Source organism: Pleurodeles waltl, chromosome 4_1, assembly GCF_031143425.1.
Source record: "Pleurodeles waltl isolate 20211129_DDA chromosome 4_1, aPleWal1.hap1.20221129, whole genome shotgun sequence".
Lineage (NCBI taxonomy): Eukaryota > Metazoa > Chordata > Amphibia > Caudata > Salamandridae > Pleurodeles > Pleurodeles waltl.
Window position 1 is genome coordinate 741,600,714 of NC_090442.1, and position 144,179 is coordinate 741,744,892.

The 144,179-nt window shown below is 43.6% G+C and overlaps 1 protein-coding gene across 1 annotated transcript; it reads right to left on the bottom strand.

Annotated features, from left to right (window-relative positions):
* Window positions 1-8,240: 8,240 nt before the first annotated feature.
* On the bottom strand, window positions 8,241-115,483 carry LOC138287186 (uncharacterized). Its single transcript, XM_069227548.1, has 6 exons — window positions 115,425-115,483; window positions 93,165-93,533; window positions 39,989-40,294; window positions 12,307-12,543; window positions 8,868-9,254; window positions 8,241-8,269 (listed from the first exon to the last, which is right to left on the bottom strand). The coding sequence occupies exons 1-6, from the start codon at window positions 115,477-115,479 to the stop codon at window positions 8,241-8,243; spliced, it is 1,383 nt and encodes a 460-aa protein (XP_069083649.1). The 5' UTR covers window positions 115,480-115,483.
* Between the last annotated feature and the right edge of the window lie 28,696 nt (window positions 115,484-144,179).

Consider the following 144,179-nt stretch of genomic DNA (forward strand, 5'->3'; position numbering starts at 1 on the left):
GGGAGGGGGGGCACCTCAGCCAGATGACGGGATGACGCCACTGCTCCTGGAGGGGGCTCCATGCCCACTGATTGCTCCTGGTGAGTGCAAAGCCACAGTCTCTCAAGTGGGTGGTTTGCCCACTGCTTGGTCCTGGGGAGTGCAAAGCCACAGTCTCTCAAGTCTCTCAAGTGGTCGGTTTGACCACTGCTTGGTCCTGGGGAGTACAAAGCCACAGTCTCTCAAGTGGGTGGTTTGCCCACTGCTTGGTCCTGGTGAGTGCAAAGCCACTGTCTCTCAAGCCTCTCAAGTGGGTGGTTTGCCCACTGCTTGGTCCTGGGGAGTGCAAAGCCACAGTCTCTCAAGTCTCTCAAGTGGGTGGTTTGCCCACTGCTTGGTCCTGGGGAGTACAAATCCACAGTCTCTCAAGTCTCTCAAGTGGGTGGTTTGCCCACTGCTTAGTCCTGGGGAGTGCAAAGCCACAGTGTCTCTAGCAGATGCTTTTCTCCACTGGTTCTGGAGGGGGCATGGTTCCCAGAGTACCTCATCCTGACAAGGACAGGGTGAGCGGATGCTGTTCTCCACTGGTTCTGGAGGGGGCATGGTGCCCAGAGTGCTTCATCCTGCCAAGGAATGTGGTAGTGGATGCTGTTTCCACTGGTTCTGGAGGGGGCATGGTGCCCAGAGTGCTTCCTCCTGCCAAGGACTGGGTGAGTGGATGCTGTTCTCCAATGGTTCTGGAGGGGGCATGGTGCCCAGAGTGCTTCATCCTGCCAAGGACTGGTGTAGTGGATGCTGTTCTCCACTGGTTCTGGAGGGGTCATGGTGCCCAGTGATGTTGCACCTGTGATGTGGCAGTTCCCATTCCCTCACCTGGGTGTCTGAGCCACGAGATGTTCAGGGAACAGGTAGCATGATACTCCATGGAGTCAGAGACACACTCCACCCTGCGGCGACTTAGCCTGCCAACTGCTGGTACTGCCAGTGCTGGTTGTGGTGCCTCATGTAGTGTGTGCATGGTCCAGGACGTCTCCTACAGCCTCGGAAGGGTGCCCACTGGGGATGCTGCTGATGTCCGCTGTGGTTGCACTAGCTGGGCACGTCGGGGGCAGGTGGCGGTGTCTGCGGCGGGGATGCTGGCGGTAGTGCAGGTGTCAGCACCTTTGGAAGGAGACACCAGGCCGTGTCCTGCAGAAGGGTGGCCACTGGGGATAATGCTGGGGACTGTAGTAGAGGCAGCAGACGTGCAGGTGGCAGTGCAGGTGGTGGTCATTGCGACGATGGTCACCACCGTACAGGTTGCTGTTCTGTCTTGCAGAAGGGGTAACACCAGTCCCTCCCCCGGAGGCTCTGTGTCCTGAGCTGACTTCTCTTTGCCCTTGTGTCCCTTCCTCACCCTGGAAGTTGCTGATGGGACCTTGGCACTGTCCTCTTTGGTTCTCAAAGAGGCCTTGCTGGGTGGTTGGTGCGGATTTTCCCTTCGGCATGTGGGCCCCGTCTTCACCTTGCCAGGTGGTGGAATAGGGTGGCCCGTGGCCTCAGTAGGTGGCACACTGGCAGCCCTGATGCTCGAGGATTTTGTGGCTGAGGTGCTGGGCTGGGATCTGGACATCCTGGCCCTAGCGGAAGGACGGGGGAAGAAGTGTAGGGAAACGGTCAATGTTAGTTAGGAAAGTTTTTTAGACACACTGGGACGGGAAGATGGAGGGGGTTTGAGAGTGGAGGAAGAGGCAGTGGTTGTAGGAGGTGTACGTCTGCTGAGTTTGGGTGAAGGTGCATGTGCTGGAGGCTGTTGTGAGGTGGATGGCTGTTGAGTGGATGTGTGCCTGCGTTTGTGTAATTTGGGAGGAGGGCTCACAGACCCACTAGGAGAGGACACAGGGGACGTGTGCACGGTAGTGGGGGTGGTGATTGCACATGAGCGGTGTGTGGTGATGGGCGTGCTGGTGATGGAGGTAGTGGCTGAGGATGTAGTGCATGCAGGTGTGAGTGGAGACGAGACGTGGAGAGAGGTGGAGGACGTGGAGGGGGGACACAGTGGAGGCATTGGATATTGTTGTGTCTGCATGGGTATGGTGCTTGTGTGATTGCCTGTGAGATGTGTGGTGCTTATGTTTGACTGAGCCACTTTTGTGTGTTGATGTGCGTGCATGCTGGTCTGATGGTGTGCTTGGGATAGGCTGAGGTAGAGGGGATTGGGTCTGGGTAGTGGAAGTTGGAGGGGGATGGCTGGGCACAGGGACAATGGCTGCCATCAGTGCTGAGGCCAGAGCCTGAAATGCTCTCTGTTGGGTTGCCACGCCAGAATGAATACCCTTCAGATATGCATTTGTTTGTTGCAAATGCCTCTCAACACCCTGGATGGCATTCAAAATGGTTGACTGCCCAACAGTGAGGGATCTCAGGAGGTCAATAGCCTCCTCACTGAGGGCAGCAGGGCTGACTGGGGCAGGGCCTGAGGTGCCTGGGGCGAAGGAGATGCCCACCCTCCTGGGTAAGTGGGCACGGGGAAAATGCTGAGGGGCTGCTGGGAGGGCGGTGCTGGTACGGGGGTGGCGGCTGTACCTGTTGTTGCGATGGGCACAAAGGTGCCCGCCACCGCAAGGGAGCTCCCATCAGAGGAGGAGTCGCTGTCGCTCCGTCGTGGTGCTCCCCTCGCCCTCCATCCCACTGGTGCCTTCAGACTCTGTACATTCACCTTCCTGGGCCTTGTGGGTTGCAGCTCCCTCCTGCTCCAGTGCCACTGCTCCTCCGCCAGATGATGCTAATGCACACAAGGACAGGGTGGCAAAACAAAAAGGGGGGGAAGACAGAGGAGACACATGGTCAATGCCAGCAACAACACCACCATTGGCGGACACAACACACAGGGAGCAGCCCTATGCACTATGCCATGCACTAACAGTTCTTAGGAAAATCACCTGGCCAGGGGGGACTGTGGCTAAGCCCATTTGCTGCACACCTGGAACCCACAGGAGCCTGACTAGTTGTAGATGGCCACTACCACTATTGATGTTGGAGTGCCACAGAGCCTGCCTAACAAGGGACCTACCCTAGCAAGTTCACCCTGGCCTAGGGGAACCCACAGCCCACTTCCCCCACCCAGACACCTTGTAAAGTGCACAGTCAACTGAATGACATTGTACTCACCCCCTTGTGGCTGCTGTGATGCCCCCAAGGTCCCATCCACCTCCGGATATGCCACAGCCAGGATCCGGTACGTCAGGGGGGTCATGGTGCGACGGGCACCCCTTCCACGTTGGGAGGCCATCCCCAGCTGGGCCTCCGATGTCTTCTTCCTCTAGCGGCGCAGGTCCTCCTATCTTTTGCGGCAGTGAGTGCTCCGTCTATGGTAGACCCCCAGGGTCCGCACTTCCTTGGTGATGGCACGCCAAATACCTTTCTTCTGGTGGGCGCTGACCTAGAGGAAAGGTAAAGTAAGAATGGATTTTACTCCCCAGTCCGGTTATTCTTACTCATTGGCCACAACTTCCCAACCATGCCCTGAATCACATACACTGACCATCCTCACATGCTGGCCACAGCCCCCCCACCCATGTATCTTCCATCCATGCCACTCCATACATTCATGTCCCATCCATCATGCTCACAATTGTACTCACCTGTTTGTCTGGAGCATCGTAGAGTAGCGTGTACTGGGGGAGGACCCCAGCCACCAGGTTGTCCAACTCCTCCGCGGTGAAGGCAGGGGCCCTTTCCCCAGACACTGTAGCCATTGTTGCTGCCAGACTCAGGTTACAGCAGCACTTGTAGTGTAGGTCCTCTCCTGTTGAAGGTCAGGTATCAAGTGAGTGAACAGATAGCAAATGGCGGTTACGTCCACAGCGGTGTGTACCGTCACAGCCGGCGTACATCGTCATTGGCTCCTGGAACCTATAGGGCCCAATGATAACCAATGCTGAATTGCGCTGCGGTCTTCGTCCGCCTACCGCGACGCTGCACAATGCCAGCGCAGTTACCTCATTTCCCCTTGTCCCTCCTTACAGGTCAGACAGCTGCCATTTCAGGGGGGCACATGGCAGGGCAACTAACTGCATCACAGCACTTTTGGCCAGGAATACGGACAGCCAGCGCCACACACTGATTACATCACAATAGTGCAAAACACCCTTGTGCAAGCTATGTGGTATATGACCCTCTGCTCACCCTTCTCCTCCATAGGGCACATCCGCTGGGGCAGATGACGAGATGGCGTCATCCTCTGGTATACAGACCCCTGGTGGACCTGTCGACAATGGAAGACAGACACATCATTATCACCTACAGACTTGATTGTGCCACAATCCATGAACTGTGTGCCCAGTTGGATCCAGACCTGCTTTCATCTATCTGCCATCCCACAGGAATCCCCCCTCTAGTGCAGGTCCTGTCAGTGCTCCATTTCCTAGCCAGTGGTTCCTTTCAAACAACAGTGGCCATGGCATCAGGAATGTCACAGCTAATGTTCTCTAACGTGTTGTCCAGAGTGATATCTGCCCTGCTGAGATACATGCGCAGCTACATCGTTTCCCCCCAGGTGGAGGATTTGCCCACAGTGAAAGGTGACTTCTATGCCCTGGGACATATCCCCAACATCATTGGTGCCATTGATGGTACACTTGTGACATTTGTCCCACCCCGCAGAAATGAACAGGTGTACAGAACCATGAATGTGCAGATGGTGTGTTTGGCAGACCAGTACATCTCCCATGTGAATGTCAAGTATCCTGGCTCAGTGCATGATGCTTACTTTTTGAGGAATAACAGCATCCCTTATGTGATGGGCCAACTCCAGAGGCACCGTGTGTGGCTAATGGGTGAGCCCAAAGTCCCGACACAGTTTGATTAGGTGTCTGGGTATGGGAGAGTCCCTGAGGGTTAGTGTGTGTCTAACACTTGTCCCTCGATATTTGCAGGTGACTCTGGTTACCCTAACCTGTCATGGCTACTGACCCCAGTGATTAATCCCAGGACAAGGGAAGAGGAATGCTACAATGAGGCACATGGGCGAACTAGGAGGATTATAGAGTGGACGTTCGGCCTCCTGAAGGCCAGGTTCCGGTGCCTCCATTTAACAGGTGGCTCCATATACTACTCACTGAAGAAGGTGTGCCAGATCATCGTGGCATGCTGTAGGTTGCACAACCTGGCTTTGCAACGCCAGGTGCCTTTTCTACAGGAGGATGGGCCTGATGTTGGTCTTGTGGCAGCTGTGGAGCCTGTGGACAGTGAAGAAGAGGAGGCAGAAGAAGAAGATATAGACAATCGAAACAACATCACCATGCAATACTTCCAGTGAGACACAGGTAAGAGACCGGGACTGCTCCTCCCATATCTGACTACTGTAGGACATTGCATGATTCTGCCTTTTTACCTTTGTGTATGGACCCTGACAGTTCACTTTGCCTTTCCGTTTCACAGATCTGGGTACCACATTCTGCCTTCTGCTATGCTTACTGCTGCTCAGCAACTGTCAGACATTGGTATGTGCAAATGAACATTGACATTGATATTTGTCAGAGAGGTTGTAATAACACACTTCTGAAACTACAGACTGACTCCAGATCGTTTTGTGATTCAAGGGTGTTTATTTCAGTGCTATTCAGTGGAGGGGGTATTGCAATGGACTGGGGTGATGGTGGAGGAATGTCCATGGTAGAGTCCAGTCTCTTTGCATCACAGGTGCATTGTCCAAGGGGGCATAGGAAGTGGAGCGATGTCAGTTCAAGGTGGTCAGGGTGACATAGTGGGACAGAAGGGTGACAATCAGGAGAGTCTTCTTTCCTGGCGGGGGGTCTTGGCAATGTTCTCTGTCTTGTGCCTGGATCGCAGGGACCATTTGCGGGGTGGTTCTCCTTCTGCAGGGGTGGGGTGCTAGTGGCCTGTTGGTCCTGTGGTGGGGCCTCCTGTCCACTAGTGCCGGCGGATGTGGAGGGCTGTTCATCGTTCAGCCTAGTGTCAGGGGCCCGTTGGTGTGCCACTGTCTCCCTCATGGTGTTGGCCATGTCTGCCAGCACCCCTGCAATGGTGACCAGGGTGGTGTTAATAGACTTCAAGTCCTCCCTGATCCCCAGGTACTGTTCCTCCTGCAGCCGCTGGGTCTCCTAAAACATGGCCAGGACAGTGCCCAGGGTCTTCTGAGAATGGTGATATGCTCCAATGATGTTGTAGAGTGCCTCGTGGAGAGTGGGTTCCCTGGGCCTGTCCTCCCCCTGTCGCACAGCAGTCCTCCCAGCTTCCCTGTTGTCTTGTGCCTCTGTCCCCTTAACCATGTGCCCACTGCCACTGACCCCAGGTCCCTGATTTTCTTGGGTTAGTGGGTTTGCCTGGGGTCCCTGTAATGGTGGACACGCTGCTGATTGACGTGGCCTGTGGACAGTGGCATGGGCCCGCTGGGTGGGTGCTGTGGTGGTGTTTCCTGAGGGGGGAGGTTCAGTGGTGGTCTGTGACTGTGGCAGGGGAACCGACTGTGCAGAGGTTCCTGATAGGTCGGGCTGGCCATCTTGATCCACTGCGTTGACCCTGTCGACAATTCTTCGCCATAGCTCCATCTTCCTTGCAATGGATGTCTGCTGCACCTGTTATAGCTGTGGCTCTACCCGGATGATTACCTCCACCATGACCCTGAGCTCCTCCTCAGAAATCCTGGGGTGTCTTTGAGGTGCCATAATGTGGTGTGGGTGATGTGTGAGGTGATGTTTGTTGTGCTGTGTGAAGTGTTGTGTTGGTGTGTGTTCTTTGAGGTGCATATATGTTGTATGAGTGATGGTATTGTGGGACTGTGGATGCTGGTGTTGTGTTTGCTATTCTCTCTCTGCTTCTTCCAAAATTTGCATTGTAAGGGTAATGTGGGTGTGTGATTTATAGTGGTGTGAGTGTGTGGGTGTGGTGTGTGTATGTGTATCAGGTGTGTGTATTTTGAATTGCCCAATGTGGTTGTGTTTTGCTGGTTCTTTCAACTCTTCAAAATCAGCACTATCATTAGTTAAATTGCTAATAAAGCTTCTAATGTCTTTACTATTATCAGGTATATATGAACAACAATGTTGCGGATTTAGCATTTTACAGACTCCGCCTTCCTTTGCTGAAAGGATGTCTAGCGCAAGATGGTTCTGAAGAGTCATTGATCTTACCACAGCCATTTCTATGTCCATTAGGATCATGGATCCTGGAAATGCTGTCAACAGGCTATCCACAGTAGCAGATACCTTTTGAATCTTTAGGGAATTTAGGATAACTCCTACTGAAGGAATTATTGCTCCAAATATATCTCCAACTATACTAGCAGGAGATTATCTCTTTTGTCTAACATGTTGCAATTCAGTTAATTTTTGTAACCTATTCAAATCTTCAAGTTGATAAATCTTTGAGAAAACTCTTCCCAAGTAACATGTGGCATACCGTCCTCTTGGAAGACATCAATATGCATTTGATCCACAGATGTAATAAATCCCCAGAATTGCTGGGTCTTGTCCATTTAACATAAAAGTCGATTTACTCTGAAACAAAAACGCATGTCTACATTCACTCGTTCCAACAAACAATGTATCCATCCTAGACTGTGGTCTATACATACAAAGCTTCTCTATGTGTTGTGCATCTAAAGCTAACCTTCCTTGTGTCCCTGTTTCACTAAAAGCATAATCATTTATAAATGTTCTTTTTTCTAAGCCCGTAACTAACTTTTCTTCTAATGCTTTTCTTCTGTCGTCAGTTTGACCGAAGAAGCTCTTCTCTATTGGCAAGCATTTCAGGTTGTTTCTGTGTGCGTAAGCTATGCCAAATGTTAATGTAGGTTCAAAGAAACCTCTCTACCTAAATACTGAATCATAGGAGAAAATGAAAATACCACATTGTGGTTTGAAAAAAAATATTAAATATTTTCTTGATTATAGAATCTTGTTAGTAGAAGACTGCAACTTATGGCATAGGTTAATGGCAGATTATGATAGGTAACTCCTTTGTCTACTTATGAAGGAATCTGCATGCAAACATAACAATCCCTTGCATTCATCGTTTCAACATAGTCATGCAATGATAGAAAACATTAGAGGAAAGATCTCCTTGTGTACAGTCTATGTGCAAATATTAAATCTTTTCTAAGCTTACCTAACGCTGTAAGTGTAGTAGTAACTTCTAAAGCAGAGGTATGGCTGGCTGCACTTTTGCCAAGAAAAGTCATACCTACAATCAAGACCAAACATGATATCAAACACTCAATTGCCAAACCAATACCTAGGAACTAAAAACACCTATTGTTTCTACCCTGCTGGTTCTGGTTGCTCTTGATCTGTAAAGAATCAGAAAGTAGAAGGAGGAACATTTATCTATGCAGCAAAACAAAAACAAAATCTTCATTCTTCTTAGTAGTTATTTACAACTTTCAGTCTTTGTTCCAGAGTTTTGTCAAAATAGGTAACTTTGTCAAAATCAGTTTTAGCAGCTTGTCAAATCAGCTTATCTTAAAGTCTTTTCAGGTTACTTTCAATGTCTCTATATCTCTCAGTTGCACATAATCATTTTCAAAGTTTAATTCATTGATTTTTTTCACGTACCAAAGTATTGACCTGGATCTCTGAGATCAAAGCAAAAAGACAAGAATTCTCTTGGCCAATCACCAGTTGTCGCACATGACCATTCAGGACCTGCATACCTTCAATTTGCAATTCACTTTCTCTTCAACCTTTGATCTTCACTCACTTCTCTGTCACTCGTCTTCTTTTCTTGTGGTGTCTACTTCTTCTTCTATTATTAATAACATACTTGAGTCTTTTCCTTTCTTTTGTGATTTCAGCCACTTGTCTTCTTTCCGTATTCCTTAAGTCACTGCTTTTTTCAGTGTTGCACTGTTAACTTATCCTTGTGTTGCAGGATTAGGCTTGATGTACCTGCAACTGAATCAGGAGGAATCAGATCACCTTGACTCTGATCTAGCTCAACTCCTTCAACCGGGTCTATGAGCTGTCCTGTCTGGGTTGTGATATCGTCTGCTTCTGGGAGAGGCCTCTTCTGGCTAGACTCTTCTGCTGTCTCAACCGAGACATGTCCACTTTCAACCTCCTGTATCTCCTCCAATTCGTCTCTTACAGGGCTATCTGGGTCTTCTTCTGTTTGCTCAGAGTCTGTTTCTGACTCTCCAGTTTCTCTTCCCACTTTTGATGTACCTCTGGATGTTGTTGGCAGTCTCAACAACTCTTCTTCATCGTCCAAAGGACAGGGTACTTTCCGAGTGTTGCTGCCATGGATCCAGTTTGGAACTCCAGCACACTTCACAGCTGTAGTGGTAACCAATACTACTTGGTGAGGTCCTTTCCACCTGGGTTTCAGATGTCTTTCTCACATGCTTTCTGATCACAACCCAGTCTCCCGCTCTCAAGTTGTGACTCTGATCTTGTGATGGCTGCACAGTGTGGCCTCTACCTGATGAGAGAAAGAGTGTACCACATCAGCCAGACCCTTGAAGTAATCCAGCACCATATAATCTGTTATGTTCACAAGAGCATTGGCAGGAACTGCCGGTAATCTCATCCCTCTACTGATGAGGATTGCGTGTGGCGATAGTCCAGTCTTCCTGTCGAACATGTTTGACATACTCATCAGAACTAACAGCAGTGCGTCTGGCCATTTTTAAGTCGTGGACACACACATTTTTGCAATTCTTAATTTCAGGGTACCATTCATTTGCTTCATAAGTCCTGAAGCTTTAGGTCTGTAACTACAGTGCAACCTCTACTCAATGTTTAAAGCTGAACATAGCATCCTAATTACTTCATTGTTGAAGTGGCTTTCTCTATCTGATTCTAAAGAGACCGGAAACCCAAAACGAGGTATCAGTTCTCTAAGTAATAGCTTTGCTACAGTAAGGATATCATTTCTTTGTGTTGGGTAAGTCTCAAACAATCACCAGCACATATCTCAATCCTCTATGCACAGGCATTTCAATAAAATCCATCTGCATCCAGTTAAATGGACGTCCATCTCTTCCTATGTGGCTCATATTGATCACATACCTTTTACCCACGTTTGTCTGCTGGCAGATGACATAGCGGTGGCAATTGCTTCGGCAACCTGTCTAAATTTTGGATTAAACCATTCCTTTTTAAATGTATGAATCATGGCATCCCTTCCAACATATTCTTGTCCATAATAATATCTGGCCATTTGAGTCAACAAACAATTAGGGAGAACCACTTGTCCCTCCCCGGACATCCACACTTCATTCTTCCACTGTACACATTTCTGTTTAACCCACTCTCTTCTTTCATCTCTGCTGACATTTTCCTGTAAAACTTTAAATTCATCTTAAGTGTCTATGACATATAATGCATATTTGGGGCATAATTCTTGTTCAGGTAACAATTCCCACTTGTCTTTGAAAGATATACAGTTCAATGCGCAAAACCTTGCGACTTGATCTGCATATCCATTTCCCATTGAAATAAAATCTTGTGATCCCTGGTGTGCACTACATCTCACCACAGCAATCTTTTTGGCATTAGTAAAGCTTGTAACAAATTGTGAATCCTGTCACCATTTCTAACCGGTGAACAAGAAGAAGAGGAAACCTCTCTGTGACCATAGCTGACCAAAATCATGGACCATTCTAAATCTATACTGGCTGTCTGTATTTATGGTAACTTTGAGCTGTGCAGATGTGTAACATGCTCTAGTAAGAGCTACCAATACCACCACTTGTGCTGAAAATGCTGCTTGAAGCCTGGAAGCCTCGAGTATTCCAGAAATTGTGCACACAGCATATGCTGCCTTGAATGTTCCCACTTTATCTCTTAAACAGGAACCATTGATAAAAAATAACTTGGTCATTTTCTTCCAATCTGGTATCACAAATATCAGGTCTAGGTTTTGCGCACAAATTAGTAACTTCTAGCCAAGACAGTCATGTTCAACTTCTTTTAATTTATCAATTTGAACATTTTCATTTGGTAGTAAGGTTGGTGGGTTAAGCACTGTAAACCTTTTCAATGTGGAATTCGGAGACTCCAAAATAATGGTTTCATAATGGGTCAGTCGTGCATTTGTTAAGTACTGAGGGGGTCATGGGCAGTGCAGGGGCCCCTAGGGGCACCTCGAGTCCCCCTCACCGCCAGCCTTTCCATGGCGGTGTTAACCACCGTGGACAGGCTGGTGGATGGGGACTCATAATCCCCACTGCCCTGGCAGATTACGACCCCCTGGTGGTAGCCTGGAGGAACCGGCGGTATGACCATGGCTAATGCACCACGGTCATAATACACCTGGTGGACACCACCAGCCTGTTGGCGCTACTACCGCCACCGCCGGCGGGGCGGTCCGGGACCACCGGGGTCGTAATGACCCCCGAGTGTTTGTTCATGTAAGCAAAACCTCTATAGAGTGAGGGACCATAACAGTTAATGGATGTCCAAACACAATGCTGAGACTTAGTCCGCCGCTGGTACTGTGCACAAACAGCCAGGCAAAGCTGCTGCGACTGGATCCAAAGTAGCTTAAAAATATGCTAATGGGCGGTTTACACCACCATGTACCTGTGTCAAAACAGAAAGTGAACATGCATCACGCTCACAACAAAACAACATAAAGGGTTTTGTGTATTCAGGCAGTCCCAAAGCTGGGGCTTTGCCCAAACTTTCTCTCAGGTCAGCAAACGCTTTCATGCACACTTCATTTAACTCTAAAGGATCCGTAATTTCTTTGTGTGCCAACTTCTGCTGTGGCTTTGAAATTATTGAAAAATTGGGAATCCACTGTCAACAATAACTCACATTTCCCAAGAGCATTCTAACATCTCTTTGTGTAGCTGGGGGACTCATCTGTAATATAGCAGTAACTCTTTCTCTAGACATTTTCCTAGCTCCCTTCTTAATCAGGTGTCCCAAGCGTTTTGCTTCTTTCTGACAATACTGTAATTTTGCTAGTGATACCTTGTGTCCATTTCTTCCCAAATGAAGCAACCAACAGATCATCAATGTATTGGCCCAATGTCAATTGAAAAGGCATTTCCAATGACTCCAAATTCTTTTTCAGTATCTGATTTAAATTGATGGTGACTCTGAAAATCCTTGAGGAATTTGACACCAACAATAGACTCTCTCCAGTAATTTAAAACAGAAGAGAAACTGGCTATCCTCATGGAGAGGTACAGAAAAAATGCTTGTGATAGGTCCACTACGGTGAACCCTTCGGCTTCACATGGGATATGAAATAATATCACAGCTGGATTTGGCACTACTGGACAACATTTAATCACAATCTCATTGATTTTTCTCAAATCCTGGACTATTCGAAATTTTCCACATGGCTTTCAGAATCCCATTATAGGTGAATTACATGGGCTGCTTAACACTTCTTTTAAAACACCTTGCCTTACAAATTCTGCAATGACAGGTGAAATCCCTTCAATGGTATCCTGTGTCATGCGATACTGAGGAATCTGAGGAAAAATCGCATTTGGTTTAATTTGGACTTTAACTAGCTCAACTCCTTTAATGAGACCAATGTCTTTTCCTGACAAATCCCATACCTTCATCTTAACAGTTCCTTGTAAATCAGAAGGAAGATCATGCACTGTAAAAACAGGAAAGAAACTAATCAAAGGGTATTCTTCATTTGTCAGGTTACGGTCTGTCGTGTACATCTGGTCATCTTCATGGTCACTGTTTGTGGAAATTCCATCATTTGAACAGGTAATTAAACATTTAGTTTTGCAGAGTAAGGGCCAGATGTAGCAAAGGATTTGCGTGTCGCAAATGGCGAAAATCGCCGTTTGCGAGGCGCAAATGCCTCTTTGCTATGCAGAAATGCATATTGCGAGTCGGGACCGACTCGCAATATGCATTTCAGAATCGCAAATAGGAAGGGGTGTTCCCTTCCTATTTGCGATTCGGAGTGGCATGCAATACCATTTGCGACCGCATATGCGGTTGCAAAGGGTGTCGCAGTTACCATCCACTTCAAGTGGATGGTAACCCACTCGCAAATTGGAAGGGGTCCCCATGGGACCCCTTCCCCTTTGCGAATGGACCCAATACTATTTTTTCAGGGCAGGAAACTAAAGGTTTAAGGAAAACGGGCTACACTTAAAAAAAAAAAAATGCTTTATTGAGAAAGCAGTCACGAACATGGAGGTCTGCTGACGACAGCAGGCCTCCATGTTTGCGAGTGCCTAGACTCGCTATGGGGCCGCAATTTGCGACCCACCTCATTAATATTCATGAGGTGGGTCATTGCGACCCCATAGCGAGTCGCAGACAGTGTCTGAGACACCGTTCTGCATTGGAAATTGCGACTTGCAATTTGCGAGTCGCTCCGACTCGCAAATTGCAAGTCGCAATTTCCAAGTTTGCTACATCTGGCCCTAAGTCTCTTCCCAGTAAGGAAACTGGACTTGAATCACAAACTACAAACTTATGTAACCCTCTGAAATTTCCAATTTTAACTGAAACTGGTTCTGTAATGGGATTTGTCAAATACTGATTTGCAACTCCTACAATCTGTACTGTTTTCCCTGAAAGGGGTAACTTGGGAACTTCTGCACTTCTAACAGTAGAGCGTGTAGCTCCTGTGTCAACTAGGAATGAAACTTTGTGATCCATCACTTTTCCCTTCACGTATGGACCTTTCTGATCCACTTCAAGTGAAGCTGCCAACACACATTCTTCCTCATCCGAACTCTCGCTCACCCAATTATCGTTTATTCCATCCTCACTGTGTAATGGGAATGGGTGTACGGTGTTATTACTGCGGTTAAATCTTTGACCTGTGCCCTACTGAGGAAGCATCACCTGTTGCTGATCCATAGGGCTTGAGGTATCTGTATTTGTTACCTGGGTACCATTTGAACCTGAGGTTGCATTAGGTGCTGCTGGGGCATTTGTAAACGAGGCATCTGCAGCTGTTGCATAGGCTGAAAACCTTGTGTCTGGCTCACATTATTCTGCGAATTTGGATTTAGACTCCTCATTCTAGGTCCTCTCATGTTTGGAAAGGAATTGATTTTGTTCATCTGCTGTGCAACACCTTCCTGTCCTAACATCGGACACTCCCGCATCCAATGTCCGACAAGGTGACATCCTTTTTATTCCCTGCGTATCATTCTGATTAACTACAGTATTCAAATCAGAACCACTATTCATATTTCCAACTCTATTTCCACCACAACCTTTACCTCTGGCCTGATTCTGAAATGCTATGTTTCCTTGCTGCTGCTGTGGAAAATGTCCCTGAATTCCTGTTTTTACCGCTTTAATCTGCATCACATTGCCTTTTCCTTCAATTTTCTCCGCTTCAGTTCAATCTTGTCACTACAGTACTTTGCATACTGCATCACCTCATCAATTGGTTTTGCTTGCCAACAAATCATCTGGCTAATTTCAGGTCTCAATCCTGAAACAAACCTAAACACAAAATGAATCATGTCTTTCGGCTCAATTGTTTCCGTACCACTGTAATGCTTGAAAGCCTGCAATAATCTCTCATAGTATGCATGTATGGATTCCTTTCCTTCCTGGGCTGTTCTATCTATTCGCTGCCAATCAATATTTTTGGGAAAAATTCTTGTTTTCAAGAATTCAATCACTTTGTAATAGTACTTAATTACCTCAGAAGATGGTGCCCCTGTAGCTAGATCTTTCTGAGTTTTTTTGGTCGGCCAATCTATGCTTCTTTTGCATTCGACCCATAAGTCTGCTGGAACTACTATCTCCAATAGCGTGTTCAAATCCTCCCACAGACATTTTGCAAGCTTCACAAACCTATCTGTTTGCTGGTACCATTCTACTGGTTTCTCTCTCAATCTCGGGTAGTTATTTGTAAAAGACAGAGGCCCTCATTACGACCCTGGCAGATGGCGTTATTTTGGAGAAAGGTACTGCCAATAGGCTGGCGGTACCTTTCCCCAAAATATGACATTGCCGGTTTGGCTCAAGCCAAACCACCAATGTACCACTGTGTCTGCCAGGGCAGTAACAGCCGATGGGCTGGGAACTTCGGTCTCCAGCCAGGCAGCCGCCACAATCCCACCCTCGGGATTATGACCCCGCCTACCGCCATGGTTTTCTTGGCAATCTTACCAACACGAAAACCATGGCGGTAGGCACTATCAGTGCCAGGGAATTCCTTCCCTGGCACCAATAGGGGTCTCCCCCCACCAGAATCTTCCCCCACCCTCCCCCTCCCACTCCGACCCCCCGACATACACACTCCTATACGCACAGACATACACACGCATACACACATACACCCACACATGCATTCATTCATACACACACACAGCAACACACACTGACATACATACAGACACACACGCATTCATAACACACAACACACACACACTCATACCCATTCCGGCACACACGCATTCCACATGCCTCACACCCGCATGCACGAGCACAAAAACATTCGCACACACTCCCACACAACACACCCCTCCCCCGTTGGAGAACCCAACTTTTATGCTTGCAGGGGGTCCTCCGCCAGGAGATGGGGTGCAGTGCTGTTGCCAGCAGCAACGCCCGCCAGCGGAACACTGCCAAGCCGTATCATGTGTCATGATACGGTTGGCGGCGTTCTACTGGCGTGGCACTGCTGCTGGCAGCAACGCCACCTTACCACAGTCCGCCGCCATGACCGTAGCTGGAATTCCACCGGAAGGCTGGCGTTATTCCAGCTACTGTCATAATATGGTGGACGCTAGTTAGCCATGGCGACGGTCTTTTGGAGGCCGTGGCGGTAGCCGGCATTTACTGCCTAGGTCATAATGAGGGACAGAATGTAACTTCTGCTCCAAGGGACAAGGACAAAATTCCTTTCAGGAATTTCTCTAATAGGTAATATTTTTACTGGATCATCAGTCTGCGGTACATTAACAATAGGATTCACAGAATCCTTTTCCTCTTGTCTCTTTTCTTCACCCATCTGCCTTCCCACTTCTCTAATGCTCCCCATATTAGAATGATTTGTATTCATTCTCTAATGTAAATTTTCATCTCAAATATCCTCATGTTCTCAAAGTCCTTTGAGTCAAATTCTAGTCTGTAATTTCTCTTTAAGTGTTTAGTCTTTTCAATTTCTATGTCGTATTTGTCTGCCAGGTCTGCTAGTTTCTGGTGCACCAGTCCTGCTTTGTTGGTGATTAGCTTGCACAAAAAGCGCAACTCTTCTTCAAGGTATGAGTCAATTCTGTCTAACCCTACTGACCTTTGATCAAATATTCTACTTCTATTCTAAGCCTAGTCAAATTTAGGGGATTTTATCCACTGAAACCTCCTTGTGAGCTGCTCAGTCTCTTCAACCAGTCAGTCAACTGTTGGGCGGTCATACCATGTAATGAAATACTCATATTATTTACACGTGGAATTTGTTGCAACGTTAGGCTAGGGATATCTGGTGTTATCAGGCCTGGGACCTATGACTAATCTCCCCTGAATATTTGGAGGAGTTCTGGGATAACTCGATTCGATTAATGGACATGCCGTCTCAAATGTTGGCCTCATTGGGGTCATCATTCCTGACCATACATTGAGCCTTTCCATTTCTACAATCGGACTCAATATTTTCTGTTCACTGCTCTTGCTATTTCCCTGTGCAAATAAGGGTATGACTGGACCAATAGTAACAGGTACTGACACAGCGTCCGGACTTGGTCAAAGGTTCTGATCTCTAGGGTACATTCCTCCCATATTCTGACTTGTTAGTGCAGACATCTCTGTTTGCGACTCTGCTATGGTGTGTACCTCGGGATTGGCTGGGCTTGCATTGAGGACATCAAATTAGGTGTGGTTTCGAATTCAATCAATTTTGGGTTCTGGTTAACTTGTCTCAATTGGGATGCTTGTCCTGTTGGTACTTTTAATCTTGGCGTTGAGTTCACAGTAGGGACATCTTGATAAATTCTAGGTATGTCAACCTGCGGCATAGAATTCTGAAATGTGGAAGTGCTAGGGACTACATGACTAACCTGTACTTGCCTTGGTGTAGTTTCAAGTGGTACAGGAGCTGTAGGATCTACACTAGTACTCAGACCTGTTTCCTGTGCTGCATATGGTGGGGAATGACTTCTCAGTAATTGCAAAATAAACTCATCATCGTCTGATTCTTCATCGTAAGTCAAAGATTTTCTGGACTCTATCGATTTATACTCTCTGTCATCTGAAAGATATGAATCCCTCTTTCTGGTACTCTTTCTAGCCTTACTCTTGTTTTCCTGAGTAATTGCAGGAAACAGCCCAACTCCCTGTAAATTCTCTGCTCTCCAAATTTTCTGCTCTCTATCCCATCTTGCTTCAGCTAAAGTCTTCTCAGATTTTCTCATTCTGTTCTCAAATTTCTGTTGCTGTTGCTGTCTGGCCACTAACTCCCAAAAAGCTAATGCTTCAAATTGTGCAGGTCTCGGAGAAGGTTTTGTATCATACAGTACTCTCCTTAAGTTCTCTAATATTTTTAAATTAAATGTTCCATGGGTAGGAAACGTTCAACACTGTCTGCCACCACACCCTACGCTCACACTTCAGCGATGCAGGTATCCGCGACAGAGCCCTGGACTGGGTCACCTCCTTTCTCACCGGCAGAACCCAGAGAGTCTGCCTCGCCACATTCTGCTCGGAGGCAACCAAAGTCATCTGCGGCGTACCCCAGTGTTCGTCCCTCAGCCCGACCCTCTTCAACGTCTACATGGCCCCACCTGCTAACATCGCCCCATCCCACAAACTCAACATCATCTCATACGCAGACGACACCCAGCTGATCCTCTCCCTCACCAAGGACCCCGCCAAGACCAACCTCCACAAAGGAATGAAGGCCATTGCCGAATGGATGAAGAGCAGCTGCCTCAAACTCAATTCCGACAAGACAGAAGTCCTCATCTTCGGATCCACCCCCTCCGCATGGGATGACTCAGGGTGGCCTGCCACTCTCGGAGTTGCTCTGACTCCCACCGACCACGCACGCAACCTAGGATTCATCTTGGACTCCTCATTATCCATTTCCCAGCAAGTCAACGCCATCTCCTCCTCCTGCTTCAACACCCTCTGCATGCTCTGAAAGATCTACAAGTGATACCCACAGAAACAAGAAGAACAGTCACCCAAGCCCTTGTAAGCAGCAAACTGGACTACTGCAATGCCCTCTACACAGGAACCACGGCCAAACTCCAGAAGAGGCTGCAACGCATCCAGAACACCTCTGCACACCTCATCTTGGACATCCCAGCCACTGCCACATCACAGACCACCGCACAACACCAGACCAGAATACCTCAACAGACGGCTCTCCTTCTACACCCCGACCTGACATCTCCACTCCACCGACCTCGCAACCTTCCCACGCATCTGCAGAACTACAACCGGCAGTAGATAATTCTCGCACCTCACCGCCAAAATGTGGAACACTCTTCCCACCCACCTGTGCCAGACCAAAGACCTCCTTACCTTCAGGAAATTTCTCAAGACCTGGCTGTTGGAGCAGTAGCAGCACCTTCCCCCCTTGAGACCCTCACGGGTGAGTAGTGCGTTTTACAAATTCCTGATTGATTGATTGATTGAATGAAACACTAAGCTCCCTTCTTTTTCTGTCTCTTTGCACTACTGCTTGAGCCAAACACATGGAGCAGCACTCTGCACTTCAAATACAACATATGCAGGTGTTTCTTCTAGCGGTGCAGTTTCTCCTACTTTAACTGGAATGAACACATTTCCTCTTAGGGCACTTTTTAATGCTTTGAAAAACTTAATTTTCATCTTTAAATCTTTCTTTTAATCAAGTCAGTAAGTAAGTTTCAATCTCAAAATCCTTTTTTGTCTACCGTCTTAACCAATTACGCTTCACCATTGTCCACCAATCGGTATGCGACCCTTCTCAACAACCAACCTATCCCAGCGTGGCTCTAGTGACGTCACACTGACACGTACAGCAGCTGACATAGCCCTTCGGCTTGTCTTCCTCAACTCGGAATCACACAAAACGTAATGCAAATTATTGTGAGAACTAAATAAAAATCAATAGACAAAACTTGTCTGTTTACTAAAGGAACGTAACACAATCGCTTCAGGAACTGTATTGAGTTTTCACTGACGGCTTTCTTGCTTTAACAGATACTCCTTCTATCTCAGTTTCCCTGACTCACAAGCAAAATTTGACCACCAAATTTCACTCTCAACTGATCATTTGGACTTCCTGGTGCACATAGGATTCACCAAATCTCCATCGAAAACCAACACTCTATTTAACAAGCACTCTGAGTTTGTCAACCACGCCCGATTGACCTATTGAACAGACAAATTACAACATGATACAATTCGACATTCTGAACCTAAATAATGACAGATGAAAAAATGATGGTGTTCTCTTAAGGAGGTTAACCATCCTCTGCTACCAAAACTGTGAGCGCCTCTAACCTTATTGGGTGTTATATAAGTAATTGATGAGGGAACGCGTTAGAGATTCAATGGACATTTTGACTACGCTTAAAGAAATCTCATTATCAACCCACAACATAAAGTTTTGAGTCAATAATCTTTACGCATCATGACCCATTTGGTCATGAATAACCACACCTTTAAGTAAATTTTACATATTTATTTCCCTAAATTAACAACGCTAATGTCATGTAAATTAGTCTCAAAATGAAATGATAAGCACATTTAAACAACACAGGTTGACCAAAACGTCTAAAGAATCTCAATTTTGCTAGAGCCTCAAGGGTTACAGTACAAATTAACAATAGTAATAACTGAAAAACGGAAATATTATACATCTAGGCTTAAATGAGCATAATCAATTATTTGTTAATGATAATTGTCAACATTTACATGTCTTTCTAACTAATCTTCGGATTAGAATAGCATGTTTGGGCTTCATGCAAACAATTGTAGTTAAAGTTAATTTGGAAAAACATCTAACTGTGGCTCTAGCAAAATAGCGCTTGGTACCTAAAAAAAAACACAAATACAGCATAGAAAAAATAACATTTCATTATACCACTCCTCAAGTTGTCAACAAGAAATAATCTCTTTGTCAGGGGACATCCGTCTGGTCCGTATTAGCAATAGGACATTTAAAAGCAATAACTAAGGGATCAGCATTTAGCATTAACAGAACACATGGAACTGTAGAGTTCCATAAACAAGACTGTTACTTAAACGGGATCCGAAAAAACACTAACTTCTCTAGAAACACAGCGGGCTAAGTTTCAACTCACATAAAGTATCTTCTCATACTTCCTTGGTCAGAAAATCGTATGTACACAGTTAGTCCAATGAGAATGAAGCCCAAAATCGAAATTATAACTAAACTGTTGTTCATGTGTCGGTGAATGTTTCTTCTTCTTCCATTTCTCACGTCCTGTCCGTCAGGTAACAATTTTCTTCCTTCTTCCGTACTTCCGTCAGCGCCTCCATTGTTAACTCCTGGGAAACATCGTCATCTCACGCACTAAGCTAGACATTGTTTCAATAACTAGTACAAAACATTCTAGGAAACAGTTCTCATGAGAAAATGTAAACCATCTACAAATCGCCTGGTCAACTCTGTGTGAAAAAATTCATGTATCAATTTCTTCCAGCACACATTCTTCATAACATCATTTTAATAGGGCAGCTTTAATATGAGGCTTGTGCAGAAATGTAAGCCCACACTTTTCTATCATAAGGCCTTCAATTAATAAAGCAAACACATAAAATTAAATCATTAACTGTAATGCATTAGTACATTTCTATTATGTTAGCACATAAATTCAATGATAATTCTTAATGCATTTTTAAAATTTTCACATGGTTACCACCAAGTTCAACTTGGTGGTAATAGCGATTCCTTAATGCCTAATTCACATTAAGGAATTGCTTGTTACATGTGGTTTAGAAATCGCAAATAAGGATTCCTTATTTGAGATTTCTTATTTAAAGAATCGCTATTTGCTATTCTCTAAATGGGGTCCCACTTTTATGGAATCGCTACTTTAGCGATTCCTTAAAATTGCACTGCGAATGCCTTTCTTACATTCAGAAAGGTGATTTTGCATTCGCAAACCGCCGAATTCTGCAATTCGCACCGTTTGCGAATGCAAAATTCTTTGATACATCTGGCCCAAGGAGAAATAAAGATATTTCCCCTTGTTGCATTACATTTTGATGCCTTTCTCAGGTTTACTAGCTTTAGTAAATCTGGGAATGCGACAAAATCCATGGGTGAGTGCATTGTAACGCCCATGCAAAGCCTTCCCAACTCAACTCAATGTAAGGCAGCGCTCCGCTCTGCCTTATATTACTTTGTATTTACTATACCATGCAAAGTGTCTTTGATAGCTTAGTAAATACCAAAAATTATTTTGCTTTGGGACTCCGCCACAAAAGTGACATAACCCTGATGCAAAATATCGGTAAATCTGCCCTCATCTGTATTGTTCAGCGCCAGAGCTGGCATTGTTGGAGGGGTAGAGAAGTGAGAGACCTGCTGGGATGTGCATTGTTATTATCATCTCATATCTGAAAGAAATTGTGAACGAGAGAAGTGGCCATATTTTATAAATATGTCAGACCTATAGTCTAGACTAGATTGAAGTCATCAGTTAACCTGCAGGATCTCACCAGTTATTCTATGCCTGTTTATTTAGTATTGGCGGGTTTACTGGCTGAACAGTACTGGTGACTGACAACCCTTGTAGCAAATATACCTTAATATGCATTACTTGAATGAAAGGGGTGTGTGCTACAGTTGGCTGTGTGGCAAAAATATATTGTATGAACTTACATCACTATATAATACCCGGCAATGAAATGATCCACCATTTTTAATTCACCTGCTTCTTGAAAGTAGATAGCTGATTGGGTTATTTCCAGCCTGTAGATTTAAGTTCAAGATTGAGTTTGAGGGTCTGACTGGCTTTACAGACTCTGTGGCTGAGATTTGGGTGGCAAAGTTTTCTTGGAAATAGCCATGTTTTCTGCTACCATTCATAATTTCTATCTTTGTGGTATTTAGCTTTACATGGTAATTCATCATCCATATATTTATGGCGCAAAGGCAGTCATCATGTTGAAGAGATTTGCCAGACCTTCTATCTTAAAAAATGATTTGGGGGTTCTCTACATAGTTGTAATAGGTGAGGTTGTCGCGTAGGCTCTCATTATTCTAATGAGACTACTGGATTTTGAGCAGCAATATCGTCCCCAGTGTGGGAGACTGAGTCTGATCCACGGTGGGTGACACCTATAGTTCAAAAAACGGGTTTTGCTCTGGCTAACTAGCAGTGCCTCATCTCTCCCGAAAGGTAGAGATGATTGGGCAGCTGAGCGCATGACATATCATACTTCTCAGGGAAATCGTGGTCACTCAGGTCGTATCCGGTTCTCTCATTCGCAATTCGGTCTCATGAATAAATGACAATGAAAGCAGTATAAGTTTTAAAGACTGGTTTAATAAAACGACTGCATTTTAGATAGCAAAGCGTGAGCTGCAATAACCAGAACAACACAACATAACAATATTAAAATGGTGACGATGAGAGTGAAGCATAAGAATAATGCTATCATATTGCCACTAAAGTTGATGGACTCCTTTCTATCTGAATCATAATTTGAGCATGGCATGTTAATCTCTAATCCTGCCTTTCATGTTCCCCAGGGAAGACATCAACCCTCATACCTGAGCAGAGGCCTGTAGTCTGCGTTAGCATCTGCAGCGAAGCATTCAGCATATAGTTGTGGTTCCCTGGCTGGAATCTCCCTCTTAACGTGTAATGGGACTAGGAAGTGTTTCTATAATAACACAGCTAATGTTCTAAGAAAATGTCCCTACGTAAGGATGTGTATTTTCTACAAATGTTGGAGACTAAACTTCTACCACGTTCACCGAAAATGTACTAAACTGTAGCCTTGACTGAAGAACGAAGTGATCAAGAATGCGTTGTTTGAGAACACAGTGCTGGGCGAAGCAAAACAGTTAGATAGAAGAAATTAAAACAAGACCGTAAAACTGGTTACTGTAAAAATAACAGTGCGAAGCTGAATAACATATATCTAGGTCAAGGTGCACAGCGGCCTAGTGTATTAAACTAATGTGCATGGAGTTATCACTAAAATGGCTACACAACACCCTCCCCTTGGCGGTTGAAAGTGGTTCAAGCCAAAAAAAAAAATTCTCACCCTAAGATATATAAAAAACCCTAGTCAATTTTGACAAGTTAAAAGGACACACAAGCACACTACTTGGCAATTTAAAACATGAGCATGTGGCTTATAACCGAATTCAATGATAATGTCAATTTAGAAAAGTTCAGAATTAAGTACGAGTCATGGAAAGTAGGAGATCTTCCACTTCGGCAGATGACAGAACCGGAAAGTCTGTGCCAAAAATTATCGAGGAGCAAGTGTGTTCCATGGCCCCAGTATCAACCAAGGCGGCATCCCATGGAGTGCCCGTTGATGAGTTGATGGCAACTTCCTCCAGGAAGGGTAACCCATAATTAGCTTCACGTAGCAAACGCAGCCTCAGTGCGCATGTCTGGTAATGAACCCTCAGCGAGAACATCAACAGATCAGCATCTATTGCTAGGGGGTGCTGCTGTGAAAGACAAACTTCCAGTGCATGTTCAAAAGAGCACCAAAAGCACCGGAACACGGGCTGCACACAATACAAGACCGGTCTGATTGACAAAGACCAGTCACACTCCAAATGCTCCAGGAGTGTTGCTCCAAAATTCTGCATCATACGGTCACGACACAGCTGCGCTGATGGGAGCGCCGTCATTTGCCCTTGTTGCGGCGGGGCAGCCATTGTGCATAAACAACAGCAACAGCAGGATGCCAGCTAATAAAGCCAAAGTTATGGAAATCCCTCAAAAATACTACCGAACATTGAGTGGATAGCTGAAGGTATCAAACCGAATATGGAGGAGAAGGTGTGAACAAAACCAGAACCAACAGCTTTGAAAAAATGTGCTATTCCAGTCATGCTGGACTCATTAAATATTCGTCCCACAAGTTCACCAAAGTGTCTCTGAAAGTTTGTGTTTAACAGGAACTGTATTTCTGCTGATGACCTTGCCACTTGAAGTGCGTAGGTCTCGCGTGCAGATGTAAGGGCCACATGCTTTTGAAACAAGAAAGCCTTGAGTCTACTTAACTTGTCAAAATTCACGTTTGAAGTAGCAATGTAAGGCCAGATATCAGCTACCTCCTTAAATTTAGTGGGGGAAACAGGACATTCCCGCAGCATGTAGCGACCTTAGAGACCGAAACAACGTAAACTATTCCGGCTTGCATGCCACAACAGTCCTCACTATTGAGAAGGACGTAGCTGCCGTTTGAAAACACCTGGAATGTAGGTCTAATCAAGGGGACTGGAACTCCCTTAAGATAACAAGCCAAGTTTACAGCCGAGGCATTACACGCCCCATGCAAGGGCAGCTGTTTACAAATCATCGAATGGCTGACAGAAGTCTTGCATTCACTACCGCTAAGAAATACCTCTTTCATGCCATTGAACCATTTGTACGAGAAGGGAAACTCCCACACCTCACGGATGTAACTATCTCCCAGCTTTTCGTATCTGTCTACCGGAATGTGTTTCAAACAGGAGGTGAATTGTAGTGTGGAAATAGGCAGGTTAATAACCCCGTGTATTAACCACTCTGCCGATGGTATTTCGGCCACGGTAAAAGGCAACTTTTCTAATTTCTCTATGTTAAGCATGACATAAGTCACTTCTTTCTTAGCCATCAGCTGTTGTTGTCACGTCAGATTAAAAGAAGAAAATATCTCCCCTGCACTGACGTGCTGCCATGGAACGCGACCCGCCTTCAGTGTTTGAAGAGGCCAACCCAACTGCATAATGGACCTAATCTGACTCTGTCCATGGTATAAAGAAGACTATATAATGTCTACAGCAGAAGAGACAATGTTGTTAATTGTATATATCTGGTCATACAAGGTGTTAATCCCATTATCCGCAACAGCTAATGCCTTTTTTATATTTTCCTGATCTATTTGTCTTAACCGGGCAGCAGCATCTTGTTGGGAAAGTTTCCATATTTCATTGTGTACTGCATATAAGAAACGCTTCCTACATGGTGTTCTGGGACCTGACAAGAAATCTTGTAAGTCAGTGGAGTTAGACAGGAGATTGAGGTGTTCTTTAACCGCATTTAGTGGGGATGATTTTAGCCACTGTTGGCATAATTTTCCTACACTATATGTTGTAATGATATCTGCATGTCTTGGAGATATATAGCAAGGGTATGGCCTACTCGTCCTAAAACCCCGAGGAGTTAATAGAACGTTGATGACACCCATTGGTATCTATTGGCCACAATAACCACCCACCTGGACGTGTCAGTGATGCATTAAACGTACCATTCTGGACCCACTCATCGAGCTCATCTTTAGTTGCATTCGTGTATTTTTGCCATTTGTAAAATTTTGCAGTGGCAGGTATACTGGGCGTGTTTAATTCTCTGATTGTTGCTAAACCTAAACAACTCATTTGTTGCACAGTTTCATTTAAGAAGATCATCTGAACCAAAATAAGACATGCTCTAAACAATGTTTCTTTTCCCTTAATTTGCCAGTTTTTTGTTCCCCAGACACTTTTCAGATCAATGGATTTGGACCAATATTCATAACCTTGTATTGATAACCGGGAAACAAAGGATTCCAAATATATACATTTCGTATTAGTCAATAACATGTGTATATCCTTAGTAGGTGGTACCTTAAAGTAATACGACTCAGCATTCTTTTGATTGTGGCCAGTAAAATATGCAAATTTTTCAGAATATGTTTTAGAACTCCCTTGCGGATTGAGTTGGACAATGTTCCCATTGCGTGTAATTAAATACCATTTTGGGACTGCTCGCTCTATGTATGAAGTGGTGCCCTTAATAATTATAGCAAAACATATCACCATAATTTTCTTTGAATTAGTAAACATCTTCGTTTTCAAAGACAGTATAATATTGCAACTCTTTCATCATAGAATCAACTGTTTTCACATCCCATTCATTGGATACAATGCCTGGTATTACTATATCATTCATTGATAATTTGAACACATATATGGTATTTGAATAATTTCCGTGGGATTCAAACATTACTTTTTCCCAAACAATCCCATCAGGAATTGGCACTGCGGAAATGTTCACAAAAGATAAATCTCTTCGTGTGATGAAAAATGTGGTTTCAAAACCTCCTCCACCTATTCAACTGTTGATATTTCAGGAAGAAAATGACCATGTATTAATAAGAAAAAAGTAATAACAAAACCAATCCAAAGGAGAAAGGGTAGGACAGTCAGAGAAAGCCATATATAGTTCCATGGAAAAATGAAATATGTTTCTTCAAGCCAGTTTGTTAGCTTATGTGCACTTGACAAAATCAGCTGTCGAAGAGGCGAATGAGTCTGAGAAATCATCATTGAAGTCGGCAAAATAACCAGAGGCAGTTTGTGTAAATGGCGTAGCTGTTGTCAGTGGTGGAGTTGGTGTTTCCTGTGGTGGCACACAATAGACAGCACCATCCGTTTGGCTTGTAGTCGAGTTGACTTGGTCAAATGTTTCTAAGTTAGTTGATGTTAGTGGAACTAATGTAAGATCATCTTCCACCCTCCCCAAGCTCGGAGAGGTATCAGCATTGGTATAAACAACTTGTAGTGGAACTTCTTCGCCAGTAGTGAAAGGAATTCTGGAACTACTGGATGTTCCTCTTGGTCAGCTGTGCAGGATCGGCCACATGGTGTAATTTGACATTGTCAATTGAGACAAAAAAAAATTCTTTGGCACCTGCCAACAGTGGTAGAATAACAGTTCTGGTACCGTGTATCCCTAGTACAGGGACTGGTGCTCAATAAGAAGGGCCAAATTCCTTTTTCACTGTGACTTTTTCATGTACAAGATCCCCAACTCTGGGAATCCAGTCGGTAGATGTTACTGGCACATCCTTAATTCCTGTGGAGGCAGCAATTTTGGAAGAATTATGATCACGGAACTGTTGCAATTCCTTTAAGACAGTGACACGTTCATTTATGTCAAAAGGTGTTTCTGCTGCCTCCACGCCAGGACCATCAAGATCGGAACATACATTTGAGTTCCGAACAGGCACTCATATGAAGTACGACCCCCCCAGGGGCCTTCTTTGCAGGTTATTTAGTGCTCTCTGGACTCCATACAGGTGATTAAGCCAACTACGACCCGTACCTAAGACTCTGGCTGTTAAGGATTGCTTTAAATCTCGGTTTAATCACTCCACAACACTATTTCCCTCAGGATGAAATGGAAACGAGTACTGTAGTTGGATCCCCAACGAAGCCATGGTGTCCCTGAATGCCCTTGAGGCAAAAGTAGGGCCCTGGTCCAAATGGAAGGCCGCAACTGCATATGTACCAATAAAGACTCGCAAATCTTTAATAACAGTCCGAACAGCAGACGAGCGTTGTGACCACACCCATACAAATCTGGAGCATGAATCAACAGCGACTAATATGTATTTGTATGCACTATCAGGTGATAGGGGACCGCAGTGGTCCAAGTACACACACTGTAAAGGTGTGTTTGAAAGTAAGAGGGGTGTCTGCGGCGGGTGCTTGGCCGTGGAAACTTTGATTTGTTGACAGATGTCACAACAAAGGACATACTGCTTAGTCTCTTTGTAGAGACCTGGCCACCAATAACGGGACTGTAAGATTGAAACTGTAGCTGCCACACCAGCATGTGCAGATGCTACCCCCTCATGCACTGCTTTAATCAATTGTGGTCTTATATCTTTGTTAGGGTTGTCTCGTACGCCTACGCCTGGTATCTTAACTTCAGCATTCAGCATACTTCCCATATGATAATTATATTTGTTAGGAAATCATTTAGGTTGTGGCGTACCATCACCCGTAGCTTTCACGGCAGCCCAGATGTCTGCGTCTAGTTTAGAACTCGAGCGAGTCACTGTAGCTACAGTGGCTACTGCCACTGCTGACTTTGCGGCTTCATCAGCCAATGTATTTCCAGCAATGTGTATTCCAATGCGCTGGTGTCCAAGTGTATGTACAACATGGACATTCGGTAGCGTCTCTTTCAGGTCAGATACTTTCCCCCACAGTAGTCTGTGTTTAATGGTGTTGCCTTTGGAGTCTCTGAACCCATTCTGGTGCCAATAATGCAGGTATTCATTAAAGGACTGGACACAATAATATGAATCACAAACAATCAGCGTAAGCTGTGCCGGATCTATATGTTCCAGTGCCATCAGCAGAGCTTTTAGCTCAGCCAATTGTGCTGTACAATCCCCTAAGGTCTGTGTAAAGGTATGTAGAGGACAAAGTGTATCCTCTTCCATATAGCCACTTATGACTGCGCAAGCAGCAAAATATTGATGTTTAGTTCCAATCGCAGGTTGTGCAGAGCCATCAGTGTACATGACTCTATGATACTGATCAATAGGCAAGGTATTTGCTGGAACTGGATATTCTACTTCATATTGTAGGAATTCCTGAGTTTGTAACTTTGGGTCACAAATGTAGTCTACATCAGTGGCTGTTAGAGACGTAGCCCATTGTATCCAATGTGGGTGTAGTGCTTTTGCGTTCAGAACCCTAGCTTTTGTAACAGCCTCTAGGGCTTGTATTGGAGAAATGACAATAATGCGTTTTTCTTGGGCAAGAGGTATTTCTTTAATACCAGCCATCTGTACGGCAGTGAGAATTTTCTCTGTGGGAGCAAAGGGTTGTTCAGCTGCTGAATACAAATGTGATTTGTATGTGATTGGGACTGTCTCACCTTCATTAAATGTCACATAGGTGAAACCGATGGCCCCAGCTATTATCCTGATGACCAAATGTGTTTTGTTGTCCTTTGTGTGTAAATGTTGTGCTGCAAGCATGTCTGTCTGCAATTCTCTAAGGATGTGTGTAAGTTCAGTTGTCCAGAATTTAATTGAAAAATCGGGACGGATTAGGTCATGTAAAGGTTTTATGCGCGTAGCATAATCTGGAATGTACGTTCTGCCAAAATGTAAGAAACCCAATAATGATTGGAGTTTTTTAATCGTATTCGGTGGTTGTAACTATGCGCACTTTTCTAAGAATTGTGGCGCTAGGCTCTTCCCTTCACTTGACAGCTCATATCCTAGAAACAGGACGCTGAGGAAGGCAATTTTTGTTTTTTTAAAGTTAAATTTGTGGCCAAATTTGGCAAACCCTACAACAATGCGGGCTACCCATCTTAAATGTTGTAGTAATTCATCATCTGTGAGATATATATCATCTACATAGGACAATGCTTCAGGGTCGATCTCGTCTAAAATGGCAGTGACACGAGCCGCGAACAGTCCTGGGCTGTTCTTATACCCCTGAGGTAAACAACAGATTTTTTTCTGAGAGCCTAGTGCGCTTAAGATTGTTAAGTCTCTCCTTTCAGGTGCTATATTCTGGCAGAAAAACCCATTGGAAATGTCTAGTGTTGTTTTGTATTTTTTACACACTATGTTGCTCATTAGTGCAGTGCTATGTGAATTTTGTTTGGCATAGGTGCGTGTATGACTATTTAGGTGTCTGTAGTCTAAGACTATTCTGTATGAATGGTCCGGTTTAGCTACGGGGAATAAAGGGTTATTCATTAGGGAAACAGAGGGTTCAATCACACCCTGGTACTCTAATTACCTGAGTATTTGTCTCACTGGTGCTTTTGCTTCATGTTTTATAGGATATTGCAGTTGTGGCTGAGGTTCACTTTTAATGTGAATTACATGGTAGGGGGAATCTTTATCCAATCCTACGTGATTTCTGTATATTGCAGGTGCTTGTGTTAGATCCCATTCAATTGAATAGGATTCAGCTAGTTCCTCTGGGGCGAGAACGAAGGCTTAATGACATCTTCTTCAGATGGTCAGGTACGGGCAAAGTCAGGTGGCCAATCTTGTTCAGCCAACAAGACATCATACACTTTTACTATGCGATCCCAAAAGATTGCGCCTATTGTGCGTTCAATGTCTCCTTCTAATTGCAGCGTTACTTTGTACACCCTATCAGGCTTAGAGACACGCATGTCCGCTGTTTCTACTTGTATAAAGTCATCAGTTGCTTTCACATCCAGATGCTCTAGAAGATTCCGGCAAACTATTGTGACCTCTGCCGCGCTGTCTGGCAATGCTAGAGTCCAATTCTTGTTCTTCAAGAGGACCTTCTTCCTGTGTGGCATGTCGGACTGCGACTGCTGCCACTTTCTTCTTTTTAAATTGTTGTTTTTGTTGGGCAGGTTTCTCTTCCTTTTTAACAGAAACCTCCGAAGAGCGTTGTGATTCCTGTCTCGGTTTCACGTACTCTGTTCTTCGCTCTAATTGCCCACCTCTCTCATTTCTCTTTTCCGATGAGTCCTGAAAGGAACGAGATTGGCGCGTATCAGTATATTGATATCTATCATGCGTTTTGATATTATCTATATTTCTGAGATTATACCTATTCTGTCGGGTCTCCGTACGTGGAGATTCTCCCCTTTCTTTTTCAGGCATTTGTTGCTTTTTATCCCAGCATTTCTTATTACCCTCAGGTTGTTGTTTGTGTTATCTTTATTTGATTTACCCTGGAATTTAGGTTTTTGTGGTCTGACCCCTAGGCTATCTCGACCGATACTTGAATAGGTTTCTGCTATTATTTTAGGCAGCTCTCGTTCTTGATCTTGTTGCGGGACATCACAAGGCTGCATGCGCACTGCAAGTGCGACTGCTTCCCCTTTAAGGTTTCTAAAAATCCCTAAATCTAGGGCCGGGGCAGCCCCATATTCATCTTGAATTTGTTTCAGCACTTCTGGTAAATTGACAAGTGTCGGTGTACCGTGTGCGGTTGTGTAGAGCACGGCAAATACCATACCCCAGGTATTACAGTTTTCTACTGTAGGGACCACCCCGAAGAGCAAGCACATCGTTAATATTCTATGTTTATCCTGAGGTCCCGTATGGGGAAAAACTGCCTCAAGCGTATTAATTTTTTGTGCTAACCAAAACAGAGTTTCTTCTCGTTTGGCGGGTACTTTACCCATAATCGAATGTACAGTCGCAGGATTTATACCTGCCGTTACTGCATGTGGGTGTGCTGTAGCAGCACATGCTGAGTTTGTTTTTAATGTTTGCATCACAAATTGTACTAATCGTCTATATATTGCTGTTAAGTCACTGTATAAGCGAGGAACCTCAGCTACCGCTAAATTTCCAACCGCAGGATGTGGTGTATAGGTTGCCAATAAAGGCCAGATAGGACCGTCATTACTTAGTGGACCTAAACTTACTGTTAATATTGTATGGGGTGGGGCGCCATCAAGCCAATTATTATGTTCTTGATGAGATAGAGCTATCTCTAAATATGCGTACGTTCTGTATTGTCCAGGCAGGTGTATATTGGTGAAATGTATTTGTGTTCCCATCAATGCTGGAAATGTGACCCAAGAGTAAAAAAGTTCTGTTCTATAATCTGGATGGGCATCCACCACGAATGTGACTGGACCTCTGGGCTGTTAGGCCATTTGTTAAAAAGTGTGCTGTGAGAGGTTGTCTCATGTTAACAGCTATTGTACATGTTGGGGATTCGCCATGATAGTAACACTATGAGTTCAGAGAAGGCACACCAAAATGAGGTTTCCTTTTAAAGTTCAAGCTTGAACAACCGCCAGTTGTAATAGGATTACCTACACAGCTGTGGTGCAAATCCTCAGTACCACGGACGTCTTCGCATACAGAATTGAGGTGTCATTATATAGAATTAGACAGAGATACTCCGGAGGACCCGAGAATTAGAGCCTGACCAAACGTTGGCGGTGCCATGTCGCGTAGGCTCTCATTATTCTAATGAGACTACTGGATTTTGAGCAGCAAGATCATCCACAGTGTGGGAGACTGAGTCTGACCCACGGTGGGTGACGCCTGTCGCTCCAAATCCGGGTTTTGCTCTGGCTAACTAGCAGTGCCTCATCTCTCCCGAAAGGTAGAGATGATTGGGCAGCCGAGCGCATGACATATCATACTTCTCAGGGAAGTCGTGGCCACTCAGGTCGCATCCGGTTCTCTCATTCACAATTCAGTCTCATATATAAATGTCAATGAAAAAAGTATAAGTTTTAAAGACTGGTTTAATAAAACGTCTGCATTTTAGGTAGAAAAGCGTGATCTGCAATAAGCAGAACAACACCACATAGTATTAAAATGGTGATGATGAGAGTGAAGCATGAGAATAATGGTATCATATTTCCACTAAAGTCGATGGACTATTTTCTATCTGAATCATAATTTGTTAATCTCTAATCCTGCCTTTCAGATTCCCCCGGGAAGACATCAACCCTCATACCTTAGCAGAGGCCTGCGTTAGCATCTGCAGCGAAGCATTCAGCATACAATTGTGATTCCCTGGCTGGAATCTCCCTCTTAACGTGCAATGGGACTAGGAAGTATTTCTATAGTAACACAGCGAATGTTCTAAGAAAATGTCCCTACGTAAGGATGTGTATTTTCTACGAATGTTGGAGACTAAACTTCTACCATGTTCACCGGCAATGTACCAAACTGTAGCCTTGACTGAAGCACAAAGTGATCAAGAATGCGTTATTTGAGAACACAGTGCTGGGCTAAGCAAATCAGTTAGATAGAAGAAATGAAAACAAGTACAAAGCTGAATAAAATATATCTAGGTCAAGGTGCACAGCGGCCTAGTGTATTAAACTAACATGCATGGAGCTATAACTAAAGTGGCTACACAACAAGGTTGAAGGACTTAATTAGGTTTGTTTAGGGGGTTAGGTAGATGTTGCCAAATAGAAGGGGTATGAAGGACCCCTGTGGGATGCCACAGTGTTGTATGTGAGGAGCTGATATTGAAGGTGGTACCAACACTAGTTCACTGTCACAGCCGAGAGGCCATGAATTCAATGGCATCAGCTGGACTCCTTTCTCACTTTTCACACATGGTATGCCAAACAAGAATTTGCTTTACAACTGTACAGGACATTGAGTCATGTTGTTCTTAAGCCACCGACTTTCCTGACATTTCCAACTCCTGATACATAAGTGGTTGACACTACCTAAACTTACCAGTCATTCAGAACCACTGTCCAATCAGGAAACTCCAGATTCCAGTATGGCATGGTGCTGTGATTCGAGTATTGTGGTGGGGCACTGCTATCACAAGTCACACGTGATTTACGTTTGACTGAGATTGCTCCAGTCTACACTGTCCTGTTGTAAAATATAGCTTGGTGAGATAATGTATCTGCTGTTGAGATAGTTATTTTGTTTGCAGGAGCCTGATAGTTTGTCAAGTTAATGTGCCTGCTGCAGAGGGTGGCAAGTACCCTAACTAGGGTAGTGTGTATCTGAACTGACCCAGAAATAGCCTTCCTTGTCAAAAATAGTTGTTGTAACATATTATCTTTGGAAATTGGTTTATTATCTATGTAGTCCTGCCAGGCTCAACGCGCTGAGGATTCATCTCTTTGAGACAAATATTGTGGAAACCATAATCAGAGAATATGAGGCTGAGAGCATTTGTATTATAATTTGACCTTGCTACTCATCTCCCCAGAACATTGACTTAATGATGAATTTATGATCTGTGTAGTATAAATCTGCTTTTTTTAAATGTATTGACTCCTTTGAAATTCCATGTAAGTTTTATCTCATTTATGGTCAAAGCAAATAAATTGCGGATAAAGGTCCTATGTCATGTACTAAATGCATAATAATCTGATAGCCTTTTTATTGGTAGAGGTGTGGGAACTCTGCATGATAGAAATTTTATGGATCTTCCCAGATTATGCAATTTTCCTTCACAGAAATGTGAGGGAGCTCTGTGATTTGGCCAAAGTTTGCTGTTTGCAAGACATTCTGCATAAGAAAAGAAATTGGGATGCAAGCAAGCCACACTGCACCACCCTAAGTACCTTGGTTTCAGAAATGCCTCGGCCTGGCAGGTTTCCTTGGGTGCCAATCGAGCCCTGGCCTAAATACCCTACCCTAGGTACCTTGCTATCAGAAATGTCTGGGCCTGGTAGGTTTTCTGGGTGCCACCAGCACCCAGGCCTAAATACCACAGCTACCCACATTGCCAGAATTGGTCAATATGCAAGATAAAATTGTGATGTTTCCTTGTGTCTTAGGGAGCCTTTCTTTTGATGGGCGATAGCTCAGTCACAGAAGTGAGGTACTATTGTTATCTGGAGAAAAGTAGGAACGCTGTGTGGTAGGATCCCTGCAGATCCAGTTAGCGCAGTCTGCTTTCACTTTTGTTTTGCTGTGTAACGTTGGTATGCATAGAGTGCTTTGCAAAACAGCAAAAAAATAAATTAAACTCTGGACTTGTGGGAAGCATTTCCCGTTACTTCCTGACTTTTATTTTGGAAGAGAAAACGTTTCAGGTGTTTTAGTGTGGTGGATGTCAGTGCATTGGTACCATCCCCGAAGCAGTAAAAATGCACCAGATTTGTGTAGCCTGACGTCCAAAAAGAACTGGCAGCAAGCAGCAGGGATACAATGGACATGTTGCACTAACTTCTTTGTTCCATGATCGTAGGGGACTTCTCCAGTTAAGAGCAAAATGCACAGTGGTCAAAGAAAGGTGGTAGGTGCTACTAATGGGCATGCACAGCCTAGAGAAGGTTCAATTTATCATACATGTTCCATGGAGAAGAGGGCTAGAGAGAGAATAATAAATATAGAGGTAGAAAGAAGATAAAAGAGTAGAAAGAAGAGGTTCTAGAAAAAGAACGAAAATTGAGAGAAAGAAAGGAGAGTAAATAGAAAAGGCAAGAGTAAGACAAAAAGAGACAGAAATGGGGAGACAGATGCAGCAACAAACAGAGAGGGATAGTGGGGAAAAGGTTGAAAGTGGAAGTAGGGACAGATATGGGATACTGAGAGAAAATAGTGAAAGTACGAGAGCGCCTAACGGAGCAAAATGAGGGCTAGATACACAGAAATTTGGTGATTAGAGATGTGAAGTGGAATTCATAGCTTATCATATTTTGGCCAGTACACCTGGCCAAATGTGATTTCAATGCACAATTCTGCATTTTATTACTAAAAGGGATCTAGTGTAAGATCCAAAATCACCTTGCATAGTGGTCTTTAAAATCATTGTAAAGTCGAACCATGGCTTGATCCACATTGCTTTTTGCTTCCCCTTGTTATTTGTTACTATATCAATCAATCAATCAATCAAAGCATTTGAAAAGTGCACTACTCACCCATGAGGGTCTCAAGGCGTGAGGGGGAGGGGGGCTGCTACTGCTCGAACAGCCAAGTCTTGAGGTGTCTCCTGAAGGTTAATAGGTCCTGTGTCTGTCGCAGATGGATAGGAAGAGTGTTCCACGTCTTGGCGGCGATGAGCCACCGACGGTCGTTCTGTGGATGCGTGGGACGGTGGCGAGGGCAAGGTGTCGGGTTGGGGTGTAGAAGGAGAGCTGTCTGTTGAGGTATTTTGGTCCGGTGTTGTGCAGTGCCTTGTGAGCATGGGTGAGGAGTTTGAACATGATTCTCTTGTTGACAGGGAGCCAGTGCTGGTCTCTCAGGTGGGCTGTGATGTGGCTGTGGCAGGGGATGTCCAGGATGAGGCATGCGGAAGGTGTTCTGTATGCGTTGCTGTCTTTTCTGAAGCTTGGCCATGGTTCCTGTGTAGAGGGCATTGTTGCAGTCCAGTCTACTGCTTACGAGGGCTTGGGTGACTGTCCTTCTGGTTCCGGTGGGGATCCATTTGTAGATATTTCGAAGCATGCGGAGGGTGTTGAAGCAGGAGGAAGAGACGGCATTGAGTTGCTGTGTCATTGATAGCGATGAGTCCTCGATGAATCCCAGGTTGCGTACGTGATCGGTGGGTGTTGGTGCGGTTCCCAGTGTGGCAGGCCACTAGGTGTCGTCCCAGGCGGAAGGGGTGGAGCCGAGGATGAGGACCTCAGTTATGTCAGAATTCAGTTTCAGGCAGCTTCTCTTCATCCATTCGGCGATGACCTTCATTCCTTAGTTGAGGTTGGTTTTGACGGTTTGGTTGGTTTCGGCAGTGGCAGTGGCGGTACTCTTGGTGAGAATTGCTGATGCCTTCTCTTTTAATGCATAGCAGCCAATATCTACATTTGCTTGTATAGTTGCTGGAAAGTACAACCTACTTGCTGAGATGTCCAGGTTCTATACAAGGGTGATTTTGCTGTTTATTTGAACATATCAGCCCCCTAACTGTTTCATAACATGAAGCTTGACTTTTATCCGCCCCTGTATTAATGCAGAACCATACTTCTGCAAGTAAATATTTCCCATTTCTAGTACACATGACAGGCCCCATGCTTCCTACATTCACCAAACAGAAGCGTGCATAGTCATCCAAGCAATGTTAGCTGCATAGAGGGTGCCATATTGAGGATTGCATGCAAAATGTTTATTGTATGTGAAAGAGTAGAGAATGTCCATAATTCTGTAAGTGGACAACTTTATAGCATCCTTATGGGATGTAGCATGAAAGCAGCTTCAAACAGAGATGTTATCACAAAGTAGAATACTAGCTGCAAACTGTTAACCACCATTAAGAGCCTTAGAGGCAGTGCCACTGCTTGCCCATCTACTGCTCCTCCAACTGGAGATGGAACTAGTGTTCTCAGCCAGGCCACAGGCTGCTAAAGGACCCATCCTGGGGTCTCAAAATCACCTATCCTGTACCATGGCTACCTGTCTTGTTGGTCAATGTCTAACAAAGGTCTCCTTTTGTTTAACACCTTTTGCACAACCTGCCTGTAACTATGAGGGGTGTATGGCTATTTTGGAGTCTGACTCAAGTCCATGGAGTTTTGATTGGTGCTATTGATAAAATGTAATTGAACTGTCCATCTTTTGCCACAACTTTATAGTGAAATTCAATGTGGGACCATCCCAACTTCCCCTATAAAACAATATCTCAATTCTATTTAGTATTCAACATTGTTGTAGCACTAAAATGTTTTAAAAAACACACTGTTTGCCACTATTTTCACAAATTGTTCTTGATGGGTATGCTCTAAGCTTTCTGTAAAGTGATGTTGAATTAGTGGCAAAAAAAATAACGATGTGGTCAGAATTAGTAAACTCTACAGTTTAGGAAGCAGATGAAATTCCCGAGGTTTTCAAGAGGTGAGGTTAACCTTTCAGGTCTTCCAGGTGTGATTATTTTTCCAATATAGAACATCATAAGTAGGACATCTTCCTGCAAAAAAACATTTGAGTGTGGTGACTGGGCTTTCACCACTTGAGGTTAACAAGTGAGGGAGGGCACTCAGCTGATGCCAGCTTATTTTTAAAAATGAATAAATAATTTGGCAATCTTTGATTTGAACAAAGCTTGAACAGTTTAGAAAATACACAAATTTGTGAGTAAATCTACTTTACAGCTTTATACTCTTCTACTTTAAATCGCATCTAACTGATAAGATTTAAAGTTCGATTGAGAAACGTTGATTAAGTGCTCTTTAATAAGTACCTGAAAAGAGCCATGTATTCCTTCACAAAGAATCACAAGATGTGCACCTGAATACTGAAACCAGAATATCGATGTCTCAGAATACCGAGAACGGGAATAGCGAATTCAAAATATGGACGTGTAACTAAATATAGTTTTTCTATCGCTTACTCCACATATATGTACCTACGCAATATATATCTTCAAGCTATACAGATGTGGAGTCAAGAATAGTAAATCTATACTTCCCTATATGCACTTACCTTTAGAAATCCTGTCCTTGATATTCTTGTACCACAACATTCTGGGGGTTGATATTCATTCATGCAAACAATATTTAGGAGAGAATGTGCCTATAGTGCACAGCTTTAATGTTATGTGAGGGCCATGTGCCCCTAAAAACCTACTTCTGGCTACAGGCCTGTGAGAACTGGAGGACTTTCCCTACAAGTATTAGTATGTGTCTCCCTCTCCAACCCTCCATTCTCTCTCTCTCGTTTTCTCTTCTTGCTTTTTCTTCTCCCTCTCTCCTCTCTGTCTCCCTCTCCCCCTCCTTGAGAGCTTGCTGGGTGTTTTGTAAATAACTTCGGTGAGATGGAAAAAGTGGCAGAAGCACCTACAGTGGCCCTTTTCCTTCAAAAACCAGCCTCGAATGACTCCAGCTCCACGGATAAATGTCCAAGGGGATGAATTTGAAGTCTGGCCTTGGACCCAAGTCTCTCTGGTCCTATAATTGGTACCCCAATGACACCCTGCTTAGTAGCCAAAGCATCAAGGAACTTTGGACCTTATTCATAAAGGTAAACTTACACTTTTAAATAAATAGACAATTGTTTGCTGTCCACAAAGGGATTTAATCAGGGCTGGCTCAAAAGCGGTGTGACCAGTGTCACCGCATCGGGTGCGGACATCGGGTGGGGGCTTATTGTTTACAAGTATAAAATGTATTTTTTTAAAACACCTGCCACTACGTTCCTTGCCTTCAGCAGTTTTCAGGCAACAATAAAAATGTCAAGATAACAGTGATGATTAATGCTCTTTCTGGAGAAAGACTGGAGTGTTGTCTAGCGGAAGCTTTGACTTATCATAGGGCTAGCGCAGAGGGTTATTATGCCTGCTGCAAAGAAAATGTACCCTTCAGATCACAAAGTGCATATAATGTAAATTGGTCAGTGGTTTACTGCTTTTTTTCAGAGAGATCCTTTTGTTACTTGCAGTTTATAAGTTAAAATCGTAATATAGAACATTGCCAAATTAACTGTCATCAAAGAGCTGCATGCAAACTACGAGGTATAGATTAGAGCGTTACTCTTTTTTCCCAAGACTTTTATTAACACATGTGACTCCCTATACCTTGTAGTTCTCTGTTTTATGTAACATTTCCTATATTCTGATTTACACACATATATGTTAATTGTCTCTGTGAAATGTGATGTAAAGTGCTCTTACACCCTACACTGGTATGAGTGGTGCTACAAAACAAACTAAATGCATCTGCAAGAGACTGTTCATGGAGACTTGAGGGGCACTGTTAAAGTGTGGTAGTGAGGCAATCCATGGCGGAGGTGGTCATTGGAGGGCACCACCAAACATTGTTCACTGGGTGCCACCAATGCAAAATCCAGCCCAGGATTTACGAGTAGTATCATCAGTGTGGGGACTCTGCACATAAAAAGACCTATCTTTTTATGTGCAGAGACTTCGCACTCATAAAGACCGCGACCAGGACCGACTCGCAATATGCATTTCAGAAACGCAAATAGGAAGGGGTGTTCCCTTCCTATTTGCGATTCGGAGTGGTATGCAATACCATTTGCGACCGCATATGCGGTCGCAAATGGTGTCGCAGTTACCATCCACTTGGAGTGGATGGTAACCCACTCGCAAATTGGAAGGGGTCCCCATGGGGCTACACTTAAAAAAAAAAACCTGCTTTATTGATAAAGCAGTCACGAACATGGAGGTCTGCTGACTACAGCAGGCCTCCATGTTTGCGAGTGCCTATAGTCGGTATGGGGCCGCAATTTGCGACCCACCTCATTAATATTAATGAGGTGGGTCTCTGCGACCCCATATCGACTCGCAGACGGTGTCTGAGACACTGTTCTGCATTGCAAATTGCGACTTGCAATTTGCGAGTCGGAAGGACTCGCAAATTGCAAGTCGCAATTTTCCTGCATCTGGCCCTAAGAGTGTTTCGTAAAGAGCACAGTGCCGCATGCTATGATCATGTTTGGTGGCGGTATCTTGGTGTGTAGAAAAGTGGAAATAGTACGAGAAAGGCAGTACAAAAGTATAAAGCGCCAGTGTACTGAACATACTCTAAGAGGGGGTTTGCTCAACGCGATCAAAAGACCCAGTACTGCTATTTTCAGTGAGAAGTGAGTCCACGGGCAAAACCCCGCATTCTGCCGGTTACTCAGTGCATATGGTGCGCTGTGTGAAAGGTATCCTGTTACGGGTATATCTGCCCACTTCCATGCACTGACACCACTGGTGGAATTGTGCTCTATAAACAAAAGTAATACCACTGCTACCTAATAAACAGAACGATTAAATAATTAATAATAAGACCAACCATTTGTACCTTTGTTTTTCGCACCTGAGACCGTGAGGTATGTGCTCCTTTCTCCGGTCTCGTGCTTTGCAGTACAGGTCACCTCTGTCCCATCTGCGCAGCCGGTGGTGTTCAGTCGAGCTCTGCGCATTGTGCTGTAGGTTCCATCGGGGTTCTTTATTGGGTGTGTGTTGTCGTCCAGATTCGTGGATCCTCCACACGTTGAGGCCAGTGTGACATCTATAGAGTCTGGGTAGAACTCACTCACCGCACACTGCACCACTGAGAGGGGGGACTCACCAACAGGAGATAGTGACAGCCAGACACGTGGGGGCGCTGCAGAGAAGAGTAACCAGTGAAACCTCTCTAATGTAATAATTACATGGACTATTGATGGAGCACACACCACAAACTGAAGATATTCTTAATGTTCAAATTTCAATTAGTATCGTAGTAGAGGTCAATGATGCACATTTTATAATCCTGAGATGGATAAAATAGTGTGTCAATCCCACTAGAATTTAACATTTTGACTTTTAAGTCACACATATGTTTTGACCACATCTGTTCAACCCACTGAGCTGCCTTATACATTGTAAATGGCATATATTTTATACTTTTTCAGCTATTCACTTTATTCAATAATAAATATTGATAAAGCACTAAATAAAAAAAGGATTAGCCAAGCTATTAGGTCTGGTGTTGTCTATAGACTGTTTTGCTTTGCCAGTGCTTGTTCCATGTGGTATAATTTATCATTCCAGATTGGTTGTCCATGTGTAGAGAAACATTTTTGAATGGTTTTGTAAACCTTTATAGTACAATTATTCAAATGTAGATGTTGGTGTGCACGCATCCAAATGCTCATTCATGCATCTTGGAATACCTTTTGTAATTACGTTTTACAAAAAACATTCCAGAATGGCTAACATTTTACAAAAAATATTCCAGAATGGGTAATGAGAGAAATTGGTTATTGGATGAGGGGGTGCTAACCCTTCTCAAGCAACAACCACAATCCTCGTCAGGCTGAACCACAAAAATCAATAAATCAACCCATGCTTAACCGTCTGGTAGCTTGGCACAAAAGCAGTCAGGCTTAATTTAGAGGCAAAGTGTAAAGTATTTGTGCAACACATCAACAGCAGTAAAATAAAAACACAACACAAGAAAAGTCCCAAACCAGTTTAGAAAAATAGAGTGTGATTTATTAAATATTTTGAGACTAAAACATCAAAATCCAATCAGTAGAACTGGAGATATTGCATTTTAAAGGGTTAGGTAAAAGTAGTGCCAAAATGCACAAAGCGCCAACTCAGTGTATCAGGTCACACTGGACTGGGACAAAGTCACAAGTTAAGGCTGACCATGATAGTGCATAGGCTGGGCACAGGATTAAGTTTGCCCACTGAGAATTGCACCTTAGGTACTTAGTGCTCGGCAGGCCTTGAAAAATCATAAAAATGTTACTAGACCTGCAGGTTGAGTAATTTGAATAATATACTCAACCTAACTGTAATATACTTGACCCATAAATAGATCTCAAATTGTGTGATTGATCCTAGGCAAAAAAAAATATTTTACAGAGCCACCTTTTCTGTCATTCTCACATATGAGTGCACCTTCAAATATGTGAATTTAGCATTTCTGTTGTACAAAAAAACCTATTTTATTTGATTAAATAGACTAAACGTTTTCCCCATGTATAATAGGAATGTAGCCCACATGCAGGGTACACATGATCCATGACTTTTTCTTAGTTTACTAATATCATTGCCATCAGGGAAGAACTAATTTCTAGTTTATGTTTAAACACTCACTTTTAATAAATCTATAACTAAAGCATGATGTGGTAGCACACTGTCATTCAGACCGTACATTTCCAAGAAGTGTCCACAAATCCTCCCACTAACTTGTAGCTTTACTGATAAAACTATGTAGTGTGCTACTAATCTGTGAAAACCGAGTTCCAGGAAAGATCTTCATCATTTGCACATCACCAAGTTGTGTTCTTATTTGTTTTCATCCTATTAAACATTTTTGTTATCACACTAACGAATAAAAAAATAGTCTTTCACAGCTACTGATGTATTCTGAAATATTTGTGCAGTTGGATGTAGTTATTTAAATGTTGTGTGTTATGAAGAGCCCACACAGTCTTTCATTTCACACTTTTTACAGCGGGTCAGACAGGTCACTTTACAAAATCCTGGAACTCTGTAGTTAGGATGAAAAAAGACAAACTGACTTTTGATCTCTCTCTCTGAACATAGAGCAAATGTAACAAGAACCATTTTAGAGACCCCTTTTTCACTTTGACAGAACACCTGCTCTTTGTCAACTCACCAGAAGGGGCAAATAGGTCCTAAAATAGCTGGACTTGATAGAAAATGACTTGCTACAGTGAGTGGGCGAGTAGATTTATTGAGGTCTGCTCAGTATGCAGTGCGTTGCTTTGTGAGGCTTCGTGCTGTACAGCATAGGGTCTGATGAAGCTGTGCAGCAAGGCTGTTCATGGTTTTGCATTGCTCGGTGTTGGTTCCAATGAAGCTTGCAGCTGTGTGGTGAGGCTTCGCAGGTCTTGATGTTGGTTCCGATAAAGCTTTCAGGAGTGCAATGAGTCTTTGGGGACTTCATGGAGGATACAGCAGGTAAGTTGCTCTTCCTCTACAAAAGGGGTGGAGGGTTCTCCCGCTCCTAACTTGAACTTCAGCGAGGGTATGATGTCTTTGTGGCATCCTGTGATCCTCGGGGGAACAGCCAGGTGAAGTTGGCGGGCTAGACCTGCTGGTCACAGCAGTAATCCTTTTGTCCAGGCCATGACCCAAACAGTTGGCCACAGTGATACGAGCAGCCCTTTTCGACACATGGGGGTGCTGCGTTGCTCACTAGTGTATGCAGACTCTTGGGTGTGATCGTCTTACAGACAGCAGACAAAAGTTATGCTGTGCCCAATTAAGTTCACTCGTGACCCCTCTCTAGCATACGGGGGCATCGCGGCACAGTGGCACAGTACACTTGACACAGAAGAGATCACCGTGGCTCCTGGTATACAGGGGCCACTAGACTGTTCCGGCACATGAACAATGATCTGATCAGTGCACAGCTACACTCCTCACACTTCACTCAGGGCTTCATCTTGGCAGGGCTCCCCACTGGACCTTATTCCCTCCAGTGCTCTCCTCTTCCTCACAGGGCACACTGGTCTTGACAAGCAGGCGGGCAATGGTGCTCTAGGCTCCTGGGACAGGTGGCAGGTGGTCTTGGTTTCCCTGGGTGATGTCCCCTCACCCAGCGGGGAGGCTAGCAGGCCTTGGACCTCAGTTCTGGTCACAGGCAGGCGTCTTGCAGAGCTTGTTTCTTCAAAACAGCCCGTCTGGCTGCTTGGCAGATTAAACATTTTTGGGAACTCAACTTACAGTCCTTTTCCAGACACCAATGAGACTTACGGTCTGGGTCTTTGAAGTTTTATATTGGGGTTCTGCTTGCTTTGAAGTAGGCACTTCTCCTTTTCATCTTCCTTCATAAAAGAGGTCTGTGACAGCAAGAATGACTACAAAGCTGATTGTCCACAACTACATTCAGGGGGATGACCAGAGTTTACACCTGGATGTCAGCCACAGTGATAGGTGCATCAAAGGGATAATCCTAGACTCCCAGTCCTCTCTTATGATTCTTTCATCAGCCCCATCTCCTTTCCTGAGATGTGTCCAGGCCTCTTCTTTGTAATCCAGTGGAATTAAAGGGCAGTCTTTTGAGATGTATATGGAGCCTCTCCCTTCCCTCCAGTGTGCCCCCACCCAGCTGACAGCAATGCGGCAATGCAAAAATCTGTTTGGAGGAATTCCTCTTCTTCTCATGTTTTTAACAGGCAGGCCTGAGGTTCCCAAAATAAAACCCAGTGTCCTCCATACAATGTATCATTGCAGGCACATTTACTCAGTTTACTCTTCAGCACACCGACTGTTCAGCACTAATACTTCTATGCACTGTACCGTCACATATCCACATGCATTGCTCAGTAGAGAAGCTTTTCTATATTCAACCAGGGGGTGCTTATTTTAAAACACATGCACTGCCACTCTCTATGTGCTTGCTGCACAACTCTTCACCCTTCATTTATTGTACTTCATGAAAGCACACATACGCCCAGCACATGCAGTCCCTGCATACACACCGCACAGCGCTACTTCTCTCAGATAATGTATTCCTTTCAGGCATACTTACATCCAGCACATGTACTAAACACACATGTACTGCACAGGACTGCTCCATCCTTGCACTGTACTCTTCTTGGCATACATACACCTAATACTTGTACTAACCACACATGCACTGCACAGTACTGCTTGATCCTAGTACTGCCCTTCACAGGCACACATATAACTAACACAGAGTCACTAATCCTGTGCTGCGCAGCACTCCACAACTTACCTGATGCAGGCCAAGAGTGAGTTAAGCACACAACAGGGAACCTTTAAGAAGGTAAGTGAGACTGTTGGAAGCATTCATGTGACACAGGGTAAAAAGGTCATGTTCACTACCACTGATCATACATGGTATACTGCCACCACTGCACTTGTGCTGTTTGACTCTTGGTGAAGGCGGTATCCTTCGATCAATATGAGAGTAGTGCTTTGGGCTTTGCTCCCAGTCCAACAAAACCGCAATCCATGAGACCGGTCTATGACATGGTGTGCATGCATGATCCGTTTTCCCGTTGACAAAAAAATCAGCATTAGGGATCCGGACAACAGTACAGTTGGACACTCAGAGCAGAGTAACAAGTCTTTTACCATGCAGAGGACTTTTCAGTTCCAATAGTGGTAGACCTTAGTGGTAAAGAGTATTGTAGAGTCTAAAAGCATGGACTCACGTAGAGTGGAGTGGTGTACAGACCGAAGTGGAGTACAGTAGAGTGCAGTGGAGTATGTGTGATAGAGTACAGTGGAATAAAGTGTAGTAGAGTTCATAGAGGTAGGTGTATAGTGTACCTTAGACTGGAGTACCCTGTCACAGAGTGGCATAGGGTAGAATAGATTAGGGTGTTGTACAGTGGCATAGATTGGAGTAGAGTGTTATACAGTGCCGTATAGTGTGATACAGTGGCATAGCGTGTAGTAGAGTGTTGTACAGTGCACTTTTACAGAAGTTGTAGAGTGGAGTGGTGCACACTGGAGTGTCTTACAGTGGTGTAGAGTGGGGTAAACTGCCATACAGTGGAGTCGAGTGGAGTGGCGTAGCATAGCGTAAATTGAATTAAAATGGCAGATAGTGGATTGGTGTCTCGTATAGTACAGTGTAGTGGCATAGCATAGAGTGGAGTAAAGTGCTAAAGTTGAGTGGCATGTTATTCAAAGTAGTGGTATGCCTTGTCATAGAGTGTGGGAAACTGCAGTAGTGTGAAACAGAGTGGATTGACATTGAGCGGAGTGCAGTGTTTATATACAGTGGAGTGAGGTACAGTAAAGTGTGGTAGAGTGTGGTACATTGGAGTGCTGTTGAGTGCAGTGACATAAAGTAGAGTTTAGTAGAGTGGAGGGGCATAGAGTGTTGTACAGTGAAGTAGAGGTTTGTAGAGTAGAGTAGACGAGTGGCATAGAATGGAGTTATGTAAAGAGCAATGTTGTACATATCCTGTTGTAGAGTGTTGTACCATAGATTATCGTGGTATACAGTGTCATGGCCTGGAGTGCTGTGGCATCGAGTATCATGGTGTAGAGCATCATGACGTCCAGTGGAGGGGTAGAGTGGGGTAGCATGGATTGCATAGATTGGAAAAGCGTATAGTGGAGTGGTGTACCCTTGAGTGGCGAACAGTGGAGTGGTATGCAGTGAAATTCATTCAGTGGAGTGGCATTTAGTAGAATAGAGTTGAGTGGAGTGGCGTAATATGGAGTGGCATATAGTGACTCCACTGTATGCCACTCAAGTGACATGTAGAGAGGAATAGCATAGAGCGGAGCAGCGTAAAGTAAAGTAACATATAATGGAGTGCCTTAGACTGCAATGGAGTACAGTGGAGTGGGGAATAGTGGAATAGCATACAGTGGAATGGGATATAGTGGACTAGCATACAGTGGAGTGCCATGCAGTGGAATAGCATAAAGTGGAGTAGTGTATAGTGGAGTGGCGTACAGTGTAGCATAACATACTAGATTGGCATACAGTAGAGGGGGAGCAGAGTGAAATAGTATAGATTGGAGCAGTGTAGAGTAAAGCTGCATACAGTGCAATAGCATTGAGTATATTGGTGTAGAGTGGAGTAGCATACAGTAAAGTAGCATAAGGTAAAAAAGTGCAGAGTGAAATGGCATAGAGGAGAGTGGCATACAGTGGGTAGCTTAGAGTGGAGTGAGTTAGAGTGAAGTGGCCGTGCAGTGATGTAGAGTGGAGTGCCCTACACTAGAGTGCCATACAGTGGAGTGGGCTAGAATGGAATAGCAGTGGAGTTCATAGAGTGGAGAGGCATACAGTGGAGTCGCATACACAGTGCTTAATTTGTCAATAAAAATGTGCCGGTGCCCAAAGCCCTCCTCTTAAACACGCAGCTGCTGCAATTAAATGTGCAAGCACAGAATACTGAGGCAGCGTAATCCTGAAAACATCTTGGGCTTCTGTAATCCATTTATAGCCACTCCCTGCCCCTTCAGCTCACTCTTGCAGCTTTCTACTTTCTCCCTTTGTGACGCTTTTTGATTTTTCCCTTCCTCCGTCTTCCCCACATGTGTCTTTTGCTAGCAGTAAATGCTTGAGGCAGAAGAATAATCGCTGACCTTCATCAATAAGTGTTGGTGCTCAGCACCAGAAACAACAAGCACAAATTAAGCACTGGGCATACAGCAGAACAGCGTAGAGTGGAATGGTGTAGACTGGACTGGCAAACTGTAGCATAGTGTAGAGGGTAGTGGCAAATAGTGGAGTGGCATACAGTGGAGTGGCATACAGTGGAATAGCATAGAGTGGATTAGCATACACTGGAGTGGTGTACACTTGAGAGGGGTACATTGTAATCAATCAATCAATCAATCATAGTATTTATAAAGCGCGCTATGTACCCGTCAGGGTTTCGAGGCGCTGGGGGGGGGGGGGGAGCGCTGCTGATTTAGCGGTCGAAGAGCCAGGTCTTGAGGAGCCTTCTGAATGCGAGGAGGTCCTGGGTCTGGCGAAGAGATGTGGGGAGAGAGTTCCAGGTCTTGGCGGCGAGGAAGGAGAAGGATCTGCCGCCGGATGTCTTGCGCTGGATTCGGGGTACGATGGCGAGGGCGAGGTTGGCGGATCGGAGTTGACGTGTTGGAGTGTAGAAGTTAAGTCTGGTGTTGAGGTAGGAGGGTCCGGTGTTGTGAAGTGCCTTGTGAGCGTGGGTCAGGAGTTTAAAGGTGATCCTCTTGTCTACCGGGAGCCAGTGGAGTTCCTTTAGGTGAGGGGAGATGTGACTTCGGCGGGGTATGTCGAGGATCAGTCGGGCGGAGGCATTTTGGATACGTTGGAGTCGTTTGATGTCTTTGGTTGGGATGCCTGTGTAATGCGGTAGAGAGGAATAGCGTAGAGTGGAGTGGCATAGAGTGAAGTTGCATTCAGTGGAATGGCAAAAAGTGGATTGGGGTACAGTGTATTAGTGAACAGTGGAGTGGTATAGAGTAGAATAGCATACAGTGGAGTGATGTACAGTATAGTTTTATACAGTTGAATAGCATAGAGTGAAGTAGTGTAGAGTGGAGTGTCATACAGTGTAGTGTCATAGAGTGTAGTGGCATACAGTGGAATAGCATAATATAGAGTGGCATAGAGTGGAGTTGTGAACAGTAGAGTGGTGTAGAGTGGAGTAGCATACACTGCAGTGGCATACAAGGGAATAGTGTCCAGTGATGTAGAGTAGCATGGCATACACTGGAATAGTTTAGACCATAGTGGCATACAGTGTAGTGGTGTAGAGTGAAATAGCATAAAGTGTAGTAACGTGCACTGTAGTGGTACAGAGTGCAGTGGCATAGAGTGGAGTGACATAGAGTTGAGTGGCATACGTATGTAGATACATTTGTCAGGAATGTATAATATGATATGCAGATTATCACCAGATTTACCAAGCAGTGCATGACCCAGTATGGTGGCCTTGGGTTGCTTTTTAAATGTGACTTAAGTATTGCATTGCCCATACGAGACCATGCGTGATGCCAGGGTAACAAAATACAGTAATACATCTGACCCTTAGTTATATGTTGTGCATTGTTATACCACAATGCATGCCAATGACAAGGCAGTATATAATTGGCTAATGACTGCCTTGACAAAATTAAAAGGCAGTCATATTTTTTTAATACACTGTGCTCTGGATTAGGGTCCTAATTATAGGTAAGTAGGAGATTGTATTATTATTCCCTATCTATTACCACTTTATTAAAGTATTATTAGGTAGGGAAATTAATTTATATTTAATGAAATTGAAAACATACCATTTTAAATGTACAAAACCACAGAAATCCATTAGTTATATCTCAAGTAACTATAATTTGTGCCTAAGGTAACTATATCTCGCCCCCTCGCCATGCACAGTTATTGTCATCAATAATTTCAATGCAGATGTTGCAGTGATATTATCAATGATGTCAAAGAAGATGTCATCAGTTGTGTAATATATGGGGTAATTAGCAGTGCATCGCAAGGGTGTGAGTTACAGTTACTTTAGGGCATCAATTATAGTTTAGCAGTAAAAACAAGTTTATTAGTTAATTAAAACCATAAAACTTTTCCTTCCACGTAAACATTTAACAGAACAATTTTAGTGCAAGAAGGCAATTACAGTTCTTTGGCTTAGGGTGAAATGGTAAGTAAAATTTCCTTCCACATAAAATGTTTAAGAAAAGAACATACTATTGCTATAAGGCATTAATAATAGGGCAACAGAACAATCTTATAGTGGGTAAGATAAATACAGCGCCAAATAAAATCCTGTGTTTAAACTGAAATGATATATGAAGTTTCCTTCCACAAAGAAATTTAAAGAGAACAGTAACAGACCAATGAGGCATTAGTAAAAATAGGACAAAGTGGGAAGAGACCTTCTATCAATTTTATTTACCCCTACTTAAGTCTGATTGTTGATACCGGACTTTATTACGACACGAGCTAAACAACCCAATGGACTACCTAGGAGCCTTCCCTTCTTTAAGATGTTCAAAGCGGGTTATAGGGATTTCGCTATCGTTTCCGCCCTCCCTCTGACTTGGTTATTTCGAGAGGCTGTGGTTTTAAGAGAGAAAATTTCCCAAAATTGAACCAGCCTAATGTTCAATATTGTATTTCGAGGGTTAAAAGCTGCAATTAATGCTTGTCTGCAGGATCTAATTCTTAAACCGTTAAATTATTTTTTCAGTAAGAGTCTCCTTTTGGCCGCCAGGGCTGGGCAAATGCAGACCACATGCATCAAGTTTTCATCTGCTAGATGACAGAGACGGCACTCCTGGGAGCCTACTTGCCGCTTCTTCTTCCATTTTGGCATGAGGTCTAAAGTAGGGACATCACCCAGCCTAAGTCTGAGAAAGGATTGCTTGATTTTCCGTGAGTAGGAGCCAGCCATAAGTGGTGATTCTTTAAACGTTTTGTAGGAGTTAAGGCTCAACCAACTATGCTCCCTTTTGGTCAATGAGATCTTATCTTCTAACAAGCTCTTTAATTTACTTGCTTTATTCACTGCTTTGTTGAAAACGGGGATGGGTAGAGACCGGTTCCATACCTCATCTAAGTTCAAAAGACTCTTACTTTTTTCTAGATACCTTATGTAGTTGGAGTTCCCTCTTTCTAGGATAATTTCCTGCCAGACTAGATTGGCTAAAGACCCTTTTGAAGCGTGGTTCAATTTGTAGCAGCATTTAATGTATGCTGCTGGTCGGGCTAACAACTGTTTGACCAGCATGAATTCCAGTCTGACCTGGGCTGGTGATGCACGCCCAGGTAGCCGAAAAAAACACGCTTATAGGTTTTTATCAGAAGCTTATCCAGAAGACCTACTTCCATCCCCCTCATTATTTCGGTCCCATAGGTGATAGTTGGAAGTAGCTTCGCTCTCATTACTGCTGTTAATGGGTTCAGAGCATGACCACAGATTGAATTTGCTAGCTTGCAAAAGGCGTAAGTAAGGGGCTGCGTCTTGTTTTTTTATTGATTCTTTTTGTGGCGTGTAATTACCTCTAGCATCCACCACCAATCCTAGGTATCTGTATGATATTACTTCCTCTAGGGTTTTCCATTCATATGCCATTTACCTTGGGTAGTTGGCCTGCGGTTTAAGGTAATCATTTTAGATTCTTTATGATTCATTTCTAAATCATTAGAACCTGAGTATTCTTCTAATGCTGTTAACAATTTCTGCATGCCTATTCTGGTATTACTGATTAGTAGTAGGTCATCTGCATATAGTAGGTTGGATACTTGTTGACCGCCCAGTGAGGGAGAGTGGGATGAGTGACCATTTAACTTGGCGGGGAGATCTGCTATGTACAGGTTGAAGAGTGTTGGGGCCAATACACACCCTTGCTTCACCCCCACTGTTGTTTTGACTGCCCTGGATAGGTGAGAGCCTTCCCCCAATTTAACCTTCACCTAAGTATCAGAGTATATCATTTTGATGGCATTTAAAATAGAATGTGGCAGCCCCCACTGTAGTAATTTGGCCCACAATTTGCCGCGGGAGACACAGTCAAAAGCAGCTTTAAAGTCAACAAAACATAAATAGGTTGGAGTCCCCTTTGCTTTTGCTCTGTTTATGATCAAGCCTATCCCCATAAAATTTGTTAATGTTCCTTGGTGCTTGGTGAACCCGGTTTGATTAAAGGGTAGAATATTGTTATCTGTAATCCAGGCTTCTGGATGTTTTAGCACAAAGCAGGAAAAGTACTTGAGGTCAACGTCTAAAAGAGTGATTAGTTTGTAGTTGCTTGGGGAGAGCACGCTCCCACCCTTATATATGGGGTGGATTATTGAGCCTTTCCAGGATGCCGGGACATTGCCTGTTGTGATCACGTCGTTAAACATTGCTGCCAGGAAATTGGCCCATCTTTCCGTTTCTTGTTTAAATAGTGCTTGCGGTAAGCCATTGGGGCCAGGGGCACAGTCCATTCATGACTTTCCACTGATTTTTAATAGGTCTAGTGCCGTAAATTTCAAAGGTTCAGGGATGTTGGGATCCCAGCCAATCATATGCGACTGAATTTGGGGGCCTTCTTCGATGGTCAGTTCTTTTAGATGGGACTTTAAATGGGATACCCATACTTCCTTGCGTTATTGCCTGCTTTTGCACCATTGTCTAATGTATTGATGATTTTCCAAAATCTTTTGGAGTCAGATGTTTTGGTCGCAAAATGTAGTTTGGCCCACAGGACCTCCTGTTGGCCTTTTTTAAAGGTCCATAGATCCCTTTTATACAATTTCCTTTGCTCTCTCAGGGCGGTCAATATTGATCCATTATCTGGGCATTTATGCAGTGACCTTCATAATTTACCTACTGCTGCTTTCCTTTTGCGCACTGGCAGCGGTAAAAGTGAACTTTGACGGTGATTCAATTGTGCTCCCTTTCTCGTGTTACTTAAGGAATCTTTTTTTATGAGGTCGAGGACAAAGTTCTCCCAGACTGTTGTCAGCTTTGCCCCACTGGTGGTAATTGATTCTAGCTTTCGTAGGGCCTCTTCTGCCTGTCTTTCAATGGTGTCAGAGGACCATTTGAGTCGCTTTAGATTTTCGGTGCCTAGTGTCCCGTTTAGGGCTACCTCTTTCTCCGGTTTTTGCGGTGATGCACAGTGGTTTATGGTCGCTTTCTGTGCGGTCCATGATGGTAAAGGTGTTTACTAACTTGTATAAAGCTGGGGACACCAAAGTGTAGTCTAGATAGGAGACCGACTTCCCGGAGAATCTTGTCCATGCCGGTGGGATATTGGGGCACTTCCGTCCGTTTAGCGCGAAGAGGCCTACTAATTCACAGGTGCGTGTGAAACTCTCCCCTATTTTGTCTTTCCTGAGTTTTTTTGGGAGGGTTTGGCTGGGCATTCTTACAACTGTTTGGATGTGGTCCTCACTGGGGTTGTGGAATAAGCCGAGATTGAAATCGCCCGACATTAACCAGAATGCTGATTTTACTGTACCTTCTATCCTTAATAGTTGAGTTAAAACTTTGTTTGCTTCAATTTTTTTATTTTTAGGATTGATGTATGTGTTGACCAGAATCAATGGCTCCTGTGTGTTTTTCCCCCAATTGTCTAGCTGGAGAAATTGGAAAGGTTGGTCTTCCTCCTTATGGTCAGAGATTTTTACCAAAAGGCTGGTGCTAACGTAAATGGCAAGGCCTCCCTTTGGCCTTCAGGCCTATTTGTTTTCGTTGCTGGGCTAAGATATTCCATGAATCCGATTATCGGTATTGATTCCATTGCCCAGGATTCCTGTATGAGTAAAATGTCGAAGGAGCTGAAAAAATGTATTACTGCAGGATCCTCCAGTTTTGACCATAGGCCACCGACGTTCCAGGAGCAAATGGATAATATGCTGTGTGCGGGTTGTTCCTTACCAATTCAATTGTTGCCCATCGGTCTTGGGGGTAAAACCGTCACTACCCATTCCCTTAGTTACTTGAGCCAACTATAACTGGAGAATTTCAGAGGTTGTGTACGTTTAAAATGGTATGTGTTAAAGAAAAATTTTCACCGAACTATAATGTCCCTTTAACCCTTGTTTTTTTCAGTGAATTTCTAGTTTTTCTTTTACCATAAAGCAATATTTTATTACCATTTGTAAAGCCAACCCATCACTGTGCATGTCCAGGCCCAGTGGCCAATACCTCACAGGCAGCCAAACCTATGCTGTGCACAGACGTCAGCCATGCACGATGTGGGGTTGGCTGCATGGCCTGGCTTGCAGCCATGCCCTGCGTCCAACACCAAGTGGGAAGCCAACCTCAGGCAGCCAATCCTATGCCGTGCACAGACGTCAGCCATGCACGATGTGGGGTTGGCTGCATGGCCTGGCTTGCAGCCATGCCCTGCGTCCAACACCATGTGGGCAACCAAACTCATGTCACATGTGTTTTGGCCACGAGCAGCCTGGGGTTTGCTGCAGCGCCTAACATCCTACACGTTGGCATAGCGTCCTCCCCAATCCACTTCAGGCTCCAGGGACACTATCCCTCATGCCTTTATTTCTTATTTAAGGGAAGGGGATGCACAGCAGCCCTCCCTGAGCCACTTTGAGCCCCAGAAGCCCATCCCCTGAGGATATTGATTTTCATTAAGTGGAGGGCAGCACGTCCCCCCTTTTTCCTCCCTGAGACACTAAGGACCCAGGTGACCTCATCCCCAGAGACTTTCTTTATTTTTTATTGAAGGGACGGGAGCCTTTAGACACCTTTCCTGAGCCACTCTGGGCCCCAGGTGCCAGGAAAGGCCTCTTTTGTCATGGGTAACACCCTACTTTTTGCCTGGTATTTGATGTGGTCTCAAGGTTGTTAGTGCCCAGGGCCCCTGCTAGTCCAGTCTCCTAGGCCACATCTCTTTCCGGAAAACATTTGTGATACATCGGTACAATTGCTAACACCTTTACCTGCCTTAATAAGTCCCTAGTAAATGATACTTAGGTATACAGGGCATGGAGTACTAAGGGTAGGCCCTGAGGGCAGCAGCACAGATTGTGCCACCATCAAGGGCCATACATTTAGATGCACCCAGCATTGCCATTGCAGGCTGAGTGTCCTGGTGCAATCCGTAAATGCTAACTTGACATGGCGTGCAGCCTGTGTGCCCTGTCCACTATAAACTGCAGGCAATATGGGTAAGTCACCTCTCTGACAGGCCTTCCAGCCCTAAGGCAGCGTGTCCTACATTGTATGTGAGGGCTTTGATGCATGGGCAATATGCCCCTAGTGTGTCCTTGTCAAACCTGGGACATGGTATGTGAATAGATCAGCCATTTTACATACATGTGCTGGACACTGGTCAGTATGAGTTTCACAGCTACATGATGGCTACTCTGAACCCTGGGTGGTTTGGTATCAAGCAACTCAGAATGATGAATCCAATATGGTACCAGTATTGGATGTGTTGCAAAATGTACCCGGGGGCACCTTATAGGTGACACCTGCAAAGCTAACTAATATGGGCATGGTTTCTGGCCACTCATTACCAGCTTGCCACCACCAGGCACAATTCTGAAACCCTGGGGTGAGAGGTCCCAGAACAAAGCCTTTCCTGGGTGGAGGTGTAACATTTCCCTACTCAGGAATGTGCACTACACTGCTAGTGAGCTTCAAAGGGCTTACCACCTTTGAAACTTGACCCCTAGGCCTGTTGATAGCAGCAGATGGCCACCCCCATTGCAAACCTCCACTTTTGGTGGGAGCCACAGCAGAAAAACACACAAATGACAGAAGGAGTTGTCAGGCCCAGCTTGCACCACACCTAAGGTGTTGCATGCAAGATGACCCCTCCATTTCATTTTCCTCCATCTTGCATGGAAGGAAAATAGTTTATCAGGTGTAGGGAAGTGACCTCTGCCCAGAGGAAGTAGTCACTTATTGGGTGTAGCCACCCTAAGGTAGATGACCTATAGTTCAATACCAGGTACCCCCCTAAAACGTCCACTAAATATACTATTTTGAGGGCATTCTAGACCAGAGAGTCAGATACATAGGACACAGGAAGACTAGCAACAAAGAAGACCCAAGGCTCGAGAACTGAAGTCCTGCTGCTCCAAGAAAAAGGTGCCAAACCCTGCCTGCTGCACCCAGGAGTCGACAATCGCTGCTGAGGGATTGCTCTCACTTTGTATGGACTGTAGAAACCCCCCCCCGCACCTCCCAGAGGACCTCCACTCTTAGAAATTCACCAAAGATCTCCCTCCTGAGCTAAGGCATCAGTCTTTGTAATCAAAGACCCAAAAGCCAGTGAAGTCCAGTTCAGTGACCGGCTGCTGACCAAGGAACTAGACGCCTCAGCTGGACAAAATGTCACCCGACAGACCCAGAGGACAAACCCTGCATGTGTGCCAAGTCTGAACCTAACTATAATGTCCCTGTAACCTTTGTTTTTTTCATGAATTCTTAAGGGTTTTTAAAATTCTATTTCCCAACTACAACGTCCCTTTAGCATTCGTGTTTTCAGTGAATTTTCTAGGTTTTGTAACGTTAAGTAAAATGCCCATCACAATGCATGGTGGATAGAGGAGTTCAGCACAGGGCCTGGCCTGGCATTGTGTTGACCCCACCCTAGCTTTCTGGTTCTGCCCCCTTCTCCTTGCCATCCATTGTCCAAGTGGATCCCCCTGCTTCCTCATTCCAGCCTTGTGTGGCCCTTGTTCTGCTACTACCCTTCCGCCTGGCCTGAATTGTTAGCTTGCTGCCCATCCATCTCCTCCCTAGCCTCTGTTGTCCAAGTCCATGCACCAGTCCTCTCCCTCTGCCCTGCATGGTCCGATGTGCTGCCACTGCCCTCCATTTAGCTTGATGTCCCTGCCTATTCCTCTTGACCCCTGTTGCCCAGCTTTATGCCCCATCATTGCCCTCCTGCTGAGCCTCTGTGCTTAGCTTGCTGCCCCTTTCCTCCTCCCCCGCCCTCTGGTGTCATGTCTCTGCTCCCGCCTTTTTGCTCACCATGTTCCATGGACCTGCCACTGCCCCTTCTAACTTCTCTGAGTGTTCTGTTGAGCTGTGATTGCCCCTCTACCTGCCTGGCATGGTCAAATGACTTCCACCTGTCTCTGCCACCTCTACCCTGCCTGTCCAAGTCCCATGCCTCTATTCCCTCCCTCCTGTCCTCCATGGTCCATTTTGCCGCCATTCCCTTCTGCCCTCCATGCTCCGTTGTGCTGCAACTGCTCCTCCTGCCTACCTTGCTTTGTCTGCTGTGAAGGCCCTTCCCCTGCCCTCTATTGTCTATTGTCAGTGTCCAGTACCTAGCCATCCCTTCTGACCTCCAAGGGCCTTTTGGCATGCCCCTTTCGCCCACCATGGCCGTTATGCTGCCACTAACTCTCCTGCTTATCATGTATGGCCTTCTGTGCTGCTAAAGCCCCTCCCTCCTGCCCTGTATGGTCAGCTTTCTGTCCCATCCCATCTTCCACTTTCCCTCAGTTGTCTATGTGTATGCCATTATATTCTCACTCTTACTTTCCATGGTGTGTTGTGCTTCAGGGTGTCCTAAAGGAATGTCCCAGTTCGGAAGCTAACAGGGACCCCTGTGTGGTCAACGGAGCAGGACTGGAGCATTGAAAATGCCTGTGGTCAGGGCAGCTGCTGAGATGCTAAACACTTTCTCACGTCTGGAGCAGGTAAGACTTATTACAGGCCTACCTTGCATGGGGGACTTGTTGCAATGGATGCTGAGACACCAATGAAATTTTGGACTAATGTCTAAGAGTCGGAGTGAACTGTTGAGTAAGGCTTACAGGTGAGCATCCCCTGGATGTGGCTACCAGTGAATGGGTAATAACACCCTCCAGATTACGAGGACTGGTTGGGAAAGGGATTTGCCAATGAAACACTAGAGCACTGACCTCAAAGGGGATTGTGTTATTGCTTATGAATGTTGAACACTTCTTTGAATGCATAGAGTTAGGCATAAAATACTTCTTTTTAATATGAAAATAAGTATTTGACTGGACATTCTTTTATTCACATTTCTGTCCGCTCTTTGAGTTATGTTCATTAGCCTGTAGCAGCTCTCACCCATTCCCTTCCATGGGAGCCTTTAAATGCTTGACCATGGCTACCACTGAGAAGGGATACTTGGCTCAGTTGCTGATGATCCACAGTAGGTTGGGACCTGGGACATCAGGAGTAAAAGGTTTACACTACCACGGTTGGGTCTAATAACCCCTGTATGCCCTGTGGCCCTCTGAAATGGGTTCTGAGACACAGCTTTCACTCCTTTCAGGACCCTTGTCAGGTAGGCGACCACTTTTGCTCAATCAGTGAGACGTGGGTGACAAGCCCTTGCAATGCACAGCTTTCATTTTGTATAGAAATCTTCTTGGAGAGCCCACTCTCTCCAGACATCAAAGCCCCATTAGCATGCACAGTCTTTGCCCTACAACAGGCCCTTTGTAGGTAGGTGAATGAGACATGGGTGGTCAAGCCCCTACAACACACAGCTTTTGCTTTATTCAGAAATCTTTATGGAGAACCCACATCTACCAGACACCCAAGCCCTATTAGCTGACCAAGCCCCTATTTCACACAGCCTTCACTCTATATGGCACCCTTTGCGGTTAGGGACTTCTTATCTGCAATCAATAAAACATGGTTGGCCAAATCCCTACATGTGCACCCTTTGCTTTGTACCTCAGGACTGAGAAGTGGAGTCAGTTGGCTGACCTCCAGTGTGGCTACAGGGACACAACAAGCTGCAGAAGTAATCAAGTAATTAGTAGCAACTGGACCTGGACTGGATCCTGCTGATAGTCTCTGCTGAAGTGAGTGCTGGCCCCTAACTGCTGTCCCTGTGGTGCAAGGAGAAGTGGCAAGGGGAGCTGCTCTAGAAAGTCTCAAAAGTTGGAACTTAGAAAATCTTTGGACTTCTAATACCCAAAGAGCTCCAGTGGAATGTTTTGACTAAGATGTCTGTCTCCCCAACCCAGTTCCAGCTCTTTTTCTACTCTTTCCATCCCAGTATTTTCCTAGTCCTTAATGTAAAATGTAAACAAATTTGTATACAAAGACCAAAAGGCAAAATAAGAAATGTGGAACTTGAAATATTTGTGGTGTATCAAATCAGCACATACACGGAACGTTTAATATATATTTCTCACAGCGCATAAGAAACTGTGAGAAAAGTACTTAGAGTCAGTAATGGCAGCATACTGTAATTAACTCAATATGAGATTGTGGCAAATTGAAAGCGTGCACTATTGGACATATTTTTAAAAGACTTGTATAGAAAGAACAATAATGCTTAAGGTAAGGAAGTTCATATAGTCATGGAATAATGACCTAGGAATACATACTGCCACTGTACATGGCAGTTATCTAACTCAAACAGGTGCAATTACAGCTCAATATAAACAAGAAAGTGCCAATTAAATTTATAGATATGCTGAAAATTATTGCAACCATCCTACAACTACATCACTCTGCAAATAGGTTAACATAACTATATACATTATTATAATATAATAACACTATTTTCTGCTATATAAAAGATTATTTAATTTTACCAATTCTCCATTGGCACAAAAGGCAAATATATTAGAATACAATGCACTCGTCACCGAAAAATCATTGCAGTACATAATATACACAGCAAAGTAGCTTCAAGTATGAATACAACAAAGATTTCTACATTGCATGCACAGAAAGCATCAGGGAAACAAATCAATATCAAGAGTTTCACTTTTTTCTAATACCTTGGAAGGAAATGACGGTAAGGCTGTCTCTGGTGCTGGTCAAGTTAGGGGATTTCAAGAGGGCATCAGGATTGATGGCTAAAAGGACAAAGTTGTGTCTTTTCTCGCTGAGACTGAGGCGTGGAGGTCATTGAGCTGGCCGACACACCTGAATTAACCCTTAAACTGCTCCCCTTGCACTTAGGGATCTAAATATACAGACATGAGACCGGGTAGGTGTAGGGTAGCATTAGAAAAATGTTTCTTTTCTTACCTACAGAGTGAGGGAACCTGTGGGTGCCCTACTTTGGGACCTGCTATCTGTTGACTCAGCTCCAATGGTAGGTGGCTGACTGGGTCACCAGAAGGAAAATATGTACCAACAGCTCTAGAAGGTACCCTAGTGGATGAACCTCTATTTGGAGACTGCCCCAGCATCAAGCCACACTCGGTTTTACTGCAAATTACCAGAAATGGGTGGGAAAGATACATACAAAGTACTTGAAAACAAAATGTATATTCCCCTGAGATGCATACATAGTTTCATGCTAGTTTCAAATGTCTGGACCTCATTGGGAATCCATCCATATGGACAAGGGCGTCAATGACTAAGAAGGGGCAGATGTCAGACTCAGGGTCGCTCATGGCCTTCCCAGATATCAGTGAGTGATAAGGGATACCACCAGGACAATTTCTAACATATATTTCTGTACACAAAGTTCCAGAACTGAGCAAACCAGCAAACAAAGGGAGTCCTACAGACATTATTAACATGAGGGAGGCAGTGCCACCTGATAACTGTTTATAAAACACTGAAAACACATTAATACAATGACAGCAACAGGAGCTAGGGAAGGAGAGCAATAGGTGACAAAGAGAACTAAACAAGTTGCTAACTAACAGCAAATGGTCCACTGCCGTCCCTCGGGTGTCCATGCTCAAGAAACGCAAGGCTCAAACTGATGCAATATAATTACATCCACCACACTTAACTAACCCCATGACGACTGCAGGCCACGTTCTTCAAAGTCCCACAAGATTACCCCAAAGCACGGCTGACAAAGCCACCATGCGTCTGGTTTGCCAAGAAATACAAAAGTATTGGAGAAAGATCTTAGACCAAGTTACCAGTCTCACAGGGGAAGAGAACCTGCATGGGTCCAACCTATGCTTACTGGGGCCAATCTATGCTTACTGGGAGAGACCAAAGGCAGAAAATCATTTCATTTCATTAACTTTATTTCGGTAAGTAAAAACATAAAATAAAAGTACAGTACAAACATCAAGTTTTTAAGATTAAAAAACACTAAAAATATAAGCACAATAGAAAATTAAAAAAGTAGAGAAAAGTTGAGATCCAAAGAAAGTAATCAAAATATGTGTCTCTGAATAATAAAAGGTTACACTCAACAAGGGACCAATTCCCTGGATCCCTAAATACTCAATAGTATAATGAGACAATATCTTTATGCTAAAAATTGAATGCTAGAAACGAACATCAAGAGTCAATAGATATACATAAATAAGTCTAAAAGTTAGCTACCAGTCTTATTCTTTAAAATTACTAATCTAATACGCCAGATTGATTCGAGGAATTTTGCCGCTGGTAAAACTACCTGGACAGATTAATCAGATTTTAAAATTCTCTCAGCATGAAGATAGGACCTGACACCTATAGATTTACAAAGCGGGATGATCCAAAGGACTCTTTGTTTGTGGTATGCATGGCAATGAAAAAAAACATGTGAAACAGACTCTTCACTTTTGCAGCCCATCGGACAGAACTTGGATCTATTGGTGGAACTAAGCCATTTGTGCGTTAAAGAGCATAAAGGGAGAGACCCTATTCTGAATCTGACAAAAAGAGCTAGTGCGAAAGGAGATAGTGCTATGTCCATGAAGGGCTCAAATTCATAATGGCATTTGATTGATAAATAACTATCAGACAGAGACAGCAGGACAATCTTAGTAAATTGCATAGTCTGGACATTATGCCAAAAAGCATCCTTCAGTACCTGCACAGCATTTTTAGGAATGGAGGATGGATCCAACCAATAGGACCCTAGACCAAATTAAGTTAAGGACTGTTTGACATAAACACACCATTTAGTTTTGATGATAGTATTACGGCCCACCAATTTAAGAAGCCCACAGCGAAATGGAGAAAGGGTATCTGTTGACCAAAGCCGGATCCAAAATAACAAGGGCCTTAAAGCGGCAATCTGCGAGATGGAAAAAAGGTTTAGATCCATTCGGATGGGCAGGGATGGAGTACTGGAGGGAACTTTTAGCAACATTTTCAAGAATTGATTTTCTGCCCTTGCCAAGTTCACCAGGTTACAATGGCCCCAAAGTTCGGTACCATATAGGGCCCCCCCGGCTTGGGATTTGTATATTTCAAGGGCGGGAGACATTGCAAACTTGGGAGATCTAGAGGCAAATCTTACAATACCACCCGCCCTTTGCTTCAGACACAATAAAGATTTCTGGCGGTGAGCATGCCAAAGATGTGAGTCTTCCAATTTAATACCCAAGTAGTCGAATGTGCCCACTCTTTCCAGGGGAGCGCCTTCCAGCTATACCGGCCTCTTCATTTTACACCTATTGTCCCCAAAGACCATGTATTTTGTTTTTGCTGAGTTGATTTCCAACCCATGGTCCTTGCAAAACTCCGTAAATCGAGAGAGCAATCTGGAAAGGCCCGTGGCAGTTCGTGAGAGTAACTTGGTGTCGTCCGCAAACAGAAGACAAGGGAACTTCTGCCCACCCAAGCTTGGGGCATCGCCATGGCAATCTGAGAGGTATGGAATACATGCATTTATATACAGTAGAAATAGGGTAGGTGCAAGAACGCACCCCTGCCTCACACCACGGGCTGTTGGAAAAGCTGGGGACGGATCGCCAGCTGAACCTCAGCGAACTCTACATAGCTATCAGAATAAAGATCTTTAATAATGCTGATCATAGAACCCGGAACTCCAGTATTGCTCAGGACCTCCCAGAGCTTGACACGCGGGACAAGGTCAAACGCAGATTTCAAATCAACAAAGGCCACAAATAGATGGCCTTGCTCTGCGTCTACGGTCTTCCACTTGATGGTAGTAAATCGGAAGACCTGATCGATGGTACTGACCTTGTCCCTAAATCCATCGTGAAGATGACTTAAGACCTGGTTCTTCGTTATCCAGTATTTTAATCTGGATAGCAACTGGAAAGAAAATATTTTTTGCAAGTTGTTTAATAGACTGATAGGTCTATAATTTCCTGGGGAGCTCTTATCTCCTTTTTTGTGAATGGGGATGATAATTGCCACCTTTCACGAGTCTGGGTAGGATCGAGCTGTCAAAACAATATTCAATACTCTATTGATGTACCGGGTCCATACGGATAAGTCTGATTTATACAAATCCGAAGGAATACCGTCTGGGCCAGGGGCCTTCTCTGTTTTTTGGGCACAAATTGCCAGCTCTGTTTCTTTTAGGGTAAAGGGCGGCACAGCAGGAAGGCACAATAAAGAATCAGTGGAAGTATTGTCTGAATCCGGGCAGGACCCATGCAGTTCCCCAAAATGGGAGAGCCAAGTTTCTGCATCAATGTGGCACTCAGGAATAGGTGAAAGGGCGGGATCTCCAGAAAGTCCAGAAAAGTTTGGCTTCACGAGCACTGGCCGCCTCCGCCAGGCACTCCCATAGATTGTCCTCATATTTGAGTTTAGATAACTTGCAAGTAGAAACATAGTTTCTTCTCGCATGTATGATGGCGTCCCGGCTCTTTAGCTTTAAAGCTTTGGACAGAAGGCTCTTGGCCTCCCGACACTCCTTGTCAAACCATATACAATCAGGTACAGAAGATTTCTTTTGGGTTGTAGGAGATTTAGTGAAAAGCTCCTTGAGATCCGCAAAAAGAGCCACATGAGAAGACATAATTTCTGAGGGAGATAATACAGTAAGGTCATCAAAGAGCTGATTGCAGGGAACTAAGGCGCAGAGCTTATCATTAAGCAGATTGGATTTAAAAAACGAAGACCATCTCACCAAGCGCCTATTGCTGGATAATTCCAGCAAATCTTTGGAAGCATCCGAAACATGAAGTGGAACGTGCCCTTTGAAAAGAGTTGCATTGTATACAATTTGTAAAGGGGCATGGTCACTAGTACACCGAGAACCCACCTCTACATTAATTATAAAATGCCAGACTCATAGAACAAAAATGACGTAATCCAGAATACTGCTATAGGAGCCTCTGAAAAAGGTAGGTTTAACAGGATTGTCATTTGGAAATCAACCATTTCCGAAGCGAAGGCCGTATGTTACTGCAAGATCTATTATCTGCGACACCCTAGGGGGAGGAATACATGACACTGATTGAATTAAAGGCGGGGGAACATTCCACACATCATCTTCAGCCTGAATAGACTCGACGAAGGTTGAGTCAAATTCAATTTGAGCATTAAGATCACCTGCGATAATAACACAATATTTAAAATGGAGTTCAGATAGGAGATTATGCAGCAGATGAATAGTGACAGACTGAGAGTTAGAGGGACCTGGTCTGTTATAAATATTGATGCATAACACAGGAGTACCTAAGTTTGTCCATATTGCTATTGCTAGAATGTCGCAAGAGTCGACAGCAATTTCCTTTACCCTGCCCACCTCAATCAGCTTGACCCAGGTGCACAGACCCCCAATCGCCCTTCCCCTAGGGGACTGGATCGCCTTTTTAGTAAAACAGCAATAGCCTTGCCTGTACACACAATCCGTAGACCAAGTTTCCTGAAACATGCATATGGAAAAAGATTCAGCATAAGCCCCCCACTCCGGATCAGATAATTTACTCTTAATGCCAGCCACGTTCCAAGACAATAATTTCCCTGGTGTGGTGCTACAAACTGGCATACACGAGCCAGCATCAGGAACTGGTTTGGAAGTCGCATTAATAATGCAAGGTGAAGCCCCTATAGTATTAGCACCCATGCCAAGTGAAGATCTTGAAAGTGGCACTGCCTGTGGGTGTGGAACAGTGTGTATGCCAGAGTTCGAATGGCGTAGTCAATCCACATCTGATGTGTCCCCTAGACAAACGGGGTCTCGAATGTTCGCACCTTTGATGTTACAGACCATGGCAGCCCCATCACCGGGGAAAGACAACAAGCCAGGGGGGGCAACAGAAACAGGAGCATTGCGAGGAATTTTCTCAACCCTAGGTGGGCGAGAGGACGAGATCTTGTGTCTCGTAGCAGGCAAGCTTTCTCTAAAAAATATATCAGAGTCCGTTCTTGGTAGATTGCGAGCTTCCATCTGCAAAAGCCCCTTAACTAAAACGGGGCTGGCAAGATTGAGTTTAATGGTGTCCCACCCACCAGGGAAACCTCGCACACGTGAAGCAAAGACAATATCAGCGTGGATGATGGAGCAACAACCCCTAGTGTGACAAATCCAATACAACACCTTAATAATAAGAGAAGAAGTGTCTTCCCTCATATGACGTGTAAGTTGGGGTACATTGCACATGTCGATGCAATTTTGTTTGGACTCGTGAGTAGAATGGGCCACAGATTGGTCAGGGTTAGGAGGAGCTGGAACTAAGGTCGAGGGGTTTCCGTAATGAGGTCTGTAACTGGGGCCCTTGTCAGCTTCCCATAGCAGTGGAAAATCTACTGGCAGGGCCACAGGAACCGAAGGGCAAGAAGCTTGTGCTGGCGCTGGGATCGAGATGCACTAAGGGGTTAAATCAGATTTTTTGAGGAGTTTGAGAACCTCAAACAGTAGACTCTTCAGTTCCCCAACTTCACGTTTTAAACTAGAAACCATTGTTAAAACATCTTTTCTGGGAGGATCACAATTGGAATTAAGAAGCACAGGAGGCAAAGACTGTTTGACACCCACCAATTCTGGTTGGTCCAAGACAGAAAACCGATTTACACAAGGAATCCCATTAAGGATGGGGTCGGAAGAAATTACATCCAAATTGGAACTAAAACCAGGCGAAGATGAAGGATTGGCCAAACAAGTCGAACTGGAAAAAGCAGAGACATGGGCTGAGATTTTCGAAGGCTGTACATCGGTAGAGTTGTTAGGGCCTGTTGTTAAAAACGGGAGTAAAGATCCTGGTTTCAGTCTCTTACGGGCATTGCCCTCTTTTTCCTTAAGGATAGATTCCACTTCCTCAATTAAGTTATCAATTTCTCTAGAGACACAATTAGAATGTATTTGCGTTGCTCTATTGGATTTGGTGGTTTTAGACTTGGTTGAAGCTGGGTCGGGGGTGGAGCGGACCTTACTCTTTCCCATGCTGAGTGGAAAAAAAAAGAGACTCACTCAGCACCGCTGAGAAACACAACACGAAAGACAAAAATTAAGAGATGTGGCCCAGCCCGGCCTCTTCCGGGTGCTGATGGGCGAAGGATGGGCCTGCCCCTGGCCCAGGCTTTGCCCGGGCGCGTTCTGCCCGCATCCCTCGAAGCGGGCGCGCTGTGCAGATTTGAAGGGGGCTTGGCCCCGCCCCCTTGTGCCTGTAGCAGTCCTCAATGTGCGCGACCCGCGAAGCGGGCAAGCTGTGCAGATTTGAAGGGGGACTTGGCCCCGCCCCCTTGTGCCGGTAGCAGTCCTCAATGTGCGCGAAAATCAAACGTAAGTGTGGAGACTTTGCGTAAAAGGGCATATTTACTCTGCTTGAAATGATTGATCTCCCTAAGTTTGTAGTTGTTTGTTTAATTTATTTGTATTCTCTGAACCATAATGCCAAGAGTGCACTTCAATACAATGTTGCCAGCCACCTGCAAGGAGTACAATGTATTCCACAAGATTACTATAATACAGCAAAAGCTAATAAATAGATTTAGAAAATACTGCCTAACTTGTTACGATATATTAAGTCACATTGCGTGACAACCCAGCATAAAACAAATAACACATAAAGTTTGGTGCAAATTTTTTTTTTGCGAGAGCATGCGCTCTTAAAACGTCTTCACATAGTATTTTTCAACTTTAAATTCAAGTGTCTATGGGGTTTTTGACCTAAACCTACTTTTCGTTTAAAGTCTCGCCGTTTATTTGCCTTTAAAGTTCACAACTTTTGTGACAATGGTGGAGTATTCTAAATTACACGATTGTAACCTAAATCCCTGGAAAAAAGTAAACTATTGCACAAACAAAAGACGTTTCAAAAGTCATCATGCTTGGGAATTAATTAATATCCATGCATTCTTTTCCAGAAGTCACAGCAATGAAACTAGTTGTTTGAAATGCAGATTTCAACTATGACAAAAATTTATCTGTAAGCATGGCATGTATCTGACTTCTCAGAAACGCATGATCCAATGTGTAAATAAAACACAGCCAGCTCATGCAATCGGTGTTTAATTGAATATTGAAAGTACATAAGCAAGGGACTGATATAGATGGAGATGAAGAGTGGATCAAAGACAGACTCTGGCCAACCCATAAGAAGATGAAGAAAGAATCAAAAGCTCCTAGCTCAAGGGGCAAAATGTGTATGACAATAAAGAAGGAAAGAGAGAAGAGTGTAGATCTCAAAATTCCATTCAAGGAAAGCACAGAGCAGAAGATGGGCTTGTCAATTCTCTTATGCTCTCTCAGTAGGTTTAGGAGAATACAACGATCAGAAAGCTTATAAAGATAGGAAGATGCGAAAGAGCTAGTGAAAGAAAGGAGAACAGATTCAATAACTTGACAGACACACATCTTGTCAGATATGAGAAAGAAAACCTTCAGAAAGCAGGTCATAAGAGAGTTTAAATGTGAATCACTCATAAGGATTTAAGAAAGAACGAAGAAGAGTAATGGGATGGAAATGGATTGAAAAAGGTCATAAGTAGTTGTTCTAAATAGCAAGGGAAAAAAACAATTTAAAAAAATCAAGGAAGAGGCAAGTTGCCAAATTGAGGAAAGAGTGCATAGAGAAACAGGTGTATGTAAGAAAAAAATGAAATAAGAATGAAGGAAATGTGGTCAACTGGATCAAGTATATGATTAGCATAATGCAGGCCTTGAATGAGATCTGAGCTAGGAATAGATAAAATATTGTATCAGAGGCAATCTTTGAAGAGAGAGATGGAGAGAGAAAGGCATGATTATGAATATAAGGGGATTGAGTAAGTATGGCGAAGAGATACTGAGGATGTGGCAAAAGGGTTTTTCAGTACAGCTGAATCAAAAGATGCACACAAAAAAAAGTTAAAAGAAGTGAAGGAAGAATGTGATTTCTTCCACCTTCTGGTTGCCTATAAGGCACTTTGCAGGTTGATTTAAGAGGATTAGTAAACTGGGCTTGTGGAGATTCCGAAGGGGGGATGCTTCTCAGGTCGCCTGCTAGAAGAGAGTTGGCTTGGAGAGAATGAAAGAATCAAAAGCGGGAAGATGAGATTACAGATAAAGAAACAGTACAGTGTTCAACTTTATGCTTTAAATGAATATTTCCCATTTGAGAAGTAAGCAAACCCTTTCCATGCCATACTAACCAAAGTGTGGCTTGAGGTATGAAGAGTCATACAGTAGTATTCATAGTGTACCAACAAGGCCATTGGTATTCTCTTAGAATTCATACATCTCTTGGCCTTCCTCTTGTGCTTTACCATCGTGTTACCCTGCATGGAGTTCCAAGACTACAATGACTATGGTACCCCTTTATGTATACTCTGGCTTTCTTTAAGTACATCCGGTACACGTGCATTTATTTTATTTACTGATCCAAAGTATTTTGAAATGGGTGGCTAGTGATGACGCAGAAAAAGAGGGTCCTACATTTATTCATACCTATTGCATAATCAAACACATAATATAGAGTGATGTTAGTAAAAGAAATAATGTACGAGGGAAAATGTGTCCTCGGGGTAGTTCGCCATCATTGTAAACGAGCTTTATTAATCATGAAGAATTGAAAATGTAGTAATCCGTCATAATTGCAAATGTATGCCATGATTTCTTGCTTGAAAACTGTTTTGCTTAGCTTAAATTTAGTGCAGGCTTTGGCCTAGTTGCCTGGTCTCGAATTCTAACTGCGTGGCTTTTTCCTTGAACTAATGAAACACATATTCTTGCTTGAAGTTGTATTTTTCCAGCAGAGATGACTAATACACTTATCTCCAAGGTTTCGTACTAGGCCGGTTTCATCCCCTTTGATACAAGGTCAGTCTCTGCAGGTGCAGACAATGAAGGTACAGATACCAAAAATAATTGGCAAACCATGATACAACTTGTGTTCCAAGGCTCCAAGGCTAATGTATGCACAAATAAGTTCTAGTAAAAGACAATTTTTCATTGGACAATTTGAAGCCAACCTATGAACCCTCCAATGGAAGACCCTGCAAGATTTGGAATGACTCTTACTTAAACCCACTGAACAAAGAGATGTCAGCCATTTTTTCTCGATGCCAGTTTGAAGCCTGATGCCAGATTCCATTTTGGACGACACCCTGATGCCCTTTTCTCTATCAGAGAGAAAGAGACTTTAGGAATTCTCACCCTAGAGACTTTAACTTTGATTTGCCCCGTTTTGCCCATGCAGTAACTTTACCCCCTTCACCTTGCCGCTGCAAGGTAGTTTGCCCTTAGCTTTGCCTCTTTTGAAACTTGCCCCATGCTGAACAACCGGTACCTGAAGGACGAAGACTTTCTTGAATGCTGATTGTATTTGGTAAATATGAAAGGATAAATGTATTATGCATTGTGTTTCTCCTTTTAGGTACCAACTGCTATTTTGATAGGGCCCTAGCTAGAAGTTTTTCCAAATTTGTGTTGACTAAATTCATTTTGCATGAAGTCCCACATGCCGATCCTAATTAGAGGTTAGTCGAGGTATACACCCAATGTATCATGCTGATTTGAAATCTTGTTATGCTGACCGAATGTATGCAATTAGTCAAATACAGTTAGTCATATTGGTGATTTGCATTGCGATAACAGAGTGTATCATTATTCAGATTTTACGTAGATTGCGTTTCTTCCGCCGTTATGGACAGCTAGTAATGTTCATATACATATATCAATTGGTTTTGAGACATATAGATATCGTGCTAGCTTTGTTAATATAGGGAAATAAATTCACTAACTTTTAATAAACTGGTGTGGTTATTCATGACTGAAAGGTCATGGTGCGCCGAAATACCAACTGTTATTGATTTCTGATGTACTATATTGATCTATTAATTGAGTATTGATTATCGATCACAATAGTTATTGATTATTGATCTGAATGACTCAGCTATTTTAGTATGAGGAGAGCCCGACTTGGTTAAAAGATCCACCGACCTCCAACGTGTCCAGGTACAGGTAATTTATAAGGGCTGGACGCGTTATCAGTAGATGGTAGCAGAGATTGATGGTCTTACCCTTTGGGACCCCATCCGAACAATAGACAGAGTCAAGTTAGAATTTTCTTTGATAAAATAAGTTGGAGGGATGATGATGCCCTAAGTCCCCAATGACTTTCCCGGGATCTCGGAGCTTGCGAATGGAGGACATGGAGGTGTGAGAATGTTTTCGGCGTTTCTAGTGACGGTATGAGAGAAGTTAGGGTTTTGCGCTTGCTTAGCTTATCGCCGCAGATTAATTGAGAAGTTTGTGAGGATTTTAGGATTAGGAGTGTTACTCCAAAGGTGTGAGAGTAGGGAAGTCGTCGAACTTCACGTGTGTGTAGTGCTTTGAGCAGAGAAAAAAAAAATTGTCCACGTGGTTGTTGATGTTGAGACGGGCCCTGCGAGGTCAAGAGACTCCGGAGTATGCTGAAAAAAGTATGAGACACTTGTTTAATGTTGTTTTCTGGTCGGTTTAATAGGTTGATCGGGCGTGGTCAACGAGTCGGTATGAATGTTGCGGAGTGAGAGAAAACTTCGACTTTGAGATTTGACGAATTCTAAAGTGCACTAGAATAGTTCATTGATCAGTTGAGAGTAAAGTTTGCGGGTCAAATTTTGCTTGCGAAAGCGGGAAACCGAGAAAGATGGAATAACTGCCGAGGCTAGTGAAAAATCCCTAAGGTTTCTGAAGCGATTGTGTTACCCTTCCTGTAGCAAACCGACAGATTTGTTTTATTATTTTGGTAAAGTGCTCGCATTATTGCAGAAATTAGTTTGAGAGTGAAAGACGAGCGAAAGAAGACAAGCCGCTGGACTTTGTCAGCCGCAGTGTGTGAGTGTGACGTCACTAGGAGCCGCGCTGGGATAGGTCGGTTGGTGAGAAGGGTCGCGCACGGATTGGACAGAGTCCGGTAAGCGCAATTGGAAGGGGAAAGGCAAGCAAAGAGTATTCCGGGAATTAAAGTCACTTATTGATTACACATATTAAGAAAAATAAGAGACGGAAAGATGAAATTTTTCAAAGCATTTAAGAGTGCCATGAGGGGAGACGCTTATATTAAAGCAAACGTAGGAGAGGAAACACCGCCTGAGGGCACACCAGCTTACATTGTCATTGAAGAAAAGGGTGTAGCGCCATGTTTATGGTTAAAACAATGGTGCAAATTAACAGAAAAACATGGGAGTGTAGCGTTCCCTGTCCACGGGTCGTTTAATTTGAGGGTTTTAGAAAATTTGAGATTTGCGCTATACGACATGAAAGTACCTCCAAGACCAGCACAGTTTGAGGCACTAGCAATTTGGGAGCTAATAGCTAGAAACCAACAACAAAAGAAATTCGAGACAAGAATAAGAAAAGTGGAAAAGACACTAGCGGATGCTAGATGGGACAGCACACAAAAGGTTTGGAGATCAGACGTATTGCAGGGGATTAAATTGTTTCCAGCAATTACTGATGAAGGGGAAACGGAAGGAAGGAAAGCTACCCATAAGACAAACAGGAGTCAGTCCAGAGATAGAGAAAGCAATAGAAACTCAAAAAGGGGAGACGAGTCAGACGATGAGGAGTTCATTATACAATTGTTGAATGATCGCCCACCACCGTATGTGGAAAACGAACAAGTCTCAAATATCAGTACAGCCCCCCCAGAACAAACACAGGGTAATGTAACACCCAATTTGAGAACATCTCAGAGACCGAGCAGCTCCGACATGCCTTTTTTCCCACAAATACCACAGGTTCAGAGAATGTACCCAGAAGTGCCTACATTGAAACCTGCTGATGATTATCAGCCAAAGGTTCAGAGGCACTGTTGTGATGAGCATAACAGGGGAATGACTTCTGATTCAATGGCGCAGGGAGGACAAAACTATCAGAGACCGACATTGATTCAAGCTGAATCAACACAGTTCTCGATGCCCCAAAAGCAGACACAAGAAGTGCGAATAATAGAAAGCCAGTTAGGTATGCCAGCAATAATGAACCACAATGTGGGGATTAACATGCCACAGAATTTGGGGAACAGACAGAATCCAGATGCGATATCTCTACCTATCACTGTAGGTCCACCAGTACCACTGTACATACAGGCACATTCAAGCACAAGCGACCAAGGGTCAATAATACAGAATGGGACAGGGGGAAGATGCATAGAAGTCACTCCAGAGACAACTCCGATAGCGGCAATGCCAAATGGATCTGGGTCCTTGTCGGAATTTAGTCCAATTCCAATTTGTGCTCCGTCAACCGTGGTAAGGTCACATCCACCACTATTAGTACCGTTAACCTCACAGACTGAAACATTACAGAAACCGTTGGTGGCAGTCGATGTAACTGCCACACTGATGGGACTGAACGTGCAACAGCTAACACAATGGTTCAACAGCCTGAACTCCCCACAGAGTACATCTAGCGGGAAGGGAGAAGAATACCTGAATAAAATAAGGCTGGGTATGGAGGCAGATGAACTGGTTGAGGGAACAATGGGTTTGAACAGATTAGAATCATACACAGAGGAAGAACTAAGATACATGTGCCCTAGGATTACAAAAGAAGTGAGCAGCATACATAAGAAATTACAAGAAATTGCAGACAGACACGAAATTGATATAGGTAAGACTAAACACCTGAGTAGGAGTTACAGATTAGATTTCGGCACAAAAGACTTTGAACACATGAGATCCGCAGGGATGAAAACTCACCTTAAAGAGATACTGCAGATTGCACAGGTATGGAGATGTTTAGACAAATGGGAAAGCAGATGGGTTAAGAAAAAGGATAAAAAGAAAGATAATACTCAAGAGAGGAATGAGAAAAAACAACAGAATGACGATTTGATAACTATGTTACCAATGAGAGAGACAGCAGGGGGAAAACTTGTACATGTACCGTGGCACAGGTGCGATATTCAATCCTTTACGGATGACTTTCCCAAATTGAGAGAGAAGCCGATTGAGTGGTATCAACAAACAGATAGATTTGTGAAACTTGCGAAATGTCTCTGGGAAGACTTGAATACTTTGTTTGAAATTGTGGTCCCGGCAGATCTGTGGGAAGATTGTAAAAAGGCTGTAGGTTGGCCGACGAGTGAACCAGAGAGAGACAGGGACACAGGTGCGCCATCACCTACGGTAATGAGTTTGTACCACAAGGTGATCGAGCACTTCAAAACCAAGGTTGCGTCGAAGAATGTGGACTGGCAAAGGATTGACAGGACCGCTCAAGAGGTTAAAGAATCTATACACGCGTATTATGAGAGATTGTTGAAAGCGTTTAAAAATTACAGTGGCACGGAAACGATTGAGCCAAAGGACATGCTCCATTTTGTGTTCAGGTTTGTGGAAGGGCTGAGACCTGAAATTAGCCAGATGATTAAGTCGCACTTGATTTGTTGGCAGTCAAAGTCGATCGATGAGGTGTTGAATTATGCGAAATACTGCAGTGATGAGATTGAGACCAAACAGAAAAGATTGAAAGAAAAGGTGATGGTGATGCAGCTCAGAGCAGATCAGACAGGCTTACAAGGTTTGCAAGGTTTTCAACAGCAGATGCCACAGCAGCAGCAGCAGGGAAATGCTATGTTTCAGCCGCAGATGAGAGGCAGAGGCCGAGGAGGTTTTGTGAATAATGGTCCTGATTTGAATACGGTTATGATTCCAAATGGTAAACAGGCAATGAAGAAGGTGATGCCATGTCACACGGGCGGAATCGTCGGGCATTGGAAACGGGAGTGCCCAATGATGGTACAGGAAGGTGTAGGTCAGCAAAACAATGATGTCAATGCATTTCAGACTATGAGAGGACCAAAACAGAGAGGTCCAAATCCAAATTTCCAAAACAATATAAACCAGTTGCAGGGTTTACAACCCATGCAACCGCAACAGGTGCAAATGCCCGTGTGCAAATGACACAATTGCAGCCAATGCAACAGCAGTTTCCCATGGTACCTAATCAGCAAATGCAAATACCCTTAGCACCAATGAATCAGCAGCAAGCAATGCTTCCCCAAAAGGTTGCGGGTCAGGGAATGAGTCAAAATGACACAGTACGCCAGTTCCCATTACACAGCGAGAATGGAATAAACGATGTATGGGAGAGTGAAAGTTCAGAAGAGGAGGGAAATTGTGTGCTTGCAGCATCTTTGGAAGTTGATCAAAAGGGTCCGTATGTGGAGGGAATAGTTATGGGCTATCGCGTCTCATTCTTATTTGACACGGGAGCTACACGTTCCACTGTTAGGAGCATTGAAGTACCAAACTTGCCACTTTCAGGAAGAACAGTACAGGTAGTGGGAGTAGCAAATAGGTACCTGACGAACCCAATCACAGACCCAGTACAAGTCAGAATTGGCAATTACCGAGGGTCACATAAATTTGTGGTGTGTGACTCAAGCCCGATATCACTGTTAGGGAGAGACCTATTATGCAAATTGGGATGTTCAATTATGTGTTCAAATGATGGAATTAAAATTCAGACGAGTAGTGATGGGGAAGAAGAGGACAGTGTAGCAGGGGACGAAGTGGAAACTGTCGATGAAGAGTATCCCCTGATTACCCTTTATCCAATGGTCACTGAGGCAGACATTCCTGCTGAGTTGCAAGAGACAGTCGGAAAGGAAGTATGGGACATGACGGGAAAGGAGGTGGGACTGGTGAAAGGAGTGGAACCAGTGAAAGTGACTGTAAAACCCAATGTAACCTTTCCCCAGACCCCACAGTACCACATGGCACAAGACACCCTCATAAAAGTTGCCCAACTCATTGATGAGTTTGTGAAACAGGGAGTACTGAAGGAAGTGTTGAGCAGTCCATGTAATTCACCAATAATGGGACTAATAAAACCCAGTGGAAAGGTCCGAATTGTTCAGGATTTGAGGAAAATAAATGACATAATAGTAAAATGTTGTCCCGTAGTACCGAATCCAGCTGTGATAATGTTCCAAATTCCCTATGATGCTGAATGGTTCTCAGTTATCGACTTATCACAAGCGTTCTTTTCTGTACCTCTTCATGAGGACAGCCAATTTCTCTTTTGTTTCAAATTCCTAGACAGAGTTTACAGATGGTGTCGAATCCCTCAAGGGTTTTCGGAGTCACCGTCAATCTTTAATCAGATTCTAAAGAAAGATTCGGAAGCACTGGAGTTGCCATTCGAGTCAACCTTAGTACAATACATTGACGACTTACTGATCGCGTCCAAGACAGAGAGTGACTGCACAGCTGACACCATTGCCCTACTGAACCACTTGGGAAGAAATGGACATAAGGTGTCCCCTTCGAAGTTACAGTTCTGTCAAAAGAAAGTTAAATATTTGGGTCACCAAATACAGAAGGGGTCACGTAGAATTATGAAGGAAAGAATAACAAGTGTACTCCAAATGAGTCCCCCAAAGACGAGGAGGGAGGTGAGGAAGTTTTTGGGAATGGTGAGTTACTGTCGCCAATGGATTCCCAACTTCTCAACTCTAGCAAAACCTTTGCTGAAATTAACCCAGAAAGATGTGTTGGATGAAATTGAGCTGAAAGGAGATGAGATGGATGCTTTTATTGAATTGAAAGAATGCATGTGCAGGGCTCCAGCGTTAGGTATGCCTGACTACACAAAGCCTTTCACATTGTTTTGTCATGAACGTGATGCATGTTCCTTGTCTGTCTTGACCCAAGCCCATGGTGGCGTAAACAGACCAGTAGCATATTTTTCAGCTACTTTGGATCCGGTTGCAGCAGCACTGCCAGGGTGCTTGCGTGCTGTAGCAGCAGTTGGTATCAGCCTCACTCAGAGTGAAGGAATAGTGATGGGACACCCTTTAACAGTCATGGTCCCTCACTCAGTCGAGATACTTTTGACACGTTCCCGAACACAGCACATGACTGGTGCTAGACTCACAAGGTATGAGACAATAATCCTGGGATCACCTAATGTGCAGCTGAGAAGGTGCACTACGTTGAACCCAGCAACTTTGTTTCCCAGTGAAAATGCAGAAATTGAGAACCCTGAAGACATCGAGCACGACTGTCTTCAGGTGACTGAATTTTGCACCAAACCAAGACCTGATATCAAAGACACCCGATTGGAAGAGAATGATCAAATAATTTTCGTTGATGGTTCATGTTTAAGAGATGCACTAGGAATATTGAAAGCAGGATATGCTGTATGTACTGTAACCGGTGTTCTGGAAGCCTCTTGGCTTCAAGGAGTTTACTCTGCACAAGTAGCGGAATTGGTAGCCCTTACTAGAGCTTGCCAACTTTCTGCATTAATGAAAGTTACCATTTACAATGACAGCCAGTACGGATTTGAAATAGTGCATGATTTTGGACAATTGTGGTCACAGAGAGGCTTCATGACCTCTTCAGGATCACCAGTGAAAAATGGTGAAAGGATAAGAGAATTGTTACATGCCATTCAATTGCCAGGGGAAGTAGCAGTGGTAAAATGCAGTGCACACTCGAAGGGACAAGACTATGGCGGTCATTCTGACCTTGGCGGACGGCAGAGGCCGTCCGCCAAGGTACCGCCGTCAGAACACCGCACCGCGGTCGAAAGACCGCGGCGGTGATTCTGACATTTGCCTGGGCTGGCGGGCGGCCGCCAAAAGGCCGCCCGCCAGCCCAGGGCAAATCAACCTTCCCACTAGGATGCCGGCTCAGAATTGAGCCGGCGGAGTGGGAAGGTGCGACGGGTGCAGTTGCACCCGTCGCGTATTTCAGTGTCTGCAAAGCAGACACTGAAATACTTTGCGGGGCCCTCTTACGGGGGCCCCTGCAGTGCCCATGCCATTGGCATGGGCACTGCAGGGGCCCCCAGGGGCCCCGCGACACCCCCTACCGCCATCCTGTTCATGGCGGGAGAGCCGCCATGAACAGGATGGCGGTAGGGGGTGTCTGAATCCGCGCTCCGCCGCCATGGAGGATTCAGACGGGCAGCGGAAAGTCGGCGGTACCCCGCCGGCTTTCCGCTTCTGGCCACGGCTGTACCGCCGCGGTCAGAATGCCCGGCGGAGCACCGCCAACCTCCGCCCTGGCGGTAATTACCGCCAGGGTGAGAATCAGGGCCTATGTTTCCCTGGGAAATGGATATGCGGATCAAGTCGCAAGGTTTTGCGCATTGAACTGTATATTGCTCAGGGATGAATGGAATTTGATAAGTGGACCAGAACTTGAACAAAGTGAAATCTTTGCTCTAAAGGTTATAGATACAATGGACGAATTGAAATCCTTACAGAATGATGTCAGTGAGGATGAGAAACTCTCATGGACCAAGTCACAATGTGTAAAGAGACTAGATGATTTATGGGTTTCAAGTGAAGGGAAATTTGTTCTTCCAAACAGTCTTTTGACGCAGATAGCTAGATTTTACCATGGACAAGCTCATCTTGGGAGGGATGCCATGATTAGATTGTTTAAAACTGATTGGTTTAACCCTAAATTCCGTCAAGTTGCTGAAGCAGTTTGCCACCGTTGTGTCATTTGCCAACAGATGAACGCAGGGAAGGGAACCGTAGTAAATTTGAGCCACATTGGAAGAGCAGGGGGTCCATTCAGCAGGATGCAAATGGACTTCATTGAGATGCCTGTGCATGGAGGCTTGAAGTATGTGTTGGTGATTGTGTGCATTTTTAGTCACTGGATTGAAGCATACCCTACACACAGAAATGACAGTCTCACAGTTGCAAAACTACTCTTGAGAGAATTAATACCACGTTTTGGATTCCCGATCTCTTTAGAATCAGATAGGGGAAGTCACTTCAATAATGAAGTAATAAAATTGCTTTGTGCAGCACTGAACATTGAGCAAAAGCTGCATTGTAGCTACCGCCCCGAAGCATCAGGTCTGGTAGAGCAAATGAATGGCACGTTGAAATCAAGGATGGCGAAAATATGCACATCAACAAATCTGAAATGGCCTGACGCGTTGCCTCTGGTGCTAATGTCAATGAGAAACACCCCTGACAGAAAAACTGGACTGTCCCCACATGAGATTCTCATGGGCAGAGCTATGAGACTTCCAGCAGTCCCTGCAAATGCGCTTTTGAATATTACAGATGATATGGTGTTAGACTACTGCAAAGGTCTAGCTGATGTGGTTCGCTCTTTCTCTCACCAGGTGGAGGCAACCACCTTGCCACCGATCCAAGGTCCAGGACACGCCCTGAAAGCAGGTGACTGGGTCGTGATAAAGAAACACGTGAGGAAATCGTGTTTGGAACCCCGTTGGAAAGGACCTTTTCAAGTAAATCTGACGACTACCACCGCTGTGAAGTGTGCGGGAGTTCCCAACTGGATTCACGCCAGTCACACAAAGAGGGTGTTGTGTCCCACAGATGAGGAAGTTGAAGCGCTGAAGTTACCAGTACCTAATAACAAAGTGCCAAGCGTTGAGACATAACGAAAAAGAACGAGAAGCGAACAGGCAGAGATAGAGGAGGGAGAAATATTCTCTGAGGACGAAGCAACTGATTTACTTGGGGAAGACCAAGGAGAAGCCTCAGAAAGCGACGAAGCGGCTGAAGGTAACAAAGAACCTGAAGCAGCTGAAAGTGACAAAGAGCCTGAAGAAAGTAACTGTGACAAAGGGCTCGAAACGGGTGAAGAAGCAGGAGAGCCTGATCAGAGGAGGGCTTTCCCAGAAGCAGACGATACAGGAGAGGAACAGGAAAACCTGATTGACTTCCCAGAGGGAGAAGACAAAACAGGACAGAGCGAAACTGTTCAAACTCCTTCGGTAGAGGTTGCAGGTCCATCAAGTGGACCCAGTGCAAAAAGAAGACAATGCATATCACCAGTAAAACTAAGAATAAGAGAAACATCAAATGACAGTGAAGGGCCAAAGGTGAAAGAAAAGAGAAAGGAAGTGTCTGTCGTAGTACCGGCACCAAGTGAAGAAAAGGACTTGGCCAAAGAGGAAAGTACCAGCGAGAAAGAATCAAAGAGAGATGCAAAATTGAAAAGAAAAAGAATACCGAGCAGAAGGTATTCCGGTCCGGAGTGGGCATACGTAGCCAATAACGATTGGTCAGACGAATTCGTATCCCTCAGTCTCGAGAACGAAGAAGCAGAACTACACTTTGGAAACAAAAGTTTTATGGACTCTGTTGATTGAAGATATTGACCACCTGATTGACTTTTAACCGGGTAAGACATTGCTAACTTGAGTGACTTTGAAACCGATCTTGAGACAACGCTGCTAACCGATAAGAGACTAAGCTGCTAAAAGAAAACTGTGTGAACATTGAACTCGTTCAGCTTTGTAAATACCTGCAAAACCGCTTTGATAAGGTGTCCTCAGCTCTCTGATTCTATACAGATCATGACTAGTTTTACTACACAGGGGCGTAAAATGAAGTATTGTAAATACACGGGTATAGGTTTATTAACTACATGCGTACTAATCATAGTAGTAATAGTACTTGGAATGCATGGGAAGAATGAGAAAGAGATGAATGATGCTACTACTTCTAAACCTACTATCGTTACTGAACTAACCGCGCTGAAAAGACTCGAACAAGACGAGAGACACTTGCATGATAAAAAGGAACTTTCATCTAACGTTTTCTATCGCTTGCTGAGTGAGTATGTTGAGACCATGGATGCGAAAGATTGTTATGTGTGTAGACAAATACCTACCTCAGTGGTGGAAGGGGTAACATATCACAGCATGCCTCTTACATACGGAATTACATGTAGTATTATAGCGTCTAGATTTTATGGTCAAAAGGATATTCATTATTTCTACACTAATTACGATGTTACTTTTGCATATGTTCCCATAATAGGGCATTTGAGTAAAATAGCTAGAGATTGGTATGCCAAATTAATGAGGGAATTCTTCGAACCAATGTCACCTTTTCACACAGCTCACGCACATAGAGAGAACCTTACATGCTTGCTTTCACCAGTAGAAATAGAATTTTTAGACCGCACTGATGACCGGAAGAATGAAATGAGGGAAAAATTAGAAAGGGAATTACATGAAAGAACATCTGTAGATAATTATGCTTTTGCTGCAATAAAGACACAAGGAAAAATAGCTTTAGATACATTGCATGTGGGAAGATTTTGTATACATAGATTTCAATCATATTATGACACAGTTTTTGTGGGAACGAGTGAATGCAAACACACGTATGCATTTCAATCTAAGTGGACGTTCATGCTGAATGGACAAGACCCAGTTATTCCTGGAGTATATTACATTTGTGGACTCAACGCCTATTATCGTCTTCCTAAAGGATGGTATGGGAGGTGTTATTTGGGAATAGTGTTCCCAAAAGTTTACCAACTAGACGACTTAAAGAAATTTCCAAGGCTGTCTGAATCACATCGTGTTCAGAAAAGGGAGACAGCTTCTGGTGTGGTAGGAGATATATTTGGAGCATTGATTCCTTCAGTGGGAGTCGTATTGAATTCAATCAAAATACGAAAGTTGTCTACTATTGTGGATAACATGTTGACAAAATTTTCAGGAGCTATAATCCTGATGGATGCTGAACTTGCTGCAGAAAGAGCTATGACTCTTCAAAATCGGCTTGCCCTAGACATTCTTTTAGCAAAGGATGGCGGCGTTTGCAAAATGCTTGGTACACGTCACTGCTGTACCTATATACCAGACAGTAGTGGAAAAATTAGAACAATGCTTACAAACTTAACCAAAGAAAGTGTAGATTTGAAGGAATTGAAAGAGCCCGGAGTTTGGGAGAAGGTTGGAAAGGGATTTGCTTCTGTGGGAAATTGGCTCAGCAACGTTTGGAATGGATTGTTATTAAAGATAGTAAAGGGAATATTAATAGTACTAATTTGTTTATTAGTCCCTTGGGGAATATGGAAAACTATTAAAATAATAAAAGCAAGAAACAAAAGGAAGAGAGAGGAGAAAATAGAAAACAAAATGGTGGAAATTTATAGAGAAAAATCAAAAGGGACTAAAAGAAAAAGGGAATTGACTGAAGTGCCAAATTACTATACAGAATTTTAATGGAATAAAATGTGTGGGTAGATTTGATGTGATGACATAATTAGTCATCAGAGGAGGGATTGATGACGCAGAAAAAGAGGGTCCTACATATATTCATACCTTTTGCATAATCAAACACATAATATAGAGTGATGTTAGTAAAAGAAATAATGTACGAGGGAAAATGTGCCCTCGGGGTAGTTCGCCATCATTGTAAACGAGCTTTATTAATCATGAAGAATTGAAAATGTAGTAATCCGTCATAATTGCAAATGTATGCCATGATTTCTTGCTTGAAAACTGTTTTGCTTAGCTTAAATTTAGTACAGGCTTTGGCCTAGTTGCCTGGTCTCGAATTCTAACTGCGTGGCTTTTTCCTTGAACTAATGAAACACATATTCTTGCTTGAAGTTGTATTTTTCCAGCAGAGATGACTAATACACTTATCTCCAAGGTTTCGTACTAGGCCGGTTTCATCCCCTTTGATACAAGGTCAGTCTCTGCAGGTGCGGACAATGAAGGTACAGATACCAAAAATAATTGGCAAACCATGATACAACTTGTGTTTCAAGGCTCCAAGGCTAATGTATGCACAAATAAGTTCTAGTAAAAGACAATTTTTCATTGGACAATTTGAAGCCAACCTATGAACCCTCCAATGGAAGACCCTGCAAGATTTGGAATGACTCTTACTTAAACCCACTGAACAAAGAGAAGTCAGCCATTTTTTATCGATGCCAGTTTGAAGCCTGATGCCAGATTCCATTTTGGACGACACCCTGATGCCCTTTTCTCTATCAGAGAGAAAGAGACTTTAAGAATTCTCATCCTAGAGACTTTAACTTTGATTTGCCCCGTTTTGCCCATGCAGTAACTTTACCCCATTCACCTTGCCGCTGCAAGGTAGTTTGCCCTTAGCTTTGCCTCTTTTGAAACTTGCCCCATGCTGAACAACCGGTACCTGAAGGACGAAGACTTTCTTGAATGCTGATTGTATTTGGTAAATATGAAAGGATAAATGTATTATGCATTGTGTTTCTCCTTTTAGGTGCCAACTGCTATTTTGATAGGGCCCTAGCTAGAAGTTTTTCCAAATTTGTGTTGACTAAATTCATTTTGCATGAAGTCCCACATGCCGATCCTAATTAGAGGTTAGTCGAGGTATACACCCAATGTATCATGCTGATTTGAAATCTTGTTATGCTGACCGAATATATGCAATTAGTCAAATACAGTTAGTCATATTGGTGATTTGCATTGCGATAACAGAGTGTATCATTATTCAGATTTTACGTAGATTGCGTTTCTTCCGCCGTTATGGACAGCTAGTAATGTTCATATACATATATCAATTGGTTTTGAGACATATATATATCGTGCTAGCTTTGTTAATATAGGGAAATAAATTCACTAACTTTTAATAAACTGGTGTGGTTATTCATGACTGAAAGGTCATGGTGCGCCGAAATACCAACTGTTATTGATTTCTGATGTACTATATTGATCTATTAATTGAGTATTGATTATCGATCACAATAGTTATTGATTATTGATCTGAATGACTCAGCTATTTTAGGATGAGGAGAGCCCGACTTGGTTAAAAGATCCACCGACCTCCAACGTGTCCAGGTACAGGTAATTTATAAGGGCTGGACGCGATATCAGTAGATGATAGCAGAGATTGATGGTTTTGCCCTTTGGGACCCCATCCGAACAATAGACAGAGTCAAGTTAGAATTTTCTTTGATAAAATAAGTTGGAGGGATGATGATGCCCTAAGTCCCCAATGACTTTCCCGGGATCTCGGAGCTTGCGAATAGAGGACATGGAGGTGTGAGAATGTTTTCGGCGTTTCTAGTGACGGTATGAGAGAAGTTAGGGTTTTGCGCTTGCTTAGCTTATCGCCGCAGATTAATTGAAAAGTTTGTGAGGATTTTAGGATTAGGAGTGTTACTCCAAAGGTGTGAGAGTAGGGAAGTCGTCGAACTTCACGTGTGTGTAGCGCTTTGAGCAGAGAAAAAAAAACTTGTCCACGTGGTTGTTGATGTTGAGACGGGCCCTGCGAGGTCAAGAGACTCCGGAGTATGCTGAAAAGTGTATGAGTCACTTGTTTAATGTTGTAATCTGGTCGGTTTAATAGGTTGATCGGGCGTGGTCAACGAGTCGGTATGAATGTTGCGGAGTGAGAGAAAACTTCGACTTTGAGATTTGATGAATTCTAAAGTGCACTAGAATAGTTCATTGATCAGTTGAGAGTAAAGTTTGCGGGTCAAATTTTGCTTGCGAAAGCGGGAAACCGAGAAAGATGGAATAACTGCCGAGGCTAGTGAAAAATCCCTAAGGTTTCTGAAGCGATTGTGTTACCCTTCCTGTAGCAAACCAACAGATTTGTTTTATTATTTTGGTAAAGTGCTCGCATTATTGCAGAAATTAGTTTGAGAGTGAAAGACGAGCGAAAGAAGACAAGCCGCTGGACTTTGTCAGCCGCAGTGTGTGAGTGTGACGTCACTAGGAGCCGCGCTGGGATAGGTCGGTTGGTGAGAAGGGTCGCGCACGGATTGGACAGAGTCCGGGAAGCGCAATTGGAAGGGGAAAGGCAAGCAAAGAGTATTCCGGGAATTAAAGTCACTTATTGATTACACATATTAAGAAAAATAAGAGACGGAAAGATGAAATTTTTCAAAGCATTTAAGAGTGCCATGAGGGGAGACGCTTATATTAAAGCAAACGTAGGAGAGGAAACACCGCCTGAGGGCACACCAGCTTACATTGTCATTGAAGAAAAGGGTGTAGCGCCATGTTTATGGTTAAAACAATGGTGCAAATTAACAGAAAAACATGGGAGTGTAGCGTTCCCTGTCCACGGGTCGTTTAATTTGAGGGTTTTAGAAAATTTGAGATTTGCGCTATACGACATGAAAGTACCTCCAAGACCAGCACAGTTTGAGGCACTAGCAATTTGGGAGCTAATAGCTAGAAACCAACAACAAAAGAAATTAGAGACAAGAATAAGAAAAGTGGAAAAGACACTAGCGGATGCTAGATGGGACAGCACACAAAAGGTTTGGAGATCAGACGTATTGCAGGGGATTAAATTGTTTCCAGCAATTACTGATGAAGGGGAAACGGAAGGAAGGAAAGCTACCCATAAGACAAACAGGAGTCAGTCCAGAGATAGAGAAAGCAATAGAAACTCAAAAAGGGGAGACGAGTCAGACGATGAGGAGTTCATTATACAATTGTTGAATGATCGCCCACCACCGTATGTGGAAAACGAACAAGTCTCAAATATCAGTACAGCCCCCCCAGAACAAACACAGGGTAATGTAACACCCAATTTGAGAACATCTCAGAGACCGAGCAGCTCCGACATGCCTTTTTTCCCACAAATACCACAGGTTCAGAGAATGTACCCAGAAGTGCCTACATTGAAACCTGCTGATGATTATCAGCCAAAGGTTCAGAGGCACTGTTGTGATGAGCATAACAGGGGAATGACTTCTGATTCAATGGCGCAGGGAGGACAAAACTATCAGAGACCGACATTGATTCAAGCTGAATCAACACAGTTCTCGATGCCCCAAAAGCAGACACAAGAAGTGCGAATAATAGAAAGCCAGTTAGGTATGCCAGCAATAATGAACCACAATGTGGGGATTAACATGCCACAGAATTTGGGGAACAGACAGAATCCAGATGCAATATCTCTACCTATCACTGTAGGTCCACCAGTACCACTGTACATACAGGCAAATTCAAGCACAAGCGACCAAGGGTCAATAATACAGAATGGGACAGGGGGAAGATGCATAGAAGTCACTCCAGAGACAACTCCGATAGCGGCAATGCCAAATGGATCTGGGTCCTTGTCGGAATTTAGTCCAATTCCAATTTGTGCTCCGTTAACCGTGGTAAGGTCACATCCACCACTATTAGTACCGTTAACCTCACAGACTGAAACATTACAGAAACCGTCGGTGGCAGTCGATGTAACTGCCACACTGATGGGACTGAACGCGCAACAGCTAACACAATGGTTCAACAGCCTGAACTCCCCACAGAGTACATCTAGCGGGAAGGGAGAAGAATACCTGAATAAAATAAGGCTGGGTATAGAGGCAGATGAACTGGTTGAGGGAACAATGGGTTTGAACAGATTAGAATCATACACAGAGGAAGAACTAAGATACATGTGCCCTAGGATTACAAAAGAAGTGAGCAGCATACATAAGAAATTACAAGATATTGCAGACAGACACGAAATTGATATAGGTAAGACTAAACACCTGAGTAGGAGTTACAGATTAGATTTCGGCACAAAAAACTTTGAACACATGAGATCCGCAGGGATGAAAACTCAACTTAAAGAGATACTGCAGATTGCACAGGTATGGAGATGTTTAGACAAATGGGAAAGCAGATGGGTTAAGAAAAAGAATAAAAAGAAAGCTAATACTCAAGAGAGGAATGAGAAAAAACAACAGAATGACGATTTGATAACTATGTTACCAATGAGAGAGACAGCAGGGGGAAAACTTGTACATGTACCGTGGCACAGGTGCGATATTCAATCCTTTACGGATGACTTTCCCAAATTGAGAGAGAAGCCGATTGAGTGGTATCAACAAACAGATAGATTTGTGAAACTTGCGAAATGTCTCTGGGAAGACTTGAATACTTTGTTTGAAATTGTGGTCCCGGCAGATCTGTGGGAAGATTGTAAAAAGGCTGTAGGTTGGCCGACGAGTGAACCAGAGAGAGACAGGGACACAGGTGCGCCATCACCTACGGTAATGAGTTTGTACCACAAGGTGATCGAGCACTTGAAAACTAAGGTTGCGTCGAAAAATGTGGACTGGCAAAGGATTGACAGGACCGCTCAAGAGGTTAAAGAATCTATACACGGGTATTATGAGAGATTGTTGAAAGCGTTTAAAAATTACAGTGGCACGGAAACGATTGAGCCAAAGGACATGCTCCATTTTGTGTTCAGGTTTGTGGAAGGGCTGAGACCTGAAATTAGCCAGATGATTGAGTCGCACTTGATTTGTTGGCAGTCAAAGTCGATCGATGAGGTGTTGAATTATGCGAAATACTGCAGTGATGAGATTGAGACCAAACAGAAAAGATTGAAAGAAAAGGTGATGGTGATGCAGCTCAGAGCAGCTCAGACAGGCTTACAAGGTTTGCAAGGTTTTCAACGTTTTCAACAGCAGATGCCACAGCAGCAGCAGCAGGGAAATGCTATGTTTCAGCCGCAGGTGAGAGGCAGAGGCAGAGGCCGAGGAGGTTTTGTGAATAATGGTCCTGATTTGAATACCGTTATGATTCCAAATGGTATACAGGCAATGAAGAAGGTGATGCCATGTCACACGTGCGGAATCGTCGGGCATTGGAAACGGGAGTGCCCAATGATGGTACAGGAAGGTGTAGGTCAGCAAAACAATGATGTCAATGCATTTCAGACTATGAGAGGACCAAAACAGAGAGGTCCAAATCCAAATTTCCAAAACAATATAAACCAGCTGCAGGGTTTACAACCCATGCAACCGCAACAGGTGCAAATGCCCGTGTGCAAATGACACAATTGCAGCCAATGCAACAGCAGTTTCCCATGGTACCTAATCAGCAAATGCAAATACCCTTTGCACCAATCAATCAGCAGCAAGCAATGCTTCCTCAACAGGTTGCGGGTCAGGGAATGAGTCAAAATGACACAGTACACCAGTTCCCATTACACAGCGAGAATGGAATAAACGATGTATGGGAGAGTGAAAGTTCAGAAGAGGAGGGAAATTGTGTGCTTGCAGCATCTTTGGAAGTTGATCAAAAGGGTCCGTATGTGGAGGGTATAGTTATGGGCCATCGCGTCTCATTCTTAGTTAACACAGGAGCTACACGTTCCACTGTTAGGAGCATTGAAGTACCAAACTTGCCACTTTCATGAAGAACAGTACAGGTAGTGGGAGTAGCAAATAGGTACCTGACGAACCCAATCACAGACCCAGTACAAGTCAGAATTGGCAATTACCGAGGGTCACATAAATTTGTGGTGTGTGACTCAAGCCCGATATCACTGTTAGGGAGAGACCTATTATGCAAATTGGGATGTTCAATTATGTGTTCAAATGATGGAATTAAAATTCAGACGAGTAGTGATGGGGAAGAAGAGGACAGTGTAGCAGGGGACGAAGTGGAAACTGTCGATGAAGAGTATCCCCTGATTACCCTTTATCCAATGGTCACTGAGGCAGACATTCCTGCTGAGTTGCAAGAGACAGTCGGAAAGGAAGTATGGGACATGACGGGAAAGGAGGTGGGACTGGTGAAAGGAGTGGAACCAGTGAAAGTGACTGTAAAACCCAATGTAACCTTTCCCCAGACCCCACAGTACCACATGGCACAAGACACCCTCATAAAAGTTGCCCAACTCATTGACGAGTTTGTGAAACAGGGAGTACTGAAGGAAGTGTTGAGCAGTCCATGTAATTCACCAATAATGGGACTAATAAAACCCAGTGGAAAGGTCCGAATTGTTCAGGATTTGATGAAAATAAATGACATAATAGTAAAATGTTGTCCCGTAGTACCGAATCCAGCTGTGATAATGTTCCAAATTCCCTATGATGCTGAATGGTTCTCAGTTATCGACTTATCACAAGCGTTCTTTTCTGTACCTCTTCATGAGGACAGCCAATTTCTCTTTTGTTTCAAATTCCTAGACAGAGTTTACAGATGGTGTCGAATCCCTCAAGGGTTTTCGGAGTCACCGTCAATCTTTAATCAGATTCTAAAGAAAGATTTGGAAGCACTGGAGTTGCCATTCGAGTCAACCTTAGTACAATACATTGACGACTTACTGATCGCGTCCAAGACAGAGAGTGACTGCACAGCTGACACCTTTGCCCTACTGAACCACTTGGGAAGAAATGGACATAAGGTGTCCCCTTCGAAGTTACAGTTCTGTCAAAAGAAAGTTAAATATTTGGGTCACCAAATAGAGAAGGGGTCACGTAGAATTATGAAGGAAAGAATAACAAGTGTACTCCAAATGAGTCCCCCAAAGACGAGGAGGGAGGTGAGGAAGTTTTTGGGAATGGTGAGTTACTGTCGCCAATGGATTCCCAACTTCTCAACTCTAGCAAAACCTTTGCTGAAATTAACCCAGAAAGATGCGTTGGATGAAATTGAGCTGAAAGGAGATGAGATGGATGCTTTTATTGAATTGAAAGAATGCATGTGCAGGGCTCCAGCGTTAGGTAAGCCTGACTACACAAAGCCTTTCACATTGTTTTGTCATGAACGTGATGCATGTTCCTTGTCTGTCTTGACCCAAGCCCATGGTGGCGTAAACAGACCAGTAGCATATTTTTCAGCTACTTTGGATCCGGTTGCAGCAGCACTGCCAGGTTGCTTGCGTGCTGTAGCAGCAGTTGGTATCAGCCTCACTCAGAGTGAAGGAATAGTGATGGGACACCCTTTAACAGTCATGGTCCCTCACTCAGTCGAGATACTTTTGACACGTTCCCGAACACAGCACATGACTGGTGCTAGACTCACAAGGTATGAGACAATAATCCTGGGATCACCTAATGTGCAGCTGAAAAGGTGCACTACGTTGAACCCAGCAACTTTGTTTCCCAGTGAAAATGCCGAAATTGAGAACGCTGAAGACATCGAGCACGACTGTCTTCAGGTGACTGAATTTTGCACCAAACCAAGACCTGATATCAAAGACACCCGATTGGAAGAGAATGATCAAATAATTTTCGTTGATGGTTCATGTTTAAGAGATGCACTAGGAATATTGAAAGCAGGATATGCTGTATGTACTGTAACCGGTGTTCTGGAAGCCTCTTGGCTTCAAGGAGTTTACTCTGCACAAGTAGCGGAATTGGTAGCCCTTACTAGAGCTTGCCAACTTTCTGCATTAATGAAAGTTACCATTTACACTGACAGCCAGTACGGATTTGGAATAGTGCATGATTTTGGACAATTGTGGTCACAGAGAGGCTTCATGACCTCTTCAGGATCACAAGTGAAAAATGGTGAAAGGATAAGAGAATTGTTACATGCCATTCAATTGCCAGGGGAAGTAGCAGTGGTAAAATGCAGTGCACACTCGAAGGAACAAGACTATGTTTCCCTGGGAAATGGATATGCGGATCAAGTCGCAAGGTTTTGCGCATTGAACTGTATATTGCTCAGGGATGAATGGAATTTGATAAGTGAACCAGAACTTGAACAAAGTGAAATCTTTGCTCTAAAGGTTATAGATACAATGGACGAATTGAAATCCTTACAGATTATGTCAGTGAGGATGAGAAACTCTCATGGACCAAGTCACAATGTGTAAAGAGACTAGATGATTTATGGGTTTCAAGTGAAGGGAAATTTGTTCTTCCAAACAGTCTTTTGACGCAGATAGCTAGATTTTACCATGGACAGGCTCATCTTGGGAGGGATGCCATGATTAGATTGTTTAAAACTGATTGGTTTAACCCCAAATTCCGTCAAGTTGCTGAAGCAGTTTGCCACCGTTGCGTCATTTGCCAACAGATGAACGCAGGGAAGGGAACCGTAGTAAATTTGAGCCACATTGGAAGAGCAGGGTCCATTCAGCAGGATGCAAATGGACTTCATTGAGATGCCTGTGCATGGAGGCTTGAAGTATGTGTTGGTGATTGTGTGCATTTTTAGTCACTGGATTGAAGCATACCCTACACACAGAAATGACAGTCTCACAGTTGCAAAACTACTCTTGAGAGAATTAATACCACGTTTTGGATTCCCGATCTCTTTAGAATCAGATAGGGGAAGTCACTTCAATAATGAAGTAATAAAATTGCTTTGTGCAGCACTGAACATTGAGCAAAAGCTGCATTGTAGCTACCGCCCGAAGCATCAGGTCTGGTAGAGCTATGAGACTTCCAGCAGTCCCTGCAAATGCACTTTTGAATATTACAGATGATATGGTGTTAGACTACTGCAAAGGTCTAGCTGATGTGGTTCGCTCTTTCTCTCACCAGGTGGAGGCAACCACCTTGCCACCGATCCAAGGTCCAGGACACGCCCTGAAAGCAGGTGAATGGGTCGTGATAAAGAAACACGTGAGGAAATCGTGTTTGGAACCCCGTTGGAAAGGACCTTTTCAAGTAATTCTGACGACTACCACCGCTGTGAAGTGTGCGGGAGTTCCCAACTGGATTCACGCCAGTCACACAAAGAGGGTGTTTTGTCCCACAGATGAGGAAGTTGAAGCGCTGAAGTTACCAGTACCTAATAACAAAGTGCCAAGCGTTGAGACATAACGAAAAAGAACGAGAAGCGAACAGGCAGAGATAGAGGAGGGAGAAATATTTTCTGAGGACGAAGCAACTGATTCACTTGGGGAAGACCAAGGAGGAGCCTCAGAAAGCGACGAAGCGGCTGAAGGTAACAAAGAACCTGAAGCAGCTGAAAGTGACAAAGAGCCTGAAGAAAGTAACTGTGACAAAGGGCTCGAAACGGGTGAAGAAGCAGGAGAGCCTGATCAGAGGAGGGCTTTCCCAGAAGCAGACGATACAGGAGAGGAACAGGAAAACCTGATTGACTTCCCAGAGGGAGAAGACAAAACAGGACAGAGCGAAACTGTTCAAACTCCTTCGGAAGAGGTTGCAGGTCCATCAAGTGGACCCAATGCAAAAAGAAGACAATGCATATTACCAGTAAAACTAAGAATAAGAGAAACATCAAATGACAGTGAAGGGCCAAATGTGAAAGAAAAGAGAAAGGAAGTGTCTGTCGTAGTACCGGCACCAAGTGAAGAAAAGGACTTGGCCAAAGAGGAAAGTACCAGCGAGAAAGAATCAAAGAGAGATGCAAAATTGAAAAGAAAAAGAATACCGAGCAGAAGGTATTCCGGTCCGGAGTGGGCATACGTAGCCAATAACGATTGGTCAGACGAATTCGTATCCCTCAGTCTCGAGAACAAAGAAGCATACACTTTGGAAACAAAAGTTTTATGGACTCTGTTGATTGAAGATATTGACCACCTGATTGACTTTTAACCGGCTAAGACATTGCTAACTTGATTGACTTTGAAACCGATCTTGAGACAACGCTGCTAACCGATAAGAGACTAAGCTGCTAAAAGAAAACTGTGTGAACATTGAACTCGTTCAGCTTTGTAAATACCTGCAAAACCGCTTTGATAAGGTGTCCTCAACTCTCTGATTCTATACAGATCATGACTAGTTTTACTACACAGGGGCGTAAAATGAAGTATTGTAAATACACGGGTATAGGTTTATTAACTGCATGTGTACTAATCATAGTAGTAATAGTACTTGGAATGCATGGGAAGAATGAGAAAGAGATGAATGATGCTACTACTTCTAAACCTACTATCGTTACTGAACTAACCGCGCTGAAAAGACTCGAACAAGACGAGAGACACTTGCATGATAAAAAGGAACTTTCATCTAACGTTTTCTATCGCTTGCTGAGTGAGTATGTTGAGACCATGGATGCGAAAGATTGTTATGTGTGTACACAAATACCAACTCAGTGGTGGAAGGGGTAACATATCACAGCATGCCTCTTACATACGGAATTACATGTAGTATTATAGCGTCTAGATTTTATGGTCAAAAGGATATTCATTATTTCTACACTAATTACGATGTTACTTTTGCATATGTTCCCATAATAGGGCATTTGAGTAAAATAGCTAGAGATTGGTATGCCAAATTAATGAGGGAACTCTTCGAACCAATGTCACCTTTTCACACAGCTCACGCACATAGAGAGAACCTTACATGCTTGCTTTCACCAGTAGAAATAGAATTTTTAGACCGCACTGATGACCGGAAGAATGAAATGAGGGAAAAATTAGAAAGGGAATTACATGAAAGAACATCTGTAGATAATTATGCTTTTGCTGCAATAAAGACACAAGGAAAAATAGCTTTAGATACATTGCATGTGGGAAGATTTTGTATACATAGATTTCAATCATATTATGACACAGTTTTTGTGGGAACGAGTGAATGCAAACACACGTATGCATTTCAATCTAAGTGGACGTTCATGCTGAATGGACAAGACCCAGTTATTCCTGGAGTATATTACATTTGTGGACTCAACGCCTATTATCGTCTTCCTAAAGGATGGTATGGGAGGTGTTATTTGGGAATAGTGTTCCCAAAAGTTTACCAACTAGACGACTTAAAGAAATTTCCAAGGCTGTCTGAATCACATTGTGTTCAGAAAAGGGAGACAGCTTCTGGTGTGGTAGGAGATATATTTGGAGCATTGATTCCTTCAGTGGGAGTCGTATTGAATTCAAACAAAATACGAAAGTTGTCTACTATTGTGGATAACATGTTGACAAAATTTTCAGGAGCTATAATCCTGATGGATGCTGAACTTGCTGCAGAAAGAGCTATGACTCTTCAAAATCGGCTTGCCCTAGACATTCTTTTAGCAAAGGATGGTGGCGTTTGCAAAATGCTTGGTACACGTCACTGCTGTACCTATATACCAGACAGTAGTGGAAAAATTAGAACAATGCTTACAAACTTAACCAAAGAAAGTGTAGATTTGAAGGAATTGAAAGAGCCCGGAGTTTGGGAGAAGGTTGGAAAGGGATTTGCTTCTGTGGGAAATTGGCTCAGCAACGTTTGGAATGGATTGTTATTAAAGATAGTAAAGGGAATATTAATAGTACTAATTTGTTTATTAGGCCCTTGGGGAATATGGAAAACTATTAAAATAATAAAAGCAAGAAACAAACGGAAGAGAGAGGAGAAAATAGAAAACAAAATGGTGGAAATTTATAGAGAAAAATCAAAAGGGACTAAAAGAAAAAGGGAATTGACTGAAGTGCCAAATTACTATACAGAATTTTAATGGAATAAAATTTGTAGGTAGATTTGATGTGATGACATAATTAGTCATCAGAGGAGGGATTGATGACGCAGAAAAAGAGGGTCCTACATATATTCATACCTATTGCATAATCAAACACATAATATAGAGTAATGTTAGTAAAAGAAATAATGTACGAGGGAAAATGTACCCTCTGGGTAGTTCGCCATCATTGTAAACGAGCTTTATTAATCATGAAGAATTGAAAATGTAGTAATCCGTCATAATTGCAAATGTATGCCATGATTTCTTGCTTGAAAACTGTTTTGCTTAGCTTAAGTTTAGTGCAGGCTTTGGCCTAGTTGCCTGGTCTCGAGTTCTAACTGCGTGGCTTTTTCCTTGAACTAATGAAACACATATTCTTGCTTGAAGTTGTATTTTTCCAGCAGAGATGACTAATACACTTATCTCCAAGGTTTCGTACTAGGCCGGTTTCATCCCCTTTGATACAAGGTCAGTCTCTGCAGGTGCGGACAATGAAGGTACAGATACCGAAAATAATTGGCAAACCATGATACAACTTGTGTTCCAAGGCTCCAAGGCTAATGTATGCACAAATAAGTTCTCGTAAAAGACAATTTTTCATTGGACAATTTGAAGCCAACCTATGAACCCTCCAATGGAAGACCCTGCAAGATTTGGAATGACTCTTACTTAAACCCACTGAACAAAGAGAAGTCAGCCATTTTTTCTCGATGCCAGTTTGAAGCCTGATGCCAGATTCCATTTTGGACGACACCCTGATACCCTTTTCTCTATCAGAGAGAAAGAGACTTTAAGAATTCTCACCCTAGAGACTTTAACTTTGATTTGCCCCGTTTTGCCCATGCAGTAACTTTACCCCATTCACCTTGCCGCTGCAAGGTAGTTTGCCCTTAGCTTTGCCTCTTTTGAAACTTGAACATGCTGAACAACCGGTACCAGAAGGACGAAGACTTTCTTGAATGCTGATTGTATTTGGTAAATATGAAAGGATAAATGTATTATGCATTGTGTTTCTCCTTTTAGGTACCAACTGCTATTTTGATAGGGCCCTAGCTAGAGGTTTTTCCAAATTTGTGTTGACTAAATTCATTTTGCATGAAGTCCCACATGCCGATCCTAATTAGAGGTTAGTCGAGGTATACACCCAATGTATCATGCTGATTTGAAATCTTGTTATGCTGACCGAATGTATGCAATTAGTCAAATACAGTTAGTCATATTGGTGATTTGCATTGCGATAACAGAGTGTATCATTATTCAGATTTTACGTAGATTGCGTTTCTTCCGCCGTTATGGACAGCTAGTAATGTTCATATACATATATCAATTGGTTTTGAGACATATATATATCGTGCTAGCTTTGTTAATATAGGGAAATAAATTCACTAACTTTTAATAAACTGGTGTGGTTATTCATGACTGAAAGGTCATGGTGCGCCGAAATACCAACTGTTATTGATTTCTGATGTACTATATTGATCTATTAATTGAGTATTGATTATCGATCACAATAGTTATTGTTTATTGATCTGAATGACTCAGCTATTTTAGGATGAGGAGAGCCCGACTTGGTTAAAAGATCCACCGACCTCCTACGTGTCCAGGTACAGGTAATTTATAAGGGCTGGACGCATTATCACTAGTTATATTTTACCTGCCCTTAAGGTTTACAGGACCTTGACACTTACCCACTACTCTGAGCACAGTCCCATTTCCTTTCTCCTCCCGGACGGGTGGGGGTATAATTGTGCTTATTGTGCAGACGTAGGTTCCAGCATCGCTGATTTGCAGAGATTTAATCGCCAAGGAGGATGTATGGTTTACATGATGCCCAGCGTAATGTGTTTCTTCCTGTGATGCAGCTTCCAAAGTCTGCTTCCCGTCGCCTCCGCGCCACATTTCTTTGGTGGTGGTTTTATTGTGATGAACATACCACCTTGAAGACGACCTGTTGAGACTTCGTCCTTGGCACTGGCAGGTACAGTTCAGAGTCACGGACGAACCCATTAATCCTATGAGCGTGGCAGGCTGGAGCACACCCATGCCCCTCAGAAAACCTGCCGGAGAGAAAACAAGGTGGTTGTGGACGATGGAAACATTCACACAGCGCAGGTACTCATTATTATTACTTGGCTTTTATTGAAGCGCTACAATCCCATCCGGCACAAATACACAGTGAACAGCATGCACGATTTAATGAGGCCGTCCTGCTAATATTCGTTTTGTCTAGAGGGTGAGTCAGACCTATAGCTTCGAACCAGGGATCCGCAGGCTGCACGCAGCATACTGAGGAAAGAAAATTAACAAATTGAGCTACCTTACCTGTGAGGCACGACTTGTCCGAGTAACATCACATATTTAACTCTTTCTAAATAGCCTGTTCCAAAGTTGATAGAGGGCCGAGAGTCCTCATATCGACGAATTTCTTTACAGCATGTTGGACTGCCTTATGCCAAGCAGGCTGTAGGCGCAAAAGGAGCCGGAAGTCTCAATGTCAGCGCTTTAATACATAGGAAAGCATCTGTGCAACCAGTTCATTAGTTCTGACGCATGGTAAAACTCCGGCTTTCAATGTGACAGAAATGTCACCTTCTCCAAATGATGGTATATATATATATCTCACAGGATTAAATCTATAGTAGACAGGAACAGGAATGACAAGTTTACATAAGGATGCTTTGCCTACAGAATCAGTGCATAATTAATTCAGGTGAAGTAACCACAAGTCTGGGTAATTCAGCAGTCCTCTGCTGAAATGCTTTCTCACACTTAACTTTGCTGGTACGAAAAACAGCAAAAGTATATTCCTTTTATCCCAATGACTATTTTACCTGGTATAATGCAATTGCTATTATATATCTCATTTCTGATCTTTTCCACCACACGTTAACCTGCATTTATGCTCAGATACAGGAAACCTGTTAGAGGGCACTGTGTGAGGGGAATCAGGGACCCCATAGATTCAGAATGACCCAACATCAGTAATACCCAAATACCTACTGAATCTTTCAATGCATTATAATGTACGTTAACAGATGCTAGATCTCTGGTAGCTCTTGAAATATATGTTTGCAAGTGTATTGCTCAAAACAGACTGAACATTATTGAAATTAGCATAATTTGGCAATATGAGGTCTCAGACACTATGATCTCAATGACCCTCCCTGAGCACTGTCCACTTCAGAGGCCGCTGGTCGATGCAGTCTGGTGGGGAGTTCATTTAGGAACCATCTAGAGATAAATGTTGGCGTTAAACATGCTGATACCTTCACAAAAGATCTGGTTTGTCATCTACTCAAGGGTTCAAATCTATTCTAATTCGAGCACGTCTACATAACCCAATTAAAGGAAGATCTTTGCTGTGGGTGACTTTAATTTATGATTTCATGATCTCAGATGCATTCATGCCACGGCCTGTGGTCTGGCCTTTGGACAGTCTGAAGTCTGCAGACGCACACAGACTCATGATTTAATATAGACTGCTAAATGTGATCATTTACCATATTGAATGCTGTGATTCCTCAGTGATATGTTTTAGAACTAGCAATCGCATAACACCCCTCGAAAAAGTCATCTAACAACTTAGAAATGAATTAAGGACAGATAACTAACACTTCCCACTTGTTTTCCCATGTTTTGAGTAATTTATTTCTCTGGGTGTGGCCCATTAGCCAAGCTCAATAACTAGGTTTTCTTTAGAATTATTGATAAATTACAATCTGCAAATGATATTATATTTTTGTCCCCAAGTTGCAGTAATGCAATTATGTTTTCCACGGTTCATGGTTTCCATGCGCAGTGGGGTACATGGTACCTACTTTTCTAACAGGTGACAGTTCTGTACCCTGTCAGCTCTGTCAGAAACAATGACTTCGCATAAGGCCATAAAACACTTTCACAAGTTGTGGTTGTTAGTAGGGATGGGTGATGAATTAGTTTCTGGCCAAATTCCTCCAACTGTCACATGGTGGACTTTTTTCTTGTGCGTGGCTCACCAACGGTAAGTTGGGGAGTGTGAGCAACATTTAGCATCTCCTAGTGTGATTTTCGTTTGCTAGGAAGACACCTGGCAAGATTCCCCAAGGTGAGCAGTGGCAACTGTTTATGGTCAGAAAGCTGCCACTCGAGTAGAAAATCTATTACTACTTCTCATGAAGTGCTTCTTAGTTTGGTGAAGATGTTATCATATTCTTGTGCATCAAGAACACGTTTCCAAAATTGGTGGGAAATGCGCTTGGAGGATCTTTTTAGTAAGCTGTCCATCATCCTGTAAAAAATAAAGGGAAGGTATTGCACACTACTAATGTATATGGGGTGGAGCCAAAAGGGCAGGCTTCTGGGCCATTTTGCATACTTGTAGATTTTAAAAGAGAGATGATGATCTCTGGTCTCTGCAACACATGACAAGAAAGAACCTACTTGTCACAGTCACTACATGAATATCGTGCTAAAAAAAAGCAAGGATGCAAACACCTCCATCAAGGATTACAGAAAACCTTTCAAGGTTAAATGCAGAGAAAAACACTTTCTTTCCCTTGACAATGCACAAGAAATTAGGATGATTAGTACTTTCCAGAAGCGGAGCTTGAACTTTGGCACCTGCTTTGTTTATATCTGTAAGTGCTTCCTGTTGAGGTTTGAATTCTGTCAAATGAGCATCATTCCAAAATGAATCCTGCCCTGCATATTTATCCAAGAAGAGGCCACCATTTTGTGCAGAATGTCTACATAATTGGAGTACTTTCTACTGGCTAATTAGTAAGTGGTACCTGATTGGGAATATGTATACAGCAGCCCCCACACTACAACTGTGTAAAGGATGTCAAGCTAATGTCTCTAGTGACCTTGTGTGTCTGTAACTTTGCCAATGTTATTGTTCCTCAAGCGTATTCATCAGATAACTTTTCAAGGGGAAACTGCAGAGAAAACACACGCAGATGATTTCTACTTTTTTTTCATGTCAGGGACTGCAGAGAGAGCCTCAAGGTCCCCCTTAAGTCCCAGTCGGCTTCCTGCCTCCTGTGGGAGCAGGCATTGCTTCCGCATGCAGGAAGCTGCTGGAAATGCAGCTCCCTGGGTACAGGTGCAATACTTTCATCTCTTTCCCTGCCCGCATGTCTGTGGGCAGGGAGAGAGATGAAAACTCCACTTCAGCAAACAGGAGCATTTTGACAGCTTCTGCTTTCTTCCCGCCAAGCAAAAGCAAATAGCTCTCTTCCAAGGGTGGGCACCTCAGGAGAAAGCTAGAGTTGGCCCTCTGGGTGGGTCGCAGTCCTCAGGGCTATTGATGGCTCCAGGAGAGGAACCGCACAGCCTCCCTCCTTTGTACTGCATGGGCCGGCCCTAGGGAAGGGGTGGTCCCCGGGGTTGTATATGGCCTGAAAGGGGGCTACGCGCCCCCCTCCTTCTTTTAAAAATAGGAATTGGTCCCTTCCATGCACAGTTTTTTCCTCGATAATTTGAGTGCTAATGTTTCATTTCTATTTTTAATGACATTAGAGAAGTTGTCATGAGTGCTGCAATATCGGGGGTAAGTGCACGGTGAGGGTGTGAATTATAGTTACCTTAGGGCACAAGTTATAGTTACTTGGAATAACTCTAACTGATGAATTTCTATTGGTTTCATACGAGTAAATTCAGAACCGAACTTTAACATCCCTGTAGCCTTTAGTTTTTTTAAGTGAAATTCTAAGGTTTTTTAATTCTATTTTCAGACTATAACGTCCCTCTAAACTTAGTTTTTTTGTGTGAATTTCCATGTTTTTTTTAACAAAAAGTTATTGTAATTACTATAGGTTAATCCAACCACTGCTGAGAATGACATTTCTCCATCTCTGCCCATTTCTTGCCCTCTGTTTCTAATTCTCTGCATATTCCTTGACCTCTGTTTCTGCCTTTCTGCTCATTTCTTTCCCTCTGTGCCACTCCGCTTGATTTCTGCTTGTTTCTTGCCCTCTGTTTGTGCCTCTCTCCCCATTTCTTACACTCTCTTTGTGCCTGTCTGCCCATTTTCTGCTTGTTTCTTGCCCTCTGTTTCTGCCTTTCTGTCCATATATTGCCCTCGTTTTGTGCCTTTCTACTCGTTTCTAGCCCTCTATTTGTTCCTCTCTGCTAATTTCTTTCCCTGTGTGTGCCTCTTTGCCTGTTTTCTGCTCATTTCTTGCCCTCTGTTTGTGCCTTTCTTTTAGTTTCTTCCCTCCGTTTCCACCTTTCTGCTCGTTTTATGCTTGTGTCTTGCACTCTGTTTCTGCCTTTCTGCTTGTTTCTTGCCCTCTGTTTGTGCCTCTCTGCCTGTTTTCTGCTCATGTCTTGCCTTCTGTTTCTTCCTTTCTGCTAAATTCTTCCCTCTTTCTGTGGCTTTCTGCTCTTTTTATGCTTGTTTCTTGCCCGCTGTTTGTACCTTTCTGCTTGTTTCTTGACCTCTCTTTCTGCCTTGCTGCTTGTTTCTTACCCTCTGTTTCTGCCATTAGGCTAACTGACTTTCTGCTTGTTTTATGCTACTTTTTTGCCCCCATTTCTGCTTCTCTGCTCGTTTCTTGTCCTATTTTTGTGCCTTTCTGCTTGTTTTTTTACTTCTGGTCATGCCTTTCTGCTAGTTTCTTGACTTTTGTTTGTGCCTTTCAGCTCATTTCTTGACTTCTATTTCTGCCTTTCTGCTAGTTTCTTGCCCTCTTTGGGCATTTGTTGAAACCACAGAGGGAGCCTGAAGGCCCCCGTGATCCTAGCCAGCTCTCCGCTCCTGTGGGAGCTGGCTTTGCTTTCACAGAGAGGGAGCTGCTAAAGAGGCAGCTCCCTCTCTGTGCGAGCAATTGTTTCCTTTGTTTCCCTGGCCAGAGACAGGAAACAGGGGAAAGCTCTGCTCGCAGCAAGGGAAAGCTGTTTGGCAGCTCCCACTTGCTGCAAGCAAAGTGTTTGTTGTGACTTGGCGGGGACTGTCAAAGTTCCAGCCAAGTCATAGCAAACAGCTATGTCCAAGGGATGGGCACCCCAGGACATAGCAGGGGCTGGCCCTTGGGGGGTGAATGTCCCCAGGGTCATTTTTGGCTCCTGGAGAGGGGCTTCACAGCCCTCTCCAACCTTTAACTTAGAAGGTAGTGGTCCCAGGGCCAGGGGTCTGTGACAGACCCCCCTAATTATTTACATACAGCCTAAGGAGGTCCCTGGTGCTGCAAGGGTGGGGGCGCACCCCCCCTATTAGTAATAAATGTTTTGCCCTGGGGAGGTGGCAGTCCCCGGGGCCCAGGTGGGACCACACAGGCCCCCTGCATTTTTATCTACATATTTTCCCTGGGAAGGTGGTGTTCCTGGGGTGTGCTGCATGGGCACCCCCGCATAAATTAAAAACAGTTCTCCAGGGAGGTGGTGGTCCCTGGGGTTGTGGTGGGGCCCCACACCCCCACATTTATTTCTACAGATTTGCCCCAGGGAGGTGGCATTCCCTGGGGCAGGGGGTGACGTGCAAGCCCCCCTGCACAGATTCAAAACAGTGCCTTGGGGAGGTGGCAGTTGCTGGGGTTTTTATGAGCCCTAGGTGGGCGGCCGTATGTTCCCCCTCACTATTTTTATGGTATGTTTCAGGGTCCTGACCCACCCAGGGGCAAAAAAATAAGCAAGCACGGGAGACCGTGCTTGCTGTTTTTTTAATTTTTTTAAATCACAGCAAAATTCACAAATCTTCACATATTTTGTCATGCTTTAAAAAAAAAAAAATTAAAGCCCTTGGGTGGGCCTGGTTGAAATGTTAGGAGCCAATCAGATCTCTGCAGGAGATCATCGTTATTCATGAATTCGTCATGACCTCAGATATACAAATTTGGATTTTCTTTAATTTCTCCTAAAGTACTGAACGGATAATAACAAAACAGCGCATCTACAGGCCAATAGCTACCTTTCAGCCAAATTTGGTATCATTGCGTTCAGATATTCAGACTGTAGGAGTGTCTAAAGACTCCTAAGCAAATTTACATGGAAAACACACATTTGTTTAACCTCCCCCTTTTTCTCAGCACCTGCTTGAAGGATCACCCCGAAACTGTCATGCTCTGCAAGAATCATGGCATATTTTTTCTGGAAAATTTCATGAAGCTTCATCAAACGGCACCAAAGATCTAAGCAAGTAAAAAAAATGTATATATACATATATCAATATGTGTTTGTATGTGTAGAAGGTATATATATATATATATATTTGTATATATATATATATATATATGTATATATATATATATATATATGCATATATATATATATATATGTATATATATATACATATATATATATATATATGTGTGTGTGTATATATATATATATATATATATATATATAATTGTATTTTTTGATGTGATGTGTTATTAGCACGATGCTTAAAACTCAGTATTCCAATGCCATGCCCTCTTGTGATGGGAACAACACTGACTGCTCACCTACTCTGGGATACATTTCAAGTTACCAACACTAGCAGGGGCATAGGAGACAATTTATGTTTTTGGGGGTGGGGGACAGCAACAGCCTTGGGGACTTTACAATTGACCCTAAACAGATCGCCCTTTGTTTGCGAAATGCAAGCTCCGATAAATGTACACAATCATATAGTTTGGACGTGGAATAGGGAGGAAGGAAGGCACGTTGTTACAGTTTGAAAGTATGTTCCATTGTTATTTACATTCACAAAGTATTTAGACCAAATGTGGAAAAACATGTTGCTTAACCTTGCATCGTCATGCACCAAGCAAATAAACGCTGAAAAGGTGCACCGATCATGCACCTCACCCAATTGAAACCATACTGGAGATATCAAAGCGATCAGGTACAATAGTTGTAAACTGTGCTCTAGAAACCGTAGTTCTAATAACACTTCTACTCCTCTGTGCAATCTTGGGCAGCTCAGTTCCACATCAGTCAAAACTGGGAGCATTTACACTGAAGAAGCTCTTGGTGTTACAGACTATTCAAGACATGGAATTCTGTTGTCCCTGTATAAACGGCGGTCGTTTATTTCTACATAATCGGCTACATCTGATGAATCAAGTCACTGATTATAAAGAAAAGAGATCAGAACTCAACTATTATGAGGTTCTTACAGTTGAGTTCTGACTCACAATGCCTTCTGCCACTCTGCCAGAGCCAGCAGCCAAGCTGAAAGGCAGGTCAGGTCCCAGAGAATAAGTAAAGCAGCTGTTTAAAGCAACAAATGGAACATTGCTTTTCTTTCTTCTGCTCCATTTTAATAGCTTTCAATGACAGAAGCTACGCACTAAGGCAGTTGTTCCCAACCTTGTAACTTCTGAGGACCCCCACTGAATCACTACTAGAAGCTGCATCCAAGCATTTGTACGATTTAAATTTAAAACAGTAATTCACAAAAAATACACAAACAAGTTCACACCAAATACTCGAATAACTAAAGATTTAATTATTTTATATTGAAGAAATATGCAAACATCAAAACATTTTAATGGGAAGATTGGGGCAGCAGCTCAGGTGACTAACTTTTCAATGTTTGGCCTTATTTAGGAAAGCTGAATTCTCAGGGCAGATTCTAAATTTCCCAGGCAATTTCTGTTTTTATTTTTTAGGTACATAAGATCTGAGAAAGCTTTTTCACATAAATATGTGGTGGTGAAAGGAAGTAAAATCATAAGGGCCTCTCATCTCTCCATATCCTCTCTGTCACATGTAATTCATTTGTTTTATAGCACCTCTCATACCAGTGTAGGGTGTTGGAGCACTTTACAGGGGACTACAAGATGTAGGATTCCCATGTCATCCACACTTGTAGGCATTTTCTAAGAGTGCTTAGTCTAGCGGAGCACAATCTCAGGATTCAGAACATAACGCAGTGGTTAGCATTGACTATAAAAATAAGAATATATTTCTACGCAAGCAAACCTTTCTTAGCAGCATAAGGAAAATAAAAGACTGGGGGAAAAATAACTTTATAATTTGTGCCTTGCAGTTTGCATGTAGCTCTTTGATGGTAGTTCATAGCTCACTGTGCTAGATTATGACTGTAACTTATGAACTGAACAGTAACAAAAGAATCTCTGTGACAAAAGTAATAACCCACTGTGCTATGCACATAAAATACTGTTCTTTGCATGATACACGTTACTAGCAGCAGGCATATTAACAATTTGCGCTACCTTAGATGAGTCAAAACCGCCACTAGACAAAACTCCCATCTCTCTCCAACAGGTAAATTAATCACCAGAGTTATCTTGACGCTTTTAATTTTGTGTGAAAGCTGCTGCACATGTTTCTAGAGGCCCCAGCTGGAGAAGTGCTTTCCTGCCGATCCCCTGGAAATGTGTCATGGATGCCTGGAGGGGCTCGAACCACAGGTTGGGAATTGCTGCACTAAGGTTTTAAGTGGTTTATGGGAAAGGTGATGGTGTGACCATGTATTATATGGGCTATTGTAATCCCTGGCATAGATGAAAAGGATACTGCAAGTCACCTCGGAGTTCCATACTTTAGAAACAAACATTGGCAAAGTCAATAGGTCTCATCTATGCACAGCTATTGGTTTTGCCAATGTGTTTTAGCCATGTTGTAAACTAGCATGGCTATTGTTCAGCACGGCTATAAATTAATGACACAAAGGAGAATGATGTGTCATAGAGTGTTGTTGATTGCTGTGGCACAGAGTTTCGAGGAGTGAGCAGGATGTTGTACAGTGGAAAGGCATAAAGAAGAGTGGAGTGGCATAGAGTGGAATAAATTAATGTAGAGTGGCTTAGAGAGAGTTGAATAGAGTGTCGTTGAGCGTAGTACAGTGTGGCATAGTGGAGTGTCATAGTGGAGTGTCATGGAGTGTTGTAGTAGAATGGAGTAGAGTTTCGTAGAATGAAGTGGCATAGAATGTGGTGGAGTGGCATAGAGTGGAGTAGTGTGTCATAGAATGGAGTGGAGTAAAGTGGCATGAAGTGGCACAGAAGCAGTTGTGTAGAGAGTCACAGAGTTTAGTAAAGTGTCTTAGAGTGGTACAGAGTGGAGTAGAGTTTAATGGATTAGAGTGTCATGGAGTGTAATGTTGTAGAGTGAAGTGTCGTAGAGTGGCCTAGCGTGAAGTTATGCAGAGTACAGTGGTGCAGAGTATATTGACATAGAGTGCATTGGTTTTTAGTAAAGTGGTGTTGAGTGCATTGGTGTACAGTGCACTGGTTTAGATTAGAGTGCACTAGCATGGAGTGGTGAAGAGAGAGGCGCAGACTGGAGTGGCACAGTATAGATTGCAGTGACGTAGAGTGCAGACTGCTGTGTCGGAGGGTGATCTGGTGCATGGTAGAGTGAAGTGGTGCAAGATAGAGTGGCATAGAGTGTAGTGGCTTAGAGTGTATTGATGTCGGTACAGTAGTGTGGCATAGAGTTGAGCGGTGGAAAGTAGAGTGGCACAGAGTTCAGTGGCAAAGTGTGCAGTGTTGCAATGTAGAGTGTCATAAAGGACAGCGGCATAGAGTAGAGTGGCATAGAGTGCATTGGCGTAGAGTACAGTGGTGCAGAGCAGAATAGAGTGGTATAGTGTGCAGTGTTGCAGAGCAGAGAGTTGTATATTGCAGAGGTGTAGTGTGATGTAGAGAGCAGTGGTATAGATTGCAGCAGTGCAGAGTAGAATTGAGTGCCATACAGTGCAGTGGCGTAGAGTGCTGCAGTAAAGTACAATGGTGTATAGTAGAGTGGCGTAGAGTGCATTGGCATAGACTGCAGTGGTGCAGAGTAGAGTGGCATAAAAAGCAGTGGCGTAGAGTGCACTGGTTTTTAGTAAAGTGGTTAAGAGTGCATTGGCATGGGGTCCAGTGGCATAGTGTAGAGTGGTGCAGAGTAGAGTGACATAGAGGGGGTGGGACAGTGGCGTAGAGTGGTGTAGAGTACAGAGGTGCAGAGTAGATTAGAGTGGCATAGATTGGATTGGCATAGAGTGCACTGGTGCGGAGTGCAGTGTTACAGAGTAGAGTGCATTATTATAGAGTACTTCGAGGTGTGGAGTGGACTGTTGTAGAGTGAAGTGGTGTAGAGTGCATTGTCGTAGACTGCAGTGGTGTAGAGCAGAATGTAGTGGCCGTGACTGGAGTGGGATAGAGTGCGTTGGCATAGAGCAGAGTGGTACAGAATAGAGTAGAGAGGTGCAGAATGGAGTGGTGCAGAGTAGATTGCAGTGGCATGGAGTGGTACAGAATGAAGTGGAGTTACATAAAGTGGAGTATGCATAGTGTGGTAGCACACTACCATTAAAAACAACACATATTCAATTGAAATGACCATTACATTTGCAAAGACCTACAATTTTACTGATAAAAGGATACAGTGCACAAATGTTAGTGTGTGGAAATGTCATTACCTTGTGTATTGATTTGTTTTGATCATCTTAAAATATTTGTTTCCACCACACTTATATTCTTAAATATCTGCATATTTCATTTACAGACATATAAAGTTTGTTATGTGGTAGAAAAAATAGCATCCTAAAGCTTTTTTCCACCACACACCCAATAGCGAGCAAGATTGTCATATAAGTCCTCTCACTTTGAAGCCAGCGAAAGAAAGATAAACAGCAAGCACGGAAAGACAGAGCCTGTCATTTGACCTTGGTCTTTTAATGCACGGCAAGTGAGACATGATAAGAACAAGATTTAAAGGCATGTTTACAGAAATCAAACACTGGTGGAAGGATACAGTAAACAAGGTTTATTCTACGGGAGGGACAAACTCAAGCTGGACAGCCTAAAACAAATTCAGCTAGCAAATAGAAACCAAGTGCTGGACCTGGCCCTTTTTGCAGGGTCATCCCCAAACTCTTTTGCCTCCTTCCTTCTATTTTTCCTGACCTGTTTTTGTTGGCTTTTAAACTCTAAACACTTTACCACTGCGAACCAGTGCTAAAGTGCATATGCTCTCTGTGTAAATTGCATTGTTAATTGGTTTATTCATGATTGGCATATTTCATTTACTAGTAAGTCCCTAGTAAAGTGCACTAGAGGTGCCCAGGGCTTGTGAATTAAATGCTACTAGTGGGCCTGCAGAAATAATTGTGCCACCCACATAATTAGCACTGTAATCATGCCTCAGACCTGCCACTGCAGTGTCTGTGTGTGCAGTTTCAAACTGCAAATTCGACTTGGCAAGTGTACTCACTGTGTTTTATATGTCCTAACAGTGAAATACTACCAAATTCAGTTTTCACTGTTGCAAGGCCTATCTCTCTCGTAGGTTAACCTGGGGACTGCCTTTAAACATGATTAAAGCGTAGCTTCCCTTTGGGAGCAGATAGACATGTGGAGTTTGGCACCTCTGAACTCACAATTTAAAAATACATCTTTTAGTAAAGTTGGTTTTGAGATTGTGTGTTTGAAAATGCCACTTTTAGAAAGTGGGCATCTTCTTGCTTGAACCATTTTTTTGACTTTGCCTGTTTGTGGATTCTCTGTCTGGGTTAGTTTGACAGGTGGGCTGTTTACACCTCTCTCCAGACAGTGACACAAAGGGGACTGGGGTGTAGCCTGCATATTCTGATGAGCCATCTGTGCTAAGAGGGAAGGGAGGAGTGGTCACTCGCACCTGAAAGGGCTGTGCCTGCCCTCACACAATGCAGACTCCAACCCCCTGGTGTGTGTCTGAGGCCTTGCCTGTGCAAGGCAGGATTTCACAATCAAATGCGACTTTCCTTTGCAGTAAGCCTACTTCAAATGCCAAAATTGGTATAAAAGAGCACCCAAACCCACAGACTTTAGACACTTCTTGGGGTAGACACTCTACCTCACAGACACTTCCTGTAGAAGAAAACTGGAACCAGAACCTGCATCCTGCCAAGAAGAACTGCCTGGCTGCCCAAAGGACTCACCTGACTTCTTTCTGTGAAGGACTGCTGCCTTGCTGTTGCCCTGCTGCCTTTCTGCTCTCTTGCTGTGGTGAAGAGGTGCTCTCCAAGGGCTTGGATAGAGCTTGCCTCCTGTTCCCTGAAGTTTCAGGACCAAAAAGACATCATCTCTACAAAAAGGACTCTATGTGCCGCGAAATTCGACGCACAGCCTGACAGAAACGACGCACAGCCTGCACCGTGGTGAAAATTTCACTGCACGCCGATCCGGAATGACGCAGCCCCGACTTTGCAACGAGAAGATCAATGCAGCGCCAGCGTAGCGGCCGGGAATTCGACACATGGCCCACCAGGAAGAGGCACAGTCGAACCGGGACGACACAGCCCGACTTCCAGAGAGGAATCGACGCTGCGCCTGCAGTGTGGTAGAAAATTTGACGCAGCTCCTGTGACTTTCTCCTGCCAGTGCAGGAAATCCACACATCGTCCCCGGGGCGCCTGAAAACCCCGCAACCCCAAGAGAATCCACAACCGAGTGCCGGAAATCAATGCACAGCCATCCCTGAGTGAAAACTAAATGGCGCATCACTGTGTGCAGCCCGAGAAATCGACGCACACCCCTTTGTTTCTACGCATCTCCTCCTCTGCAGCCCTTTGTGGAGATTTTTCACACGAACCAGGTACTACGTGCTTGAAAGAGACTTTATTTGCTTCTAAAAGATTTAAGACACTTTAGATCACTTTTCAGTGATATCTCTTCATTTACTTATTGCCTCTTTGATCGTTTTGACCTGCATTTATCCAGATAAATATTCAATATTTTTCTAAACACTGTGTGGTGTATTTTTGTGGTGCTATATTGTATTATTATATGATTTATTGCACAAATACTTTACACATTGCCCTCTAGGTTAAGCCTGACTGCTCAGTGCCAAGCTACCAGAGGGTGGGCACAGGATAATTTGGATTGTGTGTGACTTGCCCTGACTAAAGTGAGGGTCCTTGCTTGGACAGGGGGTAACCTGACTGCCAACCAAAGATCCCATTTCTAACACCAAGCAAATGTGAGTTACAAATCACAAAGCCAAAGGTAAGCAATGGGTGGGATATATTCCCAGGGAAGCTTTCCAAATGTCGTTTAATTGTCTTCAGCAAAGTACGGTAGGCTTCAACCTATTGAACTCAGCCTTTGGCCTTGTTCCTCTATGTGTTTATAAAACTCCTCTGTGACTTGCAATGTGCTTATACAGTATGGCAGGTGGTCCTGTATGCCTTATATCAAGAACTGTGCACTGAAAGTTATACCCTCATGCAAAGCTTGGGGAACCTGCACACTGAACCTCCATACCGCCATCTCCCGGACCTCTGCACTGTCCGTCACCCCTACATTTTTTGGAGGGGCACTGTGTGGAATGGAACATTCATGCCAACAATGAGGCAATTATAATACACATCAGAAGATTGACTAAGATTGTGCCCTCTGTAACACAGATTAAAATGTGTGCAGAATTACCACTTCCTTCTTTGAGACTCAAAGATATCTGAGGTCTGCTATGTACCTTTTTTATTCCATATTGCTGAAGATGAGGATGTTGAACCTTCAACCTCATCTAGCCTAATCCACACATCAGAGTAAGGATTCAATGCCCATGAAATAAATACTGCCAGTACTCAGAGATCTGACGGACTAGAATACAATATGCCATCTAAATACTGTGACAGCCAATCTGTATCTTGCTATTTAAGGCCTTTTACATACTCGCTTATGGGCATGGACTGCACTCACTCACATTATGAAAGGTGTGCAGATTTCTGCAAATGCACTGATAAAAAATCGAAATTGCTGATGCCTTGGTTGGCTATTACCAGGGCTACTGGAATCATGCAATTGTGCGCTGCAGTGTTTTTTGGCATAATTATGGATTTGCTGCATTTGCCACAAAACCCATCATCTGCTGCATAATCTGCAGATTTAAACAAAAGAAATGTTTTTAGCTCAAACGGTTCAAAAGTCACTAAAAGTGCAGCAACAAATGTTGGTGCACAGTGGGAGGCCCCTTTGAAAAAGTTGACTGCTAACAATTCTTTTGCTTGTTGCTATATTTATGTGTTAAGCTGATACTTATGAGGTGCAACCCAAGCCCAGAGAGTGCTAACAAGTGTAAAAATGTCAAAATATGAAATGCTATCACAAAACGTGTCACATTATGCAACACAATTTGTAGGAAAATACCCTTTTTGTGGCATGGCTACCCCCACTTTCTGCCTGCTATCAGTGTGCTTAGAATGTTTTCACTGGGATTCTGCTAACCAGGACCCCAGTGATTGTGCTCTCTCCCTCTAAATTTGGTTGCCTAGGACTTTTCTTCTTTCCACAATTGGCATACTAGTGCCCTCTTATAAGTCCGTACCATATGGTACTTAGGTACCCAGGGCATTGGGGCACCAGGGATTCCCCATGAGATGCAGTATGTCTTGTGCCACCCATGGGAGCCCATGCAAAATGTGTCTGCTATTGCAGCCTACATGAAAAGATGCATGCACCCTTTCACCACAGGTCACTGTAAGTCACCCCTATGGTAGGCCCTTCCAGCCCTAAGGGCAGGGTGCAGTTCCCTGTGAAATGGAACTACAGTTCCATTTCACTGGACTTCGTAAGTGCAGGGAAACCATTTTACCCGTGTACTGGACACAGGTCACTACCCGTGTCCAGCTATATAATGGTAACTCCGAACCTGGGCATGTTTGATATAAAAAATGTAGGAATCATACCCCAGTACTGTTGCCAGTGTTGGTTGTATGATTCCATGCACTCTGGGCCCTCCTTAGAGGACCTCCAGTATTGCTCCTACCAGTCTTCTGTGGTTTTGCAGGCAGCAGCGCTGCTGCCACCCCTCAGACAGGTTTCTTCCCTCCTGCTGCTTGACTAACTCAGGCAGGGGGAGGCAGAACAAAGGATTTCCTGTGGGAGAGAGAGGCAACACCCTCTCCCTTGGAAATATGTGTTACAAGGCTTGGGGGGGGTAGCCTCCCCAAGTCACCGATTTTCTTTGAAGGGCACATTTGGTGCCCTCCTTGCCTAAACTGGTTTGCACTAGTTCAGGGACCCCCAGTCCCTGCTCTGGTGCGAAACTGGACGAAGGAAACTGAAGTGACCACTGCCCTGTCCATCACCACCCCAGGGGTGCTGCCAGAGCTCCTCCAGGTGGCCACTCGATTCTGCCATCTTGAAACCAAGATGTGCAGAGGCCCCTGGGGGCATCTGATTGGCCACGTCAGGCAGGTGACATCACAGACCCCTCCTGATAGGTGGTCAACTTGCTAGGTGGCCAAACCTCCTTTTAGGCTATTTAGGGAGTCCCTTGGGGGTGGATCAACAGATTTGACGTGCACGACTCCACCAGGACTCCTCTGCATCATTTACTTCCACTTCTGGCCACTGGAACTACAACTGGACTTTTCAGGAACCGACAAAGCTGAAAAGCCTGCCACAACTTCGCTTTGTTTTGTTTCCCTGGCTCCTTCCATCAACTGCAACATTTCCCCGGCTGTGCATCCTCTGAGGTCGGTGAGACTTCAGCCTGCACCAGAAAACAAGAAGGAATCTCCCTTGGAGTGAAGGAGTCATTCCCATGCATCTGCAGGCACCTACAGCAATGACGAACGGCTGCGTAGATCTGCTCTCCTCTGGAACTGTGTGATGGAACCTGCATCAAAGGTAGTGGTTTAGAGTGGTCCCCTTGGTCCTCTCTGCCAGCTGTCCAACTTTGGAGATGGCGATGCCTTGTCTTTCATTGCCGGACAGTACCCCTGTGCACCATGACTCTTGAAGCTACCAAGGCTTGTTGTCTCCTGCTCCAAGGCATCTTCAGGCTCAGAGTAGCCTCGGTCTGCTGCTCCAGCAATGTGGGGCTCCTCTTCAGGTGTGCTGACAGGGCCTCACTGCAACTTACTATGCCTGCTGCCAGTGGGTTGCATGTGGGGGCTGCGACTGCTTCTGTTGCCTCTCCCGACTGCTGAGGGTCACCCCGGACTCCCCTCAAGTCCCTGGGCCTTGCTGGTCCTCTTCAGCCTAGCAACTCTTCTTTTGCTCCTCTTGCATTTGCCAAGGCGTGTTGGTGGTTCTGCAACACCACTGACCACCTGCAACCCAACAACTGACATGGGACACCATCTGCACTGCTCCAAGGACTCGTCTTCAGCTCCTAGGGTCAAGAGCTGGCCTTCTTCTTCCCAAGATGGCCTGGTTCTTCATCCACAGAAGGGTGGGTAGTAGCTCCTGCCTTCACTGGACACTCCATTGTGGACTACACTCTGTCCCCTTCTTTTGCAGGTCCTCTTTTTCCAGAATCCACCATTTGTTTCTTCTGGATTGGTCCTGTTCTTTCATAATCCTTTTTCTAAGTCCTGTTAATCTTTGGGAAGACCAGGTACTTACCTCTGCTCTCCTGGTCGCTGGGGATCACTCAGGTTCTCACCTCTTGGGCTTCCTAGTTCTTCCAGCTCTTCTCCAACAAATCTACATCCTTGGGTGGGGGACTGTATCTCACCATCCACTTTCTTAGTATATGGTTTGGCCCTCCCCTAGGGCCCTTGCCATTTTCACCAAGTATTGCCAATGCTTGTTGTTTTCTATGCTAATTGCTGATTGCTAATGTGTATATAATTAGTGTGTACTTACCTCCAGTTGGAGTAAAGTGCCTATAAGTAATCTAGTGTTGTGTTACTATAATAAAGTACCTTTATTTTTGTAACATTGTGTGGTTCTTTCATGTCTTATAAGTTGCTGTGTGTCTACAGTGGTATTGCATAAGCTTTGCATGTCTCCTAGATAGGTCTAGGTTGCTCATCCTCGGCTACCTCTAGAGAGCTTCCTAGACACTGCCTACACTTCACTAATAGGGGACACCTGACCTGGTATAAAGTGACAACACCATAAGTGTCCACCACACACCACGCCAGCTTCCTACACAATTTGCCTCTTCTTGCTGCATAATTTAGTCAACCCTGCCACATAATTTGGCGCTCTCCTGTCACATAATTCCTGTGGCCCTGACTATCACCAATGTATACTTTTGTAACTGTTATTATTTATTTGCTATTTTTTTCTGTCTCTACTCATAAAAATGTTGAACTAATAAAACAAATCATAATACAAGTCAAACGAGAATGTAAAAAACAGAAAAGATAATATACTTCAATATACTTCAATACGCTTAACTGTATTGTGATAATAACAACATAACTAATAATGCAAGGCAACACTGCCCAAAATGAAACGTGGCTTCTCTCTGTTATCCACGCTGTAATACAATCCTTCATTAAAAAGCATTATGTGTAAATGTTAGAAAGAGATACCCGTCTAGTAGGTAAATTGTATAGTCTGAAAAGGTGCAATCTCGCCATCCCAGTTTCACCAAAACGTGTGATCCTAGGCAACTACAAATACTCAGGGCACAAGTCCTACAGAAAGAAGTGGGGCCAGGTGCTAACCAAGTAAGGCAGTATGCAAGTGACATCAGAGCACATGACATCAGGGTGCGTGATATTGCACTTGGCATCACAACCCATGACCTCACCGAAAGTGGCATCAGATCTTAACATTTAGACAAATGTTCAGCAGGCCTATCGAGTACATTTGAGCGCATTACCATATTTAACAAATGAGATTTTCCTCTGGGGTTGTGCCAAAAAAGTTATACAACCAAGGACCAAAATCTGGGCCTCAATTTATACACTTATTTTTTAGAAGCTGTGCCACAAAGAAATTGGCATAAAGGAGAAATGTGGCAGCAAATCAGTTCTGCTTAATTAGTTGCAAAGTCTGTATTTTAAAATATCTTGTGGTGTGAAGATACCTTCTGAAGCAATCTTTGTGTGCCCAGTATTTCTCAGGGAATAATAATAATGTTTAGGTATGATGTAAAGCGCTTTGACACCCTGCATTGGGATGTGTAGCGCTATAAAAGAAATAAAGCAAAATAGTGCTATTTAAATTATTAGTGTAAATACTGGGGAAGACCAACACATCAGATATTCTTACAGTGCATACCTATCTCATATGCAAGAACTGAAAAAAGTGAAAGCCACCTGTCTTAGGTACCTGTGAAGTAATAGCAAGCTGTGTGTCATTTTTGTCCTCCATAGCAGCTAGGTGTGAGGCTTCAGAGGGCTTCGAGGTAGAATAAACAAACAAAAGGAGGCCTGATTACTCCTTAATACCAGCCTTTGCCCTAGGCCAGCAGGAATTTAGAATCAGAAAGCCTTCTCTCATGCTGCCCAGAACGAATGAAAGCGCTTCTGAAAGTGTGTGCAGGCGCTACAGAAAATGTCCCGCTACATTAGGACAAATTTGTCATATTTTACTGGGGCCACCGGCTTGAAAATACTGTATTTCACAGAGTCCTTTCTAGCCTGTAGGAGTCAGGCTGAGTGGGACCCTGTTCCCTCTTTTGATCTTCCTCATATGCCCTGCAGGGTTGTCTTTGCGGTGGCAGGTGGGGGTAGGGCTGGGGATGGCACGATGCAGACCGCAATCAGCAAGCAGGGTCATTCTAAGTAGCGCTTTTGGTCAATAATGGCTCTGCGAATAATAGAAGTGAGAAAATGATTTTGTCCCCTTGTCCCCCCACCATCATCCCTCGTGTCCCCCACACTCCAAAATCTGGGGGGGTACGTCCCCCACAACCCCCACACTTCCTACTGCCATGAACACTAGCCCTCCAAACCACACCCAGTCTTACCCCGAAGTGCAGACCTGTCAAAATACATTCTTTTACTTAAGCCTTTTGCAGCCATTTCATAGAGATTTGGAGTAGCCATAGAGTTTCTCAAATAGTTCTAAGGGTCTTGTCTGGATCACGGAGACGACAACAAGCCTTGGGGAGATTAGAGCTGTTCGAAGTGTGGGTACTATGAATGCCCAAGTGGAAAAATTAGCATGAACAAGCTTCATCACCTTGAAGACTACGACGCATCTTCCCCTACCTCGGATTTCCACACAAGGTGCAAGCTACTATCTTGCTTGCACTATCCAAACTGGATTATGTCAATGGCCCCTACCATGGATTATCTCCATCTATTATGAAAATACTACAACATATTCAAAACTCCACAGCCAGGCTACTATTACATGTAAAGCCACAAGCCCACATCTCCCCTGTCTTGAGGGCACTACACTGGTTACCCATTGCCAGAAGATGCACCTTTAAGCCGCTTTGTATCGCCCACAAAGCTATACATGGAACAGGACCACTTTTTATCAGAAACAAAATAACCAAATACATTCAACAAAGAAACCTCCGTTCAAGATTGGCACCCCGCCTTAGAACACCACCATACAAGAAAAAGACTAAAGGTGGTACATCCTTCTCGTTCCAAGCAGCCAAACTATGGAATTCATTACCCCCAACTATGAGAGCCACAGATAACTATTTTGTCTTCAGAAAACTACTCAAGAGTTGGCTCTTTCATTCATAACCACCATATTCAAACAGCTATGGACTGCATATGCCTATGTTGACACATATTTTTATCTGATTATGTGTATATTCTAGTTATACATAGTTCTTTAGAAAATATGTATCACTGCTATGTCATAACAATAAACTACACACTGAGGGGTGGAGGAGGGAAGAATCCAGAAGTGTTAATTGGGAGTTTATGGTAATAGGATTTAGGATTGGGGTGAGTAAAGGGGGGATGGAGGAGGGAAGAGTCTGTGGAAAGAGTTAGAGAGAGCATAGTAGCAGGAGGGGTTTTGGATGAGTTAAAGGTGAGATAAATGAGGGAGAATTTAGTAGGGTTGTTTGGGAGATCATGGTAGTAAAGAGAGGTTTGGGTGAGTTAGACATGGAAGACCAGGGAAGAGCTTAGGCAGGGTTATTTAGGAGATGAAAGTAGTAGAATGGTTTTGGGATGTGTCAGAGTGGGAATGGAGGATAGACTGATAGAGACATGACATATGGTGATGGGCAGACAAAGTGTGATATAAAATGAGAGCAGGGATTCATAAGTATCTAATATAACAACTTATCTAGGAGCTATGCAATGACCTATGAACATGTTAAGCATAGAATAACATACACACACACATATATATATATATATACACACACAGACACATACATACATACACACATGAATACACACACATATGTACATGCATATACATATTTAAACCATGAGTACATATACGTTAGTTAAACAGGTTTCAGAGTATGTGTGCAGTTTATTGTTATGACTAAAACTGTACTCATATTTCCCTATACTAATCCACCACTAATTCCTTTTGAGTTCCGGAGTAGCGTGCTACTCACCAAAAAGCGATTTGACGCCTCGTCAGGGGTAGTAAGCGGTATATAAATACTATTACAATACAATACAATATTGAAACGTGAGTTAGGAGACTATCTACCTGGCAGCTTTAGTGAAAGCCTAGAATCTTACAGAAACAGTGTATGTGTTCAGCAAAACACGATTGCTGCACCCACAGTCTCCCATTTTCTGGCATCTGTTTGCTCACGGACCCCCTGGTCTCAACAATGTGCCCTGCTTCATCCCCTACATGGGTTCTGCACCGTCCCTTGAAAGTAGCCCTGACAACCTGCCCTCAAAGTAGAATATTGAGAAGAGTTAACGAGGGACTGTTCCAGCCCGGACACAGGGTCACCGTATGGGGGATTTGACTTCTTTCTTTGGCACAGGAATTGCAGGTTGTCAATTTGTTTGTTGGTTACTTTCCTACGAATGACCACTGGGAAAATATATATATTCTGAAAAGTGGAAAGATTCTGAATTCCAAATGTGTACGTCTGCATGACGCATTATGAAATGACGGAATAGTAGACCGTTTTGAAAAAGTTTATTAACAAGAAGGAAGCACGACTTGGCCGCTTGTGGATCTGAATTCTCTTGAGCATTGATGGATTAAAATAGAAGAGACGCATAAAGAGTCTGTTGGGCACAACTGTTAGCTGTGCTACCAACATTAATTAGAAGCTGATAACGTGCAGGATAATGGTGAAAAGATAGGGAGCCAACAGCAAAGAAACGAAAGGAAATTGTGAGATATAACAAAGTGTTCCGTGCATGATATAATTATGGTATAACACAACCAAAGTGAGGGCTCTTGTGATCTACTGCTGAGGACATAAATACAGGGGTGTCAAACGTAGGAACTCAAGGTCGGAGCAATGGCAGATTTTCAAGGTAACTACTCAGAAAGTTGGTTTGATTCTCTCTGGGCATCTTATGTGCGGGCTGTTCCCCAACCCTAAGGCTACACACATGTTTGTAAAATTCACAATCACAATGGATGGTGGTGGCATGAGAGATTTAAAGGGACCATGACAATGACTACATCTCGTAAATGGAAAACCCAAAGCCATTTGCATCCAGAGCACCCAGAGGGAGCTGCACACGCTGCTAACTGATTCCCTATCACCACCAGGATAAAGCACACACCTCAGCCATGGACCTAGGCAATTCCACTTTCCTCTAGAGTTTCAATGAGCAAAGGCATAATAGAGATGCTCTACAGATCCTGTGCTGTAATCAGTAAATTACATATCTAGACCCACCTCAGGACTGATCCCCAACTTTACAGGACCTAAAAGGGAGCATGATTGTGCTTGGTGAACAACACATACTGTATGTTATTTAAGGGTGAAGGAGATGATTCAGTTCATGGTCCATGCTAAATATATGGATCTAAGTGTCATGTTTCTCTGAATTTCCAATTCGGCTGGTAAAACAAACAGTTAACAGTAATCTGGGACTTCTTCCTGTAACATTACCGCACTAGTTTGGTTCTCCGAGGACATATTTGACATATAAGACCTGCTGGAATGTGGCCCTGGAAATTCGAAAAAATGTAGGAATAACATATAGAAATTGACGCAGAAACACCAGTTTCTGTGGTAATTTCCCATCACAGGGGACAGTTCATATTACTGCAGTAATACTGCATCCAGTAAATACTGACTCATTGTTTTACCAGAAGTTCTTTAAATCTGCACCCATAATTCTTTAAAAATACTATTGTTTACATGTGTTGCTTTAAACATTTCAGATTTGCCGTAAGAGTTACGCCGTGCCAGATAATTCACATTTATACTAAATGCACAAATCCTACCTGTAAAGAGGGCGAGTTCCAGCAGCAAGATGCAAGAGGAAGGAGGTCGTGCCATACTCGCTGGGGGACAGATTATGATCTGGGTGACCTACTAATAAGAGAAGTAACCACACAGATCACACGTCACTGGCGGTAACCCTTCCTTGAAAAACACAGAGACCAATTACTTTACAGGGTTGTAGATCCAAAGTTATAATTCTTGTCAGGCGGTCACTTAGAAAAGCTTTGTTCTATTTTGTGGTGAATGTATATCTTAATTTCTATTGACATTTTAAACCTGATGATATCTGTGTGTTACAAGATTTGTTATGTTTTTGAGATGCATTATATACCCGTGGGAAAGGGAGGATTTCATACTGAATATACCATCACTATTTAACGCTAGCTTAAGTCAACTATGTAGCTAGTTGGTATTACTTTCTTTTCATTCTTCCTTATTCACAAACCAACTTTAGCACGATATTGCTATTTTGCTTAAAATGATTACTGTGTGTCGCCTTTTTTTAAAACAATCAACCATTTTGTGAACAAATCTAAAACATTTGGGCTCTTTCCTACGTCAAGTTTTTTGTCACTGGAGTTTCAAGTTTTCTTTGGTGAATTAGTTAAGACAAAATGGACCCACGCTTCAGTGTAGTGTTGAGATTGCCTGTTGGTAAATAAAAGGAGCTTCCAACAAATCGCCGAGTCCGAAAAGAGTCAGTCTCGAGAAGAGTCACCAGGACCGATACCTCATGAAGCACATGCAAATAACAAAACATCTACAAACCAATTATGAATGTAAAAGAAAGGCAACGAGGGCGTAGGCCAGCACGCAAGCCACCTGATCACAAAAACTAGAAAATGCTCCAACTTTCCTTTGCTAATTTGCAGATAAAAAGCTGAGCAGAAGCAAATTACAAATACTTTGGCACAAAGTACAAAGCATTCGCAAATTGTAAAAAACAGGTGCAAAAACGTGCAACTATTTCCGCCGCCGTAGGCGAAGAGGAAACTGTGTGCGAAATCTGTAAGGCACACCCATGACACACAGACTCCTAAAGTGCCAGCCTTGCGTGCAATGGTGCCACGGAGGAGGATATTGGGGAGGCTTCTGACACTTTCAAGACAATGTGAGGAAGGACGTGTATGGAAGGTACTGACTGCAAGCAGCTTAGCTCTCATCTCATAAAATAGTTCAGTTTATTGCTAGGGAAAATACACAGCACTGCCCGGCCCAGTCATCTCATGTGCAGTTGTTGTGTTAGCTGCACATCTGGCAGCTACTAAACAACAGATGCCATGGAAGACAGATTATCTCAAAGTGCCTTGTCAAAGTAATTGCCTACCTAACAGCTCCAGTGTCACTTGGCGCAAACCCCTTCACTTGTCACAAACGGAAAATACAGATTACACCTGCAGATCGTGCTATAAAACAATAAGGAAGGTGCGGTTCCCAGGCCACGACCAACAGGCTGAACATGTGATCTTGTGATCTGGCTGCTCTGCCGTGGTCTTCGTTTGCCTGCCATGGAGTGCACGGACTCTGCAACCAATTTCACGATCGAGCATGTTCATGCTTTCACTTGCTTCTTCTGCAATCGCAGCATGGCCCTTTCAAGGCCTCCGAATACATTATTTTCAGGGTGTCATCCTGGTTCTCAGGGGATTGTGATGCTTCTTCTCCCTTTGTGGGTACGTCATGAATGCCACTGTGTTGGCAGAGATTGGACTACATCGGCTGGTTGAGATAGCATTACCTGAGTGTTTTGGTGACTGTTTCTATCGTCATGAGAGTCATACAGACAGATGGATCTTCTGCATGAGACCGAGGACAATAGATCGCCCATCAATAGTGCAGCACCCTCACAGCTTAGAACAGAAAATGCAACTCATGTAATTTACGAGTTCAACTGAAGTTTCATGTCACTTCTCAGCATTCATTGTGTTGTTGCCTCATTGTTGGCCCTGGTCATTGTGCCCTACATGTACTTGTATTTGCTTACATACTTGATGTCACACCTTGATAAGGAGGTTTATTGTTTTGACTGCATGGATGTGGGATCCTCGATTCTCTACGGATGTGTCTATGTGTCACACTATTTGTATTCCCTCGGTTGCCAGGGTGCTCCGAATCCGCAGTTGCATGGGCGCTGGAGCTAGCTTGATGCTAGGAAAAGGCCTGGGCAAACTTCTCATTACACCAGCACAATTTTGTGCAGTTTCCAGTGTTTGAGTTTCCGCTTGGTACACATAATTCCTGATATTACCCTATTCGTCAAAATCAGGCCTGTTCAGGTAAAATTCCTATTGTGGGAGCATGAGGAGAAAGAAAAAGGCAAGTGGCTATTTTTCACAGGCTCGTGTGTTTTTGTAGTTTTTAAAATAGCAAAATGCATCCAGATTTACATTTCACATTTTACACGTAATTTCATGCAGTTGTTTCAAACTTTCACATAATTGCTGTAAGAAATTTGGTTATTAGTTGAGAGGCTTGGACGCCCCACTTAAGCAACAACCACAATCCTTGTCAAGGTGAACTACAACAGTCACTAAATTAACCTGTGCTTAACTGTCTGGCAGCTTGGCAAAAAGCACCTGATGGCTTAACAGAAAGGCAAAGTCTAATGTATTTATGCAGCATGTAAACATTAAATTGAAAACACAAGACAAAAAAAACCCGAAATCATTTTAGAAAATTAGAGACAATTTTAATAACTAGAATGAGACCAAAATACAAAAATCCAACCAATAGAACCAGAGAAATTCAAATTGAAAATTTTAGTTAAGTATAGCGCCTAAAAGCACAAAGCGCCACTCAAGGTCATCTGGTTATGCTAGACTAGGAGAAATTCAGGCCGACCATGATAGAGCGTAGGTTGGATACAGGGACCGAGTTAGTCCTGCTGAAAAAGTTCCTTCCCAAAGTCTGGCACAAAGAGTTAAAAACTTCAGGATTACTTATTTTCTTGTAGATTAATGCACTCTGTTTCCAGTCAAGAGTCCAGGACCGAGGGAGGCACCTTTTGGTGATCAGGGACTCAATGAAGCAGAGGGGAGCAGGGCTCAGAAAGGTGTTGTTGCAGGTCCGGGCAGGTCTAGTTGCAGGAGGTCTGCTGGGCAGTTGCAGAGAGGCCTCTGTAGTTTGTTGCGACTCTGTAGCTCAGAACAGGAGATAAGCCAACTGACCGTTGGAGTCACTCAGGTAGCCTGGGATGAAGGGAATGTTAGAGGCTGGTTATTAGCAGAGATAAGTACACACCTACCACTAGAAATAATGCCCAACAACAATGTTAGGTCCAGTCAAGGTGTCAGAACATCAGCCTCTAGCTTAAGCCCTGGTATCTTGGCAACGAGCAGGCGGCATAAATTAGGAGACAGATAAGTAAAGCATTTAAATACACCAATACAGTCAAAAATAGGACACAGCATACAATAAAAAACCCACGCCAATTTATAAAAATTGTATATATTTTTATGTTTAAAATGACACCAAAATCGCAAAAAATCCAACATAGGATACTGTTTTTAAAGAATGAATAACAAAAGTGCTTCCTAGTGCTTAGAAATCAATAGTGCTAACCAGGGACATCTGGTCATGATAGACTGGGACCAAGTCACAATTTGAGTCTGACCACGATGGAACTCTGCTCGGAAACACTGAGTGGGAGGTCTCGGTCAAAATGTTACCTTCGCACTTAGAAACTTTTCTGGAGCTTTTCTCTCTTGAAATCATGTGGTCCTCCTCAGCAAGCCAATTTCGATGCAACGTTGGCAAACTGCTTTTCCTTGAGGCCTGGGTCAAATCCTGAAAGTCTGGAGCTCCGGAGCCTTCAGCTGGAAGAACCTGAAATGCTGGCCGGGTCATAGTTGGCGTTAGTCGGCTTGGTTCACAACGGCGAGTCGGTCCACTTATGGCGCTTTTTTCAAAAGTTGCTCCAAATGTCTCCAAACCTGAAACTCTGAAACCTCTTCCTGAAGTTCCTCTTGAGGGCTCCAAGTGTCCAAAACACACCTCAAAGGAACTAGAAGCTCTGGGATGGTCCTTGAAAGTTTTGGCCTTCAGCTCCCACAATACACCTGGCCAAATCTTTAAAAGTCCACTGGACGCACTCTAGGCAGGGGACTTTTGTGACAGTTGGTGCAGGCACGCTGTTAACCTGTTGCATTACGGGAGTCCACTCCTGAGTCTTTTTTGAAGCAAGGCAAGGTCCTTAGGTCTGTTGCTCCAGTGTGAAACAGGAGCAGTACGTCAGTGTTCAGTCTTTGGGGTTGCAGACCAGGGTTCCAGCAGGACAGTCCTTCTTCTTCTTTTAGTTTCAGGCAGCAGACCTGAGTTGCAATGCAGCTCAGCCACTTCTATTCAATCATCTTGGGGGACAGGCGGGGAGGCACCTTTGTCCAATGAGCTGCAGGGTGCCGCCCAAACGCATGACAGATTCTTCCAAAGTGGGGCATTTCTTGTCTCATAAAGCACTGTACTTTAAAATTTCAAGATTGACAATTTTCCTCCAGCAGAGCAAGACCTGGTCAAATCAACCTACTGGTGTGGATCATTTCCAATAACACTCTCCCTCTCGACATCTCCAAATTCCTTTCCTGGGCCCGCTATCTATCTGTGGGGTACAGGGTGAGAGGGTAGGCCTGGATGGCATTCCTTACTGTCCTGATTTGCTTGAGGCCCAGTTTGATTTACCCAGCTGCCTTCCTGGCCTGGCCTCAGCCCCTGCCAACCTCCCCCATCAGATAACTTCAGCTCAGTACAGGTCACTTATCACCTCATCAAAGAAGCCTGGCAAAACCTGTTAAGGCTGACCAATCAGAAGAGGCCACTAGCAGGCTGGAATTTGTCTTACAGAAAATAAAGTCTTACACCTTCTTTTTGGTATTAGCTATGATAAATTCAACAGTGGCAAGTTGCTGGATTTATCATTACCAATTTTTGAGTTCTTTCATGAAAGATGTAGCTCCTTCCTAGCAATATTTATGCTTATGGAAAATATCCCCATGTTATCCTATAAAGCTAAGTATCTACAACTAGGCAAAATGAAATATGCTGTTTTTCCCTCACCAGGGCATAAAAATATCTTGTACAAACTCCCTGTTTATACTTACATGGCACCCCACCCCTGCGGCACCTAGGGGATACCTTATGTAAAAAATAAGGTTGATTATCACTTTGGAAGTACCTTTAATTCCAAAGTCGAATTTGCACATATTTTACTTTTTAAAGACAGTCTGCAAGGCAGGGCTGCCTTTAAAAATGACAGCAGGCAACATAGCAGTGCACACTCCTGTGCAGGAAATCTATTGGACCTCTACACTTCCCTGCCATACTATATACTAGGGACTTAATGGTAGTTTGAAACTCCCTGGCCCTATTATCTACTAGGGACTTACATGAGCCTGTCATTGCCAGTTGTAATTGTACTACTTTACCATACACCTTTTATTCAGAGCACTGACAGTGGCCCAGGGCACAGTCATGGTCAGTTATCACCAGTATCAGTCAGAAACATTGGGGTGACCAGGCTAAAATGATGACTTTCTCACCAGGAGCATATCTAGTCTTCCAGAAGCAGAACACCAGTTCACGGCTTTGATCAACACAGTTTGAGTTGCATCTTCAGGAGGCAGCTCCATGGGGTTTACATCGTTGCACATCCTGCTTGAGGCCCCAGATTCCATGGGAGTGGTGTAAGGGAAAGTCAACAGCTGGGGGTGCTGGGTACAAGTCACAAAGTGAGGGGAAGAGGAGAGGAAGACAAGGGATATCCTGCTTATTTTAGGGCAGGGCCAAGTAAGGTGGGTAAGAGTACCAACTCGACCGAAGTGCCGCCAGCAAGTATTATCACTGCCCCTTTTACTTTGGGTGATTCTGGCTGGTGTATAGTGAAAATAGTGATAGTGTGCAATTTAAAAGGAGCATTTCTTTGCCATAGGCACTGCCCGGCAGAGGTATGGGTTTGGTGAAGGATGTCACTCCATTCTTTAGCGGTGTGATGCTATTTAGATTTGACAATCATTTCACCATCGACTCCATTTTGTGCAAGTGACTTCATTTTATGACCTGCTGCAGCTGCAGGGCAGCGCAGGTGTTTTTCCTTACAAAACATGTTTTTCGCTTTACTAGCAAATAGTCGGTCAGTGCTGGAACATATTATGTGGGATGCAGATGTAATAAGAGTTCACAAGGTTGAGACTGTTTTTACCAGAGGAATGCACAAATCTGTCTCAGAACAAACACTAGGAGCCTGGCCAGCTTCTATAAGTGTATTTGATGCAGATGAAGTACAGCCAGTGTTTAATTTCATAGAAGAGGGGAGGGGATTTCTAGAACCTTCTTCTTGAGGTGTTTTAAGGTATAAAAGACAGGAAGAATTGGCACTCAGGTAGAAGCTTGCCTGTGTAGAGGACGTGCTGCCCTGGATCTGATTTGTGATCACGATTAGGTCTCCTTCCCGAATGATCTGAGGGCTACCTCAGTCACGCTGGAGAGGATGATGAATTCAACTCAATTGGTGAAGTATTTTAAATCTTGATTATTTAGCTCATGTATATAAGCTCTGTTAATGCATTGCACATTCCTTTCTGAGCCTTGACCACTTCATAAATGCATTTATGTTTATAGATACACATGTTCTGCTGCACCTGAGTTATATGCTTATTCTCATATATTTGTATGACTTTTATTTGATATTTGGGAAGTGCCTTAATAAATTCATTATTTAGATTAAGAGTGCTGAAATCTTTTGGCACTGTGTCCTCTTAGTTTAAGTGAAAGCAATGTAAGTGCTAAATGTGCGTTCACATTCATCCTCCTGTCGTCGCTCTGCAGGTGATGTAAAGGATGCTTGGGATGAGTTGAGGAATGTGTACATTTCAGAAAGGTGGCATTTGTTAGAGGAACAGGTGAGAAGCCATTTTTCAAAAGGCGTAAGATCTACCGGCATAGGAGTGGATCAGTGGGTGGAAATCCAATGTCGAATAGCGGTATACTGCCAATAGGAGGTGGGTGGGAGACCATACGCAAATTCAATATGAGTAAAGTCCATGAGGCCATCCATGTCAAATAAGTCACCCACCCTCTTGAAGTTGGCTTCCTGCCACTGTGTGAATGCAGAGCTGTGCAAGGTAGTGGGAAATCTGGGTTTCATATAATAGGCGTCTATGATGAAATGAGTGTAGAAAGTTTCAGTTTGACTTGCGTCTTGTCCCAGACTCCAACAATACCTTGGAGTACCAGTGATATATGGACCCCTACTGGCAGGTGTTGTTTCGGAAACCATGGCACTCCCCAAATATGGATGCCAGCCACCTCCTGGTCTATAAAACACCAATGTTTTTGGATGCTAGGTCTAGACCACTCCACCATGTAATGTAGCTGCGCTGTCTGGTAATAGCATATTAGGTGGGGAATACCCAGGCCATCCTCCGGCTGAGGTAAGTTTGCCTGCTTATTTGCCATACTCGTTTTCTTGCCATCCCAAATGAAGTGCTCAAATTAAGGGTTGTAACTTTTCAAGTACATGTGGGGAGGTGTTGAAGGGGCAATGTTTGCATGACATAAAAGATCGTCGATAAGAGTGTCATTTTAACAGTGGCAGTTGTCCCAACCAGAAGAGACCATGTCACTTCCACTTGGACAGGTGAGAGCGGTAAATCGCCATAAGGACAGTGTAATTGCGTTCAGTGGTACGTCCAGGTGTGGGGTAGATTTGCAAGCCCAGGTACCCTATCCCTTGCGAGGCCCCGACAAAGGGAATCGACCTTCAAGCAGAGCTTGATCGGCCTTCGGGATGGTGAGATTCCACTCCGAGGATTTCTGTAGATTTGTAATAAAGTCAGAAGACAAACCGAAAGCAGCCAATTCTCGCATCACCACAGGTAAAGAAATATGCGGGTTCGACAAGACCAGTAAGAAGTCATCAGTGTACAATGCTGCTTTATGTTCTCTGCCATCTATGAATATGCAGATGATATCCAAAATGCCACGTATTCGTTCAGGCAAGAGTTCCATCTGTAAGAAGAAAAGTAATGGAGATAAAGGGCAGCCCTGGTGCTGTTGAAGGACTGTGGCAGGAGCCCATTAATTTTCACCATCACTCTATGAGATGTATAACTCCATTGGATCCACTGATGGAACTGTGGACAAAGGCCAAACCTCTCTAACACCAAGCACGGATAAGGCCCTCTCTGCATCCATGGAGAGAAGGGCCAGAATAGAGGAGTGCTGCCTCTTATCCAAAAGATGATAAATACGGTTTGAAAGAGTCTGTGCTTTCACTACAGCCTCTTTCAGGTATAAACCCAGTCTCTTCAGGGTCCACTAGGCTTTGCTTATAGGGGCGCCAAACAATGTGCTAAAACCCACGTGAAGATCCTAGCATCCGCGTTGAGCAGTGAAATAGGACGATAGGAGGAGTATGACGCAGAGTCCTTGTTGGGCTTGGGAATTACCGTTATTGTTGTAAGTTTCATAGTAGCTGTCAGTGTACCTGTAGATCTCAAAGAGTTGTACTGGTGCACCAGTATGGGAGATAGTAATGGTCCAAAGGTTTTACAGAAGTCTGAAGTAAAGCCATTGTCTCCGGGAGCTTTTCCTGGCTAAAAGCGCTGTATGGCCATGAGAACTTTGGAAGGGGAGATATCTCCATCTAATTTGGAAGCCTTTCCCTTGGGGATTGCAGACCAGAGGACCTGCACCAGACAGGATTCAGTTTTCCCCAAATCCAACTTCTCCACCGTATAGAGTGTGGCGTAGATACATTCAAACTCCTTTACAATTAGGCCATCTTGATGGTTTGCACTACCGTCGGACCCATGAGTTTCTCTACTGAAGCGTCACCCACTGTCTCAGAGCTAGCAGCTGAAAAATAAAAAAATATATAATTATCATTTTATTTTTAAGCTGTTGGCTGAGCCAGCATCTGCATGGAGGGGCAGGGTTGGCCAATGGGAGGGGGCTACAGGGGTGGAGTGAGTGCACTTCAAAGTGTGCATGTCAGTTTGGCTGTCCATCTTAGGCTGGCCAAACTGACAAGGTTTCTCCAACTTGACTGTGTTGCACAGCCGGGTTGTAAAAATAGCACAGACTCCAGTGCACTGTCTGACTGGAAGACCAAGCCTCTCAGAACAACCCTGACGCTGCTCTCATGCTACGTATAATATGAGAGCAGTGCCAGGCCTGCATGGGCAGCCTGTGCTGGTGTCCCAGGGACTGGTAGGATAGCAACACCATCAGGAGAGGAGTGAGGCGGCAAGCGTGGCAGAGAGGTACGTTTTTTTAAATTATTTTATTATTCACCCCTTCCCCTGTACCCCCCCCCCTTGAGATTTGCAGCAGCCGCCACAGCCTCTACTCTTTGCTGAACAGCTTGTGAGCGGAGATGGTGGGCTAGTAACTGCCTTGCTTTGTTCCCACCTGCATAACATGTCTGTTTCGTGCAAAACAAAGCGTATTCCACCCTATCCATATCTAGAGCCTTGAGTTGTTTATGAGCCACCATAAGTTGGCGTCATATTGCAAACTAACCACTTTGTTTGTGTGACTCTTCTAGGTCCCCTATGCTGGTCTCAAACTGATCACAGGTATCACATCTATCTACCTTACTACTGCTTTTAATGTGTCACCCAATAAGACTATTTGTGTGTCTGGAGTGTCATTGGATGCTAAGAAAGAGTTGATGGTTGCCGTGATGCCAGTGACCATCTTTTCGTATGAAAGAAGCTTGCAGTTGAGGTGCCATGTACGGGGGTGGTTCAGAACTAGGAAAGGTATACCTGACTGTGATGGGTGAGTGGTCAGAGAGGGCGGACACCCCAATATCCACTCCAGCAGGTGTTGTAGTGATAAGTGGGGACATTAGAAACTGTTCAGTTCTGGCATAGGTCTGATGGGCAGCAGAGAAAGAAGGTCTATTCCTGCACAGTTGGGTGTCTCTGTCATCACACGTCTATTAATCCTACGTCCACTAACCACTGTCTGCATGCTGAGGAAATATCACTGTTTTGTCCGACCCTCTGAGTGGATCTATCCAGCTGGGCATCGGGCACTGTATTAGAATCCCCCCTTCAGGGATGTCAGTGTCTGGAGCCAATTGCGTCCCTATTAAAGGCTTCTGGGTGGTCATTTGGGGCATAGAAGTTAGCCAGCATAAACGTGTGGCTGTTGAGGTCTATTTGCAGCGCTAGGAGCCTGCCAGGTAGTTCTGTATGTGATTGTATCGATGTCCCTGGGAAATATGTAGCTAGAAGAACCGCCATCCCTGCCCTCTTTCCCTCCCCAGAGGAGAAGTAATGGCAATTAAACCACCGGGAAGGCAGGCGCCGCCAGTTAGGTTTAAGTAGATGGGTTACTTGAAGAAGGCAAATGTTGCACTTAGAATCCCTGAGGAAAGATGGAAGCACAAGGTGTTTCACTGGGGCACTGAGACCTCGAACACTCAAGCTAAGTATACTAGTCATAGGTGGGTGAGTATTAGGGAGGACAGGCATCATCTGTATCTCCCCAAGAGCTTTGTCTGTAGTGTGGTGCCCGAGGGGTATGTGTAAAAGTGTACGGGGTCAGGTAGGGAAGGGGAGGGAAGAACAGTAAATAGTACAAAAGGTGAGTTCCCCAACAGGGAACATGGTAAACCAAAACCTGAGGGTTCATGTCACTGCCAACAAACTGTGGCAGTTCTCCAGTTCGTTGTAGCATGGGAGCTCTGCCACCAAAAGGTTACAGAGGCAGGACTGGTCCCCGAGCAGTTACAGGTGTCAAACAGTACAAACCATAGGCCTCAAAAAGAAGGGGGGGGCCATCGCTTGCCGTTGCATTAGCACATGGACGTCTTCAGAACCCCCAGATAGTCAGTGGTCACTGACGGGGTCCAATACACTGTTGCGGTGTTGCAATTGACACAACAATGCCCCCTTTTCCTTTTGGCTTTCCTTATCTGTGGGTTTACAAACCAGCTTCTTCGTTGGGTGGATAGAACAGCACATCCCCTTGGGAGAGGATGTGGGGCGTTACGATGGTGACTGAGTGGAGGGTTCCCCTTATGGAGCGACAATATCCAGTAGGGAACAGGCCTCTCATAGGGTCCTGATACTCCTAGTATCATTGTCCCAGACAAATTAGAGCCCAAAGGGGTGCCCCAACTTGTATTTGATCTCTTTATTGTGGAGAAAGTCAGTCAAATGTCAAAGGGTTCTATGATGATGTAGTGTTATTGGGGATAGGTCCTGATAGAGCCAGACCTTAGTGCCTTCAAAGTCAATGGCATTCCTGTCCCATACTACAGACAGAATGGTTTTCTTCTGTCTATAATAGCGAAGGCAGGTAAGGATATCTTGTGGCTGTCCTGGGGAGTGAGCAGGGCAGCCCTCCCTTTGGGTACAATCAAGGATAATCATCACATGATGAAACAGGCAAATTGTATAGTCCTCCAAATTTCCACATTCACCTAGCAATGGGACTGGATTGGTAGTGGAGCCCCAGGTTCTTTTCCCGCAGCTCAATAAGTTCCTGACGGTGCCCATCCAGTTGTTCCTCACTGGATTTGGTTGTTGGCTCCAATGAGATGACTCGTTGACCCAGCTCTCAGAGGTCCCATCCGATATCCTTCACGTCCACCGCTGTGTCTTGCTTGAGTGCTGCAAGCTCGTCCCTGAGGTCCCAAAGAGGTTCTCCAGGAATGCCCTCTTAACCGGTGCGTCTTCACTTTGGGAGCTTGTTGCAGCCATTTCTGTGGATAGAGGTGTGGACGAGAGTGTTTCCCCACCCTGGTCCGGTTTCTTTGACAAGGGTCGGGGAACATATCTTTAAGGGTGACATCTTTTTTGGCATTGCGCTGCGAGGACACATCTGTGTGGTGACCTAGCTCCGGTCGTAGTAGAAAAAGGGCTCTGTGAGAACCATAGATTGTCTGACAAATCAGCGCAAATGATCCAGCCCTCTAGTAGTTTGCACCCCATACAGAAGTCTTGAACAACAGGATCCAGTGTTGATAGTTGAGGATTCAGTTGAGATAGTTGAGTAGTGTGGGTACTCCAGGGCGAGGGGGTTCTCCACTGCTAGGGCTGACCACACAGGGTTGCCTGCCACAGGAGCATATGGGCGTAAATATAGCAGTATGCAGGGTCCGGTAGTATCTGTGGGGAGCGTTACTGTGAGTGTCCAGTAACCCACAAGAGCACAGAGAGAAGACTTTCATTGGCAGGGTGAGGCATGCGCTGGGAGACCAAAGACACAAGATTCAAACTGGCCCCAAGCCATGTAGGACAGTCAGCAAGAGTAGGGTGCAGGCAAAAAGAAATTAGAGCATTATCCCTGGGTAAACCCACAGAGTCCACAGCATGGCCTATCACAGTCTGTTCACTCGTGTCCACACTCCAAAGTGTTCTTGAAATGTCCAAGCCCCTAACGCTTCTCCTGCTGCTCATAGAGTATCAGGTGAAAAAATTGTTTTACTGTTGGGGGCCCAGGTCACAGGAGAGACACACCTGCTGGGAGGGGCTGCTTATGTGTGTGATGTATGCCGCCAGTGAGCTACTTCAGGCTGCGATGGATCTGCCACATACCTCAGGCCTCATGTGCCTGCCTTCAAAGCCGATGCAGTCCCAAAATTTAGTGGCTCATTATTGTAATATAGGGGCCCGCTGGATGTCCTGGTTATCATTCAGCGGGGAGGACTTTGAAAGGCAGCAGGGGTCCACTTAGTGACCCGTACCAGGCCACTCAAGTCAATGGTGGTTGTACGGTCCAGGCAGGAGGGCGACCATCCACCAGCAAACAGCGTACGGCCCTAGGATATAGCTCCATTCCAGTTCCGTCACAAGGCCGATGAGCAGCGCGGCAGCGGCAATCAGGTCCCACTTGTTCACCTAATCAAGGTGCCATATTCCTAAGAGCCAGGAAGTCAGATGCAGACCGCAAGTCCATCCAATTCGACCAGTAATGTGGTTCAGACTCAGGCTATACCACACACGGCAACTTAGCCATGTGGCCACCTGATCATCTCATCTCCAGTCAGTCTCTGAGGTGGGTTTTCCAGGCAGAACAGGGTCGAGCATCTCCCCTGATAATTAGGGGCAAATCCGTGCACAGTTTCATTCACTGTGAGGCCTGGGGGAGCCCAGCATCCACTCCAGAGTGGCACCAGCGCAGCGGAGCTCCATGAGGACAATGTCACATGGGCGCCACATTGGACACACTGCTGCAATCTCATTTTAGAGGATCTAGTGCTGCAAAATTATAAACTGGTTAAAAATGACCGTATTGACAAATGAGGAGATGTTGTAGTAATCTAGAAAGATTCTATAAAGATCTGAGCAGGTGTTATTTCTCTCACTCAATGCACATAAGAAAAAAGTGGTTGTTTCTTCTTTACCACCCCCTCTAATACCTTTAACCCCTTCACTGCCAGGTCTTTTCCCCTCAGATGCCAGGCCTTTTTTTGACTATTTGGGGCAGTTTGCGCTTAGCCCCTCATAACTTTTTGTCCACATAAGCTACCCATGCCAAATGTGCATACATTTTTTTCCAACATCCTAGGGATTCTAGAGATACCCAGACTTTGTGGGTTCCCTTGAAGGAGACAAAGAAATTAGCCAGAATACAGTGAAAATTCATTTTTTTTCAAAAAAATGGGAAAAAAGGGCTGCAGAAGAAGGCTTATGGTTTTTTTACCTGAAAATGGCATCAACAAAGGGTTTGCAGTGCTAAAATCACCAGCTTCCCAGCTTTCAGGAACAGGCAGACTGGAATCAGAAAACCCAATTTTTCAACACAATTTACCTCCTTTTTACTATTTTTTTGTGCTTTTCAGCCTCCTTCTAGTTAGTGTCAGAAATGGGTGTGAAACCAATGCTGGATCCCAGAAAGCTAAACATTTTTGAAAGGTAGACAAAATTCTGAATTCGTCAAGGGGTAAGTTGTGTAGATCCTACAAGGTTTTCCTACAGAAAATAAAAACTCAATTGTTTTAAAGCAATATACCATTACATCTGATGGACACTTATGGTTGTGGGGATATATAGGGCTTGTAGGTTCATCAAGAACCCTAGGTACGCAGAGCCAATAAATGAGCTGCACCTTGCACTGGGTTTTCATTCATTTGCTGAAATATAAAGAGTGAACAATAGGTATCAAGAAAACCTTTGTATTCCCAAAATGGGCACATGAAAAGGGGCTCAGAAGCAGTGGTTATTTGCACATCTCTGAATTCCGGGGTGCCCATACTAGCATGTGAATTACAGGGCATTTCTCAAATAGACTTTTTTTCACACAATGTCTTACATTTGGAAGGAAAAAATGTAGAGAAAGACAAGGGGCAATAACACTTGTTGTGCTATTCTGTATTGCCCCAAGTCTCCTGATACAAACTCGCTTGCGTGGGTAGGCCTAATGCTCGCAACAGGAAACACATCATGGACACATCACATTTTTACATTGAAATCTGATGTGTTTTTTGCAAAGTGCCTAGCTGTAGATTTTGGCCTCTAGCTCAGCCGGCCCCTATGGAAACCTACCAAACCTGCACATTTTTTAAAACTAGACACGTAGGGGAATCCATGATGGGGTGACTTGTGGAGCTCTCACCAGGTTCTGTTGCCCAGAATCATTTGCAAACCCCAAAATTTGGCTAAAAAAAAACACTTTTTCCCTCACATTTCGGTGACGCAAAGTTCTGGAATCTGGGAGGAGCCACAAATTTCCTTCCACCCAGCGTTCCTCCAAGTCTCCCGATAACAATGGTACATCACTTGTGTGGGTAGGCCTAGTGCCCGCGAAAGGAAATGCCCCAAAACACTATCTGGACACATCAAAATTATCAAATACAAAATTACCTGTTTTTGCGGGTGGCACCTGCGTTTTTGGTCCTGGGCTCAGCAGCCATCTAGGGAAACCTACCAAACCCAGACATTTCTGAAAACTAGACACCCAAGAGAGTCCAGGGAGGTGTGACTTGTGTGGAACCCCCAATGTTTTCTTACCCATAATCCTCAGCAAACCTCATATTTAGCATAAAAATAAAAATGTTCCCACATTTCTGTGTGGGATCACAGCACCAGGACAAATTTCCTACCACCCAACGTTCCCCTCAGTCTCCCAGTAAAATAGATACCTCACTTGTGTATGTGGGCCAAGTGCCTGTGACAGGGAAGAGCCAAAAATATGTCATAAATGAGGGGGAACCACAGCGGGTCCAAAAGAACAGTTTGAAAAAAAAAAAATTTTAGGCTGACAAGTGCAGCAGAATTTTTATTGGTATAGATGAGACAATGCTGGGTGGTAGGAATTTTGTGGATTCCTGCAGATTCCGGAAGGTTCATCACATAAATGTGGGAAAAATGTGTGATTTCTAGCAAAGTTGGAGGTTTGCAGAGCATTGTGGGTAAGGAAATGGTGCGTGGTGCATGTGAAGCACACCCCCCTGGAATCACCCAGATGTTTAGATTTCAGATGTGTCTAGGTCTTGTGGATTTTTCTACATGGCAGCGTCCCAAAGTCCTAAAGGTGCAGCCCTCACCATTCCAAGTAGTACAATTTTGAGAGTTAGCCAAGATCTCATGGCCCAAATGTAAAACCAAAACCCAAAATAATCAAATGTCCTCTTGCTTGCCGTGGGATAAGATGTTTTAGTGTGCATGGGGAGAGCTGAAAGACTGTTACCCCCTTCAGTTGGGGTGGGGGCATAACCAGACCCATACTGGTTGGTAGCCACCACCCCACTATTTTATATATTTTTTTAATTCCCTGGCATCTAGTATGTTTTCTGCCCCCCCCCCCGGGGAGTAGATCCGGGGTAATTGCCCCATCTGCCCACCGGTGGGCAGAACAACTTTGGCCCCATTTATTTGGGGTGGGGGTATGGCCATACCCCCACCCTCTTATTTTAGAAAAACATTTTCTCTGGTCTCTGGTGGGCTTTCTGCCCCCTTGGGGGCAGATGGGCCTTCCAAAAATAGGCCGATCTGCCCCCAGGGGGGACAGACAGATATGGTCAACAGTAATGTGCCCCCCCATGGGGAGTGACCCTTGCCCAAAGGGCTGCCCCCCAAACAAAACACACACATACACACACACCAATCCCTGGTGCCTAAGTGGTTTCTGCCTAATAGAAATAGGCTGATCTGCCCCCAAGGGAGCAGAAATGGCCTAAAATAAATTTGCCCCCCAGTGGAGCGACCCTTGTCTAAGTGGTCGCTTCCCTCACGTGAAATTGGCGCAAAAAAATAAATCCCTGGTGCCTAGTGGTTTCTGCCCCCTTGGGGGCAGATCGGCCTAATAAAAGTAGGCCGATCTTCCCCCAAGGGGGGCAAAAATGGCCTAAAATAAATTCCCCCCCCTACGGGAATGACCCTTGACTAAGGGGTCGCTCCCCACATATCAAAAAATTAAATGAACACAAAAAACATCATCCCTGGTATCTAGGGTTTTCTGCCCCTCCTAGGGGCAGATCAGCCTAATTACAAAAGGCCGATCTGCCCCCACAGGGGGCAGAAATGGCCTACAACAAATTTGCCCCCCCAGGGGAGCGACCCTTGCCTAAGGGGTAGCTCCCCTGACGTGAAACTGACAAAAATCCCTGGTGTCTAATGGTGGGCCTAATAAAAATAGGCTGATCTGCCCCCAAAGGGGGCAGAAATGGCCTAAATACAATTTAAAAATAAATTGTCCCCCCGGAGAGCAGCCCTTGCCCAAAGGTCGCTCCCCTTATGATATAAACAAAAAAAACTTCCCTGGTGTCTAGTGGCATTTCTGCTGCCCGATCTGCTGCCTGATCGCATCACGGTGCTGCCCAGAATGTCCAGGGCACCCGAGGGGTTAAGGTTCTTCCATTGGTTAGAAGAATTTATAATATAGGACAGGACCATCTTCCCTAAAGTAGTGGCACTTTGCCTTTGACCATGTCAAACTTGAGACTGTTAAAGACTTGCTCTTAACTGACCACCACATTATTAAACTTGAAATAATCAATATTAAATCAGGAAACCCCATTTATTCAGGGATAACATTTCCTGAAGAAATTGGAAACACACCACCAAAGGAGTATCCAGAAAATTGAAATACCCCCAGTTTGAACCAAAGCTCTGATGGCACCGAGTATGCGATGCCAGTGAGTCTGAGCCGCCACAGAAGATTTCCCTTGTCACTTCCATCCAAGCCACTGTTCATCATCAATTCACCCTTTAGCTACCTATTGATATTCACCACTCTGTAATCTGTTCATTCTTATATCCATCATTCAATTTTTCACAATGCCATTCACCCATTGGCTATTCCATCCATCTATCCATCTTTTCACACATCCATCATCTATACATGCACCCATCCATCTATCCATCCACCCATTCATCCATCAGTTGACTTATCTATCCATCAATAAAGCCTTTCAGTTATCAATTTTTCCTCTTGTCTACCAATCCATTCATCCATCCATCCTCTCAGATTTTGATTTACTCTGCCATTCTTTCACCGGTCCATTCATCCTCTCAGATTTCCATTTACTCTGCCCTCCTTCTCCCATCTACCCATTCTCTCAGATTTGTATTTAGTCTGCAATCCTTTCCATCCATCCATCCATCCATCCATCCAACTCAAATTTAATTTATTCTGCCATCCTTTTATCCACCCATCTACACATCCTTTCATTCACTCATCTACCCACCCATCCTCTCACCCACTCATCAACACATTATTTTCACCCACTTATCCACCCATCCTCTCACACTTCTATCCCTTCACACACCCATCTATCCTTTCACCTATTCGTCCATCCATATTTTCAAACACCCATCCTTTCACCAATCCATCCATCCTCTTATCCACTCATCCAGCTACCTTTCGTCCACGCATACTTTCACCCAGACAACTATCCGTCCTTTCACTCTCTAATCCATGCACTTGTCCATCTTTCTATCCCTTTAATTTCTTTCTCTTTTCCTTTTTGTTAATTATGATCTCTTATCTGGGAAGTTCCAGATATGAGGCACATAAAATACTCCATCCTACTGTAGCTGCTAAAGTGGGGGTTTCACTACATCCCTGCACACCACGCTGGTCAAATTCAATAATCAACTCCAGTAATCTGTACAAAGTAGTGACAGTCAGTCGGCTGCTAACCTAGTAACATTTTTCAAAAGGAAATTAATTCACACCCAAGATCAACTTGCCACGGTGGAAACCAAACATGTACAAAGGGAATACAGCCAGCAAACCTAATTTAATGAGGAACTTAAAAGGTTAAAAAAAATGTCAAAGTGTTTGGAGAAACATTGGAGAACATCTTACAACTGTGCAGACAAAATTAACTTAAATGCATAAATACAATGGGAAAATCATCTATTGCTGCTGCTGAACTTATTTTGAGTTTTGAGTCTACTGTTAGTCAAAAGCTGAAGAGGTACTTAATTAAATTGCTCAGCACCCATAGTAAGTCAAGACTTGGGAAATCAAGAGTAAACGGCCTCAACCCCTACAGTTGGGCCCAATATCTCCTGCTTGTCCCTTGGCCCTCTGAAGGAGATTCTGACAATATTAATCATATCATTAACACCTTTTTTCAAAGAGGGTAAATTCCAAGACAAGCTTAAAAAAGCTGTTGTCTGTCCTATCTTAGAGACAGCCAATCTGAACCACAATCAACGGCCTAATTACAGGCCTGTATCTTTACTGCTTTATTGCTCCAAATTCATAGATAAAATAGTGACCAAAAAGCTTCAGTACTATATAAAGAAAAACAGTTTCTTTGAATCCACTTTGTAATGGTACCAAGCAGTAATTACCTCAGCAATAAACAATCTCACGCATAGCATGAACAGAGGCGGATCAGGAGTTATTGCTCTGCTGCTTTTAGATCACTCCATTTGTCGAATGTGAAATAACCAAAGCATCTCACCCTGGCTACAGTCTTTTCAATGCGAAATAACACAACAAATTCATGTGGGCCCCTTTTCCTCAGTTCTTATCCCATTACAGTAGGGAGTTCTCAAAGCTCTTCCTTGTTGCCATTATTGTGCAATACTCACATCCATCCACTAGTCAAACCTCTAAACCGTCTACTTGTTACCACCTACGTATTACCACTGATGACATAGTGGTCCATCTATGTTCTAAATAAGTTTAATCAGTGGCTACCCACCTTAAACAGCTTCATTGGTTGCCCATGAGAAAACGTGTAACCTTTAAAACCTCATACATTATCCACAAGATCTACAATATTTGTACTTCCTTCTTGCTTACAAAAAAATAAATACATTTAGCCCCTCTCACAATCTAAGGTAGGCTTCTAAGCCAAAGTTCATGATTCTCTGTTGCTAATAATAGAAGTGGGGTGTTTGTTCATTCCAGGTTCCAGATTCATTCCATGTTTTAGGAGCCATAACCTTGAATTCTATCGCTTTTGAATTTCACTCTCTCACCGTAACAATTTAGGTCCATATTTATACTTTTTTTGCTCCGCATTTGTGTAAAAAAATAACGCAAATGCAGCGCAAAAAAGTATAAATATGGACCTTAGCTTTTTGTCAGCCACATATAAGCTCTTAACTACAACTTGAGCTGCCTGCAGCTTCTTTCAGAACCACGTAAACTGTCAAATTCAATAAATACCAGTTACCTTGTGCTGTGTAAAACAGGCTAAAAAAGAAAAAATCATGGAGGGTATGGCTTGGGAGCTCTGGAGGGTGGCCGCAACGTATAGAAGGTTCCGCTGTGAGAGAGAGAGAGCTGACCTAATTTCATTTATGTTTGGCACTGCTGAACTTCACAGTTGCTAACCCAGCCTTTCTAAGCCTTGGAGTACTGGTTTTCATTTTCTGGTAATCACAAATTCAGCTTCACTAGTTCACTTTGGTGGTTGGCATCAGGCTGCTGACATGCCCATCATTTTGGATTTGTTGATGCTCTGAAGAGATGATTAACTATTAACTTTAGTGCCCTCTAAATTTAGACAGCATTCTTTTTTTTGTTCTCATTTTCAAAGCTTACTTCTGACTGACCATCTAGATCTCCATCCATCACACTGATCCACCTTCGAGGAGTGCTAGATTTCTCAGAGAAAAAGGTACAGACATTCATGGGTTAATAATTAACTGATATTCACATCCTGATACTCAAACAGCTATAATCATAGTTCCAAGGCAGAGCGAAAGCCAACCAAAATTCATGAGTTCACCTATAACACATTTGCCAGAGAAATCGTATTCCCTACCATCACCTCCCAGCCTTGTAATCAAGGTGGCCCCAAACTTTGGTTCTTTTTGCAGAGGGCTGAACTGAATCCACCCTACACACACATACATAACTGAGGTCATCCAGACATCCAGCTTTAGTGGGGCACACAGTAGATATTAATTGCTTGCAAATTTCTTTCCTGCCCAACAAGATTAGGTAGAACAGCATTTTCATGCCATAGTCCTTGGGTACTTCTGATTCTGGTGAATACCTAAAGATCATCAATTCAGGGGTTATCTCCAGGAAGATCTGAAAAATATCACTCAGAACTTTACCAACCTCTCTCCAAAATTTTGGTATGACAGAACAGGCCATGAACAAGTGAAAATCATCTGTGTTGTACTGTCCGCATTTCTTGCAGCAGCAAGCCTCTTCTGACCCTCTCAACTTTGCGAGTTTCCTGGGTGACCAAAACACTTTAAGGATGGAGAACAGATGATGTATTCTCAAATGCACTGTACAAAATACACAACGATACTTGCCATAGCTGATTTATCCAGCGCTTCGGGAACCAGTCCTCCCACAAAATTTCAGGCAAGTGAAATTTTCCAACCAGAATATCCATCAATCACCTATACCATACTGACACCTCCTTCTTCTGTGGTGGCCCCTTAATCAAACCCTCCTCCAACCCGTTTGTGCCACTGTTCTCTTCTCCCGACACCCAACCCCAGCTATTTAACTAATTGTATTTACCATCATTTCTTGAAACTCCTCCCCGGAAGAAAATTTCCCGTCCTGAAACAGCTGTCCCCGCACCTGAATTCCTGCTTTCCTCAATCTAATTGCCAATCCATCTTTCAAACACTTTTGGGTACCTGGGAAGTCCCTAACAGAGGCATACCTTCTATAGTACAGGAGATTTGTTTCTCTCCTAATCTGTACCCATAATGGGGCAGCCACCTAAAGTACTTTTAACCTTACCTTCTTGAAATATCTTATGTTGCCAAGTTTATACATAAACTTGACCCTCTACCTCATTAACCGTTGTATTGAATAACTGTCTGGCCCCTGATCCGCTCGAATCCATCAATAGAGCCCTAACATTTTTAAGTTGAAAGGCCTCACCATACAGCTGGAAATCAGGCAGTGCAATACCCCCCTTATCATATTTCCTGCACAATGTCATCTTTGCAATTTTAACACCCTTAGAGGCCCATATAAAAGAACTAATTCTACCATGTACTTTTTGAAACCACGTACTCTTAAAGTGCAACTGAATAACATTAAAGAGAAAAGTAACCTTCGGGAGGATGGACATCTTTATTAGGTTATATCTCCCAAATAATATCAAGGGAAATGTTCCCTGACCACTAATAGCCTATTTGTCTCTGTGAATACCCTATTAAAGTTTAACTCTGTAATCTTGACTTGTGATCTACTGATTCTAATGCCCAGGTATTTTATTTCTTACCTTTTCAGGCTATTGCTCTTTTCCATATTTCACACCATGATTTCTGTTTTAGTTGAATTATCCTCATATCTGGAACTGTACCTACACCAGCTACCTGGTGATCCAAACTGTCTAAAGTGGGGGATAAATCCTCTGTGTAGGTCATCACATCATTGGCATACATGGCAATTTTCCTTTCCTAAAACCCCAAAATGAAGGGTTTTATCTCCCTCTCCTTTCTGATCTTGCCTGCAAGGGGTTCGATATACAAACTAAATAATATCGGGGAAAGTGTGCAACACTACCTGGTCCCTCTTGTTATATCAAAACTTGCTGTTAAGTTGCCGTTCAACACGATCCTTGCAGAGGGTGCTTTATAAATTTCCTGTATTACCTTTCAGGACTTGTTGTCCAAGCTGTAGTATCCCAGCAGGGTGTTACAAATTTTGCCAATTTACTCTGTCAAATGTCTTAGTGGCATCCAATGTTATAATGGCGAAAGGGACCTTGTTTGCAATGGCCAGATCAAACGTCTCTTTCAGCTCATGAATCAGGTTGAACATAAACCTTACTTTCATAAAACTTTTTTGGTCTTCTGCTAACACCCCTCCCAATACCCTGCTCAACCTCTTTGTTCGTATATTTGTAAACATCTTATAATCTCAGGTAAGGAGTAAAATTGGTCTATATGACTCACAAACCGTGGGGTCTTTATCTGGTTTTAGAATCAAGAAAACAATGGCCTCTTTCCATGATAGTGGGAGTGTGACCTCTTTTTCCAAAATCCCCATAAAAAGTTGGGTCATATCAGGAGCTATTACATGCCCTAATGCCAGGTAGAATGTATTTGGGAACCCATTGGGCCCGGCTGCCGTCCCTCTCTTTCTCTTGGCTAACACTTGTTGGACTTCCCCCCCAAAGTGATCTCCTGACTTAGACAGCATTCCTGCAGATTTTTCCATCTAAACTACATATTTTAGAAAGAGTGGCTTTTCTTTTTCCTTGTATTAGAAGTTAAATAACTATACATGTGAAGGACTGTACTCTGCCTTCAGCTTTGGTTATTGTTTTCTAAGAAATTCCAGTTTGGCTCTTTCCTACTCATTAAAGTATCAGCTCTTTCCAGTAATATTAATCCTTTGGCCATACATTGTTGTTGCATGTACACTCTATATAACACCAGACCTTACAAAGCTTTGGATAATTTATTTGTTGCTTTACACTGGTCCCCTTGCTACACCTTGTTATGGGAAGAAGCAAAAGATTTTCCCTTAACAATATAAAATAAATCCTCCCTTTTATGCTAAATGGAATTCTTTGACGTTTCCTAGCAACATAAAATCTTTGCTTTCTGAAGTTTCTGAATATGAAACCAGTTTATTCAAAATGAGTGCTCATCCTTCTTTGACTTTCAACTGTAACATGATGGACTTATCTGTTAACATTACATTCGCAAATACATGTTCAGAAAAAAGCTTTCCCTCCCTACAAAAAGTTGATCACAAGTAGTCCATTGAGGAAAAATGATTGGTAGGAACAAAGCAAAAAACTGAGAATACTAGGGATCGAAACGGACAAAGAAAGTTCTTCTTTTAAGAAGTGTTTAAGATTTGGAGAACAGAAATCGTAAAAATAACCTGAAGGTAGATATAGTTTAGCATTGGGAACAGAAGTTGATGACGTGAACATATTTAAAAAAAAAAAAAATTGTAATGTGCCTAATTTTTCATGTTTATATTATGGTAATGCTTTACATTTTACACTTAATTTTATGTTAAGTAAATTGTATAATCCTGTTGTATGTTCTTCTTAATAGGTTGGACTCACTCTTGTGTTTCTGTCTTCATGTGGTCTTCCCCCTGCTCCATGGTAATTTTTTTGTGTTATTATGGTTACCTCTTTTGTCCTCATCTTCGGATATTCGACTTTATTTAGTAATCTAGTTTCTTCTCTCTTTCTTTCCTACCTTCTTATTTTATCTTCTTTTCTAGTGTTTTTCTTTGTGTGATTTTGTTTTCACTTTAAAGCAATATAGTGATGCCATCAACTTGTATATTTGTGAAATAAAAATGTTTTTTATGATCTCATTGTAGGAAATCCTCCTCTTCTGTATGGTCACCCAAGTTTTCCAGCTGGACCCTAGATTGTTGCTTTCTTTAGACTTCTGTGCACTTTACCCCTACGGACCCTACTTACCCCTACTAACCAATAGTAAAGTGACTGTGCACCCTCTTTAAACATAGTCAAATTCCCACTTGGCTTATTCAATTTACCGTCAAATCCCTAGCGTACAGCACAAAGGTAAGCCAGAGCCAGGATGTTAATTGCCATAAGTATAGGGCAGCACCTATTGAGCCATCCACTACAGCAGGGGTCTTCAAAGTTGGAGGCAGGCCAATTTTTGGAATCGTGACTCCACTTAGCTGGAAAGATTAAATTAGTCTAGACATATTTAAACCTTGCCAATTTAATAGAGTAATTGTGAAAAATGAAGGGGAGGGGCAATATATTTTTTCACTGGGGGTGCAGCATTAAAATGTTTATAGATCACTGCACTACAGTAAGAATGCAAACATGGCTTCAGCCATGACTGTAGCAGTGTCAAACCTGCAATTCAAGCTGTCAAAATAAATTATTTTGACAGGTCAACATTTCACTTTTAAATATTAGTAAGTTATCTCTATCTAGGCCTTGTAGCCCACAAGGCAGGGTGCATGGCAAGACATTTAAACGTGGGACATGTAGAAATGTAATGTTAAAATATCCTTAAATTGACTAGCACCCAGAAGTTATTTTCACTGTAAGAAGACGGCTGGTCCATGGAGAAACACTGGAAAGCAATGTTAAAAACGAATACTGTATCTTGAGAATGGGACCAGCTAGAATAATAATTAAACACCCATTTAAAATGTTTATTTAAAATTAAATTCAACTGTGAAGTTGGATTGTTAATAAATATTAAGAAAAAGTAACTTTTATAAAGTTCCCTTTTCCTTGCCTGAAATTCCTGGATGTTAATTTGCACTGGCTCTCAGCTTCTCTCGGTCAGTAATTAGCCTAGAATAGGTGTGAAATGCCTCCCATGAGCAAACAATAGGATGACTTTAGATGACTCCTCTGAAATACACAAAATATACAGGGTTGAGCTATGGGCCTCTTTTTATGTCGAATCCTGTCTCAGTGGTAAATTGTGCTTGACAGGTCCGCTGGGTTTACATATTAAAATTATGGCGCACATGAAAGGGGTGCGAACAGAACACCAATACACTTATTGTGGATCCCCTCTCTGGTTACTGAAGGACTGTGCTTTTGTCCTTCCAGACATCTGCTTCTGGGTTTGTTGTGGGTACAGTGGCTGCCAGAAACTGGATTTCAGTGTTAGATGTGAGAGGACACTTAGAATACTCTCTCCACACATACCCTCATCCCTAAGAGCCCAGGTTTAGTGTAGCAGAAGAATTTTACCATCTTGGAAATGCCCAAAGCGTGGATGTTTGGCCCCAGGAACCTTTATGTTTACACCATTTGTTAGGGTGTGGTTAGGAGTAATTCCCATCCACTAGCTAGGGTCAGGCATAAATATCACACTTCTTCAGAACACTTTCAGGACCTGAGGAAAATCAGAAGTAGACTGGACCTGCTGTCTGTGACCTGAGAGGAGCTCTGAAGCACTGACCTGCTCCCTGTTGTACCCAGGACAGAGTAGTGGACCACAAGGGTCAGTTGGTTAGCCTCTTGTGTGGTTCCAGGAGACTACAAGCTGCAACAGGCCTTTTTCTGGCAGTACACAGGAAGAGTGCACGAAGTCTCGCTACGTGGAACTCCACAAAATCGCAAAAAATGTACGCTACGGGGAGTTCCATGAGTGGGTGAGTTTTTCATTGTGCCCGTTCACGTTGTGTTTGATCTCAAATGCAACACTAATTACATATACGCATTCAAAATTGCGAGCGAACTGCACCACGCTTTTCGTATGGGCATGGCCATCTTGTTTCTCATTCTGTTTATGGTGCTGTACCTTCAACTCCCAATCTGACCCTAATCTTTGTAGTCCTCCTCCCTTACACTTGATCTACCCCTATTTATTTATTGTATTAATGTGTTTTTTTGGGCCCGATTATTTTTACGTTGTTTTCATTTTTGTGTGTCTTTTTGTTTATTTTTCCTTTATTTCTTACTTCCTTTTCTTCCTGTTTCTTTTCTTCTCTTCTTCACCATACTCCATTACCCCACTCAGCACCATGGAAGAGCAGGGTAACAGGTGCAGCCTGCCTTGTGGGTGGCACCACTGTTAAGGGGTGCAGCCTCAGGTGATCTTTAGTGAGGAGGAGGTGGCAGCACTGGTGAGGACTATATATTGATTGTGGTTGTGTTCTACATTGCTAACGTTTTTTTCCTAATAGCATGTGGCTTCCACTCAGAGGAAAGTTACGTTTAGTTTACCTTAAGAATATTATTTATTATGTGATCCAGTTAGAGCTAGGCAGATGCCCAGCACTACAACATTGTATTTGTAGATAGGCACTTGCTTTGGCTGATTATTTAAGAAGTTATTGCAATGCAGACTCCACTGTCTTCCTGTCTCCATAGTGAATTAGTGATGTCAGTTAGTTAGCTTTCTCTGTGACTTTATATAGCTCGTACAGTCCCAACCAATTTCACAGTGATGCGGGTGTGCATGCATTGCAAAAAAGGGAGACCGAGTTGGTCTATCAAGGTGCTTTAAAAATGATAATAGAATGAACGATCATTCATTGCAATGCATTAGTTCCAAATATAGTTTTTGTTAAGGAAATTTGAAATAGAGATTTTAGGAGTATAGCCAATGCAACAACATTTGATTATGCTAGTATAGTCCCATAGGGGGTTTGATTTAAGCACAATGTTGCATTTGCCTGTTATATAACAATTTTGTGGAGATTAAGGATACACTAATGTTTTTTTTCATCTTCTTTATTTAGAATCTTACATCAGCACCTAAGGGCAAGAAGAGGGACACTGCACCAGCAGGTCCGGCAGAAGCTGGGGAGGTGCCGACCACCATCCCTGATGCTGATAGCTCTGCTCATCAAGGTAAGTCCTATGATTTAATATTATTATTATTTTCCTAACTTTTACCTCTCCCCACTTTTATACTACTTTTAATTTTGTCATGTTTACTTTTTTATACTGTCTCTCTTTTTTTCAACTCCCCTATCCAAGTTTTGGGCAAATCCTGGTATCCCTGCATTATCTTTTTTTCTGCATTTCATTGACCATTTTGTATTCCACCCCTTCATTGGTCTTCAATGATTCAGAGTCATCACCAATCATAGGCTATAGCTCTGCCCCTCTATTACACAAAACGTTTGGTTGGCTTGACTATCTGATTTTTCTAACATTCCCCCCAAAAATGTTTTTTTGACAGACGATACTGCAGTGCTAGCCAAACTGTAATGATTGCGGTTGCATTTTTTATTTACAAAATTAAGAATGTGAGGTGTACCTGGCATCTAAAAACTGTATACTGTTTTTTATAGCAACACCAACCAGGAGAGCCGGATCAAGTTCACTGCAGGATCAGATGGAGTAAGGGGGATGTGAAAGCAGGGACGGGTGATGCTAAGTCCCATTGCTTAATTATTGACAATTAATCTTACTGCCTAGCTACAAGGGCTTTCTTGTGATCGGATTCAGGACCTCCCCGCATTACAGCTAAAGCGGTGATTGGGTTACTTATGGCCCCTCAATCCGCAGCTCAGCAAAAGCACACATACTGTACGCTAAAAATTATAGCTTGAAGGAAATGTGAAAGAACGGAAGGTTTAAAGAAAGGATGGGTGAAAAGAGTTAAAGCAAAGGATGCATAGGTGGGTGAAAAAGGATGCATGGGTGAGTATTGGTATTGGGTAAGTCGATGGGTGATAGGATGATTGAAAGAAAGGGTGGATAGTGTGGGTCTTGAATGGATGGATAAAGGATTGTGAATTTGGGGTAAAGAATGGATGACAGAAAGTAAAGCTTAAATAATGGTGGAGCTGGGTATATATAGGAGAAGAATGAAAGAATGATTGAATAATTGTTTGGAAGAATAAAGAAGGGAGCTCTTCTTCTGTAGTGAGATCAGTGACGCCCCTCTATCCTTCTATAGCAAAAGCTTTACCTACCTGACTAATCCATCTGCCTTACTCTGCAGTAGAGTAAGTCAAGTTTCTTTCCTTTCCTTACTGTCTAGAAAATCAGTTTGTTGGAAAGAAATTATGATGGTGAGTGAGACCGGTGAGTAAGTGGGAATAGTTAGTGCCTGATTTGATTTCAGGTTTGGAGTAGGGAATGCTCTGTGTAGAATGTGGCAAATACAATCTATACAGCACATTCCTTTACCTGTAGTGCAGTGCATTGTTCCCCCCATCTACTTAAGGCGCACAGGATAAATATATCTGCAGTTTATACATGACATGTGTGACATATCTTATTTATTCATCTACCTCTTTGGAGTTGGGGTAGAAACTCAACTACATGAAAGGAATGTGGAGAAGAGCAGGGTCATTGGAATTAAAGATAGATTGTCAGCTACAGCTGCCCAAGCTGCAGACAATAGCAACATACTTGAAGCGATGGCTAGCATGCCTCCAATTATTTGGCTCAACAACTTGTACTCCATAGTGCATAATGCCTTACACATCGTAATGAGAGGTAATTTATTTTTATTTTTCCACTAAATGTGTTTCTTTGGTTACTAGAAAAGCTTTTAAGAGAAAAAAAAAGAAATCACTGTTTATTTTAAACTGGGCTTCATTATTTTATACCAGACAGTTAGTGCTTTTTATGTGAGGCATGTGTAGGTAAAGAAAAAAAATATTGTCCCTGTGACTGTCCTAATCACAATCACATCAAATTCCAACATCTCTAGGGGACCAGCCATGTAGTGGTATTGTGCCATCCACTATCTATCATTTGAAGAAGTGTTTGTTCAGACCATTGTTTACAATTTGTCTTTTGTTATTATTCTTTTTCTTGATATATCTACTCCTGCCTGATGACCACCACCAACCTGGCAGGAGATAGCAGCCCATCACTGCAGCTGAGATTGGGGAACATTCTGGCAGAATATCAGGGCCTGGTAATCCTTCAGGAGGAAGAGGAGGAAACATCTGCTTTGGACCCAGGTCCCAGT

Bases quoted from the DNA above. Each gene is read 5' to 3' on its own strand.
- LOC138287186 (XM_069227548.1), bottom strand. From the start codon at position 115,479: ATGGCACGACCTCCTTCCTCTTGCATCTTGCTGCTGGAACTCGCCCTC. The intron at 12,544-39,988 runs GTACAAATGGTT...CTGTTTTTACAG, and splicing joins CTCAGGTGCGAAAAACAAAG to TGCATGATCTTCCTTCTGAT. The intron at 8,270-8,867 runs GTACATCAAGCC...GATTCTTTACAG, and splicing joins TCCTCCTGATTCAGTTGCAG to ATCAAGAGCAACCAGAACCA.